The sequence below is a fragment of the Eschrichtius robustus genome, chromosome 2 (genome assembly GCF_028021215.1).
Source record: "Eschrichtius robustus isolate mEscRob2 chromosome 2, mEscRob2.pri, whole genome shotgun sequence".
In the NCBI taxonomy this organism is placed as follows: Eukaryota; Metazoa; Chordata; class Mammalia; order Artiodactyla; family Eschrichtiidae; genus Eschrichtius; species Eschrichtius robustus.
Genome location: NC_090825.1, coordinates 90,746,153 through 90,867,526, shown reverse-complemented (window position 1 = coordinate 90,867,526; position 121,374 = coordinate 90,746,153). Strand labels below are relative to the sequence as shown.

General features: G+C 36.6%; 1 protein-coding gene and 1 long non-coding RNA gene across 2 annotated transcripts; one reads left to right on the top strand and one right to left on the bottom strand.

Moving 5' to 3' along the window:
- Positions 1–62,196: 62,196 nt before the first annotated feature.
- WDR36 (WD repeat domain 36) lies at positions 62,197–101,399 on the bottom strand. The gene is made up of 23 exons (XM_068535715.1): positions 101,150–101,399; positions 99,856–99,883; positions 98,125–98,225; positions 96,547–96,664; positions 94,585–94,717; positions 93,042–93,096; positions 91,922–92,054; positions 91,184–91,359; positions 90,741–90,861; positions 90,170–90,235; positions 89,111–89,197; positions 87,753–87,898; positions 82,883–82,997; positions 82,214–82,379; positions 81,313–81,421; positions 79,234–79,313; positions 73,146–73,253; positions 70,355–70,452; positions 69,808–69,953; positions 67,338–67,457; positions 67,068–67,149; positions 65,614–65,801; positions 62,197–64,486 (listed from the first exon to the last, which is right to left on the bottom strand). The coding sequence occupies exons 1-23, from the start codon at positions 101,309–101,311 to the stop codon at positions 64,337–64,339; spliced, it is 2,688 nt and encodes an 895-aa protein (XP_068391816.1). The 5' UTR covers positions 101,312–101,399; the 3' UTR covers positions 62,197–64,336.
- Positions 101,400–101,543: 144 nt separating this feature from the next.
- Positions 101,544–104,002, top strand: LOC137757371 (uncharacterized). The gene is made up of 3 exons (XR_011072336.1): positions 101,544–101,625; positions 103,451–103,558; positions 103,782–104,002. It is a non-coding gene; the product is annotated as an uncharacterized lncRNA (long non-coding RNA).
- Positions 104,003–121,374: the final 17,372 nt, after the last annotated feature.

Genomic DNA, 121,374 nt, shown 5'->3' with positions numbered 1-121,374 from the left:
GGGCTTAAACTTGACATATATAACATATATGCATACTAAATAAAAACTCCAATACAAAAATACTGAAATTTAGAAGGAAAAATATTAGTGTTTCATGTACAAATATTTAGACCTTTTGATAACACTTCTGCTGAAATTTAAGTATGGTTCAAATTTCTAAAGGATGTTTCCAATAAAAAGAGAAAGAGTCCTATTAATATCACTGTGGAAAGATCACATGGTTCAACAAAGAAATGGATATTTCACAAAGGAAGATGCTATTTGGATTAATGGGTAGGTGGAAACATCTAGTCTAGTTCTTTCTTTAGCACAATGCTGTAACAAATTGTACTTGAATGTAGAAGCATTTATTAAAGCAAATTCTCTTTCCAGAATGTCAAGGATTTTGTGTACTTCTAATTCCTTTCCGTCTTGAGCTTCTGAGCCTCATAAAATAAAAATTATTTACTAGGATAAAAAGCAATTAAAATCAGACCCTCAGGTTATATATCACAAGTTTAGAGTGGACCAAACTTGGGAGAGTATAACCAGAGAGATACTGAATGGGGAACATCCAGTGGCAGCCATGTCAGTAACAGCCTCAGGCCTTGCCAAACCCACTCTGAAGTACCACACACAGATTCTGTAAGGTAAGGCATAGTCAGTACTAACCATCAGGAGGATTGTCCCAATACTTTTAATAGAGAAAATGTACAGCTTGCCAAAAGGATGAAAATCTAACAGAAAGTTTTAGTAATTATGCCTTTATGTCTTAATGAAAACTCATACTAAAAAAATTTAGTCATTTCATGTTTTAAATTTTTATTATGTTGTACATTATTTAAAATGTACATTTCTCTCCCAATGCCCCCAAAATAGGATTGCAAGTCAAGATTTTTTTCTATTTTGGATATTTTACTGCTATCTACATTAATAAACCTTTAAAATTTGTACACCTTTTCCTTGACTTATTAAATAATAAATGTATCAGTCAGGATCCATTTATGAAAACAGAACCACACAGTCATTTTAACAGGGTAAATTTAATTTAAGGAATTGGCTAAAGAGTTATTGGACGACTGAAAGGTAAAAGGAAGCACTGAAGTAACAGATAAAGGAATTCAAGAAAGCAGCTTCTACCATTAGACCTGGAGGAACAAAGAGAAAGGATGAGGTTATTAGAACTGACCAGCTGGTGTTGGTATCCCAGGAGCTTCGGAAGAGAGACCTGCAGAGTTGGGACTCAGAAGTCTAAGGAAGGGCCACTGAAGGGGCAGTTGCAAGCTGGTGCCAATATCTCTGAGGAGGCAAATGAAACTGTTCTGGGAGCATGGGAAACAAACTGTTGCTGCCATGACACTGACATGAACAGGAAGCAAAAGCAGAAGAAGCAAGTCCCCTTTCCTGCCTCTAGTTTTTCCTTCTGCCTCTTGTGCCCCCAATTTGACAGGGAGCCAGATGGCAAAGAAAAATGTGGTTTGCAAAGTTTTAACCCAAGAATCATACAAAAGAGTAGAGAAGGTTGGGCTTGAAGCTAAGAGATAAAAGCTAATAATCAAAAAGTATCAGTAATTATACTTTTACATCTTAATGGACATGCATACCTCAAAAATTTAATCATTTAATGTTTTAATTCTTCATTATTTCTGCATTATACCAAATGCAATCCCCCCAAAAAGATTAGAATTGCAATTAAACTTTTTCATTAATATCACATTAATGAATTTATAAAATGTGATGCTTTTTCTTTGCCTTGTAATAAATAATGGATTACCTGTGACATAACTTTATTTAAGTTGACAATGACACCCTGAACTATCTTTTGGTTTATGACACCGTGTTAGAATTTCTTGATTAAATTACAACCCTGCAACCAATCTCTATATATTAATTAATCTCTAGATTCTTCTTCAAATATTAGTACTAGTTATAGAAGGAATATTATAAAAATTATAACATGAAATAACATAATTTGGGATCAATTAGGAAGTGTTCTTTATAAATAAAAACATACAAATGTTTTATTTCCCAGTTTGACTTTCAAATATATACATAATGTTTTTTTCTGTCAAGCTTCATACTTTGAAATAAATAGTAAGAGTATGATCTACCATTCTCACAATTCTCTCTCCAAATATAGCTATGTCCTTAGTTGTGGTTTGTAATGTATATTCGGTGTATAGCTTAATCCATAAATGATGGAATAACAGAGCCTCAGAGTGGGAGGGGACCTTAATAACAATGATCTAATCTAATTAAAAAAATCTCTTCATAATGCAATAAAATTTATTAAGTATTTGCTCTTCCTAGGCACAATGCTATGTGGTTTATAGGCACTACCTCATTTCATCCTCACCACAACAGAATAAGTGAATATAGTAAGGTTGCTGGATACAAGATCAATGTACAAAAATTAATTATATTTCAATATATTAGCAACAAAAATATAAAATGAAATAGCATCATTTACAATCTTATCAAAACTCACCAAATACTTAGAAATATATTTAGCATATAGTGGGTGAAATTCTATACTCAAAAATACAAAACTATAAAAATACAAAACATTACTGAAAGAAATTAAGAAATACATAAAATGGAGTGATAAGCCATGCATATGAATTAGAAAACTACACAGTGAAAAGATGTAAATGTCGATTCTCCTCAACAATCTATAGATTCAGTTCAGACCCAGTCAAAAACTCAACAGGTTATCTTTTTCTGTTTTTGTTTTTTGCAAAAAATTGACAAGCTGACTTCAAAATCTATATAGAAATGCAAAGAGCTAGAAATAGTCAAAGCAATTAGGGAAGAATGAAGCTGGAAAAATTACAAAAAGAGATATCAATATGTATTAAAAGGTATATTACTTTAAAAATGTGGTATCTGGACAAAAATAAGCAAATTGACTAGAGGAATATAAAAGAGAGTGAAAAAACATAATTTCTGGCAAAGATGGCATTACTGTCTTTTCAATAAATAACACTAGTCAATAAGATATCCATATTTTTTAAAAAAGATATATCTTGACCCCTACCTCACATTGTACACAAGAATCAATTTCAGGTGGATTGCACATTTACAAATAAAGGCAACAAAACAAAGCTTTTAGAGAAAAACATAGGAAATATCTTTAAGATTGTGAACTACGCAAATATTTCTTAAAGTGGGGCAAAAGAAAAAAAATGGATATATTAAACTATATTAAGATATATGACTTCTTGATGACTTCTGTGTATAAAATACTATTAAGAGACTAAAAAAGCAAGCTATAGTGTGGAGACAGCATATATATAAAACAACTCATATCCAGGAATATAAACAACTCCTACAAATCAATAAGCAAATGCAGTCAACCAAATAGAAATATGCACAAAATACAAACAGACACTTACACAAAGTACAAAAGGAGCAGTAATGTAACTGTGCAGTTAGAAATGAAGCAGATGGTTTTCCTTGTGGGAATTGTGACTGGAAGGAATTACGAGGGGAGTTTGTGGGGTGCTAGTAAACTTCTATTCTTTGAAATAAGTACCATCACACAGGTGTGTTAAACTTGTGAAAATTCAGTGATCTGTATATCTATGATGTTTTCACTATATATGTTATACTTTAATTAAAATTTAAAACACATATATCCTTAGACCTAACAATTCCTTTAATTCCATAAAAAACAAATGACATGCAGGTAGGAGTTATGTACAAAATGTTTATTGTAATATCACTCCAAGTGTCAAGAAAATTGGAAGCCACTTGAATTTTAATTAATAGATGAAGGGCAAAATGTGTTGTGCCTCATTCACCACAGAATAATATGGCAATTAAAAAGAATATTATTGGATTTCTACCAGCTGATTCAGAGGAATTTGTATTGTGTGTTATTAAGTGAGAAAATCCATAGAGAAATATATACATTATTATTTCACATTTATAAAATGAATTATCTGTGTGTGTATTTGTGTGCCTGCAAGGGTGTGCTGATATCATCATACTGATAACACTGGTTACTTGGGGTGGGTGGGTGCTATAGAGTAAAGAAAAAAGAGGACAAGAGAATTTCACAGAGACACACACATATTCACAAAACTGCATTTTGAAAAAGAGGTTCAGTGTTAAAAAAGAAAGAGTCATATATGCTCCGCTTTCATGCATGGGCTGTTGTACATGGGCATAAATAGATAAATAAAGATTGGTCTTTTAAATGTTAATCTCCCCAGGTTATGGGATTTCATGTGAATTTTTAAACTTTATTTTTCATGCACATATGCATTGTTTGAATTTTTACAATGTGTATGTGCTAATTATATGTGATGAATTCTACTATTTATAAAAATAAATCAGGGGGCTTCCCTGGTGGCGCAGTGGTTGAGAATCTGCCTGCCAATGCAGGGGACACGGGTTTGAGCCCTGGTCTGGGAAGATCCCACATGCCGCGGAGCAACTAGGCCCGTGAGCCACAATTACTGAGCCTGCGCGTCTGGAGCCTGTGCTCCACAACAAGAGAGGCCGCGACAGTGAGAGGCCCGCGCACCACGATGAAGAGGGGCCCCCACTTGCCACAACTAGAGAAAGCCCTTGCACAGAAACGAAGACCCAACACAGCCATAATAAATAAAAATAAAAAATAAAAAAATAAAAAATAAATCAGTGGTAGGTGAAGAAATTGGTACTTATGAGAAATTTTAAATAAATACTGATAAAAAGGCTACTGAGTAATTTTGGAAGGTATTTAAAAACAAGGTGTTACTAAAATACAATTCTGTATTTAATGTTAAGTTTTATATTGATAAGAAATGAATGTAATTTTTGATTAATTTGAGACTTTAAAAATTAGATTTATATTACAAATGTATGAGTAAATATTAAAAGAATAAAAATAAAGCATATAACTTTCAAATCTATAGAGGAGGAAAAAGTGGAATAATAAAAGCTCAATTACTCAAATACAAGGCAATACAGAAAAAAGAAAAAAAAAATCATGGTAAATAGGAAGCAGTTAGGATTCTAGACACGAAGAACATAAAAATTATGAAAAACAAAAGAACTTGAGGGTAAAAAGTGTAACCTTAAAGAAATATGCTTAGTGACTTCCCTGGTGGTCCAGTGGTTAAGACTCCATGCTCCCAATGCAGGGGGCCTGGGTTCAATCCCTGGTCGGGAACTAAGATCCCACATACTGCAACTAAGCCCGTGCACGGCAACTACTGAGCCACTGCACTCTAGAGCCTGCGTGCCACAACTACAGAAGCCGACACTACAACTAGAGAAGGCTGAGCGCCGCAACTAGAGAAGGCTGTGTGCCACAATGAAGACCCAGCGCAGACAAAATAAAATAAACAAAATTTTTAAAAAGCCATTTAGTCAATACGTATTAAAAAAAAAAAAAGATACTTAAAGAGGAAAGTACCCATGAATTTTAAGGAGAAAACAACAATGAATACTCTCTTCAGATAACTACACCATTCATTCATTCATTCATTCACTCACTGTTCTATGTATACAATAAAAATTTGCTAAGCACCTATTATGTCCCAGGGACTACACTAGGTCCTGGAGTTACAACCCTAAATATGAAACAAAACCAAATTAAACCACGCAACTGGGTTATACAGACTGTAGTGAGAGAAACTTCAAACATCTGAGTCTTCTTTTTGACTAGGTGCTCTTAAAACAACCTAAAATCATGCAGTGAGAACACTGACTGACAAAACATTTACTATAGTTCTGGACCTGCTAGCTGATGCAATTAGATACCAGAAAGACAAATATATCAATATAAGCAATGGAAAGGAGAAAGAAAATATATTATTTGTAGATGATAAAGTTATATTTCTGAAAACTACAAAAGGGAATCTATTAATCTAGGTGGCTGCAAAACTAATACTGGAAAACCACTAGCCTTTTCATAAACAAACAACAGCCCATTATAAAATATAATAGAAAAAATCTAGTTACAATAACTAACAAACTTTAAAAGCGTATAAAATCTGTAAGAACAAAACTATAAAGCCTACTGAAAAATATAAGAGAAACTTTGATAAATAGAAACATATACCTTTTCTTGGTTAAGAAGAGTAAAAATTATAAGAAGGTGTTTTCTTAAATTAGCTTATAAATTTAACACATTCACAACAGTGCCGAGTATCCTCTAAGAACTACATAAGTGCCAGATAGACAGACAGATAAAATAAAAATGGATTGTTTATGATGGCAGTAGAAAGAGACAAGTTTCTTAGTTTATATGAAAAAAATAAACTAAAACAATTCTGAAAAAGAGGGTACAGTAATTAAAAGTTTGATGCTAGCATACCTTGAATAAACTAAGCAAAGAATCTAGAAATAGACCCAAATGTCTATGGGAATGTAGTATATGATAAATGTGGTATTTTGAATCAGTGAGGAAATTTGGGTTACTTAAGAGATAAGAATGACCATCAGTAATGAATTAGGTTGTTACAAGCTGATCTAAGTAATTGGGGTATGTACAGCTCAGTCTGGGTATATAATAGTAGCTACTGAAAACCATTGAGGAGATGGATGTAGTCAGACATTCCTGTGTTAGAAACAAAGCAAAGACTTCCAAAACTATGTTGAATAAAACTGGCGAGAGTGGACATCCTTGTCGTGTTCCTGATCATAAAGGAAATGCTTTTAGCTTTTCACCATTGAGTGTGATGTTAGCTGTAGGTTTGTCGTATATGGCCTTTATTATGTTGAGGTATGCTCCCTCTATACCCACTCTCTGGAGAGTTTTTATCATAAATGTGTGCTGAATTTTGTCAAAAGCTTTTTCTGCATCTATCTATTGAGATGATCATATGGTTTTTATTCTTCAGTCTGTTGATGTGGTGTATCACACTGATTGATTTGCGGATATTGAAAAATGCTTGCATCCCTGGGATAAATCCCACTTGATCATGGTGTATGATACTTTCAGTGTATTGTTGGATTCTGTTTGCTAGGATTTTGTTGAGGATTTTTGCATCTATGTTCATCAGTGATATTGGCCAGTAATTTTCTTTTTTTGTGGTATCTTTGTCTGGTTTTGGTATCAGGGTGATGGTGGCCTCATAGAATGAGTTTGGGAGTTTTCCTTCCTCTGAAATTTTTTGGAACAGTTTTAGAAGTATAGGTGTTAGCACTTCTCTAAATGTTTGATAGAATTCACCTGTGAAGCCATCAGGTCCTAGACTTTTCTTTGTTGGGAGTTTCTTAATCACAGTTTCAATTTCAGTACTTGTGATTGGTCTGTTCATTTTTTTTAAAATTATTTATTTATTTATTTATTTATGGCTGTGTTGGATCTTCGTTTCTGTGCAAGGGCTTTCTCTAGTTGTGGCAAGCGGGGGCCACTCTTCATCGCGGTGCACGGGCCTCTCATTATCGCGGCCTCTCTTGTTGCGGAGCACAGACTCCAGACGCGCAGGCTCAGCAATTGTGGCTCACGGGCCCAGCTACTCCACGGCATGTGGGATCCTCCCAGACCAGGGCTCGAACCCGTGTCCCCTGCATTGGCAGGCAGATTCTCAACCACTGTGCCACCAGGGAAGCCCTGGTCTGTTCATATTTTATATTTCTTCCTGTTTCAGTCTTGGGAGGCTGTACCTTTCTAAGCATTTGTTCATTTCTTCCAGGTTGTCCATTATATTGGCATTCAGTTGCTTGTAGTAGTACCTTATGATCCTTTGTATTTCCGTGGTGTCAGTTCTAAATTCTCCTTTTTCATTTCTAATTTTATTGATACGAATCCTCTCCCTTTTTTTCTTGATGAGTCTGGCTAAACGTTTATCAATTTTATCTTCTCAAAGAACCAGCTTTTAGTTTCATTGATTTTTCCTATTGTTTTCTTTGTTTCTATTTCATTTATTTTTGCTTTGATTTTTATGATTTCTTTCCTTCTACTAACTTTGGGTTTTGTCTATTCTTCTTTCTCTAGCTGCTTTAGGTGTAAGGTTAGGCTGTTTATTTGATATTTTTCTTGTTTCTTGAGGTAGGATTGAATTGCTATAAACTTCCCTCTTAGAACTGCTTTTGCTGCATCCCATAGGATTTGGGTCATTATGTTTTCGTTGTTACAGACCAATATCACTGATGAACACAGACACAAAAATCCTCAACAAAATACTGGAAACAGAATCCAACAACACATTAAAAGGATCACACACCATGATCAAGTGGGATTTACCCAGGGATGCAAGGGTTCTTCAATATCCACAAATCAATCAGTGTGATACACCGCATCAACAAACTGAAGAATAAAAACCCTATGATCATCTCAATAGATGCAGAAAAAGCTTTTGACAAAATTCAGCACACATTTATGATAAAACCTCTCCAGAAAGTGGGCATAGAGGGAACCTACCTCAACATAATAAAGGCCATATATGACAAACCCACAGCAAACATCATTCTCAATGGTGAAAAACTGAAAGCATTTCCTCTAAGATCAGGAAAAAGACAAGGATGTCCACTCTCACCACTATTATTCAACATAGTTTTGGAAGTCCTAGCTACAGCAATCAGAGAAAAAAAAAGGAAATAAAAGGAATCCAAGTTGGAAAAGAAGAAGTTAAACTGTCACTGTTTACATATGACATGATTCTATACATAGAAAATCCTAGAGATGCCACCAGAAAACTACTAGAGCTCATCAATGAATTTGGTAAAGTTGCAGGTTTCATAATTAATACACAGAAATCTGTTGCATTTCTATACACTAACAACAAAACATTGGAAAGAGAAATTCAAGGACAATCCCATTAACCATTGCATCAAAAAGAATAAAATACCTGGGAATAAACCTACCTAAGTAGACAAAAGACCTGTACTCAGAAAACTATAAGACACTGGTGAAAGAAATCAAAGAAGACACAAACAAATGGAAAGATATACCATGTTCATGGATTGGAAGAATCAACATTGTCAAAATGACTGTACTATCCAAGGTAATCTACAGATTCAGTGCAATCCCTATCAAATTACCAATGCCATTTTTCACAGAACTAGAACAAAAATTCTTAAAATTTTTATGGAGACACAAAAGACCCCAAATAGCAAAAGCAATCTTGAGAAAGAAAACCGGAGCTGGAGGAATCAGGCTCCCTGACTTCAGACTATACTACAAAGCTACAGTCTTCAAGACAGTATGGTACTGTACAGAAACAGAAATATAGATCAATGGAACAGGATAGAAAGCCCAGAAATAAATCCATGCACCTATGGTCAATTAATCTACCACAAAGGAGGAAAGACTACACAATGGTGGAAAGACAGTCTCTTCAACAAATGGTGCTGGGAAAACTGGACAGCTACATGTAAAAAAATGAAATGAGATTATTCTTTAACACTATACACAAAAATAAGCTCAAAATGGATTAAAAACCTAAACGTGAGACTGGACACTATAAAACTCCTAGAGGAAAACATAGGCAGCACACTCTCTTGACATAAATCGCAGCAAGATCTTTTTCAATCCATCTCCCAGAATAATGTAAACAAAAACAAAAATAAACAAATGGGACCTAATTAAACTCAAAAGCTTTTTCAGCAAAGGAAACCACAAACAAAATGAAAAGACAACCCACAGACTGGGAGAAAATATTTGCAAATGATGTGACAGACAAGGGATTAGTCTCCAAAATTTACAAACAGCTCATGAGGCTTAATATCATCAAAACAAACAACCCAATCAAAAAATGGGCAGAAGACCTAAATAGACATTTCTCCAAAGAAGACATACAGATGGCCAAGAAGCACATGAAAAGATGCTCAACATCACTAATTATTAGAGAAATGCAAATCAAAACTACAATGAGGTATCACTTCACACCAGTTAGAATAGCTATCATCAAAAAATCTAGAAACAATAAAAGCTGGAGAGGGTGTGGAGAGAGAAGGGAACCCTCCTACACTGTTGGTGGGAATGTAAATTGGTACAGCCACTATGGAGAGCAGTATGGAGGTTCCTTAAAAAACTAAAAATAGAACTACCATATGACCCTGCAATCCCACTCCTGGGCATATATCTGGAGAAAAACATGGTCTGAAAGGATACATGCACCCCAGTGTTCATTGCAACACTGTTTACAATAGCCAAGACATGGAAGCAAACTAAATGTCCATAGACAGAGGAACAGATAAAGAAGATGTGGTACATATATACAATGGAATATTACTCAGCCATTGAAAAGAATGAAATAATGCCATTTGCAGCATCATGGATGGACCTAGAGCTTGTCATACTGAGTGAAGTAAGACAGAGAAAGAGAAATATTGTATGATATCCCTTATCTAAAATAAGGAATCTAAAAATAAATGGTACAAACGAACTTATTTACAGAACAGAAACAGACTCACACACATAGAGAATGGACTTATGGTCACCAGATGGTAAGGGTGGGGGGGAAGAGATAGGGAGTTTGGGATCGACAGGTACACCCTGCTATATTTAAAATGGATAACCAGCAAGGACATACTGTATAGCACAGGGAACCCTGCTCAATGTTATGTGGCAGCCTGGATGGGAGGGGAGTCTGCGGGAGAATGGATGCATGTATATGTATGACTAAGTCACTTTGCTGTGTACCTGAAACTATCACAACATTGTTAATTGGCTATACCCCAATATAAAATTAAAAGTTTTTTAAAAAAGAAAGCAAGCTTCCAGACAGACAGACAGACACACACACACACACACACACCCACACACAAACCCCACGTTTTAAATAAATGATTGAGGTGCTCTAATCTTTCCTGAGGCTCACCACCTTGGATAAAAGATTCACATGAGGAAGACCTGATGGTATTCCTGAGAAAGGATACTCAGCATCATACAATGACTGGATTCAAAACTATTTAGAGATTCAAGACTCAAGCTCTATCCCAAAAGTATGAAGTAGAAAATGTGGGGGACAGGAAAAGTTCCCCCTATGCTTTTTGAGTTCTTTTGGTGGGTCTAATAATTAAATTGACACAAGACAGATTAACAGAAAAAAACTGAATTTCTATGTACAGAGGTCTAATAGAAATAAGATGTAAAGAAATTACCAAAGCAGGTAGCTTTAATAGTTTTTAGGCAAAGAAACAATAAATTTGTGAAGAACTGACAAAACAAAGAAAGTTGGGTTTGGGTACTAATTAGTGAAGAATCTAAGCAGTTTGTTTACACAGCCTCTTCTGCCCCAATTTCCCTACCTCTGGATGTCTCTCTCTCTGGTGCAGGGAGAGTACCTTTTATATGGGAGATTTATTTCCTGCTTCCAGGGAGACAGAGAGTTGGGTCAAAGTGTTCTTGCACTGGTTGTTTCCTAAGTCACTTTAAAGCAAAATAATCAGTACGTCTCTTTGACATCTTTTGGGGCAGTCTGCTCTGAGCCCCAGCAGACCTCAATGGATTTTCAAACTCTGTTCACTCATGATTAGAACATCTCCAAAAATTTTTGACCCATCCATAAATCTTAAATACCTTCAATTTTGCCAATGGGCTTCTGTATCTAATTTTCATCAAGTTAGTGAACAGGTAACAATTTTCAATAGAAAAACTTAAAAGAATAGAAAAACAATTTCTGACATTCAGTATGCTAATTAGAAAAGCATGGCTTGGTGGGGATGGGTATAACAGAAGAGCCTGTAGTTGCTCCTCAGGAGTACAGGCTTTCTGACACAATACTAGCTAACCTACATTACAGCTCAACCTAAGTAACACACATAAATACCACAATATAAATACTAAAGAATTTTCAAAGTAAACTGTAGACATTGTGAGAGTTGGATTCATATGTCACTATTTACACCAAACTACATCACAAGCAGAGAATTTTTTATATGTAAAATAAGGCAGATGAGGGTACAAAAAAGAAAATATGAGAAACATTCTAAATTCTCCCTCTCTTTCTCTCTCTCTCTCTCTCAGCAATCAAACAAAAACCAGACGCAATTAAGATCAATTTTGACCCCCTAAAAATATTTCACATAAACAAGTTCAAATGATAAATAAAAATAAGGAAAGAGTATTTGCAACAAAAAGATGACAAGAACTAACACCGTTAACATAATAAACTTGTATAAGTCAACCACCCAATAGAAAAATGGGCAAAGAATATGAAAAGACAAATCATAGAAAGTAAAATTTAAACAACACATGAAAAGATGCTGAACCTTATTTATAATAAGAGAAACACAAAATAAAACTAAATGAGATTCCGGTTTTCGATCACGTAAGAAAGTATTTAAAAATTTGAATGGGGGGTATAAGGAAACCAGAGTATATTGTCACAAATGTCAAGATATCATTCTCTTTTTTTGACTGAGTAATATTCCATTGTATATATATATACCACATCTTCTTTATCCATTCATCTGTTGAGGGACACGTAGACTGCTTCCATATCTTGACTATTGTAAATAATGCTGCAATGAACATAGTGGTGGATGCATATATCTTTTCAAATTTTTGTTTCTTTGGAAAAATACCCAGAAATGGAATTCCTGCATCATATGGCAGTTCTATTTTTAATTTTTTGAGGAACCTCCATACCGTTTTCCACAGTGGCTGCACCAATTTACATTCCCACCAACAGTGTACGAGGGTTCCCTTTTCTCCACATCCTCACCAACCCTTGTTATTTGTTGTGTTTTTGATAACAGCCATTCTGACAGGTATGAGGTAATATCTCATTGTGCTTTGGATTTGTGTTTCCCTGATGATTAGTGATGTTGAGCATCTTTTCATGCGTTTTTTGGCCCATCTGTATGTCTTCTTTGGAAGAAAATGTCTATTAAGGTCCTCTACTACATTGTTTATAGTAACATAAAAGTGAAAAACACTTAAACTTTCATCCATAGGGTATATGTTGAATGCTGCTACGACCATACAATGGCAGTTACAGCTGTTAAACAGTGTAAATATTCCTAAATATCAACTCTCCTCTGCACATTGTTCAGTAAAAAGGAAGACTCAAAAAATATGTACAATATTCAAACATTTGAGAAAAATTTAAAACTTAGTATCTGCATACATATGCTGGCATAGGATACAACATATTTGGAATGATTCACAATATATTGGCTTTGCCCCAGTGTTTGCCTATGGGGAGAGGCAAAAGAGGTCAGCAATGGGCACAGATTTACTTTTACTGTGTACCTTTGTCCTTAAATTTTTTTTTTTTTACTGTATATTAAGTAATGCCCTTTCAAAGGAGGGAGGGAGAGGGAAAAGGAAGGAAGGGAAGGAGAAATAGATGGAAAGGTGTTGATTTTAGATTTTTATCAGGAGTCAACATTAAGATTTTTAAAATTTTCTGATAGCTGGAATATTCACTCTTCCAGCATTGCTCATGGCATATTTTTTGGATTGAGTATTAAAACGAAAATATGGCCAGCTCTTTTATTCTTAAAGTCAAATAGGACTCTCCCCTGTGAGTCAATAAATGTAATCAAAATGTGTATAAGATTGGTCCATTTATGATCAATTTGTTTCTCTTACTTTCTATGTTGAATGGAGACCAATGTACAGCCCATTGCAATGAACATACATAGGACTTCTATATACAAAGTGCATCAATCCATTGATTTTGAGGAAAGGAAAAGCTATTCATATCATGAACAACTTTTTATGAGTAGAAACTAGTTCCTGGAATGGAATGTTTACACTGTTTTTCTGGAAAAACAGGCAGTGAGAGTGCTGGGAATTTAGGATAGCATGCCACATATCCTCGTGAAACGAAATTTATTTTCCATGATACAAAAGGACAGCAAATTGCTCTGTTACCATGTTCTGTTTCTTTCTGGATAAGATTTAATCTTATTTCAAATTTAAGCAAGTTGCTTATATTGAGAATAAGTGGATTAAAATAGATAATGAGAACTGAAGAGAAAAACTTGCACCTCCTGTCAGATCCAAACAATTCTATTAGTGCAGAACATAGTCTGATGGAAGATTCTCTATCAACGCAGCCTTTAAAAAAATCTCCTTCTCTTGTTGTATCTATATTTTGAAATGTACAATTAACATAATAATGATCTAATGAGAACCTGTGATGGTTTACCATGGGCTGGAGCTCTAACTATACAAAAATGAATAAGTCATAGGTATTCTCTCAGGGGATGTTCAAATTAGTCAAAGCAATATATGAGTAAAATAACAATTACAATACTATGGGAAGGTTTCTAGCTGAAGAAGGTGTCAAAATACATGCATTTATCTTCACTCCTAATTGAAACCCTAATAAAATGACAGTAAAGAATAAAGGAAAATTTAAATTAAAAAATTTAAAGGGATAAACCTACATAGAAAAGTAGAACAGAAGAAATTATGGCAATAAAATTTATAAAGATGAAACCCAGATGGATGAGTAATGAATAACTCTGCAAAGCTGAAGTATCATAAAGTTAAGATTATTCCAAAAGTCACCATGTTGTTCAACAGTGTCAGAACTCCCTGTTCAATCTGTTAAGACTACAATGTTGAAAAGCTGACAAGATACAGGCAACTCATATTCCTTAGTAGAGACACTTCTTTTGACACTTAGCCTAATTTTTTTCAAGTGAGAAGTATTAATTCCATTAAAATATTTCAATGTTTGCATATACCTTTTCTGGTTGGGTGGCTACATATTTATGTGCAAAGACTAGCATAATAATTGACAGCAAAAGACATTTACAGGACTTCATTCCTAGGTTTGTTAATATCTTTGCCTACTGCCAGAATCAGGGCATATATTTTATACACTGTATTTTAAATGAATCTTGCAGAACCCTAAAGATTCAACAATACCTCCTCTGCTCACAGCACTCAGAACTAATGGTGGAAATAGGTCAAAATGGGATTGTGAAAAGTGAACTCACCACAGTCTTAGAGAAACCGGACATACTATCCATGGCTCATATGAGTATGAAATTGTCTCTCTGGAAAAATGTTCATAAACAGGCCCATGAGGCTTCTGGTTATATAAAATGATGGGCCTCATTGGAATTAGCCCATGCCATGGATAGACGCACAGGAAATGGAAAAGAGAAGAAAAAGTTCCTACATTCCAAGTTTGACTGTTCCTTGTCTGTAGTCTGTAGCTGTAAATAAGTTACCACAAAACTGGTTTAAACAAGCTGCAGCCAATCAATCAATCACAGCTCTGGTTCAGTACTCCCTCTCTGAAAATCACCCAATCCCTAAAGTCCATGCTAAACATGATCCAATTCTTAAAAATCTATTACTTCTGAAAATAAGCCAATCCCTACCCTTCATGTTGTCCCAAATTCTTTAAAGTAGGCTTTTTGTTTTGTTCAGAAAGACTATGTCCTAAAAACATATTTCTATCTTCTTCAACAGGTAATAAATTTAACCTAGTTTCAGATATATTAGTGGTGATCTCTTCCTGTTGAAAGAACAGAGTAGAAAGTTCAAAAATAGAGCAAAATTCACACTTAATAGATAATATGTCATAAAGTTGTATATCAAAAGCCAAAAAAGTTGGACTTTTTAATACATGATGTTTGAACAACTGGGAGCCATATAGAAAAAAATAAAACCAGACCTATGTCACCAACTAAACGTGAGTAAATTCTAAATGAGTCAAATATATAGATATAAAACATAAAAATAAAAGTACAAGAAAGAATTCCTTCATAACCTTGGACATGGAAAAGTCTTTCTAAGACTCAACATTCAGAAACCATTAAAGAACAACTAAATTAAAAAGAAACAACCTCCTGACTGGCAAATATATACCATAAGTAAAATTCAAAACAAATGACACACTGGGAATAAGTATTTGCAATTCATATCATAAGAGGCAATCTCTCTAATTATAAATACCAAATATAAATAAGAAAACTTAAACAAATTTATAGAAAAATAGGTAAAAGGCAACACCGGAGAGTTCACGAAAATAAATATAAATTATTATACATATGAAATTGTTAAACTGACTCATAAATGGAAAAATGTACATGAAACTGCACTAAGATATCATTTATTTATTATATTGTTAAAAATCCAAACTTTACAACACATTCTTGTGGCAAAGTTATAGGTAAAGTCATTCTATTTCTTAGGAGCAACAAACTACATAACATATCTTAAAAGAAATCTGATAATATTTGTCAAAATTACAAATGCATTTACCCTTTGACCTAATAGTCACACTTCTGGGAACTTATACTGCAACTAACCAATACATACACCAAATAAAGTATGTATAAGGTTCTTCATTGGAACACTGTTATAATAACAAAAGATAGGAAACAACCCAAGTATTCATCAGGAGGGGACTGGTTAAATAAACTACAACACATTCATATAGAAAAATACTACTCAATACTATATCAATGTTCAGGTGAAAAGATCTCAAGGCTATATTATTAGCTTTTCTTAAAAAAAGCAAAATTCAGGGCACATATTATACTAACATTTATACTGAAAGGGAGGGAATAAAAATCACATTTATATATTTGCTTTTGTTCGCATTATAAAAAGCACTGGAAAGATAACACAAGAAACTAGTAAGATGGAGGAGAGGCAAAGGGTGAACATGAATGTGGGCTGGAAAGGAAGCAATAATTTTCACCATATACTTTGTATTATTTTGATTTTGAACTATGTGAACATTCAAAAAGTATTCAATGTTTAAAAAATTCAGAAAACTATGGGCTTGTGCCTAGTTTTATTATTATACCTCTTTTTATTGGTGCTCCACACTATAATAAAAATATACAAAACATTGTTTGGGCTGTCAAAAAAATATGCACAATGCTTACATTTCAAAAGTTGGATCTAATGACATACATCTCAGGACACTGATGGAAAAGCCCCTATGATGCTAAGGCCTCACATCTGAGAAAATACTTGGAAGAGTTGGAGGCTTGTGCTGTAGAAACCTCATATGATTGATACTTTTCCTTTTCACATCAGTAAGACAGTATAGAGATATCTGTCTTCTTTTAGTAACTGACATACTTGGATTAGTGCTCTATGTCAACAGTGGCACTGTGTTCCTAAAGTAAGCACTTGTAGCCATTCCTTAGCCCATGCTAAAACTGTGACCTTTGTAGATCCTAAAGCCACTTTGATTCTGGGGAAACTTCCAGTTTTAGAAAACATGACAGTCTCAAAGGCACCCATTTTATTTGCAGAAACCATGCTTACCCATGATTGCCATGAGACTGATTGGGCTATGCTACATAAATTATCTTGCCCCCAGTAAGTTGTCACCTTCCCTAAATGAAAGAACTGCCATATTTGTAATTGAAGCACATTAACATGGAGGATGTAATGATCCCTGTATATGTGGCTGGAAGCCCTTTGAGACAGATAAAGAATCTTAAACTTTTAGAACATGACTGCTTTCCCAAACCTGCCCATAACTGCAATGGTGGTCATCAAAACTAGGTTGCCAAAAACTTGCATGGGCATTTCCAGGAAGAGTTTACACTCTTAATAGCAAAGATTTCTGTGCCTACATGCCTAAAAATTCAAAATTTACCCCTGATTTACTGAGCTACACACAAAAGAAAACAAAAATATTGCCAAATTATATCAGTATGAGAACTGGGACCTATTTATATGGACTGATAGCCTTTCAAGGAATTAAGGGATAAAAATTATATATTTTACTAATTTATTTAGTTACAGTGAAAATACCTATAAAAGGTTTCATAAGTTGTAATCTTAAGGAAGCACACCATGAGCCTTTTTCACCTGAAGCATGCAGTGCGTACTTTGTATGGTATTTAGAAGTCTGAGAAATGAAATCTGAAGAATAAGAAGTAAGGAATCTCATGCTAGAGAGCATTTCCAGTGTGCCACGCAGAGAGGGGAAATCCAAAGAGACCTTGGCAGTCTTGCTGAGTTGAGGAGATAGGGTTGGAAATTCAAAGGCTAAAGGCAGCTAGAATTTGGGTGGGGGCATAGACAGAAAGGAGCTTCATAGCGAGAGACCTCTAAGATCTCCAAAGGGGTTCCCTTGAGTCTTTGGCTGAGTTTTGATCAGTGCATGCATGTGGGGAAACTACCCAAGTCTGAAGAAAGAACTATTGGAAAAAAGTAGGCAAAATAATTTCCATTGCTAAAAAAGGTCTGGAGTTTCTACCAGACAGGATGGAAAGACTTCCTAATGCATGGGTGAGTGGGTAGAGTCATCAGAACTTTACCACTTTAGTAGTGAGGTTAAATTAGCTCTAGACTAATCTTGCTCTGGACCCAGTCTAATAAAGCTTTAAAGCAAGCCTCAAAAGAAGCCAACTCTTTCCAAGTAACTTAACTGTGACCCAGATCAAAGCTCAAACATATTTAAAGATATAAATTTTAAAAATTCCATCAGCCAACAACGTAAAATTGAAAATGTCTGGCATCCAATCTAAAATTATCAGGAATGAATAGAAAAAGCCCTCCCAGGACTGGTCCTCGCATGCCTGCTGCCAGGTGCCAGAAAAAGCCTGGCCAGGGTTGGCCCTTTTGTGCCTACCACTGGGCACCAGAAACGGCCCTCACTAGGACTGTATCTCTTGCACCCGTGGCCGCTGGCTTCCCTGCTCATCTGGCACCAGAGGGGCTCCCACATTCCAAGTAGTCGTACTACCTCCGTGCCCTGCTCTCACCGGGGCAGACCCAAGTGCTCCAGGGCAGCCTCAGGACTACATTCCTGTGGTTGGCCCACATGCAGAGGTGGGGATAAAACCAAAGCTGAACCCCAGGAACGGGACAACTAAGGAAGAGGATCAAAAATCTTTCCATCAGCTGCACAAGCTGCATTTTAAATCCTTGCAATAAGCTAGGTAGACCCTGTGTCTGTGGAATATCTGAGTAGACAATGAGTGTTCCTGCAAATGAAAACGGTCCAGCTCTGGCAGCTGTGGACTTTGGGGGCAGCACACATGGGAGGTGGGTCAGATCAGAGTCTGAGGGGTCCCCACAGGGCCCAAAGTAGGTCCAGAGACCAGCCCAGAGGCAGTGGGGGCCCTCTTGGGGAGGCAGAGGTGGGCTGCAGCTCACAGCAGGGGCAAGGATACTGACAGCTGAGTCCCCAAGAAAACATTATTATTACTATTACTTTTATTATGTTTGGATTCATTCTGTTGTTGGTTCTGGTTTTTTGGTTTTGTTTTTGTTTTGTTTTTGTTTTTTCTGTCGTTGTTTTATTATTATTATTTTTATTTAGTCTTTTGGGATCTTCTTGTTTTTTAACCTATTATTTTATTTCTTATTTTTATTTTTTTATATATTTCTATTTTTGCATTGCCTTCCTGTTGTTCTGTGTTCTTTTCCCATTTTTTCTTTTCTTCTTTTTCTGTAATATATTTTTCATTTTTTTATGTTTCCATTTGTACTTTGCCATTCTGTTGTTCTGTGTTTTTTCCTTTTTTTTTTTGTAATCATTTTTGTCAGTTTGTTTTGTTTCTTTGCTTTATTTTTCAGTTGGCACTCTGTTTTGGCTTTCTGTTTTGGTTTTGTGGTTTTTTTCCTTTGTTTTGTTTTTGTTTTTTTGGCTGGGTTGGATCTTGATTGCTGCATGCAGGCTTTCTCTAGTTGCAGTGAGTGGTGGCTACTCTTCATTGCGGTGTGCGGGCTGCTCACTGTGGTGGCTTCTCTTGTTGTGGAGCACGGGCTCTAGGTGAGTGGGCTTCAGTAGCTGCAGCATGTGGGCACAGGCTCAGTAGTTGTGGTACATGGACTTAGTCACTCCGTGGCATGTGGGATCTTTCTGGACCAGGGATAAAACCCATGTCCCCTGCATTGGCAGGCGGATTCGTAACCACTGTACCACCAAGGGAGTCCATGAAGTGGAAGATATTTTTAAAAGTAGATACTTTAAAACTACTAGAGATGAAAAATAAAATACCTGAAATAAAAATTTCACTGGATAGAATTAATAAGATTAGACACAGAAGAATTAAAGTATAGCTAAAATGCATCAATTTATCAAGAGGCCATAATAATCCTAAATGTGTGTGCACCTAATACAAGAAGCAAAAACAGATGAAACTGGAAAAAGAAATAGACACACCCACAATAGAGATTTTAACACCCTCCTCTCAATAATTTATGAACAAGAAGAAAACATCAGTATGGATATAGAGTATTTGAAAAACATTATCAAGCAACATCAACTAACTGAAAAACAAAACATCTAAAATCAAGAGTAGAACAAAACAAATGGGACCTAATCAAATTTAAAAGCTTTCGCACAGCAAAGGAAGTCATCAACAAAACAAAAACGCAACCTGGGTGGGAGAAAATATTTGCAATGTCCAATAAGGGGCTAATATCCAAAATAAGAACTCATACAACTCAATATCAAAAAAATCAACAACTCCACTAAAAATAGGCAGAGGACCTGAATAGGCATTTTTCCGAAGAAGACATACATATGGCCAACAGGCACCTGAAAGGATACTCTGCATCACTAATTATCAGTGAAATGCAAATCAAAACAACAATACCACCTCACAGCTGCGAGAATGGCTGTTATCAAAAAGACAAGAAATAACAAGTGTTGGCAAGGATATGGAGAAAAGGAAACCCTAGTACACTGTTAGTAGGAATGTAAATTGGTACAGCCACTATGGAAAACAGTATGGAGGTTCCTCAAAAAATTAAAATATAACTACCATATGATCCAGCAATTCCAGTCCTGAATATTTATCCAAAGAAATGAAAATGCTAATTCGAAAGGTGTGTGTACCCCAATGTTCACAGAATTATTTACAATAACCAAGATATGGAAGAAACCTAAGTGTCCATCAACAGACGAATGGCTAAAGAAGATATTATGTGTATGTGTGTATATACATATATATATATATATATATATACATACATACATATATATATGATCTTAGAAGTGAGATCTTCTAAGGCATATATATATATATACACACACACACATACACACACACGTAATGGAATATTAGCCATAAAAAAGAATGAAATTTTGCCATTTGCAACAATACGAATGGACCTGGAGGGTATTACGCTTAGTGAAATAAGTCAGACAGAGAAAGACAAATACTGTATGTTTTTACTCCTATCTACAATCTAAAAATTAAGACAAATGAACAAATATAACAAAACAGAAATAGATTCACAGATACAAAGAACAAACCAGTAGTTACCAGAGGAGAGAGGGGTGGAGGGAGAAGCCAAATAGGTGAAGGGGATTAAGAGGTACAAACAACCAGGTAGAAAATACATAAGTTACAAGGATGTAATATACAGCCCAGGGAATATGGTCAATATTTTACAATAACTTTGTATATAGTATATGCTAGAAAAATATCAAATTGCTATGTTGTATACCTGAAAGTAACATAATATTGTAAATCAACTATACTTCAATAAAATAAAAAAATTTTTTATAAAAAAGAGGAAAAAAAAAGGGAAAAAGAAATTCCAGTGTGGAAAGGGGCCTGGCAATTCCAAATATGCCAGTATTTGTGGAGATTTTCTTTCTCATTCTAAATAAATATTCACTTTCACACCTTAAAAAAAAGAGTGGAATAAAGACATTTTCAGACTTTCAAGGTCTCACAGGAATATCTCCATACTCGCCCTTTCTTAGGAAGCTTTGAAAGGAGATGTTCATTAAAAGAAAATAAACTAAGAAAGTAAAAAACATGGGATACATAAAATAGAGAATCCAATACAATGAGAGGGAAAGGGAATCCACAGAATGATGGTGAACCTAGAGTGACAGCTGACTTCCTGGCTGAGAGAGAAATCATTTCGGATTTTGGAGAGAGCATAGTGGGCACTAGGAAAGGGGAATAAAAGGAGATGAAATTCACAGAAATGTCTATTAAGTTTAAATTGTTGACAAAAATTTTTTTAAGGTAGGTAAAGAGTGTACAGATGGTTTAATGATAGCTACATAGAAAACCAAGGAGACAAGAAAATAAAACATTTATTATCTTCTCCAAGGAAAACAAAAAGTTATACAAGAAATGTAGTCATAGTACACTATATTGCTCAACTGTGAGCCATATATTACCACTGTGTTATATCTATATCAGAAGGATTGTGGAAGGGGTGTGTGTGTGTGTGTGTGTGTGTGTGTGTGTGTGTGTGTGTGTGTGTGTGTGTGTGTGTGTGTCTTTGTTTGGTGGGCTGCGGAGAGAGCAGAAAAAAAAATTAAATTCTTATTTTCCACAGAGAGAAGACTGAAAAATTAAGAAATAGCAGTATAAGCAGTAAAATCTTGTCATTTGGAGATATGAGTTAGAATTAAAAGAGGAAGCCATAAGAGTTGAAAATAGTTGAATTTAGACAGTAGGACATTATTTCTCAAACTTGTGAAACTATTTGTTTAAATCAGATGTTTGTATAACCTTGATGAAATTTTAAAATTTTTAAATAATAAATAAATAGTATTTGAGAAGTTCCATGAAAAAGAGGAGCGCAGTAGTTCAGCAAGGAGTTGGGGTAGAGTTCAGGGAAGTCTTCTCAGAGAAAATCATTCTTTACATACTTTACCTAATTATAAAGATAAACTGGAGTTAATTACAAGGTTGAGGAACAGAAAGTCCTCTTGGGCAGAGGAAAAAACCTGAGCAACAGCTGAGTGGCATTCACAGATAGGCTTTATTGTGGGATCCAGGTAGTTATTGGGTTGGAGCATGGAATGTGGTAGGAGAGAGGACTGCTGAGGAATGGGCTTGGCTGGGTCAGACAGTGCTCGAATCATGAAGGACCCTGTATTCTCAGAAAGGTATTGACAGAACAGATTTGCATTCTGAGGTAAGAATGATCTTTCAAATGGGGGATGTGTTGGAAAATGAAAGTACTGTGGACAAGCAGGTCATTTTGGAGGCTGGTGAAAAAATTTAGGCAAGAAGCAGAAGTCGTGGAAATGGAGAGTAAACACACCTGACACATTTTAAAGAGTTAGAAATGATAGGACCTGGGGATGGAGAAGTCACAGATGAATTTCAGGTTTCTGTCTGGGCTGCTGGGAGAATTTACTGGGAAAGGAATAAAAGAGAGGGGCACATGTTCATTGGGAACGTCATAGACTGAATGTGTCTCCTTAAAATTCATACATTGAAACCCTAGCCCTCAAGGTAATGGTATTAGGAGGTAGGGCCTTTGGGAGATAATTAGGATAGTTAGATAATTACATGAGGTCATAAGGGTAGAGCCCTCGTAAATGGGACTAGTGCCCCTATAAGAGTCCCAAGAGAGCTTGTTTCTCTCTGCTCTCTGCCATGTGAGAATACAATAAGAAGACAGCTATCTACAAGTCAGGAAGCAGGATCTCACCAGACACTGGATCTGCTGGTACCTTGATCTTGGTCTTCCCTGCCTCGAGAACGGTTGAGAAATAAATATTTGTTGTTTAAGCTACCCAGTCTATGGTGATTTGTTATAGCAGCCTAAACTAAGACAGGAAATGATGCGTGCTATTTTGTATTTGTGTTTATAGGATGTTAAGTATCTAGGCAGTGGACAAAAGGTTCAAAAGAAAAAGGTGTGGACTGAAGATAGTTATCGGATCCCTGAGCCGAAGTGAGATCTTCTAAGGCAAGTATATAGAGTGATAAGAATTCCTAGGAAAGAACCCCAAAACAAAACACACCAACATTTGTGGGGGGCATTTATAGAAAAGAGACTAAAATTAATAGAGAAGGGATGACATGAGAGGCTGGAAGAAAGCCTGAGAAGAGCAGTGTTTCAGAAATCAAGGGAATATTTTCAAGAAAGAGGAAGTAGCAGACTGTGGCAAAAGAAGACAAGGACAAAAAAACTCTTTCTTGGATTTCACAATAACAAAATAAAGGTGCCTTTGGTGAGGACAGCCGCTACGTTGTAGCAATTGCAGCAGAATCTCTGTGTAAATGGAGGGAGGGCACTCTTCATTTGACTGGACATGGTCCACGGAGAGCTAAGTTATTCTTACCCTTCTGACAGTTGATTTTGAGCTAGGATTAGTTACATAATATTTTTTTTCTTTTAATACTCAAAGATTAAGGTTAGAATAAGGATTAAGGTTGCCTGAAGTTAAATGACAGCGCTGGGATTATTTAAATTAGACTTTCTAGACCCGGTGCTCTTAACCACCACACTTTTTAGGACACCACATAGTTCCTGTGTTCATATGACCTACACCTCCTCAAACAAGACATGGAAGGAATCTCAAGAAATGTCTTAAATCATTCAATTGTGTAATGTTCAAGTTGAAGGGAACTAACTCAACTTGATCACGTATGCATGCTCAGTTGAACCAGGGAGGTTAGGTGAATTGACCAAAACCACAGAGCTACTAAGCCTGAGGCTTGAGAGTATACGTCCTACTCCCTGCTCCCAGTCAGTTCAACATATTTCTCAAACAACTACACTCAAAACAGTCCAATGTGTAGGACACACAACTTTTCCTGTATGAATGAGCCAGACCATTCCAACTAATCAGATATATTACCCAACCCTGTTTTAACACAACATACATCTCAAAGTTCAGAAATAAAATTACTTTGATCTGAAATAACTGCTTGGACCCTATACATCTCCAAATCAGGCTCTCCTATGAAGAATGACAAAGATCTTAAAATACTATGCCAACTTTCCTTACTTGTTTAAAGCCGAAAAGTCTAGCCGAGGATAGAGTTGGGGATTATATCATAAAAGAGGACAATTCTTTTAGTTCTGGAAATTATGCAAGGCAGCCTAGGCTAATGAGAAGATAAATCTGCATCCGGAACTAGGTAAGAATACAGTTTCTGACATTTTTCCTTCTTTCTCTTCACCATTTCCTTCCTTCTGCTCCTGCCTCTTTTCTCTCTCTTTCCTCTGAGCTCTCCTTCCCTTCTCAGTCCTTTTCTCTTCTCACCCTCCCTCCCTTTTATTCATCTTTTCCTTCCTTCTATTTCTCATTATCTTCTTAATTCTTATCAAATGTAAGTATACTGTGTGGTTTTTTAATGACACTGAATTATGATCCTGAATGTCATCAGCAATATTGTCAGCAATGACCCAATCCAGAAAAAAAAAACAAAAAACAAAAAACAGACCATCAGTCTTATCTGGAGATTGTAGCACTGAGATAGGAAGGGTTAAAGTCCCTGTTGGTGTCAACTTATTTCCCTAGGTTGTCCACTTGCATATTGGTTTTTAAATAAGTTCACATTATTACAAGATTTTTTTTGCCTATTATGTTGATGAGTTTTACAGAGCCTACGCTTTGATTCTGCCAGGAAATTTAGTAGATAAACTTAATAAGTTCTTTAACAGGATGGAAACAAATTACCAGGCACCTGTTTCTATTTTCAAAAATGCCTTCCAACTGTCTTTAGATAATGAAAATAAACACTAGAAAGAACTGGAAAGCCCATAAAGTTTTAGGGATAGCCAAGAGTAAGAAACCCTTTTTCAGGAAAGTCTCAAGACACAGAAATGTTTAAGCAAAGAAAAGAACTGAAGTATGAACTAAAGAGACTCAAAACAGCAATATAGTTCTAGGTACCATCCATGGAGGCTGCCACATGTTCTAACTCCACTCCGAGGCTCAGAGAACAAAACTAATGGGTTGGGAGTGGGAAGGCAGGGGGAGCATTAAAAACTGTGTGACAGATGTGCAGCAAGAATTCTCTCGAAGGTGGTTCTGTAGACTGAAGTCCACCCCCGCCTCACTGATGGGACAGGAAGCAGTCTAAATTATAATAATAGGTACCAATTCAGCTCCCTGGGGCATAAGTCCAGCTCCACTTTTAAGCATTATATCCTAAAAATAACATTCTCATTTACATATAAGAGAAGCTGTGATTAGGTAAATTCAGCCCAGAAATTCACAGACACAGGGTAGCAATGGCAGAAATTAAAGGTTTTTAAAAATTCTCTACCTCAAGAAACAAGAAAAATCTCAAGTAAACAATCTAACCTCACACCTAAAGGAACTAGAGAAAGAAGAACAAACAAAACCCAAAGTTAGCAGAAGGAAAGAAATCATAAAGATCAGAGCAGAAATAAATGAAATAGAAACAAAGAAAACAATAGCAAAGATCAATAAAACTAAAAGCTGGTTCTTTGAGAAGATAAACAAAATTGATAAACCATTAGCCAGACTCATCAAGAAAAAGAGGGAGAGGACTCAAATCAATAAAATTAGAAATGAAAAGGGAGAAGTTACAACAGACACTACAGAAATACAAAGCATCCTAAGGGACTGCTACAAGCAACTGTATGCCAATAAAATGGACAACCTGCAAGAAATGGACAAATTCTTAGAAAGGTATAACCTTCCAAGATTGAACCAGGAAGAAACAGAAAATATGAACAGACCAATCACAAGTACTGAAATTGAAACTGTGATTAAAAATCTTCCAACAAACAAAAGTCCAGGACCAGATGGCTTCACAGGTGAATTCTATCAGATATGTAGAGAAGAGCTAACACCTATCCTTCTCAAAATCTTCCAAAAAATTGCAGAGGAAGGAACACTCCCAAACTCATTCTATGAGGCCACCATCACCCTGATACCAAAACCAGACAAAGACACTACAAAAAAAGAAAATTACAGACCAATATCACTGATGAATATAGATGTAAAAATCCTCAACAAAATACTAGCAAACAGAATCCAACAACACATTAAAAGGATCATACACCACGATCAAGTGGGATTTATCCCAGGGATGCAAGGATTCTTCAATATACGCAAATCAATCAATGTGATACACCATATTAACAAATTGAAGAATAAAAACCATATGATCATCTCAATAGATGCAGAAAAAGCTTTTGACAAAATTCAACACCCATTTCTGATAAAAACTCTCCAGAAAGTGGGCATAGAGGGAACCGACCTCAATGTAATAAAGGCCATATATGACAAACCCACAGCAAACATCATTCTCAATGGTGAAAAACTGAAAGCATTTCCTCTAAGATGAGGAATGAGACAAGGATGCCCACTCTCACCACTATTATTCAACATAGTTTTGGAAGTCCTAGCGACGGCAATCAGAGAAGAAAAAGAAATAAAAGGAATACAAATTGGAAAAGAAGTAAAACTGTCACTGTTTGCTGATGACATGATACTACACATAGAGAATCCGAAAACTGCCACCAGAAAACTACTAGAGCTAATCAATGAACTTGGTAAAGTTGCAGGATACAAAATTAATGCATAGGAATCTCTTGCATTCCTATACACTAATGTTGAAAAATCTGAAAGAGAAATTATGGAAACACTCCCATTTACCATTGCAACAAAAAGAATAAAACACCTAGGAATAAACCTACCTAGGGAAACAAAAGACCTGTATGCAGAAAAATATAAGACACTGATGAAAGAAATTAAAGATGATACCAACAGATGGAGAGATATACCATGTTCTTGGATTGGAAGAATCAATATTGTGAAAATGACTATACTACACAAAGCAGTCTACAGATTCAATACAATCCCTATCAAATTACCAATGGCATTTTTTACAGAACTAGAACAAATCATCTCAAAATTTGTATGGAGACACAAAAGACCCCGAATAGCCAAAGCAGTCTTGAGGGAAAAAAATGGAGCTGGAGGAGTCAGACTCCCTGACTTCAGACTATACTACAAAGCTACAGTAATCAAGACAATATGGTACTGGCACAAAAACAGAAATATAGATCAATGGAACAGGATAGAAAGAACAGAGATAAACCCACGCACCTATGGTCAACTAATCTATGACAAAGGAGGCAAGGATATACAATGGAGAAAAGACAGTCTCTTCAATAAGTGCTGCTGGGAAAACTGGACAGCTACATGTAAAAGAATGAAATTAGAACACTCCCTAACACCATACACAAAAATAAACTCAAAATGGATTCGAGACCTAAATGTAAGACCAGACACTATAAAACTCTTAGAGGAAAACATAGGAAGAACACTCTTTGACATCAATCACAGCAAGATCTTTTTTGATCCACCTCCTAGAGTAATGGAAATAAAAACAAAAATAAACAAATGGGATCTAATGAAACTTCAAAGTTTTTGCACAGCAAAGGAAACCATAAACAAGACGAAAAGACAACCCTCAGAATGGGAGAAAATATTCACAAACGAATCAACGGACAAAGGATTAATCTCCAAAATATATAAACAGCTCATGCAGCTCAATATTAAAGAAACAAACACCCCAATCCAAAAATGGGCAGAAGACCTAAATAGACATTTCTCCAAAGAAGACATACAGACGGCCAAGAAGCACATGAAAAGCTGCTCATCATCACTAATTATTAGAGAAATGCAAATCAAAACTACAATGAGGTATCACTTCACACCAGTTAGAATGGGCATCATCAGAAAATCTACAAACAACAAATGCTGGAGAGGGTGTGGAGAAAAGGGAACTCTCTTGTACTGTTGGTGGGAATGTCAATTGATACAGCCACTATGGAGAACAGTATGGAGGTTCCTTATAAAATGAAAAATAGAATTACCATATGATCCAGCAATCCCACTACTGGGCATACACCCAGAGAAAACCATAATTCAAAAAGACACATGCACCCCAATGTTCACTGCAGCACTGTTTACAATAGCCAGGTCATGGAAGCAACCTAAATGCCCATCGACAGATGAATGGATAAAGAATTTGTGGTACACATATACAATGGAATATTACTCAGCATAAAAAGGAACAAAATTGAGTCATTTGTTGAGACGTGGGTGGATCTAGAGACTGTCATACAGGGTGAAGTCAGAAAGAGAAAACCAAATATTGTATATTAACGCACGTATGTGGAACCTAGAAAAATGGTACAGATGAACCAGTTTGCAGGGCAGAAGTTGAGACACAGATGTAGAGAACAAACGTATGGATACCAAGGGGGCAAAACTGCGGTGGGGTGGGGATGGTGGTGTGCTGAATTGGGCGATTGGGATTGACATGTATACACTGATGTGTATAAAATTGATGACTAATAAGAACCTGCAGTATAAAAAAAAACAAACAACAACAAAAAACAACTAATACTAAACTTTCTTTGGGTTATTTGTATGGAAATATGTTAATTTAAATGTTTCAGACATTACATGAAATTTCTAAAAATCTTATATGTTCTGGTATAATGTTATAAGTCATAATTCTAGTTATTACTTTAAAATGTATATCTCAGAAATAACTAAATTTCCTTGTCAATTGCATTATTATGAACTTTCATCAAATCTTTAACCGTGGTCATTTTTAAGTCTTTTGTCATTTACAGACAGTTCCGGGTGTACTCTGATGCTTTCCCAAAAATGTCCCTATAAAAGGGTTTCATCTTCAAGGAATTCATGGAAAAGACTCTGACAAGTACAGGTTTCTGGTAACTGACTATACTGCTGAACTGCTGAATAAGCATTTTCAGAACTCTAATGGAAAACTGATGAATTCATAAAAGTGCTAACAAAAGATCAAGATGAGAAAAAAATTAATTACATGGGACTGAGTGAACTGATGAGGATGATTATAATTTTTGTGACTTTCTGTTTGAATAAAAAAAAAAATCCCACAAGGACTCAGAGGCAAAAAATATACAAATCAACTTTCACTGCAAAGTAAAGAAGCTGTTACAGTGGAGGATTATTGGACTGAATGTCAATATTATGACATAGTATGAGTGTATTTTGTGTTTGATAATTGCAATCATTGTTGCTTTTGTGTGGTCATCCATTTACAATGCTTGGTGTCAGTTTATTTATCTCTTGTAAAAATAAAATACAGTGTGTGTGTGTGAGTTGTGAAAATATATATATATATATCCAAAAAAAAAACAAAACCAAAACCAAAAAAGAGATAATAACAAGTGTTGTGAAGATATAGAAAAATTCGAACCCTCAAACACTGCTAGTGGAAATGCAGAATGGTGCAGCCACTTTGGAAAAAAGGTTGACAGTTTTTCACAAAGTTACATATAAAGTTACCATAGATCCAGAAATTCCACTTCCAGGTATAAATACAAGAGAGCTGAAAACATGTCCACACAAAAACTTGTACCTGAGTGTTCATAACAGCATTATTAGTAATAGCCCAAAAGTGGGAAAGAACCCAAATAACTATCACTTGATAAACAAAATATGGCATATCCATACAATGGAATATTATTCAGCAATAAAAAGGAATGAAGAAATGATTCATGCTACAAGATGGAAGAATCTTGAAAACATTATGCCAAGTCACAGAAGTCAGTCGCAAAAAACCACATACAATATAATTCCATTTATATGAATGTCCAGAGTAGACAAATCCATAGAGACATAAAGTAGATTAGTAGTTGCCTAGGCAATTTTATTGTTGGATACTTCATTGCTAATGTATAAACAAAAAATTGATTTTTGTATATTGATCTTGTATCCTGCAACTTTGCTGCACTTTTTTTGTTAGTCTTTTAGTGGATTTCTTAGGATTTTCTTGAATACAAGAACATTTCATCTGCAACATAGTTTCACTTCCTCCTTTTCAAAAAAAAAAAAAAATCTCTCTAGTTGCAGGAGAGTATAGTTGGACCTCATCCATGTCCTACAGTTTTTTAGTTCATTAAGTCAATCATTCCAAACCAAAACTTATTAAAGAACCCCTAGACTCTAAGACTGCCTTATTGAGTAAATAAACATATACATAAACCCCCAAAATGATTGTTTTTTTAAGTGAAAACTGAAGAGGATGGCTGGATAACTTAGAAAGGACCAGTAATGGGAATGAGAAACAGAGAGGTCAATGTCCACTTAAGTTCTTGGGAAAAGGCAATACAAAAGAGAGTTAGAATAAAGAAAGAAGTGGAGGAGCATAAAGAATAGATTTTTACAAATAATCATAATGCCACAATAGTGCTGTAAGACTTCTGGTTTTGATGGAATAATCAGCAATCTGCTATCCCTATTTAAATCTGTGTCCTTCTAATCAGAAAAAGAGTTTATCTTAACTGTTAACCCAGAGACGAATACAAAAAATACCAAATCTGAAATTATAAAATCTATAACTTATTCCCATGGGAATAGTTAACTTATGGAACCCTCAACTGACAGGGAAAATAAATTTTAAATCGTGTTTGAAATTTGCTTCATTAGGTAATTTGCCACATTAGCAGCTTAGCCTTTCTTCTGCACTTCCCATCACTTAATCAATGCTGAAAATACATGCCCCACTTCTCTTGTGATCTAAATCAATGTTCGTGCAATTTTATAAAACTACCAGCCTTGTATTACTGAAAACAAAACCTAGAACATTTTCTAAATCATTTCTGGGTTTGCCTGCCTGAACATGGTAAGGCTTTTTGTAATCAACCACAATCTACATCTCAGGCCCTACGTTATGCACATGCATATTTTTCTAGAGAAATTTAGATCCTCAAATTTTTCTAGAAAAAAAATGCTTTCCTTCTTAGATAATATTCTGAAATACATTCACCAGACTTTTAAAAAGAAAAGAACAAATCACAAATTTGCATTTTAAAAAAGACGTATGGGGCTTCCCTGGTGGTGCAGTGGTTGAGAATCTGCCTGCCAAAGCAGGGGACACGGGTTCGAGCCCTGGTCTGGGAAGATCCCACATGCCGCGGAGCAACTAGGCCCGTGAGCCACAACTACTGAGCCTGCGCGTCTGGAGCCTGTGCTCCGCAACAAGAGAGGCCGCGACAGTGAGAGGCCCGCGCACCGCGATGAAGAGTGGCCCCCCTTTGCCGCAACTAGAGAAAGCCCTCGCACAGAAACGAAGACCCAACACAGCCAAAAATAAATAAATAAATAAATTAATTAATTAAAAAAAAAAAGACGTATGGCCACAGCTCTTAATTCTAAGCAAGATTTTTTTTTAAGAAAAAAAAAGGGAATTTATTGTAATGATACTACACTGATCTAAGAATCTCAGAATTAGATGGAGAAGGTGGCTTATAGGCTATGCAGACAGGAGCAATATTTAAAACAATTAGGCAGAAGTAAGCTGCTTAAGATATTAATGCCATTATTCTTGTCACAAACACTAAGTACTTCAGCTTGCACTGCCAACATCACCAGCACTGGGTGCTGGACACTGCCCTGGCACCACTGCATCACTGCCCTGGACACTCCATCTCACTGGAACCATCACTGCTGCCAGTCTTACTAGCTAGCAGCTTACAGATTGGTTGGATGCATTTGATTGGCAGAGCTAGGTCACATGCTCACATTCTTGCTACAGGAAGGCTGGGAAAGAAGCACCTGGCGCCTTCAACCTCTGTATTCGAAGGTAGGTTCTCCTCATACCAAAATTCATCAGGTAAGAAATTCCTCAAACATAGGAAGAGGGCTTAGATGCTGGGCAGGCTAAAAAAATGATAAATGTCTACCCAAAAGCTATGAATGTGCTCTTATATTTGTGCCCAGTTATTCTAGACCTCCTTCACGGGCTCCTTTTCCAAAAGCTGGTGCTTCCTTCTCTGCATTTTCTCATCTGCACACACTCTCTTGAGATCTCATCTATCACATAGTTTCACGGCTCCTAAATATACATCTTTAGCCACATTCACATTCTCATTGTGGCAAAGACTGCTTCCTGCCCGCCAAAATCCATTACCCTTTTCTTCTGGAGAAAGAGAATTTTAGCTTGGCATGAAGCTTCTCAGATACAAAATTTCCTAGTCTTTCTTGAAGTTAGTTCTGACTACATTGCTAATTTCTCTTTAAAGGGATGTGAACAAATGTGATGTGTCCCACTTCCAGCTCTGAGACTTAAGACGTTCAGCTCCGTTTCCTCCATATTTCATCTTCCTTCCCTTTTGCAACATCTGGAACCTGTGGCAACTCCACCTAAACTGTGTAGATGATGACAAGAAGCAGCCTAGGAACCTGGGTCATTGAGAAGCAGAGCTACCCATCAACCTGAAGTGCTGAACTTGGACTGATATTGAGACAGAAATAAAGGTCTATCACTTGTAAGCCACAAAATTTGGGGGGGGGGTAGATTTTTTAATAGATTCTTAGCCTTATGCTAACTTATACACATACATATGCACACATGCATGTATATGTGCACACACACACACACTCACAAGTTTACCAACTCTTTTAGTGAAATTAACACCTATCCAAATACCAATGTTAGAAATCTTGGGGTTGGCCTAGATTCCTCCTTCTCTTTTTCCCCCAATTCAACAGATTACTAAATTATTTATACTTCATTAACCTATCTCTTTCTCTAAACCTAAAGCTACCTCAGTCTGGGTTCTCGGTTTCTCTCTCTTGATGGGAGTTCATTGCTATATTAGTCAGCTCAGGCTGCCATAACAAAATACCACAGACCGGGTGGCTTAAACAACAGAAATTTGTTTTCTCACAGTTCTGGGGGCTAGAAGTCCCACTTGCTCCTTCTTATCACTTCTTGGCCTAAACCTCTGCAGCTAAGGCCCACACAAGTTTCAGCAGAAACCATGACATTTAAATCAGAACAACTTAATTTCCTTAAGGACAGTTTTCTGAGCACTGAAGCCAGTGCCCTGAGAAAATGCTGATGGAAAAGATCATTACAGAATCCTAAAGCATTAGGCTTCCTGCCCTGGTTACAGCAAAGATATCCATGTCTCTTTACATGAGACAGTCACTCCTAGAAATGGTCCTGTAGTTGGGATAAAAAGCAAGAGGAAAACAAAATTCAGATCAATTTTCTTGGGTTCTGCATGTTTGCCCTCATTTTAAATTGGTCATATGTCCAGATGAAATAAGACTTCAGTGTGCTGCTTCCTTGCTTTTGGCATACAAGTTTCAAGCCCTGACCCAGCACACAGAAACAACAGAAAACTCTCATACCATGCTTCTGGTTGAGTGGAATCATCCTATGTAAAATACTAAGTAATGCAGCTCCCAGGGGATTGACTGGTTTCTCTGATCTTACAAGGTTATCACCATTGAATTATGGCTGAACTTTTTCATGGAGGTCATGGTGGTTATCAAATTATGGAAAATAATAGACAATAATGTCTCATGTGGCCACACTGATCCAACTGTCTCATTTTAGTTAAATTATTAACTTTTAATCTTTTTTTAATCTATAAAACTAGCAACTTAATAGGCTTCAACTTAATATAAGTAAGAAAACTAAAGTCTATAACAAATTGAGCAACTTCCCCAAGGTCACCCTATTTAGTTGGACAGTGGCAGGACTGTTATTAGAATCTAGTCTTCACTTGCCAATCCCTATAATGACTCCCTTCAACCTCTGCTTCATCTTACCATTAACCAACATTTTAAGAAGGTTAGATGGAAAGAGCAGAAAATTTGGAGCTCAGGATAAGTTTAGAATGTGGTGTTCCAAGTCATTTAAGCTCAGTGAGTCACTGGTTTCATACCTGTAGAATGGGAATAATAAATCTGGATTCATAAGGATGCTGTGTGTAAGCGTCTCGATTACAGTAGGCACTAAATAAATATAAATTATCTTCACATAAATCAAAAAGCTATGGTTTCTATTTTGCCAACAATGTAATGGCCAATTGCTAATCATCAAATATTTGGGAGTAACGGATAAGAAGATTAAAAAATCTGAACCTTCCTTTCTACTCCTTCCCTCCCAATCTGGACACACACACACACACACACACACACACACACACATCCCTTCCCCTGGAAAAACTTGTGAAGCAACTCTATGGTCACTCTTCCAACACGGAGATGATTATTCACGCAGAGGCTGTATGTACGTGGAGTAGGTGGCCATGAACACAGAGTATTCTTTGGCATCCCAGGAGGAAATCCCCCAAATGCACCATTAAGCACTCCACCCCACATCTACTGCTTCCCCAGCCTGGGAGGCCCTTGTTTGGTTACTTTTGGGGATGTAAAGCATTGTATATTGAGATCTCTTTCTTGTTAAAACAGCCTTACCTGGGAGGGATTTTGCATTTGTCCTTTTATGCAGTTTAATTCATTGGATCACTTGGCAATCAACTCACTCAGAAAGTTAGTCCAATCGTACTGGAGTCTTGAAGGGAATATAAGAGATCTATACACAAATAATCACTATAGGTTATTAGTACCATCAATCATAGAGTTCAAATAATGGAGAAATTAAGTACAACTGGAGGTATCAAGGAAAGTTTCATGGAAAAAAAAAAGTTTGTGACCAAAGCCTTAAAAGATAGCATCAGGTCACGCAAATACACAAACAGTAAAACAAGGTAAAATGTAATAAGACTTCAGAGATTTTTGAGGAAATGCTTATCAGTTAGGATTTGCAAATAACAGAAAACAACTCTGCTTACTTAAGCAAAAAGAGAGTATATTAGAGGGATAACAAGTACTTACAGAACAGACAAGAAGCTGGAGAACCAAGTTTGGATGCAAGAGAGGAATCAGCACAGGTATAAGAGCAACTCTGGCTGTGTAGACAGCATTTATCTTTTCTGTCTGTGTATCTCTTTGTAAGTCCAGGGAGCAATTAACCAGCCGGCTAGTTTGGGTCAAGTGCACAGAGAATAAAATTCCTAATTTACAGCCCCACCAAGGCTGTAGAGGATAAATAATTCCTCCAAAGGAAGTCAGGTGGCTCCCAGGAAGAAGAATGGATACTGAACAGCCATATGAACCAATACACGTCCACTCTAGAGTAGAACACAGGACAAGTTGCTTTGGCGGGACAGGTAAGAAATAATAATTTATGGAAGACTTTCTTTGTACCAGGTACTATGCTAGTTCACACTTTATATCATTTAATTGTCATAACAAGCCTGTAAATCAAATATTATTTTTCCCACTTCTATCTGAAAAAACTATAGCCAGGTTAAGGAAACTGCTCCAGATCATAAACCAATAAGCACGTGGGCTAGGACTTGAGATCAGGTCTGTAGGCTCTACATTTGTGCTGTCTTGAGTTGAAATATAAGGCAAGGTGTGGGGTGCTGTGAGCCTCTAGGAAGAGCAGGCCTGTTTAGATGCCATCGCAGGAGGCCTGGCAGAATGACGGGTCCTGCAAAAGGAAACTAGGACAGCAAACATGTACCAAGACAGAACTGGCTGCCTGCGGTTGAGTCCTCTTCTGGGGAGTCACAGAGGAAAGGTGGGAGCTATAGAAACCTCCTATGTGGGCCAGTGATCAGTCTTTGATTTGTTTTTAAAAATAAATAATAAAACAAACAAAAATACACCTGACCTCCAGTTTGGCAGGATAAGAGAAGGGCAAGAGGCAGAAATAAAGGTGGAAAAGGGTCACAGAGCATGAATGAAGCTGAGGATCTGAGCTGGCCCAGTGTCTGGGGTGTCGATAATTCTCAGGGATAGGCAGACAATTTGTCTTCCAATAATTTATTACTGAAAAATGCTTGTTGAGTACATGCTATAGAGACTACAGTGATAAAGAGACTGCTGTAAGTTGAGGTTTGAGAAATAGGCAGGAAATCAAGTTGGTAGAACATGGGAAGGAGGTCTGATGTAATTAATTCTAAGTCCAATGGGAGGCTACTGAAGGACTTCAATTAGGAGAGTGACATGATCCCACTTCATCAAAATTACCCTGGTTGCTGGGTGGCAAATAGACTAAATGGAAAAGAATGACAGCAGGGTATCTAGTTATTCCTACTCAGTCACCTCCTGAGTGAAAGAGAAAGGTTTCCTTAATGGAACTTTGTCCCTGTGATATTAGCCTTTCCTGGTGTTCAGGGCAGAATTGTGCAATGAGCTTTCTGGCCCTAGTACCCTGCTCTCTCTTTGTTGATGTCCTTCTTCCCTCTTCAGTCCCCGTTTGTATCTATAAATCAGGGGCCGTCACCTTCTTCATTTCTGCTTCCCACTTAATTGCCAGACTAGGAAGGCACTGCTAAACCAATGACTGCAGTGATTTCAGTAGGTGACACTTCCCCTCTGGGATGGATGTTCACATTGTAATAGGTGCAGTCCGTTGAACCAACAAGAGCATTAATGTTGAACTTTCAGGCTTCAATAACTGAGTGGGGCTATTAAGATATCTGGGTTGGGAACTTGTCTTAACACCACTCAAATCCATCACCAAGTATGAAATTTCTATGACTGTATTTGGCCACCAATGAAAGGTTATTTTTGATATTGAAAAGCCTCTTTTCATGACACAGGCAAAACCAATGGTGCTGAAGGTTAGCACAGGGATCGGTCCATCATGCATGGACTGCACAACAAAGCAAGTCATCAGTCCCACCCCCATTCCCCCATATGGGACCTCAATTCAGTGCCTAAAACTGAACTTGGCATCAACCTCAAACTCTCCATTGAAGTATTTAACATCTGGATTAGTCATAAGCTGTAGTCATCCTAACCCATTCACGACCTTGACATTTATGATTTGTGGTATAAATAACCTATCCTCTCAAGCTGCTGATTTTGCAGCATGAAGGGGCTTCCCACGCTATAGCACTCCTTTTTGTCATTTGTCATATGTGGATATGGAGGGATCAGTGCAAGTGAAATAATGATATCAAGTACTTGTATTACATGCTTTCAATACACACTTGTTGGAGGAGTCAAAAAGTGAGAACGTGTGTATATTCCAGGCTCACGTCCTCCAGGAAGTTCACACAGGCCCTCCTAGTCTTACTTAGATGTATCTCTTCAGGTTCTGGAGTCAGATCATCTGAGTTCAGATCCTGGTTCTCCCTTTACTGGGTGGGAGACCTTGAGCAAGTTATGTCAACTTTCTGCACCTTAGTTTCCTCACCTACACGTGGACATATTACTAACACCTACTTCATACCTACCTCTTAAGGAATTTATGAGGACTAACACCTACTTCATACCTACCTCTTAAGAAACACTGAGCACAATGCCTAGCACATAGTAAGTACTCAATAAACATGAGGGATTATGAATTAATATTACTAGCATATCAGAGAATTTATTATTTTACACCACTATTCTACAGTCATGACGTATGCCGTTGAGCTCCCAGACTAGAAGCTCCTTTGGAGATGGGATTCATGACTCATTTAACTCTACATCTTCAGTGGAATAGCTGGCACTTGGTAGGTGTTTAGCAAATGACTGCTCAATGAATGAATGAATTTTCTGGACTTGGTGCTAGTACCTGTCTGTTTAAAGAGTCATATTATCTAAGTGGTTTAAAATTTTTGGAGGTTTCATGGGACTAGAAAGGCAGAAATGTCTAAGTGTCAGAATGATCATTAGAGGGTGTCCAGCAGTGGGATCTGAACAGTGCAAGCCTTCATGCTGTGCTCTCAGGCTTCTGAGAGCTTTCACATACAGTATATCTTGTACTTCACAGTACAACCCTAAGAGATAACATTTCCAGATAATAAACAAGAAAATAGAGGTGGAACCAGCAAATTTGCTTGAAGGCATTCAGCTCAGAAGGGGAGCAGATATAAATGAGGGTAAGTGCAGTGGTTAGAACTCCAAACAGTTTGGTTCCACTGCTTACCAGCTGGGTGACCTTCGATAAGTTACTGAAATACTCTTGTATGTCAGTTGCCTCATATGTAGAAATAAAAATGAGACTATTCTCTCATAGGTTGTTTTGAAAAGTAACTAAGGAAAAGATTATATTCACACTCCCTGTCCTCTGTAACTCATCTTTCTACTACAGGCTACTGAGCTCACAGGCAGCACCACACTTGGCACTTTGGACCCCAATGAACCTATTGTCTTTGAGATATACCCAAGGCCTCAGCCCTTGATCACTCCCTCCATGACATGGGCAAATTCCAAAACTTTCTTGTGTCCCTTTTACACAAAGAATATTCATTGGAAAAGGACTAACATAACAAACTAACAGCAATGTTGAATAAAACTCAAAGTATGATTTTCACGAGTTTATTTTTAAAAATATTTCTCTCTGCAATGATGAGCTGCGCCCATCATGGTGGGCGTGAAGACGCTGCCGCTTTTCTATAATGAAGAGCAAGAGCCTTCCTGGTCCCACAGACTACATCCAGTAGGTGACAACCTGCTCTGTAATAGGGTGAGGCTGGCCCTTTTAAGCAACTGATTGCAACATAGAGTAATGGAAGCCATAGGCCAATGGCAGGTGTTCTCATTTTGGCTGCACAACAGAATCACTTGGGAAACTTTTTAAATATTTGATGCTTAGGTCACACCCCAGACCAATTAAACCAGAATCTCTTGGGATAAGGCCCAGGCATCAGTAATTTTTTTAACTGCCCTGATGATTACTGTGTACAGCCAAGATTGAAAACTTCTGGCTGAAAGCTTTGTGGCCACAGCAGTAAAACTCACTTAATCAGTTTTCTGCTGGTTCTGCTACAAGATATTTTGTTTATCTGGAAAGTTTTGCTCATCTATAATAATAATTATATATTATATAATTCATATATATAAATCACTGGCATTGCCTTGAATATTTTCTTATAGCACTAATTACCACTAATTAAAAGATGAGTATATTCAACTGAATTCTGATGCTTATATTACTATTCAAACATATATTTCTCATTGTAAGTAAAATCAACTAGTAGAAAGTCAAACTAACATAATTGATGACAGAAAATATTCATTCCTTTTTCAATGCTCAAACTTAAGGGATTTCTGGTCAGGAATCTTCACCGGTTAGTGTCGTCATCTACTGGCAAAGTGTGATATTGCACCTCATTCCTTGCATCCGGAGGAGATTCACTCTAAACAAGCACATGTGCTATCATTCACAAAGAACTAATGTAAAGTAAGAAGGCCTCTGCCCAGAAGACCCTTAGTGATTTACTTAAGCCATGTTTTTTTATGGCTCCATACATGGATTCAACTACCCTCCAAGTAGTCTTGGTTTTTTTAAGTAGAGGCTAGCGCTAGCAACTAAAATCTGATGCTGCGCCTCTATGTGAAAGTTGGTGATGGATCAAATTCTGCTTCAATACCAAAAAAATATTTATGGAGAAAACTTTAAAGTCTTCTTGGGGATTGAACTAAAACATCAAAGAGTTACAGATCTAGAATATATTATATTAGGAGGCCCTCCTGATGTAAAAAAATTTTTTTAATAAATTTTTTTATTGGAGTATAATTGCTTTACAGTGTTGTGTTAATTTCTGCTGTATAACAAAGTGAATCAGATATATGCATATGTATATCCCCATATCCCCTCCCTCTTGTGTCTCCCTCCCACCTTCCTTGTCCCACCCCTCTAGGTGATCGCAAAGCACCAAGCTGATCTCCCAGTGCTATGCAGCTGCTTCCCACTAGCTATCTATTTTACATTTGGTAGTTTATATATGTCCATGCCACTCTCTCACTTTGTCCCAGCTTACCCTTCCCCCTCCCCGTGTCCTCAAGTCCATGCTCTATGTCTGTGTCTTTATTTCTGTCCTGTCCCTAGGTTCATCAGAACCATTTTTTTTCTAGATTCCATATATAAGTGTTAGCATACAGTATTGGTTTTTTTTTCTTTCTGACTTACTTCACTCTGTATGACAGACTCTAGGTTCATCCACCTCACTACAAATAACTCAATTTCATTTCTTTTTATGGCTGAGTAATATTCCATCATAAATATGTGTCACACCTTCTTTATCCATTCATCTGTCAATGGACACTTAGGTTGCTTCCATGTCTTGGCTATTGTAAATAGTGCTGCAATGAACATTGTGGTACATGACTCTTTTTGAATTATGGTTTTCTCAGGGTATATGCCCAGTAGTGGGATTGGTGGATCATATGGTAGTTCTATTTTTAGTTTTTTAAGGAACCTCCATATTGTTCTCCATAGTGGCTGTATCAATTTACATTCCCACCAAGAGTGCAAGAGGGTTCCCTTTTCTCCACACCCTCTCCAGCATTTATTGTTTGTAGATTTTCTGATGATGCCCATTCTAACTGGTATGAGGTGATACCTCATTGTAGTTTTGATTTGCATTTCTCTAATGATTAGTGATGTTGAGCATCTTTTCATGTGTTTGTTGGCAATCTGTGGATCTTCTTTGGAGAAATGTCTATTTAGGTCTTCTGCCCATTTTTGGATTGGGTTGTTTGTTTTTTGGATATTGAGCTGCAAGAGCTGCTTGTATATTTTGGAGCTTAATCCTTTGTCAGTTGCTTCATTTGCAAATATTTTCTCCCATTCTGAGGGTTGTCTTTTCATCTTGTTTATGGTTTCCTTTGCTGTGCAGAAGCTTTTAAGTTTCATTAGGTCCCATTTGTTTATTTTTGTTTTTATTTCCATTCCTCTAGGAGCTGGGTCAAAAAGGATCTTGCTGTGATTTATGTCACAGAGTGTTCCTCCTGTGTATTCCTCTAAGAGTTTTATAGTGTCCGGTCTTACATTTAGGTCTTTAATCCATTTTGAGTTTATTTTTGTGTATGGTGGTAGGGAGTGTTCTAATTTCATTCTTTTACACGTAGCTGTTCAGTTTTCCCAGCACCACTTACTGAAAAGACTGTCTTTTTTCCATTGTATATTCTTGCCTTCTTTGTAATATATTAGTTGACCATAGGTGCGTGGGTTTATCTCTGGGCTTTCTATTCTGTTCCACCGATCTATATTTCTGGTTTTGTGCCAGTACATACTGTCCTGATGACTGTGGCTTTGTAGTATAGTCTGAAGTCAGACAGCCTGATTCCTCCAGCTCCATTTTCCTTTCTCAAGATTGCTTTGGCTATTTGGGGTCTTCTGTGTCTCCATACAAATTTTACAATTTTTTGTTCTAATTCTGTGAAAAATGCCATTGGTAATCTGATAGGGATTACACTGAATCTGTAGATTGCTTTGGGTAGTATAGTCATTTTCACAATGTTGATTCTTCCAATCCAAGCACATGGTATATCTCTCCATGTGTTTGTGTCATCTTTGATTCTTTCAACAGTGTCTTATAGTTTTCTGAGTACAGGTCTTTTGTCTCCTTAGGCAGGTTTATTCCTAGGTATTTTATTCTTTTTGTTGCAGTGGTAAATGGGATTGTTTCCTTAACTTCTCTTTCTGATCTTTCATCGTTAGTGTATAGGAATATAAGAGATTTCTGTGCATTAATTTTGTATCCTACAACTTTACCAAATTCGTTGATTAGCTCTAGTAGTTTTCTGGTGGCATCTTTAGGATTTTCTATGTATAGTGTCATGTCACCTGCAAACAGTGACAGTTTAACTACTTTTCCAACTTGGATTCCTTTTATTTCTTTTTCTTTTCTGATTGGGCTAGGACTTCCAAAACTATGTTGAATAACAATGGTGAGAGTGGGCAACCTTGTCTTGTTCCTGATCTTAGAGGAAATGCTTTCAGTTTTTCACCACTGAGAATGATGTTTGCTGTGGGTTTGTCATATATGGCCTTTATTACGTTGAGGTAGGTTCCTCTATGACCACTTTCTAGAGAGTTTTTATCATAAATGGGTGCTGAATTTTGTCAAAAGCTTTTCTGCATCTATTGAGATGATCATATGGTTTTTATCCTTCAATTTGTTAATATGGTGTATTACATTGATTGATTTGCGTATATTGAAGAATCCTTGCATACCTGGGATAAATCCCACTTAATCATGGTGTATGATCCTTTTAATGTGCTGTTGGATTCTGTTTGCTAGTATTTTGTTGAGGATTTTTGTATCTGTGTTCATCAGTGATATTGGTCTGTAATTTTCTTTTCTGTGATATCTTTGTCTGGTTTTTGTATCAGGGTGATGGTGGCCTCGTACAATAAGCTTGGGAGTGTTCCTTCCTCTGCAATTTTTTCGAAGAGTTTGAGAAGGATGGGTGTTAGCTCTTCTCTGAACGTTTGACATAATTCACCTGTGAAGCCATCTGGTCCTGGACTTTTGTTTGTTGGAAGATTTTTAATCATGGTTTCAATTTCATTACTTGTGATTGGTCTGTTTATGTTTTCTATTTCTTCTTGATTCAGTCTTGGAAGGTTGTACCTTTCTAAGAATTTGTCCATTTCTTCCAGGTTGTCCATTTTATTGGCATATAGTTGCCTGTCGTAGTCTTTTATGATCCTTTGTATTTCCACGGTGTCAGTTGTAATTTCTCCTTTTTCATTTCTAATTTTATTGATATGAATCCTCTCCCTTTTTTTCTTGATGAGTCTGGCTAAAGGTTTATCAATTTTGTTTATCTTCTCAAAGAACCAGCTTTTAGTTTCTTTGATTTTTGCTATTGTTTTCTTTGTTTCTATTTCATTTATTTCTGCTTTGATTTTTATGATTTCTTTCTACTGACTTTGGGTTTTGTTTGTTCTTCTTTCTCTAGCTGCTTTAGGTGTAAGTTTAGGTTGTTAATTTGAGATTTTTCTTGTTTCTTGAGGTAGGATTGAATTGTTATAAACTTCCCTTTTAGAACTACTTTTGCTGCATCCCACAGGTTTTGGGTCGCCATGTTTTCATTGTCATTTGTTTCTATGTATTTTTTGATTTCCGCTTTGATTTCTTCAGTAATCTCTTATTTATTAGTGTATTGTTTAGCCTCCATGTGTTTGTGTTTTTTACAGGTTTTTTTTTTCTGTAATTGATTTCTAATCTCATAGCATTGTGGTCGAAATAGATGCTTGATAGGATTTCAATTTTCTTAAATTTTCCGAGGCTTGATTTGTGACCCAAGATGTGATCTATCCTGGAGAATGTTCCATGTGCACTTCAGAAGAATGTGTATTCTGCTGCTTTTGGATGGAATGTCCTATAAATATCAATTAAGTCTATCTGGTCTATTGTGTCATTTAAAGCTTGTGTTTCCTTATTTATTTTCTGTCTGGATGATCTGTCCATTGGTGTAAGTGGATTGTTAAAGTCCCCCAGTATTATTGTGTTACTGTCAATTTCCCCTTTTATGGCTGTTAGCATTTGCCTTATGTATTGAGGTGTTCCTATGTTTGGTGCATAAATATTTACAATTGTTACATCTTCTTCTTGGATTGATCTCTTGATCATTATGTAGTGTCCTTGTCTCTTGTAATAGTCTTTATTTTAAAGTCTATTTTGCCTAATAGAATTGCTACTCCAGCTTTCTTTTGATTTCCATTTGCATGGAATATCTTTTTCCATCCCCTCACTTTCAGTCTGTATTTGTCCCTAGGTCTGAAGTGGGTCTCTTGTACACAGCATATATACAGGTCTTGTTTTTTAAATCCATTCAGCCAGTCTGTGTCTTTTGGTTGGAGCATTTAAACCACTTACATTTAAAGTAGTTATTGATATATATGTGCCTATTACCATTTTCTTAATTGTTTTGCATTTGTTTTTGTGGATCTTTTTCTTCTCTTGTGTTTCCTGTCTAGAGAAGTTCCTTTAGCGTTTGTTGTAAAGCTTGTTTGGTGGTGGTGAATTCTCTTAGCTTTTGCTTGTCTGTAAAGCTTTTGATTTCTGTGTCGAATCTGAATGAGATCCTTGCTGGATAGAGTAATCTTGGTTGTAGGTTTTTCCCTTTCATCACTTTAAATATATCCTGCCACTCCCTTCCGGCCTGCAGAGTTTCTGCTGAAAAATCAGCTGAAAACTTTATGGGAATTCCCTTGTATGTTATTTTTTGCTTTTCCCTTGCTGCTTTTAATATTTTTTCTTTGAATTTAATTTTTGTTTGTTTGATTAATATGTGTCTCGGCATGTTTCTCCTTGGGTTTATCCTGTATCAGACCCTCTGTGCTTCCTGGACTTGGGTGGCTCTTTCCTTTCCCATGTTAGGGAAGTTTTCAACTATAATCTCTTCAAATATATTCTCAGATCCTTTCTCTTTCTCCTTTTCTTCTGGGATCCCTATAATTTGAATGCTGGTATGTTTAATGTTGTCCCAGAGGTCTTTGAGACTGTCCTCATTTCTTTTCATCATCCATTTCTTTTTGATCTCATTCTCTATGACAAAATTTAATATCCTCAAATAAATGGGAAAACTCACATTACATCTGGCATTGTTTATCTTTACAATGCTCCTTTCTACATTGTGGTATAAAAAGGAGGAAATGTCTAGCTTTGAATTTAGCTTAATGCAGCTCACTGAAATAAGTATATAAAACAATTTTAACAGAATCCCTGCTGCCACAATTCAGCACGTCTGATTATCCTACCCCCCAGTCTGGAGAAAATAGCACATAGAACATATATTAACATATCTATACCTTTATCTGCCTTTTCAGACATATTTCACTATGCAATAATTCTCTTATTTTCAAACAGGCAACACTGAATTTCTCTATGTATTTCCTTGTAAATCGGTACCAATTTTATACACAATTGGCTGTAGTCCAACTTTCTCAACTGTATTCTATGAAAGGTACAGGAAGATCTTGGATGAAATATAACTGAACTTTTACAATTTAGTAAATTGTTAAGAGTTATTTAAGACCTTCTTCACTGTTTTGAATCATAATACAGTTTCTGATTGTATCCCTGCTATCATTTCCTGATCCCATAAAAAGAAACAATGGAATAGCCAAGCTATTTCATCTTTACATAGATACCAGGTTATTACTGCTCCCTCAGAATTTTTTTTTCCTACAAATAATTGTAATTCTCAGAGTTACTAGGACGAGGCAGTTGAGAGAACTCATTTCACTACAAAATGGCAGAGGACAGTTTTATGTCCTAGTTCCTTTTATCTTTAGTCAAAATGATCAGATACACTTTTGGATGAACCAGCTCCATAGCTTCCAGCCATGGCTAAGAGGTATACAAATGCTCTGTTCTATGTTTATGTCATAGAAAGCAGGTGTGGTTTCAGGAATAAACAGAAACTTTCTGGTCAATTGTTGTTGTAAGAGCTAATGATTCACAATAAAACCATGATTTATATCAGATACTCCTTAGTATTCATATGGGCAATAAAAGTAGAGGCTAACACCCAGGTAAACAACATGCTATGGTCCAGGCAGTAAAGAGCTCTATTAAAACAGGTCAATTAATTTAGCAATCTGAAGGCACATTTTGCAATTTACTCATCTAAAGGTAAAGATTTCTGTCCAAAATCAATCACTATATAGATGCTATCATAGTCAATCTGGGTTGCTCTTAATAGAGTATCATAGACAGGGTGGCTTAAACAACAGACATTTATTCCCCATAATTCTAGAGGCTGGGAAGTCCAAGGTAGAGCCAGTAGATCTGATATCTGGTGAAGGCCCTCTTCCTGTTTTACCGATAGCTGTCTGCCTTCTCCTTGTATCCTCCATGGCAGAGAGCCGAGAGGAAACTAGCTCTCTCATGTCTCTTCTTATAAAGGCACTAATCCCATTATGAGGGTTCTACTGCTATGACCTAATTATTTCCTAAAGGCTCCATCTCCTAATACCATCACATTGGAGGTGCGGTGGGTGGTTAGGATTTCAACATATGAATTGGGGAGTACACAAATATTCAGTCCATAACAGATGCTGTAGGGCATGGATTAGTTTTAGGAATGTTGTTTGTGGTGGTGAAGGTGCCCAGTTAGTGACAACTGCCTTCAGCTGGCCATGTTCCAGGCCAGAGTGTTTTCTTCTCTTCTTTATTGAATGAGTGCTTGTTTTTTTAGGATTTTTGGTGTCCTGATAAAGAACAACTCTTAAGAAAAAAGTATCCACACTTGCACATAAGGCAAAAAGATTACTTCATGCCTTTTGAAAGCCATACTAGAGCACTGTCTAAGAAGCCATGTTGTCTAACAAGGGTCATCTGATGATATAAGGGAAGATGACTTGGACATATTACTTTTGATTAAGGCCCTGATTCTGTAAAGTTATTTATTTACTTGGAGAACATAAGTACATTTTTTTTTGTCCAGTAGAGATGCAAGTAATTTCTTTTCAGAAGAAAAGATATCCCAAAGTTTGAAACATACTGCTCTACAGAACATTAACTAGTTTTATATCTGAGGAATTAATCTTAGCTGTCTTTTACTTTCTTTCAGTCTTTTATACGCTCTTTGAACCAGCTTTACTTTCCTGATATTTCCATCATTAATGCGTGAAATATATCTTTTACATGTGCTCATCATATATCTGTATGAGTTACATGTTTTAAAATTTTATCACACTCCTCTTCCCCACCCTACTGCAAATTAGGGAACATATAAAAGTTTAGCAAAGCTGATATACTTAAAGATAATATACTCAAAATATGTACTTTCTTTACTAGAAAGTTTGACTGCAGAACATGGCTTTAGAGCTGGAGCCAAATAGTTCTGTCATATTTCACTCTAATTTAACTCACTTGTTCATGCATTTCCTGGCAGAACTGGACAGCTTCAGCCCTCTCACTGTCTCCACTCTCCAATGGCAGGCCACTTTTACCCTGTGGCAGACTGTAGACAATAACATTCTCTAAAGGAAGAGGAATGGAAAGAAGAGCAGAGCTGAATGTGCACAATTTCTCCTCCCATATCCATCAACCAGGTAAGTCACTCATCCTTCCCTGGGGAGGAGTTAATGAGTAGGAGGGAAGAGGCCAGAATGAAGATTAAATGTTAGACCCCTGCTGCCACAATTCAGCACGTCTGATTATCCTACCCCCCAGTCTGGAGAAAAGCACAAGCCAAGTCTTTGCCATATTAAATCTAGTGTTTGCGACATACGTGTTTAGCATCTTAACTATATACCAAGCAATAACACAGAATGCTTTTATATTGGGCCCTTATAAGAGATATCAATCGTTCAAATAATGTCAAAATAAGTAAGTTTTACTCAACTTTAACTTCTCGCAAAGCTCAGAGTTGGTATGCAAGCATGTGTTAAACGAACAAATGACTGAACAAATGAGGTGTAGGGTTCGATTTCAGCAGATCAGGGGAAGTTGAAATTTTGCCTAAAAGCAAAATTGAGAGTCTATTCAAACAGCAAAGCACACGTCTGTACCATGCAGCTAATGAAGTAGTTCCTTGAAAGAATGGTGGCTAAATCATCTTGGGGGTAAAAATAACTTCTGAAGTATACTGATTTGGTCCTTCCTTGTGCCTCTGAATTGCATCCAAATTATCCCAAATCAATCAGAATCAGCATCATTAAGGTCCTTCAATAAAGGAGATACCACATATTCCCATGGAAGAGAATTTCATGTCCCTCAAATCTTACAGCTAAGAATATTTAGAGGTCCATTTGAAATCCTCTCTGCTCTAAAACAAACTCAATCCTATTTTTTCTTCAGAAAAGGAATGAACTTTTGTTAGAGAAACCTCCTCTTTGCAAAATATATGCTCTCCTTTCACAGTTTTGCATGAAATCTACTCCAGTTAATCTGAATCCTTTTAAAAAGGAAATTTAAACAAGCCCAAACTAGAAACAACCAGAAAGTCTAAAATGGAAAAATAAATTGTTAATAGATTCATATGAAGGAATACTAAGTAGCCATAAAAAGGAAAAACTCCTGATATACATAAAAACAAGGATAAATCTCAAGACATCATGTTGAGTGAAAGAAGCCAGACACAAAAATTACACAGTGTATGATATTCCGTACATGTAATCTAAGAACAGGCAACACTAATCTATGGTTATAGAAATCAAAACAGTCATTGTTTCTGAGATGAGTGTGTAGAGAAGAAGGGAATTGACTGAAAAGGACAAGAGGTACCATTCTGGGGTGATGGAAATGTTCTATATTTTGTTTTGTTTAATAGTTTTATATTGAGTTTGTATAACTGTCAAAATTTACTGAACTGAGTATTTAATATCTGTGCATTTAAATATATGTAAATTAAATTCCAAGAAAAAAACTTAGAAAATATAGGGCTTTCATAGATATTGCCAACAGCCTTGCCAGCACTTTCCATAAGCCAAGGACCCTGAAGTTTCAATTGCCTTCTTGAAAGCTGAGAAGATTATAGTTAAACAAACAATCAGTTTCTGGCTGGCTGTACTTTTTCTCCTCTGGAAGTAGTGACGTTCACCAGTACAGGTAAGTCAGGAAGTCAGTTTCCAAATAATTCCATACTCTTGGGTGTGCTAGGCTCTGAAGGGGATCAAAGGCAGTAACTAATGAGGTCCACTCTCTATTAGCCAGGTTGCTGTTCCGATCTATCAATACTTCTCAAACAAATAGATCTAGAGGGCAACTGGGTATGAAGTTTTCACAGCTATTCAGGTACCAGATCAGCAAAAGTGTTCTCCAGTTGATAAGAAAATGAATAGGTCATTTTTTTAAATATCTGCACAAGCACAGTTCTTTCCCCAAGGTGAAGAGGAGGAGCTTGCCAGCACTAATTAATCCCAGCCAGGACACCCCAGGATTTATGGGATGTGCAAAAATACTCTGTTCAATGTTAATGACACTGTGCCAGTTTCCTTAAGTGGACTAAGCTTTGGAAACTGAGAGATTAGCTATCACTTACTAGAGAGTGATCTTGGCCAAACTACTTCAAACGAGCAGGGTATTGGAAAGATAAAACAAGACGATTTATTTGGAGTGATCAAGTGAGGTAAATAATTATAAACTCTGAGGTGAGAGTCTTTCTAAACCTCCTCAGAAATCTGCATGACACATACGTAAAATGATGACTCCGATTTCCTTTTGAGAAAAACACTTCCTCAGAAACATAATTGAGTCTTTAGTAATCAGGCTACTTGCTTCTGGAGTATCACAGTTACTACAGAAAATATCAAAATATTTGTAAGCATTAGGGAAGAATAAGAGAGCCAATCATTTGGATGATTCTTAATTACTACTTAATTACTACTTAGCCAATCATTTGGATGATTCTTAATTACTACTTAATTACTACTTAGCCAATCATTTGGATGATTCTTAATTACTAAAGGGGGTTCCCCACCCCCTTTTAACTTTAGAAGTTTATGACTCTTGACTGCATGGCAGTATTGAGATATAGTCCTTTTGAAGTATTGGGAGGGAGAAAGGGTGGGGTTGGGGTGGGTGGGGAGGGGTTGCTTACCTAATAGACCCTTGGTGCTGCAAGGGCAGAGAAATATATCATCATCACATTAGGTGACTGTCAGAGGAGAAAGTGGGACATGTTAGCAGATTCAGGATACCTTTAAAATGATAGATTGACAGATTCCGAGACTGCATTATCTATTAGCTTCTGTCAAGGATTTTATACATGTGAGACCTGAGGTCTCTGACAGAATATGATGATTCTAGCGTCCTCCACACTTGATATCAATCGATAAAACGCATAAAAAGCATTATGATGCATCACTCTGGATGAATAAAATAGCTACAATAATGTTCAAGGGCTACTGCATCTACACCTAGACAAGAACTGCCCTGGGCTTCATCCATTTGGCTAATTAGTATGCTGGGCTCTTCTATCCAGATAACGTATGTAAATTTTGGTCAGTTGCACAACTTGAGAGCAATGACTCTCAGAGTGGGTAAAAGTGAAAGTATTTGTGTCCCATGTGAATATCACCAAAGGGCATCCACTACAGATGGAGCTTTCAATAATCCAGTGGACAAGACACATACTGTAGATGTCAGTTGGCCTCTTTCCCCAGCCACCCTAGTGCTTGTTTAAAGTGCCCATGTTACAAAATGGCCATGGAGACAGGGATGAAGGCAATGCATAGGCTTTAAAACATGCATAGGCTGATATGACTACCGCTACTGTTGAGTGCTTTGCTTTTGCACATCAGAGACTAATGCTGAGTCCTTAATATGCTTGTACTTCCTGAGAGAACCAGCCAGCCACACAGTGGCAGGTTAATTATATTGGACTTCTTCCATCATGGAGGGGACAACAATTTGTCTTCACTACAATAGACTCATATTCCAGATATGATTTGGGTTCCTTGCTTTTAATACTTCTGCCAGCACCACCATGTACGAACTTACGGAGTGCCTTTGTCACTGCCATGGCATTCCCACAATATTATTTCAGGTCCAGAAACTCATGCCATGGCAAAAGAAGTACACCAAAGGGCTCATGCTTATGAAATTCACTGATCTTACCATGACCCTGAAACTTCAGAAGAACGTGACCTGATAGACTATCGGAATAGTTTACTGAAGACTCAGTTATGATGCTAGTTGAGAGATAATGCCCTAAAATAGGACTGATATTATCTTGCAGAAGGCAGTGTATGTTTTGATTCTACAACCAATATATGGTGCCGATTCTCCTATAATCAAAATGTCTGAATCTGAGAATTAAGTGGTTGTTAAAGAAGTAGGAGTGACTGACCTATTACAATGAATAACCCTCTCTCAGAGTGCTTGGTTCCCTTCCCCTCAACTTTCAGCATTTCTGGTTTGGAAGTCTTGGTTCCTAAGGGAAGAATGCTTCCACCAGGGAACAAATCAAACTGAATGGGAAGTTGAGACTCTACTTACCTTCTAGGCTCCTTGTGCCACTGAAAAAACAGACAAAAGGAGACAGAGGAGAGGCTCTACTGTCTGGGTGATCTCTCCTGATTACCACAGGGAAATTACATTGCTACTATTTCCCTGGGGGTAGGGAAGACTGGGATTCTCTCCAGAGTCCTGTCAGGCTCCACCAATAAGAGGCTGCTGAAGGAAGACTATAAGACGAGAAGCTGGAGTTGGAAGAAGAGACGTTCTCTTTCTTGTTTGCTTTCTGCTCTAGTCAGCAGACCTCTAGCAACACTCTTTGATCCAGAAGCAGCAGTTTATTCCAGAAGCAATGGCTGATTCCAGGTTGCAGTTTTTCCAGACTACTAGGGCCTCACAGTATTCACTCAGAGGCACCAGGACCAGTTGGCCAAAGCAGCCTCCTTAGAGATCTGTTCTATCTCCTTTTGGCACCTCCTCCAAGTTCCTGAGGCACAAGTAACCAGCCAGGCTGCACCATTGTCCTCAGCATTCTGAGTTCCAGATCCAGGGCACCAGTAGTATTTGGACAGGATGCATGACTCAGAGATCTAATCCCTGCTACTCGAGGCCCCTTCTCCAAGCTTCTAAATTTTAACAATTCCAACCTTTCCTCCCTGTTTCTCTGATCCTACAAATGGATAGTTTCTGAATAGACTGTGACTGAACTGCTTGTCAGTAGTTGCTCCTTTAGTATAAACAGACCTAAGGAACCATCTAATAATGAACAGTATTTTCTAAAGTCTGTTTCCATCAAAACCTTTCAGATATTAAGTGTCAACCTTTGCATCAGATCCCCATGCTGTATGCTTTTTCATACTTTTCATATATAATTTTCATTGCTGGGAAAAAATGAACTAAGTTAGTTAAAAATACGTGTTCATGTGTTTAAATTAAACAGTATTTTTAGAAATAAGTAGACAATCTGAGGATAAAGTCCTGCACAAAATAAATAAACAAGGGGAAAAAAAGTCAAGGACTGATGAAATACAGACAGATAAACTACTGTTGACAACTGATGTCTACAAGGCATAATGGAAGGAAAATCTCTGGTTCTTTGCATGCGACAAAAGTGTAATGTCGTTGGCCTACAATGAATAGAATATCAAGAATAAGTAAGGATAACTCCAAGGAAAGACAGTGCAGATGTCAACAAAGACTAAGATACCAGACCATCCAATACATTATAAAGACACGGTGTACAAAGAGGCAGATGTACACAGCTAACTGGGACCTCGGGTGCAAAGACCACCTCAAGGGAAGCATTAGGTAGGCATCTGGGTGAAATCAGAAGGAACAAAGGAAGAGGGGTTTACAATTGTGAGAAAATTTGTAAATCCAGTCCTGTATGTTTGAGAACTTCTGGGGCATTGCATACCTGCTGTTTCTCTCTCTGGAAAAAGGTGGAGGCTCACTCAGTGATGCCATTGTGACTCAGACAGGGATTGGGATCATGTAGTAACCTATTTCTCAGACTGCTCCCCAAACTAGGAGGGTTAGGCCTCTCAGAGGCCAGAATAGAACAGGGAATCAACTCTCAAAATAACCTTACGAGGTAGAATTCTTTTTATCCTCTCTTTACAGATGAGGAAATTGAGAGTCAAAGAAGCTAAGATCTCCTAGCTGGCAAGTGGCAGAGCTCTGCTTAGAAGCCAGGTGCTTCTGACTCCAAAGTCTTCTAATGTCATACTTTGTGCCCAACTGTAAGTTCGAAGTGGAGCCAGTTTAGTGACTGCAGAATGGCCCAAATATGCTATTTGGGCATAAGGATTATTTTTTGCTAAAGACTCCAAAAGCAGTAGGTGTAAGAAAGGTGCTTTGACCTCAGCTTTTATTCTTGAAAACAGAAGAGAAAACTCCCATGTGAAAGATGTCCTCCCTGTACTGGGGGAAAGAAACGTTATCACCAGAGACTGGGAGTCAAGGCTGAGAGAATTCTGTACAAGCACACCTTGTTAAAATACTTCTCATCTTCCTTTAGCCTCCCCATATATTTAGTTACTTTCCCACAATTGCATCTCTTCGTTCAACCTAGTATAAAAGCATTTAGGTTTTGTCACTTCTTTGGGTCTTCATTTCTTTATGAGGATTCCCATGGCACATGAATCTTATATGGAATAAATCTGTATGCTTTTCTCCTGTTAATTGGTTTGTGTCAATTTAGTTCTCAGGCCCAGCCAGAAACCCTAAGAGTGGAGTACTAACTACAACTGGCAATTCAGTTTTCCAGAGCCAACAACTTTCTGCTCACTGAAAAAGTGCCAAATGATATGGGGTTTTTAAGCAGGCACTTTTGTGGTTGCTGTTTTTGAAGGAAGGAGAAGGAAGAGACATGTTTTTCAGTTGCTATAATTAGGCTTAATGAGAAAAACATGGAGTACTCTATATTCTATGTTATTTACATTTGTGTTCTTTAAAAACGTAGCATTTCATTTAAAAGCATTTCATTTCATTTAAAAATGTAGCATTAGTTAACTGTTCCTGGAAAGTGGCGTGACATGTTTTCTCTCCTTAAAACATGTCATTTCTCTTTTTGTCACTTCTTAATGGGAAGTAAAATTTATAGATATGTCTTTATTTTTAAAAGTAAACATTCTTTTTTCTGAATGTAGCATATTTTCATGCAGATGATACTGAGATGGCTTTCAGTTCAATATAAACCCCTGGAAAATATTCTGAAATCTTCCCTAGCAGCTTCTTTCTGATATTAAGTTACTTAACATTTTTAGATGAGAGAAAGAGATGGAATCAGCTGTTTGCCATCACTTGATTGAAAAGTCCTTTCGAGCCTTAATTTTCACAAGGTGTTGCTGCTTACAGATGAGGTGCTGAGAAGACTGACTCATCAGCACTTTGACCACACATCCTGGACTAGACCTGAGTAAGACTGCTTTGGCTAGTGCTGAATGAACATGGGACTCTGGGAGTCAGCAGAGGGCACTCTGATCCAGCCAAGGTGGGGCGATGCTATCAAGGGTCTACGCATATGCCCCAAACTCATCAAAACATATACATTACATGCAATTTTTTATATCAATTATACTTCAAAAAAAAAAACAACTATGTGAGCAGCTACTATGCTCATAATGACTTAGCAGAGTGAGGACCTGAGGGGGGTGGGGCAGCTGAGAGCAACGAGACCACCCTGCACCAGCCCTTGAGTTGAAAGGAAGTCTGGAATTTAGGCTGCTATTAAAAAGCAAATTTATACAGGAGAATTCTGTCAGACCTTGTCACAAACGTCACCTTTGGCTTTAAATCTTCCCTTCTAGATTGTTTTCTAAGAGCCACATTGCTGCCAATTCTAGAAGTGTTGTGTTCATCACTCATAGCTACTCAGAAATGGTGAGCCAGGCTCACAAGGCAGAATAAGCAGGACTATTTGGACCATTTTCATCCCTTAATATCCATTCCCTTTCATTTCATACTAAAATATTTGACCACTGTTAAACTATACACCAAATTTCATTTAAATCATATTTAACTCATAACTCAATAAGAACAATCTCCAGTAGACAATGAATGATGTATTTTTGTTTGTTTTTGGTTATGAACCAAAGACAGTGTCTATTGCCAATGTAAGAGCAATGTCTGCCATTTCTTCCCTTCTAATAGCACCCCAATTTCATGTTTAGATAGTGCCCATTGCTCTCTTTCCCAGCCCTTGGGGATAAATCATGTTTGGTCTAAGTTAATCATTTCTCTTTATCAGTGATTGGCCAAGTGGTAGTCATGTGAGCCAGTTCTGTCCAGTGATACTTAGGGAGAATCTGTTTGGGTGGTGATTAGGGGTCTTTCCTATTAAAAGAACAAAGCCTCAAAAGAATAAATAATTTTGCCGATCTCCTTTCATGCTTAGGAAGGTTTGATAGGTCTGATGTCTACAGCTGTTGGCAGCCATCCTGAGACCACAAAATGACAGATATGAGGAACTATGTTCCTGTCATAAAAATGAAGCAGGGAAAGCAGGAAAACAAAGCAACACAAAAAAAACCCAAAACAAACAAAACCCTATGCCCTTTACAGCATCATTGAATAATTGAACCAATGTGAAAAACTACCTACCTCTAGACTTCTTCTTGATGTATGAGAAAAATAAGTCCCAATTTGTTCTAATCATGGTTAGTTGGGATTTTCTGTTACTTAATCCTCAAATCATTTATAACTGATAGAGAATTGTTTCTCCATTTAAGGGAAAGGGTGAGTGTGTTTTTATTTGCATGGAAGATAGTATTTTATTATTGTTGCTGCTGTTACTGTTGCTGGGAAGAAGGGTGTGTGTTGGACAGCCAAGGGAAGAACTATGGGGATATCTATCCTACTTTTTCACTCCAAATACCTCCTGAACAATCTTCCCACTTAAAGTCCCTGGATCCCCAACACAGAATCCAGAACCTCACTCTCTTGGCCTCCCTTGTGTCTTGGATACAGGCATGAGCCTTAGACTGTTTCAACTGGATGTGTCCACATAATATGAATTGTAAGTCATTGCCATGGAGGAGGTACTGTACAGAATCTGTTCCAGTGAGAGTGGTGGCCAAGATCCCCAGCCTTCAGAGGTACCAGAGACACCCAGCACCCAGGGCTGGCCATGCAAGTGACTTGGGGTGATCTGGACATCGTTCTTAACTACAAAGGCCACAAAAGATTTGGAAAGATTCCTAATGTTCTTTTTTTTTTTAATTAATTTTTATTGGAGTATAGTTGCTTTACCCTAAGGTTAACATTTTTTTTCTGCTGAAAATAGCTAAAATTGATTCTAAACACCTGGATTGATACATTTCATTATCTTAACAATTTTAGCACTCTTGATTTGTCACTTCATTGTCTTAGCCTAAAGTTTGCCATCTAGTCCTCACTGAACTCAACAGACCACTGATTCCAACTAAATCTGACGTTGAATGGGATCTCAAAACCTGAGAGCTGCCCTGGCCCCACTGGCCCTCTCAGAGAATCTAAGAGCAGTACTGATTCATATTCCATATCTTGTAACATCAGGTTTTAAGGCATTTTCAGATATGAGCATAAGGTATTGCATAGTATATGCTAGCACCTCTTGGTGAGGTTATATATTTCTTTAGCCAATTAATAAGGGCAGTAATTCTCAGCATTTTGGTCTCAGGACTTCTTTACTCTTAAAACTTATTAAGGGCCCCACCAAGCTTTAGTTATATAGATTATACCTATTAATATTTCCTGTATTTGAAATACTGAGATCAAAAAGAGGCAACTAACTTCTGAGTCTTATTACTAAAATGGTTTTTCGTAATATTTTGCTGACCCCCTGAAAGGATTTCAGGAACCCCCAGGCAACTGTATCACGCTATGAAAACCATGGAATTAGGTATTTATTGTACACCTGTTGTGTGCACAACACTGAAATGGACTTTATACCAAATTTGGAAGTTCAGCTGAAGGTGACAGCACAAACAGAGGCAGATCTATGAGAACATGACTGCCATGTTAACAGAAGAGGAGGAAACCAACCAGGCAGAGCACTTTGAAGATAAGGGAAAACAATGAGAGACACTTTCCCATATGATCTAAATTTACGCTAAGTGTCTCTGGCCAATGCTCTTTGTTCAGGGGTTTTGCTACATAAGAACTATAAGAAAAAGGCCTTTTGTTTCAAATAAAGAATAATTTTTTAAGGCTTAGTATTTTTTAAAGATAAACTTGGTTTCAAGCGATACAAGGTGTGGTATATTTGTTGTGAGACTGTCATTTCCCAGCAGGAAGGAGAATGGTAATTTCCTTCTGTGGACTCTGGTAAAGGGTAAAGAGATAAGCTAATGTGATACTGTGTCTCTCTTAGCCAGTTAGTTCATGAGGAACCAAGTGGGTTATTTCTTTCTGCTTACCGCTGAACAACAGTGAAACTCTCAGCCCCAATATTCCTCAAGCTTTCTGGGAAACTTCAGGCACGCACCACACCATTTATTTAGGTGAGGATCTCTTTTGCCAGTTGTCCTTCCCACCACTTCCTGGAAGAACTCCAGGCTCAGCCCAGCGCCAGGTGAGTCATGGCCACTTCCATGCGTCTCCTACATCCCAGCTCCTGTCAGCCAAGTGCCGAGAGAAGACGGGACCTGGAGAGTAGCACCTCCTCTCAAAGAGCCAATGCTAGGGACTTGCAACCCCAAGCGAGTGTCATCAGCTCAAGTTTGAAGGTCTGGGTGAAGGTCCAGTAATTAGGGCAGCAAGCACAGTTGTAGCTCCAGTGGCGCTTTCCAGGAGGAAATGCAATTCTGGCCAGCCACATAGGATATATGTGCATAACAGGATGTATGTACATTTGGGTGGATGGATGTTAAGCTATATACACAAACAAATTTTATTTGAAAAACTAAATGAAAAGAGTAAAAAATAAAGTAAAATAGAGTAAAAGAAACCAAACAAACACCTAAATATAAAGAGTACTGAAATGTAAGCATACAACACCCAGAATCAACATTTTATCCGATTTTGTCTAATTTTAAGTAAAAATACATAAACTACTGCAGAAAAGTTCGTTTCCTTTGTACTTAGTTCAAGCACCATTGGTCTCCACACTCCCCCCGAGGTAACAAATAGCATGTAGCCACCCCTGACTTTCCACTGCCTTTTTCATCTCCCCTTGGTCTCTGAATTCTTGTCTCTCTCTACTCCACCACTCCCCTGGCCACCTACCTCTCTCTGAGCGCTCCTGACAGTTGTCCTCTTCTCCACGCAGCCTGCCCGGGCTCACAGAGGCAGATGCTCTCCTCCTGTGTGGCTCATCTCTTGGAGTTTGGGGTCAAGTTGCCTCATTTGCGTCGGTATCTCCAACACCTTGTCCAACCCCACACAGGATTCTGAATGAACCACTGAGGAAAGGGAATGGGATGGACTGAGGGAAGCACACGGTCCCCACGTGTACCTATTATTTCCTCACCCGTTACAGTCCCCGCTTTTGCAGTGCCCTTCACCTCACCTCCTTGTCACCGCAGCAACAGGCATCCTGTCTCCGCCTTCCCTTCGGGTCATACTGTGTCCAGTGTGCCAAGAGCGAACACTGGCACCCAGCCGCCCTGGGGAGTGGCCCTCAGATCCATGAGCCCTGTCTCACAAGCGGGGCCGGGCCGATGCCTCGCTTCCGCTTCCTCAGATCTGGCCGACTGGTACCAACCCGTTGTCTCCAGAGAACGGAGAGGTGGCGTCTTCTGAGAAAAAACGTAGGGTGTTTTTTTTTCCTTAATTATTTAATCTCATTATATGCATTGCTTTTCTAAGTTATAACCAAATCCTTTGTTAAAAAAGAACCGCAGCGAAACAGCAAGCAGGCGTTTCCTCAGGTCGTGCTCCCTCTCACGTAGGTATCTTGCACGCTTAGAAGCTGCTTGAGACCTTCTGTCGTCAGGCACGCACGCACGCACGCACGGACGCACGCACGCACACGGGGCCCGCGCTTTGTAACAAACTCCAGGCAGTCGCTGGTTTTGCGAAGCGTAGCTTAGAAACAACCTCTTTTGTCTTTGCACTAGAAGAGAGTAAAGGAAAATGGCCAACTAAGAGATTTTGAAAGAATGGTGAGTTAAAACTCAGCTCCACAAGGACCAGAGTCCTTGTATGTTTTGTTTTCTGAAGTATTTCAAGAGCATAAAACAGCACCTGAGACAGAGTAGGTTCTAAGTGAGTAGCATTTGATGAGGCAGAATGAGTAAGTCAGTGACTGAAGGAAGGAGCGAAACACTGTGCTGGGTGGGGAGGCTGTCACCTTTTCGTATGTTATACTGCTTAAGAGACTCAATCAACAGGGCAAGGTGAATCCAGGCCGGAAAATCCTCGCACCTGCCACTAATTCGGCCACTGTGCTTGCATAATATTTACTCTAGACAGCAGGGTGTGGCCAGGAGTGAAGAAACAAAGCCAGAGTCATGGGACAGAGGCCAGACTTGGGAAGTTCGGATAGGGGAAAAGAGCCAAAATAAGTTGTAACTGGTTAGTCAGAGACAGTGGAAAAAATTAAAATGGTAACAAAACCTTTTGATTTGCAATATACATTGCTGGTTGTAATAGAAAATAAATGGTATTGCTAAAAATTATTTGTCTAGGATTTGTGCCATTCTTATTTTTTCCCATGAACATTAAATCATTGTTATCTGCATGTCTGTGTAGATAAATCACTTTTTAAAAAATGGAGATGAAAACTACTGAATATTTTAAGTACTCCTTTAGAGATATTTAGTAGAATTCAGCTGGAATTGGAAATTAGCATAATTGGAATTGGAAATTCAGCCTACAGTACAGACACTGAAAAAAATCCCACAGAATTCTGAATTTCATCCTAAACCTTCATGGCACTGGATTCGGGGGATGGGGGAAACAAATTTACCAAATAAGTATCTCAGTGTCCTTCACATTAGTTTAGGCTCTTTCAAATACACATTTTGTGAAATTTTATGTTCAAATTATCCACTAAGGCTTGCTTTCTTCTCAGTGGTTCAATCCACTCCCTTCTCCTTTCCAAGATGGCATGTGGATAAAAGCCTTCTGTGTTGCCAGATCCTTTCCTCCTCCCTCCACCCACCACTGTCATCCCATTTAGCCTGTGCCTTAAGTCTCAGCTAGCCTTCCAGCTGCACCCTGGGCTAGGATGGTGCAGTTACACTCTGCTATGGGGTCATGGCTCACTGTGTCACAGTGGCTCTGCAGCCAGCCTGTGGACACTATACTCTCAGCTCTCCCTCGTTCCTCTGGTGAACAGGTGGAAAGTTCAGAGCTCTCCAAATGTCACCCAGTCATGGAAACCTGTGATGTTACAGGTCTGTCTCCCTCTGCCTAAATATATCACCATACAGTCACCCTTAACTATGGTTCAAAGTTTAAGTAGGCTCATTGAAATTCTATTTCAGGATTTGTTTAAAGATAATCACTTTCTAATTAGTTTAAGTGGAAAATATGTAAATTCAGAGCTGCTGGCAGCTGTATTTTTTCAAGTTTTGATTGCTTATATTCCCAGCACAAATAAGATGCTGGCACATACTAAGTTCTCAATAAATATCTGATGAATCAGGGAATGAAGAGAGATCTTGACTGAACAGTTAACCAATAATGAGAACAAAAAGGAGATATGGAGAAAAGGACTAATTCCTATGGAACCCATGGATCCATCAATAGGTAAAGCCAATTTTTATCCCTGGACTTTGCAGATACTCATGTATTTGAGTTAGGTTTTGGTCACTTGCAACCTAGTTATTAATAAAAAGGCATAATCCTAATATAATTTACACTAATAAATTTGAAAATCTAGATTAAAGTCATGATTTGTAAGGAAAATACAGTTTACCAACATTGGCTTGAGAAGAGACAGGAAGTCCAACTAGTTCAGTAACCACACAAAAAATTAAGTAGGTAAAAATTACCATATAATAAAGACTTTATGCAAGACTTTTTCCCCTTTTGACTAGACAAGCTTAAAAAAATATATCAAGGATAGCTGAATTCCATGAAGCAAACAAATGCACCGGTTTCATCTCATTTATAAAAAGTTCTATTCCAGAAATGAAAATGACTCAGTGTTAGAAATCTTTGAATAAAATTCACCAATTACAACAATTAAAGATATTGATTTTCCAATATATGCTGAAAAAAATCACTTGATAAAATTCTATACCTACCTCTAGTTTAAATTTTTTAAAGTAACAAATTAATAATAAAGTAGAACTTAACCAAGGATATCTACCAGAAATTCAGAGCATACATTATCCTTAATGATGGAACACTAAAAGCATTTCCACTCAAGTCAGTAACAACACAAAAATCTCTGCTAAGCACTGCTAGTATCCAACATTATGTGCCAGATTGCTAAAGCAATCCTAACTAAAAACAAGTAAGTGAAATATGAATACTGGATAGAAAATAAAGGCTAATCAATTGAAGAAGATGGGATTCTCTTGGATTTTCTAAGACTATACTGACAAACTTTTAAGAGTTCTGCAGTGTCATAAAAGATCAGCACATAAAAAGCAAATTGCTTTTGCCATGACAGTAATAACCAACTATAAAATATATTAGGAAAAAAGGTATATTTCACTATAACAACAAAAATAAAATCCCCAGAAACGAATCTGTCAAAAAAAATGTATGACTATATAAAGAAATCTTATGAAATCAAGAGAAGCCCACTCCTGGTTTAATGAAGATATAGAGTTTTCTCAAAAAGAAATACTATTGTTATGGTTGACCCTTGAACAACATGGGTTTGAACTGTGTGGGTTCACTTATACATGGTTTTTTTTCAGAAGTATATACTACAGTACTACAAAATCTGCAGTTAGTTGAATCCACAATGCAGAACCACAGATATGGAGAAACCACAGGTATGGAGAGCCAACTATAAATTATGCTCAGATTTTGACTGCACGGAAGGTTGGCACCCCTAACCCCCGCCTGTTTAAGGGTCAACTGTAATTCTTTTCAAATCAATACTATAAATTTACTGCAACTAAAATCAAAACTTCAAAAAGATATGCTCACCAATAGCCAAAAATTTTTGAAAAACATTCGGATGCTTTACCCCCATCTCTGAAAATATACCAGAAAACTATAAGCAATGCATTATTTATTAGGAATATCAAATACCTTAGAGAATTTAACACATAATAAAACAGCATCCCAAATCAGTAAAAATGAACTTCAAATGGTTTTTGGACTTTTGAAGAAGTGTAGCTCTGTTCCTTGCACTCTTCACAGAAATCAATTCCAGATGGAGATCTGGATGCACACATAATTATCTTAAAAGAAAATACAGAATATGCTCTATATTTTGAAATAAGTCATAAAAATACTTATCAATTTTACTATATATAATATAAAACATCTCTTTAAAAGAGACACCAAAAGTAAAGCTAAAGACTTAAGTGACCAACTGGGAGAAAACATTGCAGCAGACATAAAAGACTAATATCTATCCAAACTATATGAAAAACTCCTAACAAATCCATGAGATAAAAAGACAAATCATTCAACAGAAAAATGAGCAGTGTTGGCAAAAGGCAATTCACGTCTAAAATAAATATATGAAGAGATGCCCATCCTGTCAGATATTTTTTTAATATAAACAATAAAAATGGTAATTTTTTACCTATTAGATTAATAAAAAATTTTTTTAAATCTAAATCAAATGTCCTTAGGGATATGGGGAGCAGGTACTCATTCCTTGCTGAGGAGAAGCTGTAAATTGCTACCAGTCATTTTGGAAGCCAAATGAAGTATCTCTTTAAAACTGCCTAACTCTGGCCCAGCAATTCAAAGCTTAGGCATACACTAGAGAAATCCCTATATGCACATAGTTATACAGGATGACATTCTTTCAGCATTGTTTGTAAACAAAAAACGAAAGGGAAACTACCCTAGTGTCCATTATAGACTAAATAGCTTATGGCACACTATACAAATGTAAACAGGTGAGATTAGGTGAGATTATACTCAAGTAAAGAAACCACATAGAAAAGTTGCAGAATGATATACATATATTTATGTAAAAACTGAAGCTATACATTTTATTTCCTGTAGCTATACATAACATGTATATACATTCACAGAAAAAGGTCTAGATGGAAAGTTAACAACTGTTACTTCTAGGGAAGGTATTGGGATTGAAGGTGACTATAAAAAATAGACTTGTCTTTGACCGTTTTACAAGTAAAATGTCATATACTAATTTGTAATTTAAAATGTAAAGAAAAAGCAATATGCACAGAATGATACATTTTAAGAAAAAATATACACAAAAAATTATCCTTTGTATTTCTTTCTCCCTCCCTTCCTTGATGGCAAACATACAGGAAAGGTTTTAGAAGATTACCTGCCAAAATGATGCTTTAATACTAGCTAAAGCTATCTCCAATAAAAACAATACACTCAACTCCTCTATTCTCACCTGAAAAAGAAAGCTCAGTTCAAGATTTGTCACAGCAATACAATTTCAGTTTAGAACTCTTACTGTTTTAGATATTTACAATCTTCACATAGTACATACTTGTATACTGAAATTTTGCCATATCTTTAGAATATAGTATCTGGGGCAAGGGGAAATAGTTTTTAAAGTTACAACTTAAATCATTATTAACATTTAAGTCAATGGCTTTATTAAGTTTATATACATTTCTAAAAGAACAAAGTACCAAACCAGATTGGCTTATTTCCTCAGCAGTTTACTAATTGTACCTTTCACCATTAAACAAAAACACTTCGATAGTTAAAGTTATCGTTGATCATCTCCTTGTGAGGACTGTTCCTTCTGGAGATTATTCTGTAAAGCTACATCCTAATTAGAATAGAATAGTATTGGTGTTCAAATACAACCAGCTGAATTTTACGAATGACACTACTTTTGAGTGTAAAAACTAACAAGTTTTTAGAACAGTGTGCTTTTGAGAATTGCTTATTTTTAATTCACATATTGAAATCTTGAACCACAAAAACAATGACGATGAGAAAAAAAAGTGCCAGAACTATCTGGTTTCACAATGGTTATGACAGAAAAGTATAGTCAGCAGTTTCTTCCCAAATAAAAAGGTCATCAGTGGGGAAGAAAAACCTTTGAAGGATAACCTTAATGTTATTTGGAATTTCCCTCACCTATCCTAGGTATCTGTTCAACTGCCTCCTATAGCAAGTTGCCTTGTGAACGCGCCTCTCATATAAAAGAATAAAAGAGTAAGTTAGAAAGGCTATAATGTAGAGAGGACTAACTAGGCCAGTGTTAGAAAATCTGGATCTGTTTCTGAGATCCTGAGCAGACCTCAGCAGTTTCCTCTTCTGCAATGCAAGAGGGCTTCACTGTCTAACACACCTTCTGGCTCTAACTATGTTTTCATCAAAGGCCACCAAGGAAGGAAACATGCCTTTTTACCTTATAACATGAAGGCATTTTTATAACTGTTTTATGTATTGGTTTTATCTTCAGTTTAGTTCAGCAATATTCTACATTAAACACCCAGCGTACCTCATATGTTACAAATATTCAAAAAACACGAGCTTGGTGATGACAATTCAAAAGAAGTCATATCCAAGTAACTGATGTGAAGAGACTCAGAAAATAAATCATTTGAGAATATTCTTTATGTCTTTAAAACAAAAAATAGGTATAATTTTATTTCAAGGAAGTATTTAGCATTTAAAGTGGAGAATGACGGACTAGTTGGTAGTGCTGGCATTTATTTTCTTTTCACATTGACACTTGGAAAACAAGGTTGTAAGTTAAACTCAATCTCTTTAATATAAAAGTCTTTATTTAGTCACCTAAGTTTATTTTTACAACAAAGCACTTTTAATGTAATTTAAAACACACATGCTTTGATTGAAGAGTGATTGTAAATGGATCCAGTTTTCTTCCAACTGTGATGACAACTTAGTCATTTCCTCTAGAAGTACTGGCTCTGAAGGAAGCATTTTAAGGTGTAACTGAAAAGAAAAATGATAGTTGAACATTTAATTTAAGAAAATTAAAATTTTGTTTATTCTGGATTTAACTGTTTCACCAAGGAAGCTCAGAAGGTACTATTCTTAATTTTTTTTCTTAAATGCTGGTTTATTACCATCTCCCATCTCCCTCTCCTCTATTATGAGTTCCTTTATGGTACTGTCACTCTTTTAATAGAATTCAAGTGGTCATCACTCTCCTCCACGTAAGGACGGTCCTGATACAGATCCAGAAACAAGGTCCCAGTTCTAACACTAAATCTGTATTTCTGTGCTTCTTTTAAGTTTCTCCTTTCATAGTAACCCATTGTTAATGAATGACCTATGGGCCCTTTGCTTTATTTTCTAAAGATTTAAGTAAACTTATATTCAGGAAGGTAAATTTGGGAAAGAATATAGAAACAATTTATGGCATTTCTATTTTTTAATTCTACATACTACTTTTCAAATAATTTAAAATAATTGGATCAAGTGAAAAGTTGTTTTAGATATTTATGGGATAAATGAAGAATCATATCTGCTATTACTGAAAATCAGCATCATCTACCTCCTTCAATACATTATACTACTGAGATAAACATGAGTTCTCTATTAGTCATAAAAGCAACTGTCATTGTCAAATCATTTGAAACTCCTTCAACCAGGATAGAAGTAAATATTTTGATTTCAACAGTAGAAAAAACAAAACAAAAAATGAACATAAAACCTGACTCTCTTCATGATCATTAAAAAAAAACCTGCCAAAATGTAACTACATTAAAAAGTTAATAGTTTAGTATACTGATCAAATGGATGACACACAAAAGTCAGGGGGTTGAATCAAAATTGTGTTAAAAAACAAAAGTCAACAAAAAACAATTACAAGCTGCTGCCCTATCCAGCCATCCAGTATGGTAGTCACTAGGCACAGGAAGCTACTTAAATTAATTAAATTTCTATAAAGTGAAAAATTCCGTTTCTCAGTCACATTAGCCACAATTCAAGTGCTCAGTAGCCACACACGGTAAGTGTGGATATGGAACATTTCCATCTTTGCAGCAAGTTCTATCAGACAGCACTACTCTATAGGAGGGCAAGCTGCGAAGTACTGTTTTATATATTAGACTTACCTTTAAAAACAACGCAAGGTATGCCTGGGCTAACTCAAAATCACGCTTTTTGTCCAACATCATCCCGATCATTTTCAAGAAGCTCTTCATAACTTCTACAGAACCACCACAATCAGGAGACAAACTTCGCAGCTCTGTTTCAATTCCTGACGGGCCTAATTCTTTCAGAAGGTTAAGAGCAGCTTCATCTACATTAAGTTTTAATAAGAATCCAGTTATTATCTACAGTCATTTCTTTTAGGAAACTAGTTTACATTTCAAACCCAACATATACTTAAATTGCACAAGAAATTACTTCTATGGCTTAATTTTTGTTTTGCATTTTCAGTAATTTAAGCTTTTTTCCTATTAAGGCTGTTAAAATCTAATTAATACCTAGCAACAGACATTTTAATATGCTCATGAATCAGTCAGAACAAATCCAAATATAAGAAGGCTATAGAAGTATACGCCAAGTTATTAATAGTATTTGCCACTGGGAACAAGATGAGGTGAGGGAATTTATTTTTCTTTCTTTCTATTGTTATAAAAATTATAGAAGTACCACATGATTATTAAGAAACATTAACACTACAGAAATATATGTGGGGAAAGACTCCACCTTAATCTTACCCACCCCAAATGTACTTCTTTTCCCTAGAAGTAAGCACTCGTTTCATATGCATCCTACGAAAACATATTCTATACACTTATAACTTTTATACGAGGTATTTGATATTACAGTGGCAATGACTATGCTTTTAGCTTTTTGAAAAGGAACAACACCAATGACAAAAGGCTAATACGTTTTATTTTCTGTTCTTCAGTATATATTAAATAGTAGTGCTTTTTTTCTTTGTTCCCCCATAAATATAACAAGTTACTCCCTGTATAATCCTGCTATTCTTTAGCCATCAGTACCATTCTTTGACTTTTGCCAATGTGCACGTGAGTGACACTGGTATGAAAACAAAGCATTTGGATCAGAAAACAAGAGGATAAGTCAAACAGGAGAATGTGATTTTTGTTAATTGCTTACAGCTCTTACTATCATTATTAGCTACAGTCTGTAGCTTTCAAAGTTTAAATCTATTAAAACACTCAATAAATTTTAAAATTGCCTTTTTATGTGATAATTTGGTAATATCTGAAATTATCTAAGACAAAAGTCTCTGCTGTATTGCAAACTATATTGCAAACTGTATTTGTAAGTAAAAACAAAAGCAAAAAAAAAAATCCAATTTTCCATAAAGAATAAAGGTTCTCAAAAGATTATTATAATCTCAATATCATCTGAGTTTAGTGTCACTCATTTAATATAACACAAAGCTAAAATTACTTAAGATTAAACCCAAAATTTCAGTCCTTCTGGTTTTTACTTTCAGCTACTGAGAAGTCTAATATTTCACTCAATCTCTTCATATAAAGTAAAATAAACTGAAATACTTGGTAAAATATTTTATAATTTAACTTACATTTATTATTTACCAGTCCTTCCTCAAGTTTCAAGCAGAAATCTGATTTTTGAGCCAAAATTCCAAGATTTACCACTTTAGACTTAAACAAAAACAAATACACATTATTCAAAAACCGTAAATGTAACAAAAAAATGTATAGTTTATAATTAAAAGCTATCAGTAATTTACTCTATATCTGTAAAAGTGGGTCTTGGTTAAAACTACAAATGTAAAACACAAAATACGCACCCCATATATTTAGAATGCTCCCTCCAACTTGCTTCTTACCTGTTGAGGATCACTGTTTTGTTCAGGTGCAGCATATCTGGGTACAAGGCCAGGAACTGTTGGAATAAAAAACGGTGCTGATTTGGGTACTTTCGGTGGTTCCTTTGGTTTATTCTTTTTCTAATTAAGAGAAAATGAGAAAAGGAAAAAAGACTAGTAAGTAATTAAGTATTTAATTCCCACTTAATTTTTAAAAAGTCCAAAAGGTATAAAAAGGAATGAAACTTTTTCAGATTAGGATGCTAAAATAAAATCCCAACCAACCAAAACCACAGATATCCTTAAACTGGGATTCCCAATGCAAACCTCCAGTATTCTTGCTGATAAGGCAGAAGGAAAATGACACCGTTCAGGAGAAGCTCTAAGGCAAAAACAGCTCATTTTCCTGAAACATGGATATTTACGTGAAGAAGTAACAAGTAATTTTGAACTTCTTTTATACTGAAATACAACCTTTTCTGCAAAATGGGCTAGAAAGCAAAATTTACATAAATGCTCAACAGTTTTTCAAATTTCTTTTCTCCAAAAGAAATTTGGAGCCAGAGTTAAGACTCCACCATTAGAAGTAATTTGGTGAAATTTTTTTGTGAAGCATGGCCCTCATTCTTCTATTTTGTTGGAATTTTTATTTTTCCTTAGTACTCTGTGCTTTTAAAAAGAGAATACTGTTGCTCATTTATAAAATATTTCAAGTGTTAGCAAAATTCTATCACAAAAACCTCCCTTGGAATTCCCACTGACAGAATTCAGTTTTGGTGACTACATTGTTACAGATCACAATCTCAGGAGCATATGGTAAACTGCCTAATAAAGGAGTCGCACAATTTTACCTTACACTATTCCTCTTCCATTCTTTAGGAACCCTGGGGAGTTGCTTTTTGAAAGAAAGCCAGGGATACTTGTGGCCTCCTGGAGGCACAGCATAAAAGAAAGTTGTTACATGAAAGCCAGACAAAGCACTGCCACTAGCAATGAAAGCACAGCCCTTCTTTGTGATGGTAGAAAGATGGTAGTAAGAGTCACAGTTACTCTTCTAACTCGTTGTTCTTGAGTTAGAAGGCAGACGGTCACTGAGTTGTAAATAAAAACAAAGGGCTTTGGAGAAGTTCCACAGGGCTCTGGAAATCACCTAATTTCATAAAGAAAACCTAAAGTAGAAAAGTTACCCACAAGACAAAAATAAAAATTCTAACCTCTTTCATTCAGAAGGAAATAAAAATATTGGAGGTGTTAGCATATTTCTCTCATAAAGAGCATTCACTCAGGTTTCTGTATGTTTTTATGCAGAACAAACTATATCTGAGCAAGAAGCAGAGTGGCCCCCAAATTTAGCTCAATTAATTGGACATTACTCTAATTGCTCCCTTCACACTCACCTACTTGTACTTTTTAATGTATTGCTTTTAAAGCTATTCCATAAAGTAGTCCCTTTACGGCTGACAAACTAGACAACATAATGGAGAGATTTCATAACTATGTGTCTGGACAACATACCTTTATGCTGATGCCCAATCTTTCAAAAAGTGAGCAAGTAAAAATAAGCACTTTTAAATTCTCTGAGTCAAATTAACATGTGAAAACCTCTCTCTTTTCTTACCCAAGACACACATAACTTTTCTTGTGCTAAGTTATTAGTTACAAAAATACTGCACCTTGTCATAGTTATGTCAGTGTTCCTTACACTTTTTTTAATGCCAGCCCTTAATGTGACTTAGTACACACATAACCTCTGGTGACTGTATGCATTTCATAAAACAATACTTACCCTAATTATCAGAGGATAGTCTGAAATTTTCTACTCTAGTCTATACCTTTCAATTGCTTTTGCTACTCACAAATAGGGGTCATGAAACATGCTTTTAAAAAATTAATTTATGCCATAATTGTCCATTTTTAATGTAAAATTGTAAACTCCTCAAGGACAAAGGGCCTAAGATTTTTTCCACTGCTGTCTCAGGACACTACCCAGTACCTAGTTCATATTAACTTATGTCCCTGAACCCAACAGCAAATCTTCTTATAGCTGACAGAGCAGGGTGTGGTATGATAAAGGGTGACTGAAGCTTACTTTTAAAAAGACCAGTGAAAGTATTCTAATCCCCAAAATGTCTAGCAATAGAAACATCACACATCATGGCAATTTTTTTTTTTCTTATTTCAGAAGTTAAAAAAGTAATTTATTAGGCTGGGCTTAAAACATCCAATTTCTAATAGCTCTGTAGTTGCAGGCTATACTTTTGCTATATCCAAAGGTCCTTGATTGCCCTCAAAGTTGATATATATATAGAGAGAAAATCTTGCGATAATCATACTAGATTAAACAGCATTTAACCAAATGGTATTCTCTTTACTACCTTAGGCATCACCTGCTCCTCCTAAAGCCCTCAAAGTAAGGGAAGCTATCTCTACTAAAGAAAATACTTTTGGAATGTGTCTTTAGGGGCCAATATTAAGTGTACTATAGTATTACCTTAATAACATCAAGATTAAGAAGATTTTTCCACCGGGATTCAGGAAGGAGTGACAGAGTCACCAGCTGCTCATTCAACTGTTCTGGGGAGTCATACTCTATCATTTCATCACTTGGTTCTATGGTTTCTTCTGATAATTCTACATCTTAAAACAAAAAATTTTCAGGTAAAACAAATTAATGCTGAATGAGATTTTTATCATATAAAAGCAACTTAGTTCATTCTAAATCCATTAGTATTTCATAACATGTTCACTCAATACAGCCTTGTAAAATCTTTCTATTTATTTAGTTCATCTTCTTATTGTCTCATATTAACTACAGTTCCCATCACCAGACTCAAAACATTTCTCCACTGGTATACTATTTGATATCAATTCCACATCAATTATATCCTTGCATAAATTCATGAAGTCACTCAAAATATTTCATATAAGCTAAAAAATACTTTGATTGAATGCATTAAATTTTGCCTTCAGTAGCAATATCCTGCACATTAGGTTTATTATATTACACTTCAAAAACTACTTTACTATTTTGTGATTACCTTGGGTTTGACAAGTACCAGGAAGCATCACTACTGAAGGAACATAATCTGTGGGAAGTGGCCTTAATGAAACAACTGAATACAGGGAAATATTGGACCTGAGAAACAAAAACATAAGCAATATTGTAAAACTTATAAAAATATGTTCAGGGAAATGTCAATTACTGGTAATAATCTCCACAATCTTGAATTTGGCTATAAATTCTGATCACTTGTAAGTTAAAAAAAGATCTCAAAAATAGATAGCATTAATTTGAAAATGCTGATTCATATCACAGATGTCATCACAAGAAAGGTGTGCATACACATTATTAATGGAGTCTTTATTTCTAATGTAGCACAAAAAACTATTGGGTTGGCCAAAAGGTTCGTTCGTTTTTTCCCCTAAGATGGCTCTAGTAGCACTTAGTTGTCTTCAACTTCATTCGAAACAATTTTGTTAGATTGTATGTGGCAGCTGTCATATCAGGGTGCATTTAAAAAAAGACATATCAAAATTGGTGAATTTTTGTGTAGCCATTTCAATATTGAAAATGGAAGAAAAAAAGCAACATTTTTGGTATATTATGCTTTATTATTTCAAGAAAGGTAAAAGTGCAACCAAAATGCAAAAAAAGATTTGCGCAGTGTATGGAGAAGGTGCCTTGACTGATAGAATGTGTCAAAAGTGGTTTGCGAAGTTCTGTGCTGGAGATTTCTTGCTGGACGATGCCCCACTGTCAGGTAGACCAGTTGAAGTTGATAGCGATCAAATAGAGACATTAAGTGAGGACAATTAATGTTATACTAGGCAGGAGATAGCCAACATACTCAAAATGTCCAAATCAAGTGCTGAAAATCATTTGCACCAGCTTGGTTATGTTAATCGCTTTGATGTTTCTGTTCCATGTAAGTTAAGCGAAAAAAACCTTGATTGTATTTCCACATGCGATTCTCTACTTAAACGTAATGAAAACGTTCCGTTTTTAAAACAAATTGTGACGGGCGATGAAAAGTGGAACTGTACAGTAATATGGAATGGAAGAGATCGTGGGGCAAGCGAAATGAACCACCAACAACCACACCAAAGGCCGGTCTTCATCCAAAGGTGATGTTGTATATATGGTGGGAATGGAAGGGAGTCCTCTATTATGAGCTCCTTCCAGAAAACCAAACAATTAATTCCAACAAGTACTGCTCCCAGTTAGACCAACTGAAAGCAGCACTCGACGAAAAGCATCCAGAATTAGTCAACAGAAAACATATAATCTTCCATCAGGATAACGCAAGACCGCATTTGTTTCTTTGATGACCAGCAAAAACTGTTACAGCTTGGCTGAGAAGTTCTGATTCATCTGCCGTATTCACCAGACAATGCACCTTCGGATTTCCATTTATTTCGGCCTTTACAAAATTCTCTTAATGGAAAAAATTTCAATTCCTTGAAAGACTGAAAAGGTACCTGGAACAGTTCTTTGCTCAAAAAGACAAAAAGCTTTGGGAAGGTGGAATTAGGAAGTTGCCTGAAAATTGGCAGAAGGTAGTGGAACAAAAGGGTGAATACATTGTTCAAAAAAGTTCTTGGTAAAAAATGAAAAATGTGTCTTTTATTTTTACTTAAAAACTGAAGGCACTTTTTGGCCAACCCAATATTTATTTGAGAGATCAGTAATGGATAATACTTTTATAAGGTAACATAACATCCATATATTTATATTGCTTTGACAAATGGCAACCTTCATATAAGGAAATTATAAATGAAGTAAAGATGGACTGAGAGAATTAAGTCAGAGAGTGAATATGCTGATCAGGTTCTTGGGGGGTTGCTGAACAGTCATGGACTTCCCCTTTCTAGAATGGTCCTCTAAGTGCTACCTGACCCTGCACCATGGCCTTGGATGACTAATCAAGATGTGGATACCTGTCCCAAAGTGGGCTAATCAGATTCTGTTTCCTAAACATAACGAATCTGGAATGGAAAATAAAAATTGGAAATATCAGATTCTGAGTTAATAGCTGTACTATATGCTCTTGTTGCTGAGGTACCACAGCTACCATTCTTCTCTTGTCTTGATTGTTCAAGCCTCAAAGATTCCAGGAGATACTCCATTTTGCTTATTAAGATGGCCAGAATCTATTTCTATTATATAGTGAATTTACTTTCATATCCTAAAAAGCCAATTAGAAAATCTTGTAATTAGAAAAGGAATTCATTTTTTCCTTTTCCTCAATAATAAGAGTTAAAAGAATTAGGCATCTAAACTCAGAAAACAAACAAAAATTTTCTAGACCCAGATAATGGATCATTTATTTTGAACTCTTATATGTTCATCACCATTAGAAGACCACCATAAAGATCTGTACATGGCTATGAAAAGTTATGCAACTAAAATGAATCTTAGAAAGTATTTTGCCCACATTTATGCCTTATTTTATAGATAAAGGAGTCTGAAGTTGAGAAGTGACTAGCCAAGGTCATCAAGGGGTATTGAGGCAGTGGCAGGAAGACCAGCCTGGCTGGGGATAGCCCTCTTCTAAGATTTTTAAACTCACTTATCTTTTCCGCAAATAAAAGCCAAATAGGATAACAGATAAAAATCAACCATGTAGTTTAGAATACACACTTGAGCAAAGCTATCTAAATTATCAAGCAGATGTTGACTTAGTCATAGACTTATGGTGAACTTTGTGACACTTCCATTTTATAAGTTAAAAAAAAAACCTAAAGGGCAATGTTAGCAACTATGATTGTCTGACAATATCATCTTCCTTTTCCTTCTTACCCCAAAGAGAACTGTATACAAGAACTTACCATAGATAAATTCCAAGGTGGTCCACATGGGAAGTGGCCAGAAAGTCTCCAGTAGGGGACATAGTAACATTAAGAGGAGCTGAGTCCAACAAAAAGCTGTCTATAAGGCTATAGAAAGAATCAAGATGTTAAAATATTTGAACTCTACCAAAAAGGATATAATTCACAAAATACATTTTTGCTAAAAGAACAAAGGGTAAGAGATGCAGAAATTTTCTTTTTTAAATCACCAACACCAGAAAGTCATCACTAACAAAGAGCTTTGTTAACTAAGTTACTACGTGAAAATAATCTCCTTAATGAGAAAGACCCAGAGCAGAGCACTAAATAGACCAATTAACTGGAGAAAGAGTTTCAACAACAGGGAGAATACAGGAGGAAATGCTGTTTTTCTGGAATGCCATTTTGGTAGACTTGGAAACAATTCTAAAGATATCACACATTTAAAATAGATTATCAGTACTCTCCTGTATTTGTTATTTCAATGAAAATAATAAAAGGTATAGGCAATAGAAGAAAGTAATAAAATCATTATAAATAGTAAGAGAATGGTAGTGGAAAAAAAATTTGAGCAATTCTGTTTTTCAAATAGGTAACCATGCTATACATGAAACATGAAAATTCAGTCTATACAGCATAACCATAAAGCAGCTTATGGAAACTAGTCTCACAGCTTCAAAAAGCTGTGAGCAGGGGTTGAAATTGGGGAGGAAAAGGGAGCAATCACACTCAAGAAGACGACTCAGAATAGGCTTCTCAGAAAACAGTGTGTGAGATAAGCCTTACAAATGGACAGGAATTCAATGGATGTTGATGGTAAAGAAAGCATCTTCTGGGTGAGGGAAATGTGGAGGGCAAGGTGAGGGAAAACACTGTCTAGCGAGGAGTGCAGTTTGGTCTTGAATACCAAACATCTGAGTTTGTTTTTGTCTTTTAATAAATGGAAAGTCACGACAGGCTTTTGAGCAGATAGTGCTGTAATCTTCACTTTCATAAGAAAATCTGCTAGCAGAATGTAGAATATATCTGAACAGAAAGAACAGTGAGATTATGGTAGTAGTCATCTAACAAGCAGTGAAGATTTGAACTAGGATGGTGGAAGCAGGAAGTTTAACGAGGTGAATTTAAGAAGCAAAAGAAAGCCCTAACACATTGGCATCCTGCAGAAGAGGCTTCTTAGGCTGGCTAAGAGTGTGAATACCTTGTATACTTTAAGAGGAGTATACTGGTTTTAATCAGGGCTGTTTTAAAAACTACTTTGTTCACTGAAGCCAATACAATATCCATGAGAAGGCATGGCAAGATGACTGAAGCTCAGAATGTACATTAAATAAACCACATTATTTCAAGAAAGCAAATGACAGGAGTTAACACTTTTTTTAGTGCTCCATGCTAGGAAGTATTCTGAGCACTTGTGCCTATTAATTTAATCCTCACAACCCTATGAGGCAGATCCATCCTAACTATACACATTAGAAAAATGAGGCCCAGTAAGATTTAAAAACTTGCTCAAGGTAGAAAGTAACTGAGCCATATCTGTCACCAAGCAGTCTGCACACTTAATCACTATAAGCTCAGTAAAACCATTACTGAAACTAAAGGTCCAACAGTTTGATAGCACACACACCCAAAAGAAGCCTACACTGGTGATTCATGAAGCACAGTCTGAGCAGCTCAAAATGAAGACTTTCCAATGGAAGCGTTAAATGACTTATCCATGATAAAATCTCTCTCAATGTGTTCATCACAGAGTGATTAACAATGTGAACCTTAACTAATGGATGCAAGGTAGTAGGACAAGACTAAAATTAGGAGCACTACAAACCAAAGTGTGCTCAGGACAATGACTGATGTTTAATTTTCACTTATGGGGAAAAAGGTGAGTAATAATCTGATTTCTGCTCAACCCTTCTTTGGAAACTCACAAGAACAGCTGCTCTTGGGGATCAAAGGAATTGGGGAGAAGGATGTTTGCTAAACACTTATTATATACCAGAGACTGTAAAATTATTTGTTAATTCATTTAATGCAAACAACCCAGAGCAGAAACTTTATCTCCATGTATACTGATGATTAAACCTAAACTCAGCAATTTCAGATCTTACCATTTCTTCTTTGTCTTAATATTTGTTCACTACAAGTGTAAGTGTGTGAGGGGTGAAACTCCCTAACATGTTCAGAATCTATCTGTTAAAAAGAGAAATCTACTGCTTGAGCAAATTTATTTTACTTGATACTATAATTGTTTTGGCAAATTCATTGTGCAGTGTGACTTCCACAGCTGTTGTGTGTGGGTAGGCTGGCCTTCCATTATGTAAAAGCATCAAATTGAGGAAGGTGGTTTCCACATACATAGCATATTTTACATGGCCAAATTAGTTCATAAAGCTTAAGTCTACAGGCTTAATCCCAGACCTAACTACCATATAGTCTCCTGCTAATCCTACAAAATGGAAAGTCTCAGGTAAATTATGTTTTTTGAGAGAAAAACTGAAAAAAAATTCCCATTTTAAGGGATCAGATTTTCAAGTACAGAGCTCCTCATAAACAGGTAACATTAACCCACTTCTGATTATATTCTAAACAAATGCAGAGAATGTCTAGATGTTCAATCTCCAAAGTGATGGAATCACCTTACAAAGGAAACTTTAATGAATAGAATAAAGGGATAGTTTTGCCTCAGTGAGAAATGCAAAACAATGTTCTACTGCAATTATTCTCATGTAATGCTCCTCAGAAAGCAAGGTCAGGGGGATGAGACAGAAAAAAAATGCAAAATTCTATTAAAACTATTTAATTTTATATTTTTCTCACCCCCAAAAGAGTTCAACCTAAACTTCTAGGAGATTAAAAGCAACCAGAAATTACAGGTGGTAGTGGTAGGGGATGAGAGATAATTTCAGGGATAAAAAAATTTCAACTCTGGGGACTTCCCTGGTAGTGCAGTGGTTAAGAATCTGCCTGCCAATTCAGGGGACACGGGTTTCAATCCCTGGTCCGGGAAGATCCCACATGCCACGGAGCAACTAAGCCCATGCACCACAACTGCTGAGCCTGTGCTAAAGCAGTATTTTATCAAAATAAAATAATAAAAAAAGAAATAAAATAAAAAAAAAAAAGAAATTAAAAAAAAATTTCAACTCTGCTTCTCTGAGAATCCTACAAACACAAGAAAACTTTCAGCACTTAAACAAACAAAAAAAACTTTACAGGAAACAGTTCAGTACCTATGCAATTTGCTTTAATAATTTATTTTTTTGGCTGCATTGGGTCTTCGTTGCTGCATGCAGGCTTTCTCTAGTTGCGGTGCGCAGGCTTCTCATTGCTGTGGCTTCTCCTGTTGTGGAGCATGGGCTCTAGGCACACGGGCTTCAGTAGCTGTGGGACGTGAGCCAGTAGTTGTGGCTCGCGGGCTCCACAGCACAGGCTCAGCAGTTGTGGTGCATGGGCTTAGCTGCTCCGCGGCATGTGGGATCTTCCTGGACCAGGGCTCAAACCCATGTCCCCTGCATTGGCAGGTGGACTCTTAATCACTGCGCCACCAAGGAAGTCCCTGAAATTTGTTTTAGATAGGCACAATTCCTGATGGATACATCTGTATGTTACCACACACACCAAAGGTTTACTCATACGTATCACTTTTTAGCCTTTGCAATGAGTATATTCATTCTCTACATATTTAACATGTTATGTAAATGATAAAACTGCTTACTGAAGAAAAAACTAGGACTCTCCAAAGGTTGCCATACTAATTATGTTTAAAAAAAATGGGGGAAATCAAAAAACCCAACAGAGGACTTCCCTGGTGGTCCAGTGGGTAAGACACTGCGCTCCCAATGCAGGGGGCCTGGGTTCGATCCCTGGTTGGGGAACTAGATCCTGCATGCATGCTGCAACTAAGAGTCCGCATGCCGCAACTAAAAAGTCCACATGCCTCAGTGAAGATCCCTTGTGCCGCAACTATGACCCAGCACAGCCAAAATAAAAAAATAAATATTAAAACAAAAACAAAAAAACCCAACAGTTACCTATGGTTGTATGATGAAATACTGATCTTTCCTTCCTTATTATCTTCTACATCAAGAAAACCAAATCATCCTTAGAACATATGACACAATCCAAGCAAGGCTGATATCACAACTTTTGGGGAATGTCTTTCCCCTATGCTTATTACAGCAAAATCTCATTAACAAACTATGTCGCCTTGGGCAAATCACTTAACTTCTCTCTGAGCCTCCATTTCCTCATTTCTAAAAGAGGACTAAAAAACAGTACCTATACCTAATAGGATATGAGGAAAGATGAAAAATAAAAGCATATAAAGTGCCTAGCAGCTCATGGTAAATGTTAGCTTGGCTGCAGTTAGGCAGCAGCAGTTGTATGATACTGCTTTTCAACCTTTCTCATTTGCTCCACTTCAAATCTTAACCAAAAAAGTAGTTTTTTCTTTATTAAAAATATACTTTGGTCCAATCAGTATATTTTCTTTTAACAATCCCTATGTGACTCACTTCTTGCTCTGGTGTTTCTCCCAGCTTAATGCCTCTGTATTCACTTAAAATCGCCTGTGTTCACCGAAAAATAAGATACCAGAGTTGAAAATCTATAGATTTAAATCTGTTCATCTTTTTACTAAAATAAGAAATTCAGCAAAAAAGGCTAATGCTGAGTCAAAGACTGGTGGCTTTGAACGCTACTTTCAGATCCTAATTCTTCCATTCCAAAAAAACCTTACCACTTTAAAAAAATATTTTGCCAATGTAGTACTACTGAACATTAACCTGTCTCTCCCATCTAACGTGAACTTAAACTACTAAAAAGGAAAACGAAAAGGGCATTGTGTCCACTCTATTTTCTGTACAACTTTCCTACTGTAAAGTAATTCAACTTATAATGTTCACTTTTAGATAGAAGCAAAAGTCCAAGAAGCAAAAGACTAATCAATATTTCCAATGGTACCTTTAGAAAAAAGTTGTGTTTTTTTTTTTTTAATTAAGAAAGTACCAACTTGAGGTGAACATTTTGAAGCTGAAGGACACAGTCAACTAATTATATTTTGCTTTACTCTATTTTAAGTACAAAAGAGACACACCTGTGGACCAAACTCCCTAGTTATTAGAGTTGGACCCATTAGTGACACTCTTGCTGTGCGTATTTCCAAATCCAGTATGTATGCTGTATGGACAGCTCTGCCTCATTCCTATATCAAACTTAAAGGGAAGTAAGTACATCAGGGTTTTTCCTTTCTAAAGGTCAAATTGCTTTCAGGTATGAGCTTATCTAATTCCTGAGAAAGAAGAAGAGTAGAATTGGACAAAACTTAGTTTAGGAATATTTCGAAAGATGGAAAAGTACTAGCTTCCTTCTCTTTCTCACGTATCTCTTTCCTTATGGTATGTTCCTTTTCCCATCACGCCTTTCAAACTCAATCTAAGCAATTCTATGTTAAGTGATACGATTTCAAATTGTATCTATTCCTACATAATTTTTAACAACAAAGTACTCTCTCTCTCAAATTACTGAACAGAATTAATGTTTTTTCTTCAAGTGCTGTTTTAGTGGCAAGTTTCAACCTATGGCAGATTTCTGAACACTGTTGGGTTTTACCCAAATCTTAAGACACACATTTTCATTACTTTAAGGTATCTAAATGTCTTTTTTCAAGAATTACGTTAGAGACAGAAAATATATAATACACACAAAGCAAAGTGTTCTGATCTCTTAACTAAATTCAATATCAACAACAACAACAAAAACAAAAAAATACTCAAAACAGAAGTTTGTAGTCCTGAAGTATGACCTCTACTTTGGAGTATCAAAAAGGCCAAATGTGCTTTCTTAAGGTTTATGCAACTCACTTCTATATCTCAATTTTGCAGGAATAGAGAACCTAAGAGATTGGATTTTCCTATTATCTTTTATGGCACTAATCTCTGCTGTTTGAGATCAAAAACACTCCAAGGATAAAATATAGTCAGGTTAGAAAAATCCCCAGATATATTCACATTCAAAAAGTACATAATCCATTAACAACAGGTAAAAGTCACATGTAATGACAACGACTGAGGTTAGAGATTTAAAAACTCACCACCCAGATGGAAGGTCCCAAGTTCTAATAGAGCAATCCATTGAAGCACTTATTAACCAACGACCATCAGGACTGAAAGCCTTTAAATTAAAAAAAAAAAAAAAGAATGCATACATAAATATATGTGTGTGTGTATATGTATGTATTTCTGTATGTATGTTTGTGTCTGTATATTTAACAGCTTAAAGAATACAAGAAATGAAAAGATAATGCATGCTTCATTAAAAAATGTTTGAAGTATAAAATTTACATCTTATTACATAAAATACCATCTTATATACCACTGATTTGGATACAGCTAAGGACTAAGCTTTTACATGAATTATAAAAAGTTTTAAAAATGAATAGTTTCACCCAATTTTCAATTTCTACTCCATAATCTCCTATATTTATAGACAGTTAACAAACTGTATGACTACTAATTGTTTTTAACATAAAACTGCTGTTCTGAGAACATTCTATTAGAAATATTTTGTGAGCCTAATTTCAATTATAAAGTATCTGTGAAAGCAACAAAAGCTACATTTCCTTGAAAAGCATCTATATATTAGAATGGCTTTCTAAGGATGATTTTGAAGAATGCAAATTCTCTTAATATAGTGAAGTTACTAAAGAAGTCCTTCTGCTTGTACTTATAGATTCAGTTAAAAGTCTTTTCTTCCTTAATGATGTTTTATTTCCAAAGTATAAATTAAAACCACAATAATCAGATTTTCAAAATAAATTTAAATAATAAACTACTTATGCCACCATGAAGAAGTTATATCTTCTCTGTAGATAAAAATGGAAAAATAATAGCTCTCTGCCTGCAGCACATGAGCTTTAAACCAAGTCAAATGTAAAAGAAGACCCAAAAGGAAAAACTTTAAGGTTTATAATGGTAGTAGATTGTTCATCCAGGAGTGTAAACACACCACAGGGATTATGACCATCCATATTAGCAACTAATAGTGGGATAAGTGAACTCCAACTTGGTCATGGGGCTACGATGATACTGTGGAAACTCAAACCTTAAGGTGCAGAGAACTCAATTTACAGAAGGACAGTGCAGATAATAAAGTATGGGAAAATGACTTTGATAGGTGAAGTCATGTTATAAATGCTCATAGATTTAATGGAACAGGAGTAATTTATTAGTGACTAGGGGAAACTCCAGACGTATAACTCGAAAGTAAAGTTTGAAAAGGAAAGAAATAGGAAGAGCAAGACGGCATTGACAGACGTTTTCAAAAATGCAATTTCATCAAAATTACTCCACTCCCACCCCCATTTCTATAGATGCTGTCACAACAAATTCTGTTGATGGGTAGTTCTGCCAATCTCTTATCTGCAGAATAACACAATTTCCTGACCATTAACCCCCCACCCCTGATTTTTAAGGAAATGGGGGTAAACACTGCAAATTCAGATTTTTGGTGTGAGAACTGATAAGTAAAAGTAGCTGTTGGGAGGGTCACTAAGTAGGATTTTATTTTATGTTTTCTGTTTCAAGTAAATAAAGGTATCTGCAATTGATGCAAAGTCTTCAACTTACACTTTTTAAACTACAGTACTTATTACCATATTTCTCACTATAAGAACATAATAGTAAGCTAAAACACATTTTTATTAATTAAACTCTTTTGAAATTAAGATATATAAACTGTAGAAATAACACTAAACTAGAATGAACCAAGAATCAGATATTCCAGGTCTCCTATTAATTCATTATGAATGTAGAAAAACAGAAATGAGTTCTCTCAGCTTAGTTTAATATTAAGTCAAAAATGATACACTTATGTTTCAATGATTCACTCTCCAAAGTATATTCTGGCCTTGTTTAAAAAGAAAAAAATGAACTCTGGGATTTATACTTTAATGGCATTAACTTCCTGAGAAATATTAAACTTCTTTTAATTCTAAATTTTCCTTAAAAATCTCTTTTTTGAAAATTAGTCTCCTAATTATTTATTTTGAACATCTCCTCATATGATGAGTTTAATGCCATTAAAAGATAAGTTTCAATTATTTGAACTTTTTAAACCTAAACAGAAATAGAAATGAATCAAGTTTTATTTAAACATATAAAGTTTGTTTTACCATGTCATTTATTTGGCCTTGGTGTCCAGAAAACTCTCTGACAATCTTCCTAGTTTCTATGTCGAAAACACTAATGGAGAAGTCGTCCAAGGCGAGTCCCAGAATGCCACTAGCAAGATAAATGCAACAGTTTTAATGCACAAACAAAAAAAACACCCTTGAACTAAAATCTCACAGTCATTTAAATTTTGTTAATCAAGTATACCTTTGGGGGAAATTAAGCAAAATGCTGTTCTTTTATATGAAAAGTCTGGTTTTTCCCACTTGGTAAATTACCTATAGTTGACCACTTTACATGAGGGTTAGGGTGCCACCCCTCTGCAGACAAAAATCTGCATATAACTTGACAGCTGGGGGACTTCCCTGGTGGCACAGTAGTTATGAACCCGCCTGCCAATGCAGGGGACACGGGTTCGATCCCTGGTCTGGGAAGATCCCACATGCCACGGAGCAACTAAGCCCGTGCACCACAACTACTGAGCCTGCGCTCTAGAGCCCGCGAGCCACAACTACTGATGCCCACGTGTCTAGAGCCCATGCTCCGCAACAGAAGAAGCCACCGCAATGAGAAGCCCACGCACTGCAACGAAGAGTAGCCCCAGCTCGCCGCAACTAGAAAAAGCCTGTGTGCAGCAACGGAGACCCAATGCAGCCAAAAATAAATTTTTTAAAAAAAGATGATATTAACTTTACAGTTGGCCCTCCATGTCCATGGTTCTACATCTGTGGACTCGACCAACCGTGGATCACGTAGTGCTACAGTGAGTATTTAGTGAAAGAAAGTGGCGTGTAAGTGCACCTGCACAGTTCAAACCTGTGTTGTTCAAAGGTCTACGGTACTTAAATTAAGAACTAAAAACATCAAGAAGAAAGTCCATTATCATTAAAAGAAAAACTTCACCTGTCTCTATGTAGCAGCATCATATTCGGAGATGAATCAAGGCTCACAGAATGAATTAAAACTTTGTTTTTAAAGTTCCAGAACTTGAGTACTCCTTCACTACCAGTTGTAATTGTCAACTGGTTTAATCCATCCACTGCAACACCTCTAACAGATCCTTTATGGGCTTTAAAGCATATGTTAAAAGAAAAAAGAAATAAGAATTGCAACTGACTCTCTGAACACTACACAAAGAGTGATTCCTTTATTTAAATATCTAAGTTCCCACTATTTAATGCCCCTAAAATCTTTGAATTAATATGCATTTTAGGGAACAGAGAGATTATTATACCACTTGAGTGATAACAAAATCCATCAGGTTGATGCCATGAAGGTTTCAAAAAATAGTTAAGATTTTCTGCTTAATGCAAGGAGAAGAAAAAAAAGAACCTTTAATTTCTGTAATATCCACTTTCCCCTAATACAACTATGACTTCATTCTCTTTATTTCAACATGGTGTTTCAAATAGATATAATGGCAGTATCTGCCACATACAGCTGATGATAAGCCATATACAACTTTAGCAAAATGACTGGCACTCAAGAATTTAATAAATGCCAGCGACAGTTATTAGCCTTTATCTATATTACTTTTTTAAAAAATAAGAAAAAGAAAAAAAAATTCAATACCTTGATCCTTGCCAAAACTTCCTCGGTGTATACCCGACTGCATGTTATATACATCTACAGTTCCTGATGAGAGACCAATCACAGCAAAGTTTCCACAAGAAGTTATATCCACTGCCTTAAGGGGAAAAAAATGAACACAAATGACACAGAAAATAGCTAACATTTTTATTGTACTTTATGGTTTCCAAAGTATTTTTTTTAATCTACTAATTATCTCATTTTTAAAAAAAGAATGATAAATGAATTGCTTCGTTAATTTTCTTAAACATAATGTAATTGTATTTGGGTGTATTAGAAATATCTGTTTGATTCTATCTCCATTCTCTAAGAAGTATGGAGAAACCCATACTTCCAAGACAGCAAAACATAACCAAAGTTAACTCAATTGAAATTTACTCAGGAGAATGGTATATCAACTGGTCTTCAATTTTTAATTTATTCACAACAGTACTAAAGTCAAAGCATTCCATTGCCTAATTTCTCATTACCTTACTTTTGTAACTGGTTTTATAGCGGATATAAAACTGAAACCATATCAGTTGGGACGTCCAATGAAAAAGCCCAAAATATTTTAATTATAACATATTAGGAAGGAAATACATGAGATACTGCATGGAAAACATTTACTTTATAAGCAGTTTCTGTAAAATAAACTCATATTTTAATACTTAAAGTAGCAATATTATATTAAAAAGATGTCTTTTTTTCTGTTAAAAACATGAGACTGGCTATGTGGTGGGTCATGCCCAGAGAAATGCTTCATTGCCACTGTGCATCAGTCAGATGTCACCCACCCAAGAGTTAATTCAAAGGACTGTTGAATTTATGCCTAAAGAAACAGATGACTTCTAAGACCTAAAAGAAAATATTCAACAGAGGATATTTAACTGTGCAAAGCAGCATAAGATTGATACACCACTGAGTCAAGATATATTTACACAGCATCCACAGAAGTATGCTCCACTTACATCTATATTTTTCTAGACAATTATAGCTTATTAGTTAAAAAAGTTTTAGACAGGAAATTATGGACTAACTTTATAAAGCATTCTATCTTCCCAAATAGAACACTAACATAATTTTACCTATTTTGAACAACTCATAAATGTTTATGCTATATTATATATTTATGCTCTCAGGAACTAGTAAAGATACTAGGCTATAACCTACAAGTAATGGCCCCTGATGGCCCTGCTATACAGTAGTCCCCCTTATCTGCAGGGAATATGTTCCAAGACCCCCAGTGGATGCCTGAAACAGTGGATAGCACCAAACCCTATATATACTACGTTTTTTCCTGTACTAACGGGCAGGTAGTGTATAGAGCATGGACACATTAGATAAAAAGATGATTCATGACAGAGGGGGACAGTGCTACTCAGATGGCACGCAATTTAAAACTTATAAATTGTGTATTTCTGGAATTTTCTATTTAATATTTTCAGATCAAAGTTGACTGCAGATAACTGAAACCATGGAAAGTGAAACCATGGATAAGGGGGGACTGCTGTACTTTCTGGAACTTGCATTTATTTTAATAGGATTTATTGTTGTTAATGGGACTGCTTCTGGAAGTCTCCTTTTATTTATTTATTTATTTATTCATTCTAACCTATTGTTGAAGACAGCACAAGCAAAGCAAAAATGAATAAGCTAAGAAGGTTACCTTTGATTGACAAACTGTACCCTAGTACATGGGTTCTCTGATAAATACTTACTGGTTTACTACTTATTGGCTACTGGCTTTGTTCCAGATAGCTGACTCCAACCCAGCACCAGATAAGTATCATTGTGTGCATGTATGTGTGTATACACACACACACACACACAATGTTCTACGAGTGATCATTATAGGCTATGAGTTAAGAACATAGGTTCTAGAAGGAGTGGTCCTAGGTTCAAATCCCGGCTCTTCCATTTACTAGTTTTACTGATCTCAGGCATATTACTCATTATAGTAAGCCTCAGCCTCAGTTTTATTCCCTATAAAAAGAGGCTAACAATACTCCATATCATCGGACTGTTGTGAAAATAATATAAAATAATATTGATATGTGCTAGGCAGAGAGCCTAGAACAAAGTAAGCACACAAAAAATGTTAGCTGTAATTATTATTACCACTACTATTACAATAGCTACTCAAAACTTTGCAGGTAAACTTAAGAAGTTTTAGACTCTCTATGGCTTAGAGATAAAAGCTTAAGAGTGGATTTTTATACTATGGAGAACAGAGCATACATACTGACAAAAAAAATTTGTACAAAATAGGATCAAATGTGGTTATACTTTAAATATGCATTTTCAAAAGCAGAGGCATCTAACAAACTAATAGAGCTAATAGATAAGTTCAGCAAGGTTGTAAGATACAAGATCAATGTGCAAAAATCAATTATATTTCCATACATTAGCAGTGAACAATCTGAAATGAAATTAAGGAAAGAATTCTATTTATAACAGTATTGAAAAGAATACAATTCTAGGAAAAATTACCCAAAGAAATATGAGGTTTGTATACTGACAACTACAAAACACTGCTAAAAGAAATTAAAAATCTAATTAAATGGAAAGACATGCCATGTTTATGGATCAGAAGTAATATTACGATGGTTAACACTCCTCAAACTGAGGTGTGGAATCAACAAGATCCCTATCAAAATCCTAACTGGCTTCTTTGCAAAAATTGACAAGCTGATCCTAAAATTCATATGGAAATGCAATAGACCAGAATAGCGAAAGCAATCTTGAAAAAAGAAGAACTTGGAAGATTCAATCATCCTGATTTCAAAAAACTTACTAGAAAGGTACCATAATCAAGACAGTGTGGTACTGGCATAAAAGTAGACATATAGAACAATTAAAGAAAACTGAGAATCCAGAAAAAAACCCTCACATTCATGTCAAACAATTTTTGGCAAGGGTACCCAGGCCATTCAATGGGGAAAGAACAGTGTTTTGGGCAAATGATGAACTTGGATGCCTACACGACACGATACACAAAAATTAACCCAAAAAGGATTACATATCTAAATTTAAGAGCTAACATTATGAAACTCTCAGATGTAATCACACGAGTAAATTTTTCATGGCCTTGAGTTAGGCAATATTTTTCAAAAAACCACAAGCAAAAAAAAAAAAAAAAAAGGTTGGACTTCAAAATTAAAACCGCTTACGCTGAAATGACACCAACACGAAAAGGAAATGACAACCCACAGAATGGGAGAAAATATTTGCAAATGACATATGTGAGAAGGGACCTGTATCCAGAATATATAAAGAGCTATTTCAACTCAAGAGGAAAAAGATAAATAACCCCATTAAACAATGGCAAAGAATTTGAATAGACATTTCTCCAAAGACGTAGAAATGGCCAATAAGCACATGAAAAGATGCTCAACATTGTTAAGTCACTGGGGAAATGCAAATCAGAAACCACAGTGATATACTACTTCATACACACTAGGACAGCAATAATCAAAAGAACAGGTAAGCACAAGTGTTGGCTAGGACATACAGAAATTGGAACCCTTATACATTGCTGGTGGGAATATAAACTTGTGCAGCCACTCTGCAAAACAGGTTGGCAGTTCCTCAAAAACGTTAGAGTTACATTACGACCTAACAATTCCACTCCTAGATATAAATACAGAGAAACAAAAACATATGTCCACACAAAAACTTGTGCACTGATGTCCACAGAAGCATTATTTATAATAGTCAAAAACTAGAAACAACACAAATGTCCATCAACTATCAATGGCTAAACAAAATTTCAAAAGTTGAAAATGAAATATTATTCAGAAATAAAAGGAATAAAGTATTGATACATGCTACAACATGGATGAACCTTAAAAACATTAACGTTAAAAATGCTAACTGAAAGAAGCCAGTCACAGAGATCACATATTGTATGATTCTATCTGTGTGAAATGCCCAGAATAGGCAAATCTATAGATAGAAAGTAGGTTGTGGTTGCCTAGGTTGGGGAGATGGCGAAGGGGAAAAGTGAGAGGATGGGGCTTACTGCTAGTGGGTACATGGTTTCTTTCTGAGGTGATGAGAATGCTCTAAAATTAGATGGATTAGATTTTGGTGATAACTGCACAACTCTATGAATACACTAAAACCCATTAAATTGTACACTTTAAATGACTGAATTTTATGGTATGTGAATTATATATCGGTAAAACTTTTTTTGAAAAAGCAGAGGCAACAATTCTGCAAACCAAATTTGACATCATTTCTTTACACCTTAAAACCTGAACCCAACAGAAGACTTACATTATTATCAAAAGAAAACAAAATAAAATTTTAATAGAGGAGTAAAAAGTTGTAAGTTAACAGTGGCATTTAAAAACCATATTTAAAAAAGGCTTAGACAGTACTCAATCAGACAAATATAAGAAATGAAGGATTTAAATAACTTCTACATCTTTAACTCATTAAAGATTTAGCTGAAAAAAAAAAAAAAAAAAAGATTTAGCTGAATCTTACTCCTACATTGAAAGAAAGAAAAGGAAGGAAGAAACCTTAAGATTCACATTCATTGAATATAGTACTATATACTCAACATAATTCAGGTACGAAAGTATATTGATAAATGCTGAAATCCCCCTCAAAAGTGTATCCTGAGTAATCCTATATTAATCAGAAAATTAAAATAACCAATATACAACATCTAATTAAGCAAAACTTAACTTAAAATAATTCTCTCCAAGCTGGAAAAGTTAACACTATTAGGGAAAAATTTCAAAATGTTAAACTATGTTCTTTGTTCTTTCAATGAATATTATCATTAATAAACTTGAGTATAATAAGATAACCACAAGACAGTTTTACAGGAGAAAATGTCCTTAAAAACAAGTTCACTTACTGTTGCAGTTATGTCATCTTTCTTCAGCTCTTTTGGCTTGAGAAAGTAAGCACCTATTGTAGATCTTTGATAGTTCCAGGTTGAGCAAGATAGCTTACCTTGATGGCAAGCAATGATACCATCCCAGTCACTTTCACGAGCTTCCTCTAAAACATAATTAAAATCATAAATCAAATTGCTTTTCATTCCCTCACTCATTCATTCACGTATTTTATTTATTAAGCATTTAATATTCTATGTTGTAATTAGGCACTAGAGACAGGATGGTAAACAGGTAATTCCTGAGAGCAATGAGCTTCCAATCTAACAAGAGATTCTGATTAGAAGAAATTACAATAAAGTAAGATGGTGTCTTGTAAGAGCACTCAGGAAGAGTTTACTAAGAGATCTGGGGAGAATAATAAATGGCTCCTTGAAAGAAGTAAAACAAGTAGAAATTAATCGGGGTGGGGGGGTGCTAGAGCAGAGAGGGGTTGAGACACACACACAGGCCCAAGAGTAACTTGTACAAATTAAGCACAGCAAGTAAGTGAAGTATTTTCTTGAGAGGGGTGGGAGGAGGACAAGGCCACTAGGTCACATTATCAAGGGTCTTGAAAGCCATGTGAAGGAGAGGAGGTTGCACCCAAAAGTTGATAAGGAGCAATGAAAGATTTTTAAGTATATGAATGACATGATTCAGATCTTTTAGAAAGACCACTCAGGCTCTAAGATAGAAAATAAACAGGAGGGGGGTTAAAGTTAAAAAAAAAAAAAAAATTACCAGTCATCAGGTTGTTATAAATAACCTTGAAATGGAAATGGTGCCTATACAATTATTTCTATGATAGTTTTCGCTCAACAATCTTATCACCTATCTACATTTTTCTTAAAATCACTTCTTCAAATGATGCACTGCTCAAATGACACAGTATACTAAGACCTCGGTGTGTTCAGATCTTTATTAAATTAGCCAGAGCTCTATGTTCTCAGTTCTCACCTTTTTACATTAGTGACTTTCTTATACCAGGCATATAACAGAATAAATAGAAGAGCTACAAAATGAAATAGCAAATATTGTTTATTAATAGCTTACAGAGAACAAAGCCTAAAATTATTAGATAACAAGTTCAAATTATAAATAACTCATTTTCAGTCTTCACACAAGACTAGCATGCACTTGGGATGCATCCTGGATTCTTATTAATATTTGCTGAAACATTTATTAAAATGGGAGAAATAAAGAAATATATTTGAGTTACCCTCTGGATGCTTATTAATATTTGTAAAAACATTTACTAAAATGGAGGAAATAAAGAAATACATAGGAGGAAATAAATGACAGAGCAGAACTCAAAACACAGCATGAAGTTTCTTACCAGCTGCAAACTTTGTGATGGGTGGAAGTCTCACTGACATGGCATTCTGAAGTCCTTTACGTTTGACTCTCTTTTTATTTATTAATCCTGGGGTTAGGGGAGAAGGGAATATAGTTATGAATCCTTCTTAATGAAAAATGTATATAAAAAAAGCTATTCATTGTCATATAACTATAAACTTCAAGATATTCCCATTTAAGTCAGGTGCAAAATAAAGATGATGCTATTGCCACTATTATCAGTAGTACTAACAATGACAGAAATATAAATGAACAGACTGCAGTCACAATATTAGCAAAAAAATAAATATTAGCAAATTATATTAAAGTATATAAAATACCACTGAATAATCTTAAATATGTAGGACCAATAGGAGGAAAACTAAAAGAACTTCACTGAGGAACATTAAAGACAACTTGAATGAGGATATATCATATTCCTAGATGTGACGATTCTTAAAAATATCAAATCTCTCCAATTTGATTCTAAGAAGAATTATTTTGGATACTGATTTAAAAACGATCCTGAAATTCATCTGGCAGTATATACATGCATGAATAGCCAGGATATTAGCTTGCAAAGAAGAGTAATTATAAATAAAACTGAACATTTTTGTTTAATAAACAAACTCTTTCAAATAACAGAAACCATGGGAAGGGATACAGAATAAAAGAGCCCTTTTTGCAAAAAGATGGGATGCTTCTTACTTTGATGCTTTCTCTAAGTTTCCTTCCATCTTTAAAATTTTATAGTCTGCCGATGGCTCAAGTTAGATCATCAGTGTCTTTTTGGTGGTAGCAGTATGATTTTACCACTTACGATGTTTTTTACCACCTAAGATATCTAACTCTTCAATAACCTTACAGTAGCACCTCAATCACTTCTATAGCAACATCGATCTTAAGTATCTTACTACTACTCTTTCATACACAGGATTTTTATTTCATCTGAAGAAAGAGGAAATTATCAATGAAACCTCCTCTGATTATCTCACAGAATCCTGAAATGATTTTTTGTGTGTGTGACCAACAGCTTTTTTCCATCTTGCAAATGACGTACCATGTCCCAAGCTCTTGTTAAATTTTTCATGTATTGTGGAAAATGACTGAAGAGTTCCATCCTGACCTGTTGATATACAGAGAAAATGCCTAATCAAGCTTCACTGAAACAATGGACCATTTAAATCACAGCTCTTATAAAATTAGATTCTACAAAAAGCTTGAAGTTAGTTTGCAGCACTTTAAAAGGCGAGCTGATTGCAACTACCTAATTTATCATATTCAACTGCACACAGAATTCCATTTAGTAAGAACAAAGGATAAAATGAGGTGCTAATAATTGCCAGTAGATTATTTGTATAGGCAAGGGCCACATTTCTGGAATATGCCCTTTCTGTCTCCGAGGATTAGTAAATAGAATGACACTCCAAACAGAAGTAGTATCAGCTACAGTGTTCCCTGAAGTATTCAAAAACAATCACCTCATTTTACCCAGATTTCCAAGTCACTCAAAGGGACATTTGAATCTAAAAATGTGTAAATACCAAATAAATATTAAATACCTAATAAATATTAAACACTCTGCTCTCATTACTTGCTGAAATAAATTAATGCACAAAGCAGAAACTCACTTGCGCTAAGAATTTGTTGTCCATTTTGTCCATAATATCTTATTTTGGTAAGAGGAGCACTATGTCCCATTCTGAATCTCAAAAGCCGGCCTTCACCTGTGGGACCATCAAATATCCATATCTGCCAAGAAACAAAAAAGTGAGGTTCCTCCACAATGTTTTAAGTGATCTGCAAGCAGTCAAATCATCTTCTATACAAATGGAGCACTGGGTAGTGCGTGCAGACCACTGACCCTGGAGTGGGGGCTGGGGAAAAGCTAAGCTGTAACTCTCTCACTTCGCTAAAATCATGTAACCTGCTATGCGTTCTATTTCATCTGTATCAATATCTTATCCCATATTCCCTTCATCTGCTAGGTTCCAGGCTGATACAGTACAGCAGGCTTATAATAACCCAAAGGGTAGGACACATGAGCCAAGAAAGATAATAAGAATCATAGTACCCTGAGAGCATTGTCAGCACCATTTGTGACAAGAAGTGGCTCTCTATGGAGAAATGTCAGTCCGGCAATTGCTGTAGAATGCGCATTTCTCATTTGATTGATTAACTTTTTGTCTTCTAGATCCCAGAGTCCAATATGGCCACATGGGCTTCCAGCTGCCATTACTGGATGACCATCTGTTGTTAAAATAGAATACATAAAGAAAAACATGCAACATAAAACAATTAAACTTAAGAATTTCTCTCTCCATCCTTTTAATCCATAAATATAAAGTTAAAAAAATGACTATACACCAATAATCTATCAATATTTCTTTGGCTCTTTATATTCCAGTATTTCATTCATTTCTATTAGATTAAATTATAAGAAAATATTAAGAAAATTTCTATGAGCTTCAAACTAATGCATTTTAAGTGTTCTTAATTTTCATCAATAAACAAATTAAAGACTTCCCTGGTGGCACAGTGGTATACCTGCCAATGCAGGGGACACGGGTTTGAGCCCTGGTCTGGGAAGATCCCACATGCCGCACAGCAACTAAGTCCAAGCACCACAACTACTGAGCCCGTGCGCCTAGAGCCCGTGCTCAGCAATAAGAGAAGCCACCGCAATGAGAAGCCCTCGCACCTCCGCGAAGAGTAGCCCCCATTCGCCGCAACCAGAGAAAGCCCCTGCACAGCAATGAAGACCCACCGCAGCCAAAAATAAATTAAAAAAAAAAAAAAAGTTAAGAGTTACCTGTGCGAAATGAAATTGAAGTAATAGGTCCCCAGTCTTGACGGAACTTCATTAATGTTTCATCAAACTTAATGTTGTGAATGATAATCTGACCCGATAGAAGACCAACAGCAACAACATCCACAGCTGGTGCCTGAAAATTAAATTACTCAACTTTTTATTTTCTTAATCAAATAGCTTTAATAATACTGATGATTACATCATTACTTATGTGTTATCAAAATAATGGAATATCTAATCTAATAGTCTATGATTATAATCTTCATTTTATAAATGGTCTTATATACAGACTCCATAAATTTCTTTATTTTAGCACACAAGATCAATGTCCAATACCATTACAAAATGGAATCAGGCTAAACATGTCATTAATTTGCCATCAAGTAACTACTACGCATGAGACCCTGTGTAGAAGCTGGGTATACTAAAACAAGTATGATGTCTTGCCCTCAAAGGACCTAATCATCTGATACCTTTGGGGTCTTCTGGGTAGGTAAAAGCAGAGTAAGGCTGATGGTAGTGTGAGAGAATAAAGGAATGTATATAAACTGGGCAGGTATAAGCAACTGATATTTAGAAAGACAAGGGTACATGGCTGTATATGTGTCCAAAATAGATATAAGATTCTCTGCAGACATACAGTCATTCATTCATACATGTCCTATAGACTCATAAAAATAAAAAGCAGTTACTTCCGGAAGAGTCAAGCATTTAATGAATTATTAAGATTTGGGCCCCAATTATCTCAAGCTACAAATCTCAACATCCTGACAAATTTCTCTGAATGACCTACAATCTCCCTTGCTTCACTGAAAAACTCATCTCCACTCTTTACAAGGCACTGGACTACATGCTTACAAAATGATTGGTAAACATAGTTCCATGGCAACCACAGATTTAGAGCCTAATTCCAGGCAAAAAGGTTTCCACAAACGTTTATCGACAAAGGCGTTGTTTTCAATTACATTTCCAAAACACTATTTTTTAGGGTAATATTTGTAAAGATATACTAGTCCATATATTATTTTGTCTTTAGGTCCAAAAATATGGTTGGCCCCTGAAAATGAAAGATGCTACTATGAGCTTCATTTCTTCTTTGACTTAACAGAAAAATACTAACCTGCTGAAGTGCTGTCACTCCAACTTTCCATCCCGCAAATGTATATAGAAGTTTACTACAACAAGAAAAATAGTTGAAAGCTATTTTTTGGGGGGGAGAAAAACAAAATCAACTGCATATTAAAAAATGAAATAATAACAGGTAATATTTATTAAGTTCTTACTCTGCCCCACACTATTCTAAGTACATATATTAACATTTAATACTCAAAACAGTTCCATGAGGTAGATATGGCCATTTTCCAGATAAAGAAACTAAGAAACTTAATTATGTGAAAAAATCAAGCTAAGATCCCATGGCTAAAATTGACAGAGCCCAGAGAGACCAATTCCAGATCCTAAGCTGCTAAGAACTACTCTACTATGCAACATCTTTAAGAAATTAAATAGAGAGAAAAAGAATACGAGTAACCATGTTATATGACAGATACAATTTAAAATAAAATCTTAGAATATTGGCAGATCTCATTTTTCACTGCAACATGTTCCTAGAAACATATCACAAAAGGGAATATATTATAATTACAATACTCCTTGTATGTTACATGACTGTTATACGACAATAGTGACGCTGCTCTAAATTTCAGAATCAAGCCATAAATGATAAAGAATCCACAGAGCAGAGATATATGAAATTGTTATAATGACAAAATATTTAAGCATATGTTAAATTTTTTAAGCGGGCATAGATTAGATCACTCAATGATTATCCAAGGGATACTTAATGTACAATAAAGAGTATAAACATCACATAAAGAACCTAAAGAGATAACCTTAGGGCACAGATATTTCAGTCATTATCCCTCAGCCTAGTGCAGAGTAGGCAGTCAATGATATTTATTAAACTGAACAGAAACACTGAATTAGCACTAGGATAAACATTAAACCTCTGAACATCTTATTTCCCTTTTCGAATTTATAAGGGCTTTGGAAAGAACAATTTGGATGGTCAAATATTTTTGTTTGCCCTTTTAATGCTATACAAAGAAAAGTGAGCTGCCACTTTTTCTCTGGATAAACATCCAAATAACAGGCAGAGGTATTCAAAATCATTTATCTAGCCCCCTAGCTATACCAATAATATTATAGTAGATATCCGTCATGTCTGTGGTTGACGATCAATGTACTTTTACCCTGAAAACCATTCCTAAATGCTAGCACTAAATTAGCACTGATTTGCTTTGCCATCTTACCTCTTAAGTTTACTGAGAACTAAAAGCTGCCCAGTGACAATCTCACAATTATCTTCTGATCCTGTGTACTAGAGCCTTCTTTACAGCTTTACGAATTCTTTACAGTGACTAAGGCCATTAGTATATACTTTTCAACGAGGATTTATGAAGCTGCCTACCATTTTCCAAGACCATATCCGAGCTTTCACATATGTGATGCCGTGAGTAATAACTCCAAAAACAGGTATATTTACTGAAAGCCCTCCAAATAAACATATAAAGGCAAGGAGAATTGAGAGACTTAAGTATGCATCAGGGAGTAGTAGACGAGGATTAGGTAGGAATCACTTATGTTCTAAATATTTTGCTTACTTGGATTTTACATTCCACAACTGGAGGCTTCCTTGTTCACTGCCAAGAAGTATTTTATTCAAGTAGGTACTTGGATGCAAAATTGCAGAAATTTTAAATACTGATTTATCAAAAGACAACTGCAGGTATTCTTCTACGAAAGTAAAAGTTATAAACAATATGTAATTTTTTAATAAAATAGTTTACAATATTTTTCATATACCCATATATTTAGCACTTAAAATCTACCATATCAAAGATTTATGTACTAATATAAATCAAAGACATATGCTAACCTATAAATATTCCGTGAGAAATTAAACAAATGTGATGAGGGTCAACATGCAAATTTAACTTTGACTGTCAAGAATTTTCTAAAAGTTCTAATATCAATACTATTTAAAATTTCACTCACTGCCAAATTGGTTTACAGGAATGAAAACAAGGGTTCAAAAAAAAAACAATGACGCTAGGGATCAGACTTAGTATTTTTATAATTTGATCAAGAGGCAGCAAACGTTCCAAGTGAAGTGCATGCACTGAGCTGAGCTATTCTAGGGAGAGTGAAAGACCAAGTATCTAGAGAGCTTGACTGGCTCCTCAAACATGTAAAAAGTCAGAGGCAAACTTCAGTGAAAGGAGCAGAGCTTCTCACATTTCCACAGGAGAACCTCTAGCAGAGGAGAGGAAAAGAACTTATAGCCCTGTGGAGTAGAAAACGGCACAGCCAGTTGTCTCTTGCTGCAAGATCAAAACATTTTTTGAAATGCCACGTATGTTTAAAATTCCTATGTGTGACTTTTCTTTTCTACTTCACAGTTCATCCACGATGAAAACAATTTTTCACTAAATTTCCTCATAAATTTGAGTTATCAGAGAAGGTACATTTCTCTTAATCTTTAGTTTCACATACTATCTGGCTGCTACACACTCCCAGGCGTATGTGTACCCCAGTTTAAGGAGAATAGATTAACAGGTGAGAATTACACAAATTTTACTTAAATACTATTTTAAAAGATTCTTGCCTCTGTTTGTAACTAACAGTTTTACTTAAGATCACTACAAACAGCTCCCTGAAGACACTGTGCTGCAGCAACAGCAACAAAAAGCTGGACATAAGGATCAACAGAAAGACAGCCTACTGAACTCTAAGAATCAGGTTCTCTAATTTTATAAAAGGCCTTTTAACATCCATCTGCACAGGTACTACTTTTGGAATTCTGTTCCCTCCATCTGAGCAAAGACAAAACAAACAGTGACTAATCTGAACAAGAACATGGAATGACTCCCAGGAGGGCAATCTCTCTAGGATTTTTACTAAAAATAAACACACTACATCAAAAAATGAGTTAATCAAGAGGTAACAAAAGCTAAAAATATAACAGATTAAAAAACTTAAAAGCTTTAATTCATGACAGACCCCACAGTCTTTAACATGAAGAAAGCCGGGGAAATTCTGGTGATAGGTTCCTAATCTTTGAGGATAACATGTCCTATATACATAGCTCAGTGACACTACTTAAGAATATCACAGTTAAAGGACACTGACTCATACTCTTAGAAAAAGGATGTATATTTTCCTTCAGATTACTGGATCTTCAAGTTTACTATTATACTTTCACTTACTGAAAGTTGAAAATACAAACCAAGTATTACTCAGGCGTGAACATACACCAAAATTCACGCCACAGAGAAAATAATATAACATGTCATTAAACTTGTAGAACTGCTATACTAATACTGAACTAGTATTAGTGCAGAAAAACACATTAAACAGGTTATAAACAGTTAGCTCAACTAGCTGACTAAAATTATTGATACTTACCCATTTTTTACTTAGAACCTTTTTCCTTACACGTGTTAAAGATTCTTAAAAATTTTTTTACTGCTTTACTCCTCTGGTATAGAAGTTATGCTGACATAGATACTTAATTTTAGCTACACACATACTACCCCAAGATAAAGCAATAAATTGGTTCTTACCTTCTGAATATATGTGCCAAATAATAAGAATACTGTCAGTATCAACAGAGATAACGTGATCCCCAAAGGGTTGCAAAAGATGGATTTCTGCCTTATGACCCTTAAAGGTATGTACTACCTACAATGTTAAAGTTCAAAAGAATTTCATATTATTATTCATTCATCATGTATTATTATTCATATTAACCAAAAAACATGCTAATCCTGAAGATGTTCATGTTAAGAAATGTGGTCCAACTTTTGATTACCCAAGGTTAGATTAACAAATAGCAAGGAATCAGGCATTTTTACGTGCTCCCCCAGCCAGTCCAATAAGGAAACATGAGCTAGGAACACAGAAATGAGATCTCTGAGGCTCAGCTTCTCAACCAAGCTTAGGAAGCATGCACACAACTGGGTCCCTCACCCCATCCAATCAGTGCAACTTCATGCATCCTAGAAAAGTGGTATGTTCTAGAAGGCTGACCTCTACAGCCATCACCAGCTGGCTTCCACATGAGACAAGGGAGAGAGATATAGGATACTCCTTCCATATAGCTTTCTGTCTTGACATAGACACCCTTACCCTTTACAGTAGCAGCTGCATCCTCAATAACTACAGTCCCTTCCCCCATGGTTTCAGTTCCCACCAGGCTCCAGAAACACTATTTCTTCTCCTTGTCCCTTTGGCCCTAGGGATGGCAACCGCTTCCTGCAGTTGATAGTCTCTGATACCTTTCTTCCCCTACTTTCTATGTTTATCTCCCAGGGAAAACTACAAACTGCAATATTTTGCAAAAAAAAAATGGACATTTTTCCTGACTCTCTAAAAATCAAAAAAACTCCCATTAAAGAACTTTACAGGTAAGTTGCCTTCCTCTGCCATAGGTAGTGATGATGGAAAACACTGGGAACAAACATCATCGGTCCAAGTTAAACTTTGAGAAGCACAGTGATTCTATCACTTGGCTATCTAGGCTTCCCCATGGCCACTTTCCCTTTTCATTCTGGACCACTAGAGCCAGGTCGCCTCTCAAGTCAGTTGTTCCAGGACAAACTTAGAAATGAATGAGTAGATTAAGACAAGAAAAGATCCTTCCTTAGTAGAGAAAACAGAGAATCTAGTTTTCTCTATATTGGCAACAAGCACTTGGTTCTTAGAAAATGAGTCATGGGCTGTGTTGTTCATAATGGAAAAGTCAATCCACATAAAGCAGTAGTGCAAATACAAATCTCTTAGGAAAACACTTTCAAAAAAATACTCTTAACTAAATCCTACCCCAACCAAATAAGCAAAGTAGAAAACTACAGAGACGGGACCTGGGTGGACACAGAAATGTTGTACGAGCTGCCCAAATAATTCTAACATTGATCCTTGGCAAAGAAAACTGAACTAAAGCACCAGTTTTAACTAATTTTGAGAATTTGATGAAATCAACTTTCTCTTCCTCCAGAAAAGTGAATATACATTAAAAAAAAAAAAAAAATGTCCAGAGTGTCCCAGATGAAGAAAACAACATTAAAGTTCCCTCCACTACCATGACAATCAACTACTGACTGCAAAAGACAAACAAATTAAAATAGTTCAGTGATACAAACCTCTTTATTACGGGCAAATGCAGAGAAAACATTCCCATAAGCAGCAAAGACTAGCCTCCCATCAGCTGCCATACAGCAGATATCCTGTGGAAGGGAGTTACCTAGGAAAAATGAAATATAAGAAGAAAGGATTTTTAAGATCTTGGAACAATTAGAAACCTCAAGTATATGTATAACATTTTTCCTGACTATAATTTAAAAATATGTATGTATGAGAATCAGAGTATAAAATTTAGACTTCAGTGTTATTTTAGACATCTAATAATAACTATCACACTAAAAATATGACATCACCTTGACCTTCCCTAAGAGAATTAGTGTCTGGTATTTGCAGACATAAAAACATAATCCTAAAGAAATGAGAAGAAGCTTTTGAGGTTATTTGGGAAAAAAAAAAATCCTCACTAAATACACAACACTCTGGCATATGGTCATCTAGCCTTCATGTGAATGCCTTCAGGAACATCAAGTTCCTAATAACCGCAGGAAAATTTTAAAAGTAAATCAAAACCTAGAACTCTAACTCTACCCTTTAGAGTAACCTAAAAAAAACTCCATATGATATTCTACATGCTGACTTTTCAAGTGAATGTGGTTTCCACTCAGTCTTCTCCAAGGTAAATATGCCTATCACCTCTAGCTATTTCTTATGATAGGATTTCTTGATTCCTCTCTCATTACCATGGTCACACTGGCCTTTTCTTTTTATTTCCTATTTTGGGGGCAGGAGGGTTAAAATATAGAGAATTGTTTTAAGTATCTTTCATGCTGATATTCTGCTTTGGGATTTCATTTCCAAAATACTATTTTTATTGGTTTACCAATTGCTTTAGTATGACTTAGGTTTTATGCCCTTCTACTGCCTTCTATAATTTTAAAAATGTAAGTTTATCAGACATGTACACTGGATTCCTTATAGCTCTGTTTCTCTTACAAAGATCATATTTGATGGTGAAACTAGAATCTCTCAGCCCTGGCAAGCTCTTTATTCTATTAAAGAGTTTTCAAAAAAAAAAATTCCTTCCATTGGAAAAAAATATCAAAATGCGGAAAAAGGGAAAACTCTTTCTTACAATAGAATGATAGAATCAGAAAATCACTCTGATAATCATCCTACTAATAACTGATCCAGGCAAGAATCATCACTAAATGATAAAACTAGCAGTAGTTGAAACTTTGGAGAGTAAAAGGATACTTACATGGTCTCAATGTATCTTACCACTTATTTCATTTATTAGTTACAAAGGGTAAAACTTTAAAATGGAGTTGCCTGATAAATGTCACCTTAACCAAATGATCAAAGTATTCACTGCCAGGAATAAGACTAACCAACAGCATGTGCCTCCTGATATGGTTCATTGAGAATTCAGCATCATTTCTGTTATTCTTGCCATACTGCATAACCTGAATCTAATCATAAGGAAGCATCAGAAAAAGTCAAATTGAAGAATATTCTAAAAAAGAACTAGCCTATACTCTTCAAAAAATCAATGTTGTAAAACACAAAGAAAGTCTGATGAATTAGTCTAGATTAAATAAGACCAAAGAGACATGACAACTGAAAGCAACCCACAATCCTGTCCTGGACTTTTTGTTGTTGTTGTTGTTATGTGAGTTTACTATAAATACATGCTGGAGTCCTTGTTCTGCAAGTCTTAAATTATGTCAAAATTATAAAAAATTTTAAAAGATATTAAACATGCACAAATTCAGGATAAAGTCTATACTTACTTACTGCAACCAGACTAAGTTTCTGAACCTGTCTTAAAAAAAAAAAGAAATGATTAAATTTTTACTAACAAAAACAACTATAATAATCTAACACTTGAAGATTAAGATCTAACCTCATACATAAATTTGCTATTCTGTCCTTCCTTAAAAAGACACTTACTGACCCTAATTTTCATTATTAGGAAAGCTTATATTTTCTACTATTTCATCAGTGATGGAAGGGTAGGTGTCACATATAGTTTTCTATATGGGTCATGTAGTAAATATTTTAACGCTTTGCATGCTATGTGGTCTTTGTTGCAATTACTCAACTGATAATGTACCATGAAAGCAGCCATATACGACACAAAAACAAATGTGCATGCCTGTATTCTAATAAATTTGACTTATGGATATAGACTACAATTTTCAAAATTTTCATATGCCATGAAATATTATTCTTTGGATTATTTCCCAATCATTTAAAAACATCAAAACCGTTCATCTCAGAAGCACAGAGCTCAGAGGGGTATAAGGAGAAATTCAAACCCTAGAGATGTGTAAGACTGAAAGAGCCCTTGAAGATGAACTAAATAATCTGTTTCTTAATCAAGAGTAGATGGATGTCTCCATCCCACGTCAAAATCTGATTATACTGCATCCTACCACTATGCAAATTTTACTTGGAGATTATGCTATATTAGAATAAACACAAACATACACAGAAAAATAAATAAATAAAAACGTCATGGGTCATACAAAAATAAACTGTTGGCAGAACTGGCTTGCAGGCTGCAGTTTGTGGACCCCAATTTATGGTTACTGATCCAGCTATGTAACTTTGAGAAAGCTACTCAGGGGAAGTTTAGGAAAACTAGCTTGCTATCAAATGTGGACTGTTCCCTACATCATAATTAATATCACCCCCTCCAGTTATCCCAATGTTTTTCAGCCTGCATTTCTAACCTAGCTCTTGTCATGAATTGCACAATAAAACAGTTTGCAAGTCTTTCTAATTAAGAAGGTGGGGGCGCCCGGGACTTTTCTTAATCACATTTACATCTTCAAGAGAACTTCAACAAATATTTACTGAGCAAATACATTGCTATTGAACTGACATGTTCTCTAGTACCTCCCCCTAGACAGACTGCCTCCGAAACTCTTCCCAAGCAGACTTCAAGGGCTAAATCAACACGTGGATGTAATGCGGTGGCGAAAGCCCTTGGTAGGTGAGGGAGGAGAGCGGGATTGCCACAGACAGAGTTGGGGGCCGGGGAGGGTGATTCCCGGGAAGCGGGAGAAAGAAGTCACTCACGTCATAGGTGTGGAAGCTTTTCCCCACGCACGTCGTCACATAGAATCGGCGCTTCAGTGCACTGAACCGCACCACGTGTGGAATGTCGTTGCTGAAAAGCCCCAAAGCCCGGAACCCAGCGAAAAGGGCGCTGGCAGTGCGCTCTCCTGCGCCCCGCTCCATTGCTGCCGCGGTACGGTTTCCTCTGGGCTCTAGTCCCGGTGGAAACCGCGCACCCAGGCCCGTCTGCGCGTCTCGTGGCACAATCCTTTGCCGGGTTCCCAAGCGCTTCCGGTCCCCGGTGCCAATCGCGTGAGCGGAGACAGTGCTCAGTGCATTTGAAAAAGAGCTCCCTCCGGAGCTCGAAGGGGAGGCGCGACTTCAGTTCCGCCGTCCACAGTCTTCAGCAGTTTAACGGTGCTCCCAGCTCTCCTGGGCCTGGAAGACAATCGAGTCACTTTTCAGCGGGACCTTAGGGAAGGGAAAAGACTGGGAAAGTAAGCACGAGGGCCAGGAGGGTGAAGGGGAAACCGAAGTCTTAACTCAGATGGAGTCAGGTTAAACGTGTGGTTTTGAAAGCGTGTGAAACGATGAGACTGTCAAGAAAATTTGAACACTGAGTGGATATTTGATGATATTAAGACATTATTGTTGTTTAAATATGTGATAGTAGTATTGTGATTATGTTTTTAATTGTCCTTATCTTTTGGAGATATGTATTTATGGATGAAATTATATATCTGGGGATTTGTTTTCAAAATAATTGGGAATGAGGTGCATGGTTTAGATGACAGAAGATTGGTAATTATTTAATCTGGGGAATGAGTACGTGAGAGTTCATAATACTGTCCTTATGCTTCCCTTTAAAAATCAAAATTTCCCATAATAAAAATATTTTTGTTTGCTTTTTTACTGAGTTTGTTTAAAGTAAAATATAAATTGGAATATTAATGGATTATTAATTTTTACCTGTGAGTCATGGGAATATGTACAAATGGTTTTAATTACTAGATAAACATTAAGAGTTTTCTAAATTTTGTATAATGCACATATTATTTTTATAATCACAAAGACTTCTGTCTATATTGGCAGTTTGGGGAGAAAATTGAAAAAGTTTCCTGTTCAGGACTTTACAGTTCACAAAGCCTTTGATGACACCCATTATCTTAATATAATCCTCAATTTAAGACTGTGACGTGTTTAGGGCAAAAATTATATTGTTGTTTTACAAATGAGGAAATTGGTTCATTGGGATTAAATGATTTGTCCAGTTCCAAGATTATTTAGTGCCAAAATCCAGACTAGCACAAGGTTTAGAAAAGGATAAGGAGAGATCACTGAGGGGCAGCTGGAGGGTGGGAGAAATCATTCAGCAATCTGATTTTCAGGATCACATGATGGGCCACATGATGGGTGTGTGTTCGCATTAGATAAGAAACCTGAGGTTCCCAGAGATTACCTAACTTGTCCAGGGTCACTTAATTAATGGTAGTGTAGCAATTTGAATGTAGGCCTATCTGACAAGTAGATTTATGTTCTTTGACCTACATCTGGACAATGAGACAAAAGTTTAAAAATTAGAACTGTCATGGAAAATCTAGTCATATGGTAGCAGTAGACGTGCATGTTAGCTGTTTTTCTGTGATCTTTTAAAGGGCCATGTTATGGGCTGATTGTGAGTTTTCCAGTTTTAGCAGTTGGTCAGAGTACATTTCTCCCCATCAGTTGCCTCCCTGAGTTTCTTGCTATTCAGCTGCCAGCAAAGTGTTTGAATGTGTGGTGGGAGAGAAGGACCTAGCTATTGCTCTTTTTACTTAGAGATGCCCCTAAGGATGGTAGTCCCAAGTTAGAATAAAAGAAAAGGTAGGGAATTCCCTGGCAGTCCAGTGGTTAGGACTCCAGGCTTCCACTGCAGGGGGCCCGAGTTCAATACCTGGTAGGGGAACTAAGATCCTGCAAGCCACGTGGTGGATGTAGTCGATCATTGACAAATGATCATTTTCAATTTGATTCAATGCATTGGGACTTCAGAATATTCAGGTAAGTTAAAAGTATAGCTATGTCATGTTGTCATTTCTAACTTTTAAAAAAGGGTTAAATGTGACTTTTTCTGATTAGTTTATATAATAAAGACCATTTCTTTTTTGTTACTGGTATTGTGATTACCAGCCTCCAAGATGCCCTCAATGACTCTTACCTCCTGGTATTCATGCCCTTGTGTAGTCCCGTCTCACACTGAATAGGGTTGACCTGTAACAGGGCTAGGTCATAAAAAACGTTGAAGCTTTTGACTTGCTCCTTCTTGGGTCATTTGCTCTGCAGAAACTCAACAGCCATATTGGGAAGATACTCAAGCAGTCCTATGGAGTGTTTCACATGATGAGGAACTGAGGGCCTCCTGCCAGCCACCAGCACTACCTTGCTAGACATGTAAGTAAAGCATCTTGAAAGCATATTCTCCAGCCCCAGTAAAGCCTTCAGATGACTGCAGCCATGCAGACATCTTTTTTTTAAATTAATTAATTTATTTATTTATTTTTGGCTATGTTGGGTCTTCGTTTCTGTGCGAGGGCTTTCTCTAGTTGCGGCAAGTGGGGGCCACTCTTCATCGCGATGCGCGGGCCTCTCACTATCGTGGCCTCTTTTGTTGCAGAGCACAGGCCCCAGACTCGCAGGCTCAGTAGTTGTGGCTCACGGGCCTAGTTGCTCCGCGGCATGTGGGATCTTCCCAGACCAGGGCTTGAACCCGTGTCCCCCGCATTGGCAGGCAGGTTCTCAACCACTGCGCCACCAGGGAAGCCCCACGCAGACATCTTGACTACAACTTCATGAAAGACTCTAAGCCAGAATCACTATCTGAAGCCACTCCTGAATTCCTGAGTCTCAACTGTTTAACATAATAAATGTTAATTGCTGTTTTAGGACACTAAATTTGGGGGTGATTTGTTACACATTAATATATAACCAGTATATTTATACTTACCTTGCTAATCAAATTTAGAAATGCGTATAGTTCATTTCATTGTATTGGCTGAAGCATGTCAGAAACCCAAAGAGGTTTCAAGATATTGCTTGTCCGCCCCCTTATTTCACAGATGAGTGAACTACTAAGGACTACAACTGTGAAATTAGGTGATAAAAGAGCAGGCACCATATATCAGTACTCCTTATTCTCAATCTAAGACTTTCTACCTTGGGGAGTTGTTCATTCTGTCTGCCCCAATTTTTCCTCTGCTCGTGGAAAATGTACACAAACATGTCTGTTGCTGGTTGAGCAGAACCACTAAAATACACGTTGCTCTGAGATATTGTTAACCAGGGTAGAAATAAGAGATTTGCTGAATATGTCAGATCTATTTGTTCTACAGGTAAGCATGTACATTTCACTAAAATCTTGTAATGGCAATTCTGATCTAGAGTTTGGAGACTATAGGAAGTGTTTGTTTTAGTCAGCTTCCTTGAGAAATGTCACTTACATGTGGCAGCATAGAGAAACCTCTTTAGCAACAAACCGTTTCTTTTCAACTCTTTTCATGTAAATCCTTTTTATTTTTAATGTATCAAATACTACTCTCTGCTTTCAAGGTAATACAGAATTTAAGTTAATCTGTGTCACAGTTTTGCCTGTGGCCAGATCTGGATTGGCTGCTCCTCTAATCATCTTCTTTAATAATGCTGCACTAGCCACAGAGCCAGTCCTGAGAATTATTAATGTTGCTGCTTTTATGAAAGCGTAACATGGAAATGGATGTTGGATCCCTTCCCCAAAACTTAGAACAAGATTTTACCTGATTAAACAACAGCAAATGAATCAGTTCTTTGATAGTGCCTATGGTAGCACTTAGCCTGAAAGAAGAGTCAATTCTCTGGAAAGAGTATGCTTAGGATTTGCCATCAGTATAAGCATCCACATAACATTATCCTCTTCCATAGTCAGGCTGGAGCAGTTCTCTTTATTTTAAATATCCTTTTACTTCTTTTTTCAGTCATAGTGGGAACTCAAAGCTGAAGTTCTCCGTGGCCATGAGCTAGGGTAACAGGACACATGGGCTCTCAGCATCAGATGACAATATTGTAGAAATAGCCTTCAATGTTCTGCTGTTCTCTTGAGGACTTTTCTGACCCAAGTGCCAGAAATCCAGGCCCCACAATGATTTGTAAAATGTTACCTTCCCAAACAACATTGCCTTTCATGTAACAGCTTTTCCTAAATATTCCATGAAGTCTTTTCCCTGAATAGAATATCTGGTATGAGACTAGACCCATGTAGGCCCACTGACAGTGAGGTCACTGTCTTTCTTTTATCCTCATATAAAAAAATATCCTATGCTACATTGATAGTAATAGAGACTTTTCTTCTCCATTCATTATCAGACCTTCCTGACACTAAGGGACTAAGAGAACTGAAAAAAAAAAAAAAGAATAGAAAAGGAAAAAACAAATGGAAGAAATTAACCAGCAGTTACCATAGAGGTTCTTAACTTGCAATGGATCTTCATAATATAATTATCTAGAGGGCAGTGTGAGCATGGTTTGTTGTCAATATGATTTGAGCAGATTTTAGGTACATAATAAACACAAAATGAGGATATTATGACTAGAGGTGTCCACCAACCTGGAGAATTGGTAAGAAGAATTGTGAGTGCATAGCTCCCCATGCTTATCTTATTGGTACAGAATTAGCATCCACTGGTGCAAAAATGGTCTCCCCAGAAGCAATACCCTGCCAATCAAAGACCTCTCCAAAACTAGAAATTTGAAAGGAATAATGGATTCTTGTGGTTCTCTTTCTTTTTTTTTTTTTTAAAAGATCAAATTTATAGAGAGAATGTTTTGCTTATCTCTTTTAAATTTTATTTATGGCTGTGTTGGGTCTTCGTTTCTGTGCGAGGGCTTTCTCCAGTTGTGGGAAGTGGGGGCCACTCTTCATCGCAGTGCGCAGGCCTCTCACCATCGCGGCCTCTTTTGTTGCGGAGCAGAGGCTCCAGACGCGCAGGCTCAGTAATTGTGGCTCACGGGCCCAGCTGCTCCACAGCATGTGGGACCTTCCCAGACCAGGGCTTGAACCCGTGTCCCCCGCATTGGCAGGCGGATTCTTAACCACTGCGCCACCAGGGAAGCCCAGTGGTTCTCTTTCTTAACCTTTTTAAATTTATCCTGCTATAAATCTCAAAAGGCCATATAAAACTATATTCATGGGTCAGTTTAGAATTCTAAATAACTGAATACATGGCTGAATGTCTGCCTAAATTATTGTCGCTGGTGGTGGTCAGTATGTGAAAGAATCACTGAGGCCCTACCACCCAGTGTTCAGATTCAGAAGGAGAGGGGTGGACTATAGGAACCTGCATTTAACAAGCTTCCCAAGTGATTCTGACACCAGTAGTCCACAAGCCACTTTGAAACCTATTGGCCGTTGAGGAAATGGCTGGTGAGAAAACCCTGAGAAAACAGTGATGCTGTTGGATACTGGCAATGCATGAGACCATGGAATGTGTGCTTCCAGTACTTGTTATCGAGGCTTCAAACTCTCTGGCACCAGTTGAGAAAGGGCTTTGCTGAAATTACATGGTCTTGCATGATGGAAAACCTCAGTCACATATGGTCCTGAAACTCATTACATTCACCCTGAATTCTTCAAGGAAGTTCCAGGGAGAGGAATAACTGAATCTCATTTAAGAATTATTTGCAGCCCTTTAAGAATAATGAGACTATTATTCTACTCTTGTAGAGACTAAAGTTTATTTTCTAGAGAAGTGAACCCTAAGTAATCCAGATTTGGACAGCAGGCACAGAAGGACGTTGCAGCTGAGCCTGGCAGATGAAGTGAACATCACACAGTGGCCAGTGGGTTTCCCAATTTCTTCCACACCATGCTCCCAGAAAGCCAACCTTCAGGCCCGTATACACCTAGAAGATTGCAGGGAAACTCAGGGAAACTGAACAGTTCCAAAGAAAAGACCTACAGATGCTTCCGTTTGGTGATCTCATGCTGAAAATGCCTGTCACCTAAATAACCTACATTTTATTCAGGAAGTATTTATACAACATCTAGTGAATGCCAGGCACTTCTAGATGCTTCTGATATCACCATAATCGAATCAGATATACAAGACTTATTTCAGACATACACATAATCAAAACATACAAAAACTTGTCCTCATGAAGTTTGTCTACTATGAAAGGAGATAGACAATAAAAAAGAAGTAAACAATAACTTTGAAGGATGCTGATAAGTGTTCTGGGGGGAAAAAAGCATAGAGAGCGATAGATAGTGTCAGAGTTACAATTTTAAAGGCTTTGCCAGCTAAATTCTCATAGAAAAGGTAATCTTTGAACAATATATTGGATAAAATATATTTTTTGTATCCTACATATGTTATGAGTATGTAGGATACAAAAAATATATTCTAAATATTGACAATATTATTTAATACTTACATAACATATGTATTTTCAAATAATGTTAATAAAACAAATGTCCATGTAATCACCATTCACATAAAGTAATTAAACATTGATAGTAACTTAGAAGTTTCCCAAGTAACTTTCCAACATTACATACCCAATTCTCCCTAATCATAAATAATCGTTACTAATTTTGTGATAATCATTCTTTTGCTTTTTAATTTATTCATATACCATAATTTATTTAATCAGGTCTTATTGTACAACATTTAGCTATTTCTGATTTTTTACTATTACAAATTGGATCCCTGGATTGTAATTCTGGTTAAGCTACTGTTTCTCTGGGTAACTATTACTTTCCAATTTTCCTGTGAATCAGATGCTTGCCCACCACACATCAAGAAATTAGCAAAAAACCAATAAATGAACAAATGTATGAGTGTGTGAATGAGTAAATAAATGAGTAAAACAGGTTATATTCTCAAATATGTCACACGATGTCTAGTCCTTAAGAAACAAAGCAAAACAAGAGAGGACAGCTCTATTCCAAAAAGCTTGGATGGAGAGGGTAAGGTAAAAAATCAGAATACTATAGGAGAGGTTATCTTTTAACATAAAGCTTTTATCAAAATATTTCAAAAATAAGAAATTTACTTTCCTAAGAAAACTCTTGTTTTGCCCCTACCCATCCTCCTTCATTCCCCTCATACCCTTTATTTCTGTATTGGTTGGAAATGTTCCAGTTGGATGCACAACAAAACAAGCAAACTGGAAAACAAAATGATCTGCCTAGTCTATGGGGGGAAAAAAGAATGGGAACAATATGGGATTGCATATAGAACTAAAGGAAAAGTTAGAGAATGATGCTTCAAAAAGGACAGCAGCCAGACCAGTTCCTATTTTTTATTCTTAAATTGTTCTTTCTTTATTTATTTTTGCTATCCTTGGCCCTGCCATCTTGAGTCTACTCCTTTGGGATCAGGGAAGGAAAAGGATGTGAAGAAAACATCCTATTTAGATGGTACTCTTGGTAGTACTTTCTTGACTGTCAAATGTCCTCTGTCTCATGCAGCTTCACCAACTCTTGATCCCTTTCAAGAGCCCAGTAATTACAGGCTATTCTGACTAATCTCCCTCCCTCAGATTTCTCCCAATGAGAGGTAGGCATTATTTTCTATGCACTCTGCTTTATCTGTAAAGATACATAAGAGGATCTTCCAAGAACTGTCTTATATTTCATTTAGGTGGGCATGGAGTTGAGTCTACAAGATTATGCAATTCAGCAAACTTGGAGTAAGTCGTCAATTTAACATGCTTGTACATACCCCTGGTCTCTATAATTGTTTTGTTTTGTTTTGTTTTTGGAGCCACATACTTAGCTTGAGAATTGGAAGTGTTGGGAAACTCACTTCCCTCCTTCTTGGTGAGATTGGTGAGAAAACCATAGCTCTCTCTACATCTACAGATTCTCTTCAAAGAACCCTCTAATTACTATCTAGCTTTCTCTTACTTTGGCTGTGATCGAGTTATAGTCACTAGATCGGGCTGGCAATATCTTAAGCAAGTCCTAAATGAATGTCTTGCAAGTTTTCTTTAGAGGGTTCATAGGCAGAGGAGAGTTATTTATCATTTATTGTTCTCAGCTTTGAGACTTTAGAAAAAGTTTCACCCTGTAGTAGATCGTTTCCAAAAATGATCACGACATTATTGCCCATCCCACATGTCCGTAATACGGTGTGCTCTTGACATTACTACCATAGAGTCTTGAGATCTCTATCTTCTCCTCTTGAACCTGGGTGGATCTTTGACTGCTTCAAACAATGAAGTATAGTAAGCATGCTACTATGTGACTCTCAAGACTAGATCATATGGGAGTGACATATATACACTAATATGTATAAAATAGATAACTAATAAGAACTTGCTGTATAAAAAATTAAATAAAATTCAAATCAAAATAAATAAATAAATATTACAGAAAAAAAAAAAAGACTAGATCATAAAAATCCCTGGCATTGCCACCTTGCTCTCTGGGAATGCTCACTCTTGGCGTCAGCCTCCATTCAGAGAAAAAGCCCAAAATAGTTCATGCGGAGAAACCACATGGAGAGGCCATGTGCAGTATTCAGCCTGTCACTCAGCTGTGGTCTCAGCTGACAGCCAGCATGAACCATCAGGCATGAGAGTATGGGCTAGAATATTTCAACTCATAGCTGTCGAGTCACTCCCAGATTTCAATTCTCTCAACTGACACTCCATCCCAGCTGTGCCCTTTCTGAATTCTAGACCCAGAGAATCCATAGCACAATACAATGTTTATTTTAGGTCACTAAGTTTTGAGTGGCTTATTTTACAGCAATAGTAACTTGAACACATTAAATACCTTGTTATAATAGTTATGTGATTACTTAAGCTCTTTTCGCTGCATAGTGTCCTCAAAGCTCCCCTCTGGATAGCAAACATTCTCCCTTTTATTACTGGCCCAGTTCAAGTTCTGCCTCCTCTGCAAACCCTTCTCTGACTTTTTCAGTCCATAAGGAGCTCTCTTTTCTCTGAATTCCTGAGTATCACTTCACTTAGTGCTTGTTTTCTGTGGCAGACACATACTTGTTTTCATTCTTAATTAACAGAATCCCTACTATGTTCACATAGCAGAGGGCCTCATGGTTCAGTAAGGGTTAATCCCCTCCCCTGAGTAGGTGAATATTAATTAGTCTAATATAATTATGGTAATTAATAATTTTCTCACCAGAGATTAGTTTAAGCAAAGGCTTGAGACCTAATTCTGGCCAATTAGATTTTAAGGGAAGTCTTTTGGGAGGGTTTGGGAAAAGGTCTGTCTGTTTAAACAAAAAGGTGGGGGGACATAATTGAAAACAGCTTTCTTCTGCTTAAAGTTATTGCATCTGCATATAAAACCTAAAAATTCTGCAATCACCTTACAACCATGGGGAGAAAATCCTGAGGAAAAGGCAATATGATGAGAAAACAGAGCAGAAAGACAAAAAGAATCTGAGTCTTTGATGATATATTTGAACTACTAAGTTACCAAACCCTGAAACCATCTTTTCTCTCATATTATTATATGACATAGTGCATTTTTCTCATTATTTAAGCCAGCTGAATGGAGGTTCTTTATTATACACAGAGATGGATTCTGTTTTCTGCTGAAAGTTCTAGAGTACTCAATTAAATGTGGCTTAAACAATAAAGCTATTTATTACCTCATGTTTCAAGGAATTTAGAGGTCGTATGGTTCCAGAGTTGGTTCACTAACTCAACAATATCGTCACAGACCAAGATACTTTCCAACTTTATACTTTGCCATTGTCACTAAGTCAGTGATAATCTTCCCTTCATGGTTACAAGGTGGATGTAGTCATTGTAAGCACAATATGCAGAAACAAAATATCCAGTCAAGAAGAATAAGGCAGAGACCTTCAAGATAGCAGAGGAGTAAGACGTGGAGATCACCTTCCTCCCCACAAATACATCAAAAATACATCAACATGTGGAACAACTCCTACAGAACGCCCACTGAATGCTGGCAGAAGATCTCAGACTTCCCAAAAGACAAGAAACTCCCCACGTACCTGGGTCGGGCAAAAGGAAAAAGAAAAAACGGAGACAAAAGAATAGGGACGGGACCTGCACCAGTGGGAGGGAGCTGTGAAGAAGGAAAGGTTTCCACACACTAGGAAGACCCTTCGCGGGTGGAGACGGGGGTGGGGGGGGGAGGAAGCTTTGGAGCCACGGAAGAGAGTGCAGCAACAGGGGTGCAGAGGGCAAAGCGGAGAGGTTCCCGCACAGAAAATCAGTGCCGACCAGCACTCACCAGCCTGAGAGGCTTGTCTGCTCACCTGCCAGGACGGGTGGGGGCTGGGAGCTGAGGCTCGGGCTTCGGAGGTCAGATCCCAGGGAGAGGACTGGGGTTGGCTGCGTGAACACAGCCTGAAGGGGGCTAGTGCGCCACGGCTAGCCGGGAGGGAGTCCGGGAAAAAGTCTGGACCTGCCTAAGAGGCAAGAAACCATTGTTTTGGGGTGTGCGAGGAAAGGAGATTCAGAGCACCGCCTAAACGAGCTCCAGAGATGGGTGTGAGCCACGGCTATCAGCACAGACACCAGAGACAGGCATGAAACGCTACGGCTGCTGCTGCAGCCATCAGGAATCCTGTGTGCAAGCACAGGTCACTATCCACACCTCCCCTCCCGGGAGCCTGTGCAGCCTGCCACTGCCAGGGTCCCGTGATCCAGAGACAACTTCCCCAGGAGAACACCAGGCACACCTCAGGCTGTTGCAACGTTATGCTGGCCTCTGCCACTGCAGGCTCACCCCGCATTCCATACTCCTCCCTCTACCCCCCACCCCAGCCTGTGTGAGCCAGAGCCTCCTAATCAGCCACTGCTTTAACCCCCTCCTGTCTGGGCGAAGAACAGACGCCAGAGGGCGACCTACATGCAGAAGCAGGGCCAAATCCAAAGCTGAACCCCAAGAGCTGTGCAAACAAAGAAGAGAAAGGGAAATCTCTCTGTGCAGCCTCAGGAGCAGCGGAGTAAATCTCCACAATCAACTTCATGTACCCTGCATCTGTGGAATACCTGAATAGACAGTGAATCATCCCAAAATTGAGGTGGTGGACTTTGGGAGCAGCTGTAGACTTGGGGTTTGCTTTCTGCACCTGATTGGTTTCTGGTTTTATGTTCATCTTAGTTTAGTATTTAGAGCTTATTATCATTGGTAGATTTGTTTTTGATTTGGTTGCTCTCTTCCTTTTTTAAAAAAAAATATATATTTTTTCCTTCCTTTTTCTCTTTTTGTGAGTGTGTATGTGTATGCTTCTTTGTGTGATTTTGTCTATATAGGTTTGCTTTTACCATTTGTCCTAGGGTTCTCTCTGTCCATTTTTTTGTTCTTTTTTTTAGTATAGTTTTTAGCACTTGTTATCATTGGTGGATTTGTTTAATGGTTTGGTTGCCCTCTTCTTTCTTTTTTTATTACATTTTTATTTCTTTATTAGTTTTTAATTTTAATAATATTTTTTTATTTTAAAATAACTTCATTTTATATTATTTTCTTTCTTTCTTTTTTTTCTCCCTTTTCTTCTGAGCCATATGGCTGACAGGGTCTTGGTGCTCTGGCCGGGTGTCAGTCCTGAGCCTCTGAGGTGGGAGAGCCAAGTTTAGGACATTGGACCACCAGAGACCTCCCGGCCCCACATAATATCAACTGGCAAGAGCTCTCCCAGAGATCTCCATCTCAACGCTGAGATGCAGCTCCACTCAATGACCAGCAAGCTCCAGTGCTTGACACCGCATGCCAAACAACTAGCAAGACAGGAATACAACCCAACCCATTAGCAGAGAGGCTGCCTAAAACAATAAAAAGTGCACAGACTCCCCAAAACACACCACCAGACACAGTCCTACCTACCAGAAAGACAACATCCAGCCTCATCCACCAGAACACAGGCACCAGAACACAGGCACCAGTCCCCCCCACCAAGAAGCCTACACAACCCACTTAACCAATGTTATCCACTGGGGGCAGACACCAAAAACAACGGGAACTACGAACCTGCAGCCTGCGAAAAGGAGACCCCAAACACAATAAGTTAAGCAAAATGAGAAGACAGAGAAATACACAGCAGATGAAGGAGCAAGGTAAAAACCCACCAGACCAAACATATGAAGAGGAAATAGGCAGTCTAACTGAAAAAGAATTCAGAGTAATGATAGTAAAGATGATCCAACATCTTGGAAATAGAATAGAGAAAATACAAGAAATGTTTAACAAGGACCTAGAAGAACTAAAGAGCAAACAAACAATGATGAACGACACAATAAATGAAACTAAAAATTCTCTAGAAGGAATCAATAGCAGAATAACTGAGGCAGAAGAACGGGTAAGTGACCTGGAAGATAAAATAGTGGAAATAACTACCACAGAGCAGAATAAAGAAAAAAGAATGAAAAGAATTGAGGACAGTCTCAGAGACCTCTGGGACAACATTAAATGCACCAACATTCGAATTATAGGGGTCCCAGAAGAAGAAGAGAAAAAGAAAGGGACTGAGAATATATTTGAAGAGATTATAGTTGAAAACTTCCCTAATATGGGAAAGGAAATGGTCAATCAAGTCCAGGACGTGCAGAGAGTCCCATACACAATAAATCCAAGGAGAAACACACCAAGACACATATTAATCAAACTATCAAAAATTAAATACAAGGAAAAGATATTAAAAACAACAAGGGAAAAGCAACAAATAACATAGAAGGGAATCCCCATAAGGTTAACAGCTGATCTTTCAGCAGAAACTCTGCAAGCCAGAAGGGAGCAGCAGGACATATTCAAAGTGAGGAAAGGCAAAAACCTACAACCAAGATTACTCTACCCAGCAAGGATCTCATTCAGATTCGACAGAGAAATTAAAACCTTTACAGACAAGCAAAATCTAAGAGAAATCAGCACCACCAAACCAGCTTTACAACAAATGCTAAAGGAACTTCTCTAGGCAGGAAACACAAAAGAAGGAAAAGACCTACAATAACAAACCCAAAACAATTAAGAAAATCGTAATAGGAACATACATATCGATAACTAACTGAAATGTGAATGGATTAAATGCTCCAACCAAAAGACATAGACTGGCTGAATGGATACAAAAACAAGACCCGTATATATGCCACCTACAAGAGACCCACTTCAGACCTAGGACACATACAGACTGAAAGTGAGGGGATAGAAAAAGATATTCCATGCAAATGGAAATCAAAAGAAAGCTGGAGTAGCAATTCTCATATCAGACAAAATAGACTTTAAAATAAAGACTATTACAAGAGACAAAGAAGGACACTACATAACGATCAAGGGATCAATCCAAGAAGAAGATATAACAATTGTAAATATTTATGCACCCAACATAGGAGCACCTCAATACGTAAAGCAAATGCTAACAGCCATAAAAGGGGAAATCGACAGTAACACAATAATAGTAGGGGACTTTAACACTCCACTTTCACCTATGGACAGATCATCCAAAATGAAAATAAATAAGGAAACAGAAGCTTTAAATGACACATTAAACAAGATGGACTTAATTGATATTTATAGGACATTCCATCCAAAAACAACAGAATACACTTTCTTCTCAAGTGCTCATGGAACATTATCCAGGATAGATTATATCTTGGGCCACAAATCAAGGCTTGGTAAATTTAAGAAAATTGAAATCATATCACATACCTTTTTGGTTGACAACACTATGAGACTAGATATCAATTACAGGAAAAAAATCTGTAAAAAATACAAACACATGGAGGCTAAACAATATGCTACTAAATAACCAAGAGATCACTGAAGAAATCGAAGAGGAAATCAAAAAATACCTAGAAACAAATGACAATGAAAACACGACGGCCCAAAACCTATGGGATGAAGCAAAAGCAGTTCTAAGAGGGAAGTTTATAGCAATACAATCCTACCTCCAGAAACAAGAAACATCTCAAGTAAACAACCTAACCTTACACCTAAAGCAAGTAGAGAAAGAAGAACAAAAATAAAAACAAAGCCAAAGTTAGCAGAAGGAAGGAAATCATAAAGATCAGAAATAAATGAAAAAGAAATGAAGGAAATGATAGCAAAGATCAATAAAACTAAAAGATGGTTCTTTGAGAAGATAAACAAAATTGATAAACCATTAGCCAGACTCATCAAGAGAAAAAGGGAGAAGACTCAAATCAATAGAATTAGATATGAAAAAGGAGAGGTAACAGCTGACACTGCAGAAATACAAAGGATCATGAGAGATTACTACAAGCAACTCTATGCCAATAAAATGGACAACCTGGAAGAAATGGACAATTTCTTAGAAAAGCACAACCTTCCAAGACTGAACCAGGAAGAAACATAAAATATAAACAGACCAATCACAAGCACTGAAATTGAAACTGTGATTAAAAATCTTCCAACAAACAAAAGCCCAGGACCAGATGGCTTCACAGGTGAATTCTATCAAACATTTAGAGACGAGCTAACACCTATCCTTCTCAAACTCTTCCAAAATATAGCAGAGGGAGGAACACTCCCAAACTCATTCTACGAGGCCACCATCACCCTGATACCAAAACCAGATAAAGATAACACAAAAAAAGAAAACTACAGGCCTATATCACTGATGAACATAGATGCAAAAATCCTCAACAAAATACTAGCAAACAGAATCCAACAGCACATTAAACGGATCATACACCATGAACAAGTGGGGTTTATCCCAGGAATGCAAGGATTCTTCAATATATGCAAATCAATCAATGTGATACAGCATGTTAACAAATTGAAGGATAAAAACCATATGATCATCCCAATAGATGCAGAAAAAGCTTTTGACAGAATTCAAAACCCATTTATGATAAAAACCCTCCAGAAAGTAGGCATATAGGGAACTTACCTCAACATAATAAAGGCCATATATGACAAACCCACAGCCAAAATCGTCCTCAGTGGTGAAAAACAAACCATTTCCACTAAGATCAGGAACAAGACAAGGTGGCCCACTCTCACCACTATTATTCAACATAGTTTTGGAAGTTTTAGCCACAGCAATCAGAGAAGAATAAGAAATAAAAGGAATCCAAATTGGAAAAGAAGTAAAACTGTCATTGTTTGCAGATGACATGATACTATACATAGAGAATCCTAAAGATGCTACCAGAAAACTACTAGAGCTAATCAATGAATTTGGTAAAGTAGCAGTATACAAAATTAAGGCACAGAAATCTCTCGCATTCCGATACACTAATGATGAAAAATCTGAACGAGAAATTAAGGAAACACTCCCATTTAACATTGCAAGAAATAGAATATTATACCTAGGAATAAACCTACCTATGGAGACAAAAGTCCTGTATACAGAAAACTTATAAGACACTGATGAAAGAAATTAAAGATGATACAAACAGATGGAGAGATATACCATGTTCTTGGATTGGAAGGATCAACATTGTGAAAATGACTCTACTACCCAAAGCAATCTACAGATTCAGTGCAATCCCTATCAAACTACCAATGGCATTTTTCACAGAACTAGAACAAAAAATTGCACAATTTGTATGGAAACACAAAAGACCCCGAATAGCCAAAGCAATCTTGAGAAAGAAAAACGGAGCTGGGGGAATCACGCTCCCTGACTTCAGACTATACTACAAAGCTACAGTAACGAAGACAGTACGGTACCGGCACAAAAACAGAAATATAGATCAGTGGAACAGGATAGAAAGCCCAGAGATAAACCCACGCCCATATGGTCACCTTATCTTTGATAAAGGAGGCAAGAATATACAATGGAGAAAAGACAGCCTCTTCAGTAAGTGTTGCTGGGAAAACTGGACAGCTACATGTAAAAGAATGAAATTAGAACACTTCCTAACACCATACACAAAAATAAACTCAAAATGGATTAAAGACCTAAATGTAAGGCCATACACTGTAAAACTCTTATAGGAAAACATAGGCAGAATGCTTTATGACATAAATCACAGCAGGATCCTTTTTGACCCATCTAGAGAAATGGAAATAAAAACAAAAATAAACAAATGGGACCTAATGAAACTTAAAAAGCTTTTGCACAGCAAAGGAAACCATAACAAGATGAAAAGACAACCCTCCAAATGGGAGAAAATATTTGCAAATGAAGCAACTGATGAAGGATTAATCTTCAAAGTATACAAGCAGCTCTTGCAGCTCAATATCAAAAAAACAAACAACCCAGTCCAAAAATGGGCAGAAGACCTAAACAGACATTTCTCCAAAGAAGATATACAGATTGCCAACAAACACATGAAAAGATGCTCAACATCACTAATCATTAGAGAAATGCAAATCAAAACTACAATGAGGTATCACCTCACACTGGTTAGAATGGCCATCATCAAAAAATCTACAAACAGTAAATACTGGAGAGGGTGTGGAGAAAAGGGAACCCTCTTGCACTGTCGGTGGGAATGTAAATTGATACAGCCACTATGGAGAACAGTATGGAGGTTCCTTAAAAAACTGAAAATAGAACTACCATATGACCCAGCAGTCCCACTACTGGGCATATACCCTGAGAAATCCATAATTCAAAAAGAGTCATGTACCACAATGTTCATTGCAGCTCTATTTACAATAGCCAGGTCATGGAAGCAACCTAAGTGTCCATCAACAGATGAATGGATAAAGAAGATGTGGCACATATAAACAATGGAATATTACTCAGCCATAAAAAGAAACGAAATTGCGTTATTTGTAGTGAGGTGGATGGACCTAGAGTCTCTCATACAGAGTGAACTAAGTCAGAAAGAGGAAAACAAATACTGTATGCTAACATATATATATGGAATCTAGAAAAAATATGGTTCTGAAGAACCTAAGGTCAGGACAGGAATAAAGATGCAGACGTAGAGAATAGACTTGAGGATAAGGGAGGGGGAAGGGTAAGCTGGGATGAAGTGAGAGCGTGGCATTCACATATATACACTACCAAATGCAAAATAGATAGCTAGTGGGAAGCAGCCGCATAACACAGGGAGATCACAGGGAGATCAGCTCGGGGCTTTGTGACCACCTAGAGGGGTGGGATAGGGAGGGTGGGAGGGAGACGCAAGAGGGAGGGGATTTGGGGATATATGTATACGTATAGCTGATTCACTTTGTTATACAGCAGAAACTAACACAACATTGTAAAGCAATTATAGTCCAATAAAGATGTTTAAAAAAAAAAGTATAACTCCCAGCATATGTGTTTAAAAGAAAAAGAAATTCCACTTTTGTAGAGCAGGGGTTGGCAAACTTGTATAAAGGGCCAGTGAGTAAATATTTTAGATTTGCCATTTGATCTCTATTGTATCTACTCAGCTCAGTCATTGTAGCCAAAAGCAGCCACAGTAAAATGTAAATAAATGCGTATAACTGTGATTCAATAAAACATTATTTATAGACAAGGAAAAAATAAAAAAGAAGAAGAAAAAGAATAAGGAAGGAAAGCTCTTCCAGAAGCTCCACAGCAGACTTACCTCAGGTCCTTTTGACCAAAACTACCTTCTACACTCTTTAGTGTCAGGGGAGGCTGAGAAAACAACTGTTTGGCATTTTTCAACATTGCTAGAGGGAGGTGGTCCCTGCCACCAGCTACAGCAGCAACCTTGAAGCATAAGTAGATCATTTCCTTGTACTCTGGCATATTCCAGTCCAAAGAGCCTAAAAATTTCCAACTTAGAGATGCTGTTCATAATAGGTAAACATGAAAGTCGAGTTCTTTATGTTTTTTACAGGACAAGATCTTAGCAGAAGAGTTCTTTGCTCTGTTTTTTCCTACTTTCTCCTCTCAGGAAATTAAAATTAAAATGACATATCATAATACTTTAACAACAATATTAATTTAAAATCCCACTAAACTTTCAATGTCTTGTTCTATCAAAAACTGTAATGAACATTAATTGACTTTCCTTCCTTGTATCTCCCACCCCTGTTTTATGAACATGGCACCAATCAGAATTACAGGTTATTTGCAGAAATTATAATCGTAGAATTGACAACAATATCTAAACTCTTACAAGAACCCTCAGACCAAAAACCACTTCCAAAATCACAGTTATAGTAACAGACAGAAAAGAAATTGATAAAATTTGTGATTATTTAAGTCCAAATGTTTCATAGGAAAACCAGATTATTTTTTGTGGAAATTTGCAATACGATGTTTTATCAAATCAGATTTTTTGGAACAGTTTATGATCAAGAGTGATCTCTCTTCCTCTGTGGGTGCAGAAGTGAAAGAGCTCCTTCATCTTTTTCTACAACTCCTTTTGATAATATAAAAATTGCATTTTAAGGCCAGACTCTGAGATTTCATTGGTCAGCATTAGCAGCACAGAGATATTTTATATAGCTTAATTTCATTTGCAGAAATGAAGAGTTGAATATGATTTATCTTTCCCCTTTTCCTCTTTCTAGTAAAAAAAAGTTACATTAATACTACCTGTGGAAAAATGAATAATGCTTTCTAGTTGGCATTTTTTTCACACCAAACACTTAATAAAGAACAAGACATTATTTTATTTTGCAGATGTGGGGTTGAGTTCTGACTCACAGTACCAAGAAAGCATCATTACCTACTAAAGCAAAAATATTCATAACCCCAAATTTCATTTGCAGTGTTAGTCTTCATTCACTGGTACTAATAATCAGTTTAAACTGTAGGCTTGAGATAACTACAAGAAAAATGTTAAGCACTGTCAGCTCTATATCTTTTTATTTTTTAAATAAATTTATTTATTTATTTTGGCTGTGTTGGGTCTTCGTTACTGCACACGGGCTTTCTCTAGTTGTGGCGAGCGGGGACTACTCTTCGTTGTGGTGCGTGGGCTTCTCTTTGCAGTGGCTTCTCTTGTTGTGGAGCATGGGCTCTAGGCGCGTGGGCTTCAGTAGTTGTGGCTCATGGGCTTAATTGCTCCGCGGCATGTGGGATCTTCCCAGACCAGGGCTCAAGCCCGTGTCCGCTGCATTGGCAGGTGGATTCTTAACCACTGCGCCACCAGGGAAGTCCCTCTATATCTTAATTTAAATAAAAATGTATCTCTATAGGAACAAGAATTTTGCATTTTTAAAAACTCTTCATACCATGGCCACCTAAACAACTTTCTGTGTTTTTTCCTTTCTGCCAGTTTTGAAAAAAAAATTAAATAACAACATAATACCTAAAATTGGGGATAGACTGTAGTCTCAATACTTACAATAATCACTTAAAGTAATTACATTCAAATTTGTAGTACCATAATTTCTCAATTCTAAGTTGCTAATTTTTCTGCATTTTAATTTTTTGGAGCTTGTGATATATTGTACAATTCATTAGGTTAATGTAGATTTACATTGTTGTGTTTAAGATGATGGTATTTTCTTCTCTGTTCTTTTCTTTTTTAATTTACTTGAAAAGCTGTAAATGGATGTTGGACCTTGCAAGGAATTGAGGATGTCAAATGATAACTACCAAGTCAAGTTTGGCACTTGGTATTTTGAATATTTGAAATGACACACCCATCCTACCCTTTGACTTTATAAGTAGTTTCTATAAAATGCCTTGGTTCTCAGCCCAGAGATATTTTAGGAGAATTTCTCATCAAAAGATTAAAAAAATGAGATACATTATTCTTCTAATTTCCCTTTTCTTTGGAATATAGGAGTAGGAAAAGATGAAACATGAATAAATAAACATACAGGAAGGTATTAGCAGACCAAACATGCTTTTATGACAATTGCTGTGAATGTGCTCAACTGTGCAGGTAAAAGACAGTAATAATAAACTTAATTTGGGTCAAAGGCCAAACCCCAACTATTAATAATTAACTGTAGACAGACTATATACAAATACCACAGGCAAACATAAATTACAGTTTAAGGTAGAAAATAGCAAAACAAATAAAAAGAGCAATTTAATATTCACCAAAGCTACAGCTTAGAGTGAAGACTTGATCTCCATAAACCTTTATGTGTTCAGTGACAGCATAAAAATAAATAAATAAAAAGGTGATACATGTTCATGAGGAAACTGATGAGCATAATTATCATGAAAAGTTTTAGCATTTGATTTTGTATTTTAAAGAAGATAAGCAAGAATTTGGAGAATTTTAATGAAAATATTGGCTTAAGATAGTTATCATATGTTACACACAGAATACATATTTGTTAAATGCCCTTGAACATTTACAAAAATTAATTAAGGAGAGGGTGATAAGAAAAATCTTAATACATTTCCAAAGGTTTCAGGAAATTATAGCAAAAACAAAAACCAAAAAAACTTACA

What these genes read in the sequence shown, in the direction of transcription:
- WDR36 (XM_068535715.1), bottom strand. Translation starts at nt 101,311, where the DNA reads ATGGAGCGGGGCGCAGGAGAGCGCACTGCCAGCGCCCTTTTCGCTGGG. An exon ending in AAAACAGTGATCCTCAACAG is followed by an intron (nt 67,150 to 67,337) that starts GTAAGAAGCAAG and finishes TTTTTGTTTAAG; the next exon opens with TCTAAAGTGGTAAATCTTGG. An exon ending in AGGACTGGTAAATAATAAAT is followed by an intron (nt 65,802 to 67,067) that starts GTAAGTTAAATT and finishes AACTTAATGTAG; the next exon opens with ATGAAGCTGCTCTTAACCTT.